We start from the raw sequence: 119878 nt of genomic DNA, 5'->3' as shown, positions 1-119878 counted from the left end.
ATGGCTGGGACTGTCGGATCTCTCTATCAAAGAGAAACTTAACTTTCTCGATGCTCTGGTGGAGCTTAAAGCTTAATTTTGGGCATCAGTCACGGCCATGAGGCAGCAGTGCGATCTCCGGAAGAAAGAGGGAGAAGCATTTGAAACATGCCTCCCTCGCAAGGTCATTGCATGCCCATTTCAACTGGCTCGCGCAAGCTTCACAGCACACCAAAAAGGGGAACCGGCGGGTTTTTGCCCCAGGCCCTCCCCTGAGCAGCAGGCGCCAGCCATAAACATGTAGCCGAGACCGGCTCAGACAAAGAAGCAGTCTTTCTCGGCAGCAGCTGCTAAACATCACCCTGCCAATCCCCAGGGAGGGAAAAAGAGGGGGACGACCAAGATACATCTCAGGTGGGAAAGAGGGGACAGTGAACAGCACCCAGGGATTTCTGTACACCTCCCCTCCTCACAAAGTGAGCAAACTATGTTGCCTCGAGCATATGGGTGACTCAAAATTATGTATTAATAAGTCCCCTTTCTGCTGGTCAGAGTGGATTGTGAGGGATGTTACTACATTCAGTGACCTATATGAGAGTGGAGTGTTGAGATCCTTTGAAAATTTGGTTCAACATTTTGGGATTCCCAGATCTCAGTTCTTTGGGTATTTACAGTTGCACCACCTACTCTGTACTATTTTTGGGAGTAGCATACACCCCCCTAAAGTGACAGATACTCTGGGAGTGGTGATTACGGCTTTTGGAAAAAGTCATGAGGCATCAGTGTATTACTCCCTGCTAATTCAGAGTCTGGGGGATGGAGCTTTAACTTCTATCAAGACATTATGGGAGAAAGATTTAAACTTGGTATTGGAGAAGGGAGTGTGGACTAGGATTCTAAAAAACGTCAAGTCTGCATCTAGAGATGCAAGGGTGCGCCTTATGCAATTCAAGATTTTACATCGATTCTATTGGACCCCCTCTAGATTGTATAGGCTTGGTCTTAAAGACACACCCACCTGCTGGTGATGCCAATCAGAAGATGGAGACACAACCCATGTTTTTTGGTGGTGTGTTAAGATCCAAGAATTTTGGTTGAAGGTTCAGAGTTTTATGTGTGACGTATTGGGCGCTCAAATTTCATTTTGCCCCCGACTCTGTATTTAAGGTGACGGGGCAGTCATCAATATATAAAATAAACACATAAAAAATTGGGTCCTAACCAGTGTCATGATTGTCAGACAAATTGTTTTAAGGGGATGGAAGTCGGCTGGAGTGCCCCCATTTCAGGTGTGGTGCTCGGAGATGGGGAGGGTGGCGGCTTTCGAAGAAGGGTCATCTGGAAGACTGGGGAATTTGGACTCGTTTGTGGGGAAATGGAGCAAATATTTGCCATTCTTGGAGGGCTCTCGGGGAGGGACAGTGGAGAGAGAGGTATAGTTGTTAATGTGTGTGATTATTATATTTTGTGTGTGTGTGTGTGTACTCATATGTGACCATAGGAATGTTTGTTGAGGGTCAGGGTGGTGTTGGGGATTTGGAGGGGGAGGGGTAATACTGGGGGTTAAATGTTGATTCTGTGTATATATGTTTTGCTTTTATTTGTTTAACATATGAATCAATAAAAAATGTTAATCACAAAAAAACATCTCAGAAAATACAGATTCAAATCCATTTCCATATAGATATTTATACAGCTCACAGGACATTCCTAAAGGTTTGCCTATCAGGGCATAGCGTACAAATTTTTGAAAATTCTGTTCAGACTTTCATTAACTTCGAGAATTTTCAGCAAATGTGCGGAGGTGGCTCCGACTCCGTTGAGGAGAGCGGGTCTCAGAGTGTCTGCATATTTGGACGATCTGCTCCTCTGTGTGCCATCAAGGCAACAAGCAGAGACAGACATGAAAATGTTAGTCCCATATGGAAAACTTGGGTTTCAAGATAAACCTCACAAAAAGCTGTCTGGTGCCATCTCAGGAAATAAATTATCTGGGTCTATATCTAACTCTGATCTATCTTGAGAGTTTATTTCAGAGGAATGCATTAGATCGTTTCGCAGTTGTCTATCGGAGGGGGAGAACGGTCCATTTCAGGACATGTCTGCATCTGTTGGGGTTAAGGGCCCAGTTTCGGTCATTACTTTGGGACTGTTGCGAATGAGAGAGTTTCAGCACTGGATAGCAGCGCAGCACTTGTGTCCCCAATGACACTTAAACTGAAGAGTGAGAGTTACATCAGAGGGAATAAACGCTCTCCATCACCGGAGAATTCCCGCATTCCTCCATGAGGGAACCTCCTTGGGGGCGGTCTCTTTGAGGAAAGTGGTGACGACAGACACATCACTCACAGTGAATGGGGTTTGGCCCGTGTCACTACAAAATGCGCACATAAACTTTCTGGAGATACTGGCAGCATTTCTAGCTTTGAAGCACTTTGTTCCGTTCCTTCAAGGCCACCATGTCTTAGTTAGATTGGACAACATGACAACAGTGGCATTCATAAACAAACAAGGGGGCACCCGTTCACAGCAACTGCACAGCTTGGCACAAAAACTGATAGTGTGGAGCAGTGGGCACTTCCTCTCGTTATGGGAGACTCACATCGTGGGTGTAATGAACATGGGGGCAGATTTATTGTCCAGAGGGAATCCCCTGTATGGGGAGTGTGGCTTCACCCACAGGTGGTGAGTCAGCTGTGGGAGAGAATCGGACAGGCTGCCGTAGATCTCTTTGCATCACACGAAAACACTCATTGCCCTCTGTTCTTTTCTCTGGTGAGCGAAGATGAACCCTATGGGTGTGGATGCGCTGGCACACCCATGGCCAAACGAGCTGTTATACATGTTCCCCTCTCTGAGCCTGATCGGCCCATCTCTAAAAAAGTAAGGGAGCACAGTCACTCAGTAATACTGATTGCCCCATACTGGCCAGGGAAACGTTGGTTGGTGGAGATAATTCAGCTCCTTTATGACCAGACTTGGCCTCTTCCCCTGCGCAGGGATCTCCTATCTCAAGCGCACAGAGATTTGTCACCCGCACCCAGACCGAGTAGCTCTTTGGGCCTGGCATGTGAGAGGATGAAAAACCACTGATTCTGCTGTGGGATCTGTCTGTGGTTCTGAACGCACTCTCTCAGCCCCCATTCAAACCCGTAGAGAGTATTAGTATGAAGCATCTTTCGCTAAAGACTGCTTTATTGTTAGCTCTCTCTACTGCGAAGAGTTTAAGTGAACTACACGCTTTGTCGGTTCATCAATCTTGTATGTGCTTCGCTGAGGGGTTTTCGAGAGTAATCCTCAAGACAAACCCAGCATTTGTGCCGAAGGTGAGCGATTCACCGTTTAATGGACAATCAGTGGACTTGTTGACTTTTCACCTGCCACTGTTTTCCCTGTCAGAGGAAGAAAGTCCAGTGTGTGTACGTAGAAAGGACGTGGACGCTGAGAAAGAATTAAGGGTAAACCTATATCATGCCAGCGTTTGTCTCATTGGGTGGTGGAGGCTATCATATTAAGTTATAATAGCACCGGTTTGCAGCCTCCAGATGGGCTTATTCCACTAAAGGCATGGCCACATCGTGGGTGCTGTTTAAGGGCATTAGAGTCCAGGACATTTGTGCTGCGGCGAGCTGGATGTCACCTCACACATTTGTGAGATTTTACAGACTGGATGTTACAGAGCCTTCACTAGCTCACACAGTCCTTAGCGAGAATAGGTCTGATACTGATGTATAAGCACACACATACAGGCTCAGTTTTAATAGAGGTTTAAAGTATCTCATTCCATAACTATTCCCTGGTGGCAATATAGTTTGGAGATGTTTTATACAATTTTCTGAGTCAGTCTGCTTCGGACAGCATAGCTGCAATCTGGGAGTTGTCCACACACTGCAGTTACTTCCGGTAGAGTGACCGCTGGTGTGTTTGTCTGCCGCTGCTCTCCGGGTTCTTTTCAATGTTTTTAGATACTTTTGTTTTAGTGGCCTTTTGTATGAGCAACCTCAGGAAATCGAGTTTTATGCTTCTCTTTTATGGACTTTTATTTATCTTATGGAATATTGACGTTTTAGTTTGTTTGAAAACCACGCTACACCACACGTCTGACTGGATTACCTTAAAGGAAATTAACACTGCTGCACTCACCGATGGTCTTCGCCGGGACTGCTACGTGCAGTCTTAAATAGGCTGCTTGATTCCTTGTCCATCGTCCAGTGGGGCTAGAGTGCATGGACTTTGAATTCGAGTCGTGTTGTTGGATTCATTGAGGATGTTCTGCCTTCTGTTGCCCATCTTGACCTGTTGGAGTTTTGCTGTTGGCCCTCGCCAGTTTCAGCGGAGAACTCCCTGTTCGTTTGCAAGTTCATGCAATCATCTTTCTTCTGATATGGTTTTATTCTACTCATCTCTGGATTTACGGTGTTTGAATTCCTCGGCCCACCTGTCAGATGGAGTTTATAACTATTGCGCTGCTCTTGAAATTGTGCGTCGCCCCCGGTATGTCCATCGAGGGTCATGGCTACATCCCTACAGACCTCTCAGATTTAATAAGGACTTCATCCAACAATTTTTGGAATTTCTGTCTGGACTGATGTCTCATGGTGACAGACTCCTGATTCTTGGGGATTTTAATATTCATGTATGCTGTCCATCAAAACCTCTGGTAAATTAATTTATCTCCCTCAATGAGTCATTACATTTTGTACGACATATCTCTGGTCCTACTCACAATATGGGTCATACATTAAATCTTGTGTTGTCTTATGGTCTTTCTGTGTCCAACTTAGAGATCTTAGATATTGGCATTTCTGACCATTATTCAATAATATTTGAGTCTGTATCTCCTTGTCCTCTCCCTACTTTTTCTCAGCCCTTACGTCACTCCTAATCTGTTTTCAGGATTGTATCTTACTCATTTCAGATATGATGTTTTAGCTGGACTCAACACTGAATCATTGGTTGAAGCTTTTAATAAATCTTGTACTTTTACACTTGATAAAAAATAAATTTGCAAAGATTTCAAACAAACTTCTTTCACGTTGTCATTATGGGGTATTGTTTGTAGAATTTTGAGGAAAATAATGAATTTAATCCATTTTGGAATAAGGCTGTAACATAACAAAATGTGGAAAAAGGGAAGCGCTGTGAATACTTTCCGGATACACTGTACATTTCAGCCTGGGTTTAGGCCCTTACACATCACTGAATTTGCATTGTTGAAGGTCACTAATGATATTTTCCTCTCCATGGATTCAGATTCACCTATCGTCTTAGTTTTATTAGATCTCAGGTTCGACATTATCGACCATAATATTCTTCTCAATCATCTAGAATGTATGGTTGGCATACAGGGTATGGCCCTCCAGTGGTTTTCCTCCTATCTAAAAGAAAAGACATTCTCTGTATATTTAAGTAATTTTTATTCTACGTTGGCTCAATTAAAGTGTGGTGTCCCTCAAGGGTCGATTTTAGGACCCTTATTATTTTCCCTGTATATGCTTCCTCTGAGCTCTATTTGTCAGAAGTACAGCATATCGTATCACTGTTATGCTGACGATTCCCAATTTTATTTCCCAATGAGTGTAGACAAGAATTCTTCATCTGAGAACGCTCTAAATTGCTTCAAAGATATTAAACGTTGGCTGGAAAACAATTTCTTACAATGAAATGAAAGCAAAACCGAAGTTCTGATTTTAGGTTCCTCCATGTCCTCCTTACCTGGCCTGGTTGCCCAGTTAGGTTCTCTGTCGTCGAATGTACAAGATCACGTGAGGAGTCTTGGAGTGATTTTAGACTCCTCGTTACTTTTCAATAAGTAGATCAGTGCTGTTGTCAAGGGTAGTTTTTCCACTTGAGAGTTATCGCTAAAATAAAAAAATGTCTTTCCCATTAAGACTTGGAAATTGTGATCCACTCACTTATTACATCAAGGTTAGTCTACTGTAACTCGCTGTACATTGGTCTCCCTCAAACTGCATCATCTCACCTACAGCAGGTTCAAAACATGGCAGCTTGGCTTTTAACAGGGTCAAGAAAGAGGAATCACATTTTCCTGGTTTTAGCATATCTACACTGGCTTCCTGTGAAATTCAGGGTCGAGTTTAAAATTCAGATTTTTGTCTATAAGGCACTATGTGGTCTCACACCCCAATATATAAGTGAACTTCTACACCCTCGCTCCCCCACCAGAGCACTCAGGTCTTCTGATCAACTTCTGTTGAGGGTTCCTCGTTGCCGCTATAGTTCTAAGGGTGACTGTGCCTTTTCTGTGATAGGTCCTTATCTATGGAATAGTCTCCCTTTCCATGTGAGGTCAGCTTCATCATTAGCCATTTTTAAATCTTTTTTAAAAACATATTTTTATTCTGTAGCTTTTGAATAGATCATTGAATAGTTTGAAATAGATAAATACATGGTGTTGTATTTAAATGTTTTTATTTATTTTATTATGTTTTATATTTAACTTTAAATCAATCTGTTTTTATTTCACTCTGTCATTTTGTTTGTTCGATCTGTAAAGCACTTTGGGTCAACTTCTGTTGTTTTTAAATGTGCTCTTTAAATAAAGGTTGACTTGACATCCCATTTTGAGATACCGAACGAATGTTTGAAAGAGAACATAAGGTTACATACAGTATGTAATCCCTTTTCTCTGATTACAGGTGTTACGAATCACACCTCTGTAGTTCCTCCCGCTCACCACCAGAGGGCTCCATCACCCAGGTATTGACTTTAACTCTCTTGACTCCATTTCCCATAATCCCCGTACCTGGCACTGATTACCAGCTCACCTGTTTCTCATTATCTCAGCTATTTAACCCTCATGGCAAAGTCTTGTTCTGCTCTGGCTGACATTTCTGAGCGTTATCTAAGTTTACTGCCTTACCTGTGTATGATCCTGGACTGTCTACCCTGTTTTGACCCATTGCTGCCTGCCTACTGTTACTGCTTTGTTTACCTGGATATAACCTGTGATTGTCTGCCGCCTGCCCTGACCTCTTGCCCATTTATTGACTACCTCTCTGGATTGCCTTGGATATTACTATTGCTGGTGATTGACCCCTGCCTGTCTGTCTATTTTCAGAGTTTGGATAATAACTTTATCACCTGCTGGTAGAATCTCCAAACAGCAAATGTAGGACCTATTTCTCAGGAAATTAGCAAACTGCGTTTTGTTCCACTTCATTAACATGAAGTACACCCACAGTTTGCATGCATAAACCCAGATGCAAACACAACCACCTATGCCCATTTGTGCTTTGCGCTGTCATGAAAGTTTCTCTTAGAATTAGCACTCTGACTAAAATTAGTTAAGATGTTGCTCACGGTTGTAACATGTAAAATATAGAGCCCATAGTCTCATTCTCTCTGACATGTGTTGGGCCTCGTGTATTCAGATAGAAGACAAAGGCAGGCCTAACACAGTCGTAAAACCTAACTGAGGCCCACACACAGGCATAAATCTTACTGATTAAAACTGCGCCAAAATCAAACAAAGGGAGTCCAAAACCTTGAAGCCTTGCTCACTAAAGGATCGAAATCAACTCCTATTGGATGAGGCACACAACAGAACGCCCCTCAACCATGATGTCATTGGGTGTAGAAATAACTCTGAGACCCTTCCGGGCATTGCTTCCAGCAACTTTGCTTGTCGTGTGTAGACACAGCTCATCGCTGCTCTCAGGTGTAGCCTCATGGCACAAGGAAGTAACATCTGACTTGAAACTGTGGCCATACAATCTCCATCTCACTGGACGAGTTGAGATTACTCTGTGTTCCACCGAACACTCTAACAGATCCGAAGGAGACCGCCGAGCAATCCGCATCTTCATCCGTTTGCCTGCAGAAGTGAAGAGAAAAAGATTTCTCTTCTCTCTTCAATCAAGTCGACGTCGCTGATTTCTCCGCCAGCCGTACCGCCCGCTGACAGAGCGAGGAAACGTCCTCCCATCATCACCCGAGCCTCGAAGAACCGAGTCAGAGTTAAAGGACGGATGAACACACATTCTACCTATGTCCTCATGTGATTCAAGTAAGAGGTTCACGTCTGGGCAGAGATAGAATATTATAGTGTGTTATTCTTGTGTATCAAAGTTATTGCTTGTACAGTTTACGGACCACCGAGTCCGCTCATTGCTGCTAATAATACTCAAGGTATTACTGTAATGTACTGTTATCACGAATGAGATCTGCTGTGTTGTAGTTACATCGGACTGTTGTGTATTTCCACCATCGCGGGTGAGACCGGCAAACTGAGTTTATCCATTAAAGAACCAAAGACTGCGGGACAGTTTACGAGCTGTCCACCGCGTCTCTGAGTGATAAACTAACAGATGCTTTCTCTCCCACGATCGTGAAACCAGCTTTGGTGCTGCCACTTTATTCTCTCTCTCTCTCTCTCTCGTACTAACCACACACACGCGACCCGTCACAAACATTCTCGCACAAACTTTTGGCTAGTAGATAACTTCGTGATTGAGCTCAGCTTTATCCCTAAGTTATCGTACAAGCGGAGACACGCAGTAAACGGGAAGACGCCATTAATTGGCTTCTCTCTGCCCACATTCATGTCCATATTCTCTGGCCGGAAATCTCGCAGGACGTACTCTCCACGAGAGTCACGTCCGCCATTTTGTGCGTGTCACACCTTACACACACACACACACACCTACCTTCCTCTCATGTGTTATAGGCTTATTTTGGTTACCATATCTAATCATGTCACTGTTTAGTTTGTAGTTAGATGTCAGAAGTTTATTGACTGCATTGTATTGATTTATTAATTGATATTACTGCATAAATAAACTTTGTTATATTTCAAAGAGAAGTGTTTTGGTTTGTTTTGCATACACCTGTGTCAAATGCCGGCAGGGGATGTCAGTGCTCGGATTCAAACATTCATTGTTTCCTTTTGAATGTCGATTTTCTTAAGAGAACAATCTAATATTGAGACTGTTATACTGTCTGGCTATTAGTCCCTGATTCCAGGGTGGTGCCCCGGCGATATTAATCCTTATTAATATTCTATTGATTTTGATAATTGATAATTATCTTTGATGATTGTTGAACTTGAAGGATCAATAAGCTAGTCTTAATTCTAATCAATGTTCCATTGATTTTAATAATTAATGATTATCTTTGATAATTAATATTCTATTGAATTTGATGGTTATCTTTGATTGTTGATGTGAAGGATTAAAAGAGCTAACATTGATTCAAATCATTGTTCTATTGACTTAATAATTGATAATTATCTTTAATTATTAATTATTACTAATAACCAAACCCGCTCCTGAACGTAGCACACTACATAATAATTGGTGCCCCATGTGAGGTTTTAATGAGTTAGATTCTATTATTTAATATATATATATATATATATATATATATATATATTAATTAATAACTAAAGAAATAATTATTAATGATTTCTGATAGTAACACTGATCTAAACAACCAGTAGAACCTACACATGAATGGATGGGTTACAGTAATGAGAATTAGATTTTTTTGCATAACAGTAAGGATGGGGGGAGGGGTTCTTATTTCACACAAACAATGTAACAACAATTTGAATGGTTTAAAAAATAGGCTTCATTTTTTGTGCAAAATATAATTTCTTACTTTTGAAAAATAAACTGGAAAAAAAATTCATCCGTATAGTCTTTAATAACATAACATATAGTCACAGTATGTGTAATACACATATGGCCCATGTGTGTATTCCATGATGCTACTATAGAAGAGGAACAAACACATATTGGACTGTTGTTGTTTGGTTGTTTTTTCAATATTTATTTTATTGCAAGCTTGCAGTCCTTACAAAATAACAGTGAATTTAACATTAGCTTCTTGAGCTGTACATCAAAAGGCCGCTTCATTTTTCTATTGGAAATAAGATACTCTCAGCTCCATTCTGACCTGAATTTTCATAGATCAGCCAATCTCAGATGTAATTCCATCACACACAGGTGCTAAATACTTTCAGTCCCTAAGGATAAAAATACATTTGCTATTAGATATGATAGAGAAGCATTTCTTGATGTGTAAGGATGTATCTAAAGCATGGACAGTCTTCAGTTATTATATAATTTATTATTATTTTCATGTTAATATAAAGAAACAGATGCAAAAAGATTGTCTTTCTTTACCACAAGCCTTTAAACATTGCCATTATTAACTCTAACTATTTTATTTGCAAGGAAAATTTGCTAGCTGGAGGCATGTGGAGCTTGTGTAACATTTTCTAGCAAAACCATCCCATGTGGAGTAAACTCATGGATTCAGAAATCAGTCAATACATTCATTTGAACATTCTCTTGAAAGCGTGCGGCTGTGATGTGTTGTGGGGTTGTGATGTGTTGTGAGGTTGTGATGTGTTGTGAGATTGTGGGTATTTTGAGGAGGTCCGTTTATCTCGTTTCGGTGTGTTGTTGATGATGTCCAGACTCCTGCGACTAGAGGAAATTACATCAGCCACAAACTTGGTGCAGTCTGAACACACGTCTCTCAGATTGCAGCCTGCAGCATATAGGTGAGGAAACTCAACCTCTACTGAGTGTCTGGACAGAGAATGCAAAGATCTGCAAAAACATGAACAGACAGCAAATGTTAAGTATAGACATTCCAGTTTTTTTGATCTAATGTTATAATCTTATCACAATCAGATAGACACACATAACCGGTCAGAATTTTGAACACCGAAACTCACTCTTAATTATTACTATTCTGTGTCAGGACTCCAGCCTAAGATGCTCTCTTCTATTCTGTATGTGTGTGTGAGCACATGGCTTTTGTTTTCATTTTCAGGTGTCATGTGTTCTCCCAACTCTGCCTTTTTCTCCACCTCCTGCTTAAGCCACCCAGCCAATCACCTGCAAATCATTTACATCTGTGGTGGGTGAACAAGAGACAGACACAGTGGGTGTGGCATCAGGCCTCGGAAAGGTGTTTATATAAAAAAAAAATAATGAACGTAAACATTGAAAAGGGAAATAAAGTGTCCATGGGGGAAATGGTCAAACAAAAAGTGCATTGGGGCTAATGGTGCATTGGGGGTTTATGTAGGATGGGAAGTGAAGAGAGGGGTTTGGTCCAGGTAAAAAGGACGGGTCTGGTGGCCACATGTGCTTCCATCCTGGGGCATGAGGGGCGACTGTTTCTCTGGAGTGGCTCAGCTTCCTAAAGCTGCAGTGAGTGGGGGCATGGGGACTCGATATCCTGACATATCCACTGGGATGCGTGCTGATCAAACGTGGCCAGCTGAGAATTGCTCATGTGGGACCCTCTTCTCTTCTGCCCACTCCCGTCAAAAGCCTAGGAAGAGTGACTTGGCTGATTGAAGGGACAGAGCATCAATAACATCAAGGGAGGAGGTCTTTCTGTCATACCCCCTCCCAAGCGTCATATCAGTCACATCTCCTCTTGCACTTCTATCCTGAAATGGGGTCCAGAGCCAGAGATACTTCCATCTCAGTCACTCACAAGAGACTGCTACATCCTTATTTTGGATATGTGGTCCAATTGGGCATGTCAGGGATACCAATCCTGGCCAGCTCTTGCTCCTGCTTTCACCAGGGCCAGGACAGAGAAGCATGGGTTAAAAATGACAGCCTCAGCCAACCGTAGGGTAAATGGCAATTTAAGTGTAACACTTACCCTTTTAGCAATTTGGAGGCCATCTACATGGATTCTCCATCCCACTCCAGGATTTCCAGAAGACCGACAAGCAAGAGGGCATGATGTCAGCACTATTTCCTAACTGCTTAGTCTCCGCTCAACCTCTGCCCACATTCTCCACCACTGTGGCAGGGTGAGCAAGAGACAGAGACAGGGGGTGTGGCATCAGGCCTCAGAGAGGCATTTTTTTTAAACAGTAATTAACATAAACATTGAAAAGCTGAATAAATAAGTCTGGTGTCCTTGTGGTACTTTGGGGCTCAATGTAGTTTAGGAAGTGAAGAGAGGGGTTTGCACTCATTCCCCTCCTAGTTAGGGGTGACAGATTCTCTGAAGTGGCTCGGCTTCACAAAGCCGCGGTGAGTGATAGGCATGGCATCCTGGCATCCTATCTCTATAGCTGCGACGCGAGCTGCAGATCCGGCGACACATCTAATTTGCATCAGTGATCCAGAGAGCATGCCCAAATGCCATTTTTAAATTTGCACTGGGATTCCATACCAACTCTGTTCCTGGACCTGCAAGCACACCAAAGTGCATGCATGGGGGAGAAATCTGTCTCTTGTTGGAAAGCGCACTGTTTCAGTCTCAGCTGCGCCTCATTCCGTCACACATCTAACCAGCTCCACTGGTTTCTGGTTAAATTTTTTCCTTGTTATGTCCGTTATTTATATCCATACTGTTTTTTCTGTTCTTTGACAGATTGTGCCAGTGTCATACTTGTGCCTTTCTTGCCTTGTCCTGAGAGTTATTAGGGGTAAATTGGTCAGTTGGTGTTTGGAGACGATTGGCCATGTGTCAGACTTCACCACCGAGATCCAGCAGCTCCAACAAGCTCAAGCCCCCCATGTGCATCTTATTAACCCACCTAAGCCTGTCCCACCCATTCATCCAACCCAGGAACCTTTTCCGCCTCCCCAGTGCCTCTTGCCAATGATCCTTTTAGTGTGTTGAAACTTGCCTTCTGGTATTTGAACACCAGCCGCCCACCATCTCCTTAGAGTGCTCCAGAATTGCTTACATCACAATGCTGCTGAGGGGGCCAGCAGTGTGGGAGACCAACTGTAGCTTTTGTAACACCTATACAGTGTTTGATCGCTCCATTCATGGGCCAGAGGCAACCCAACATCTTCTCCTTATCTGACAGGGACGGAGATGCATCTCAGATTATGCCATTGAGTTATTCACCCTTGCCACCTCTAATGGATTGAATCAGGACTTTTCTGAACCATCTCCACCCACATATGTGCCAATGCATCAGTACAGAAGGGAGGTATTGCAGAATCAGTTCAAAGTTTAAGCTCTACTCTGGTAAGCCAGGTCAATTGTCCTGTCCCGTAAAAGGAATTTCTTGTCAGCAGACTGGAGAGTACTGGTAAGTGTTACTCACATTAACAACACCCCTGTTTTCCATACCCTGCTGTCTGCTACTCTGTTGTGGGGACTTTAACAACACCCCTGTCTCTTCTTATTGACTCTGATGAGAACTTTATCAATGTCTCTCTGGCCAGTCAGTGGGGTCTGCCTGATCTTCAGTCTCCACTGGTTGCCAATGCACTTAATGATCAAAGAATCACCAGCAGAGTTTTTAGCTGTCTGGAAACCACAGAAAGGGGATCATTTTTGTCTGTTTGACTCTCCTCAGGTTTCTGTGATCCTAGGGCAACAATAGTTTGGGTAATCTACATATAAACTGGTCTGAATATTCTGTTGAAAGGGGTCATGAAATACTCATAAAATATGTTTTTATTTATTTTTATAATTATTATTATTAATTTGTCTGTGGTTCACTTATGATTTTAGTAAAGTTTATTTGCACCATAATTCACTAAATCATAATTTTGTCAAATATGATCATTTTCCACCCTGCCTTTGGCTGTATGTCTGAAATTCTCTGTTTTGGGCTCTCTTACCCTTTAAGAATTCAATGTAGGGCCTGGGTAGCTCAGCGAGTATTGATGCTGATTACCACCCCTGGAGTCACGAGTTCGAATCCAGAGCATACTGAGTGACTCCAGCCAGGTCTCCTAAGCAACCAAATTGGCCCGGTTGCTAGGGAGAGTAGAGTCACATGGGGTAACCTCCCTGTGGTCGCGATAAGGGGTTCTCGCTCTCAATGGGGAGCATGGTAAATTGTGCGTGGATTGCGTAAAGTAGCACGTGCTGAGACTCTCCATGGTGTCATGCACAGCGAGCCACATAAAATATACAGATTGACAGTCTCTGAAGCGGAGGCAACTCCGCCACAAAGATTGAGGTGAGTAACCGCGCCATCATGACGACCTACTTAGTAGTAGGAATTGTGCATTCCAAATTGCAAGAAAAAAATAATTAATTGTAAATGGCCACTGTTATGATTGGCTGAACTGGTTAAGGCTGGAGTACTCATTGTCCCTTGTCTGGCCAGTACCCAGGGCTTCTTCTCTCTGTGGCCCAGGATGAGTACCTTGATCTTTCTTCTGTGCCTCCTGAATACCATGACGTGGTGACTTTTCAGTATGTCTTGCACTACCTTTCTGCCACTACATCACTCATGCAACTGTGTCATCAACCTGCTGCCAGGCAGTACACCTCCTTGTGGCTGTTTATATTTTCCATCTGCCTCAGAGGCTGAGGCCATAAATAAGTACAACAGCAATAGGTACAACTGTGTTCCTGTATTGATTTCAGGGGCCTTAATTACATCATGGTTAATAACCGCTACCCACTACATCTCATGTTGTTGGCTTTTGAGCTCTTGAAATAGGCAACCATCTTCACAAAGCTGGACATTTGAAACTTTTACCACCTGGTGCACATTAGAAAGAACAATGAATGGAAGACTGCATTCAACACCCCCACAGGTCACTTCAAGTACCTGATGATCCTCTTTTGGCTTACTAATCCCCTATAGTCTTCCAGAATCTGCTGAATGATGTTTTATGTGATCAATCTTTTTTTTTTTCTTTTTTTTTTCTACTTTTATGATGTCCTGATCTTTTCCAAGTCTGCCCAGGAGCATGTGCAACATGTCAGATGTGCAAATCTCCTGGAGAACCAACTAGTCCTCATGGCAGTAAAATGTGCTTTCCATCAAAGAAATGTGCTTTTCACCTTCCACCTCTGTGTAGCGCTTTTAGTGGCCTCCACTGGCGAAAGGTGACAGTCGCTTCGCTGATGCCTGCCCGTCCTTCTGAAGCATTTGGCCTGGGCAGAATATGCCCATAATTCCTTTTTAGTCGTCTCAGTTTGAGTGCTGTCTGTGTTACCAACCTCCCCTTTTCCCTTCTCAGGAGGCCAGGGTCCCATATGTCCAAACTTTCATCTATCGCAGTCAACATATTGTAACTGGAGGTGAACATTTGCTGCCCTGCTTCAATCAGGCTAACAGGTTATGATGGTGGTTGACTGGCAATGGACTAAGTCTGCTCATTACCTCTTTAGTCAGAATGTCTGGCCGTCTACCTGGAAGCCTTTCCCGTAAGTTAACTTGGAGTACCTGTCCTTTTTCCATCTCAAAGATCATCAGTCCTTCTGTGGTTCACTTCAAGCTCCCCCTCTTCCTCCACCATGTCCATCCTGTATTCCATGAGTCCCCTTTGAAACCGTTCACTGATGACCTCTCTGACCTGCTGTCAGCCTCTCCTCCACTACGACTCTTTGTTGGAGCTCTTAGATATGCAATTAGATACTTGCTGGATGCCTGACGACATGGGTGGGGGTTCCAATGTGTTGCTGGGAGGTTTATGGTCCACAGAAGAGGTGTTGTGCGGGATACCCTGGATTGTTCCATCATCTGATACTTGAATTGCCAGCATCCTCTTCCTGTAATCAGAATGCCATTTGGGAGGTATTCCTGTGGGCGAGGATACTGTCAGGACTCATGCATAACATGCTCTGTTCTGTGTGTGAGCACACTTTTTTTTTTTTAAAGGTGCCATGTGTTTTCCCAACTCCTGTTCCTCCACATCTTGCTTAACTCACCCAGCCTCTCACCTGCAAATTATTGACATCTAACCAGCTCCTCGTGTTTCTTGTTCATTTCCCTGTTATCTATGCTGTTTATACCCTTCCTATTTTTCTGTTCTCTGCCAGATTGTGCCTGTATGATACTTGTGCCTTTGCTGCCTGATCCTGGGAGTTACAGTATTCTGACCAAATTTCAAGAGTTCTGACTAAGCTTGTTTCTGGATAACTCCTTTTGTCTGCCATTTCTGGATGGTTTGCTTGATCCTTACAATTTTCACATTTCACACTTTAGTGTGAACCAATAATTATATAGTATATAGTAATATATTGATCAAAACTATATAACTATATAACTCACATATTGAAGTATAGTTACTAAATGTAGAGCCCAAAAATGTTTAAACATCTCAATAAAACATTAAAAAAACTATCTTATATTTGATCTTATATTTTAGTAGAAACCCTTTGTCTAAAGTACAGTTCTACACACTCCTGCTGTTTTCTCAACCAATATCATGAGGTGCATCCTGGGATGCTTTTTAAACAGTACTGAAGGAGTTCCAATGCGCACTGGACACTTGTTGGCTGCTTGTATTTCACTATCCGGCATACTAATACATTTAAAATGAATAAATAAATGTATTAGAAGTTTTGTTTTGTTAAAACATTCATTTTAAGTCACAATTTACAGGTGCATCTCAATAAATTAGAATGTCGTGGAAAAGTTCATTTATTTCAGTAATTCAACTCAAATTGTGAAATTCGTGTATTAAATAAATTCAGTGCACACAGACTGAAGTAGTTTAAGTCTTTGGTTCTTTTAATTGTGATGATTTTGGCTCACATTTAACAAAAACCCACCAATTCACTATCTCAAAAAATTAGAATACATCATAAGACCAATAAAAAAAACATTTTTAGTGAATTGTTGGCCTTCTGGAAAGTATGTTAATTTACTGTATATGTACTCAATACTTGGTAGGGGCTCCTTTTGCTTTAATTACTGCCTCAATTCGGCGTGGCATGGAGGTGATCAGTTTGTGGCACTGCGGAGGCGGTATGGAAGCCCAGGTTTCTTTGACAGTGGCCTTCAGCTCATCTGCATTTTTTGGTCTCTTGTTTCTCATTTTCCTCTTGACAATACCCCATAGATTCTCTATGGGGTTCAGGTCTGGTGAGTTTGCTGGCCAGTCAAGCACACCAACACCATGGTCATTTAACCAACTTTTGGTGCTTTTGGCAGTGTGGGCAGGTGCCAAATCCTGCTGGAAAATGAAATCAGCATCTTTAAAAAGCTGGTCAGCAGAAGGAAGCATGAAGTGCTCCAAAATTTCTTGGTAAACGGGTGCAGTGACTTTGGTTTTCAAAAAACACAATGGACCAAAACCAGCAGATGACATTGCACCCCAAATCATCACAGACTGTGGAAACTTAACACTGGACTTCAAGCAACTTGGGCTATGAGCTTCTCCACCCTTCCTCCAGACTCTAGGACCTTGGTTTCCAAATGAAATACAAAACTTGCTCTCATCTGAAAAGAGAACTTTGGACCACTGGGCAACAGTCCAGTTCTTCTTCTCCTTAGCCCAGGTAAGATGCCTCTGACGTTGTCTGTGGTTCAGGAGTGGCTTAACAAGAGGAATACGACAACTGTAGCCAAATTCCTTGACACGTCTGTGTGTGGTGGCTCTTGATGCCTTGACCCCAGCCTCAGTCCATTCCTTGTGAAGTTCACCCAAATTCTTGAATCGATTTTGCTTGACAATCCTCATAAGGCTGCGGTTCTCTCGGTTGGTTGTGCATCTTTTTCTTCCACACTTTTCCCTTCCACTCAACTTTCTGTTAACATGCTTGGATACAGCACTCTGTGAACAGCCAGCTTCTTTGGCAATGAATGTTTGTGGCTTACCCTCCTTGTGAAGGGTGTCAATGATTGTCGTCTGGACAACTGTCAGATCAGCAGTCTTCCCCATGATTGTGTAGCCTAGTGAACCAAACTGAGAGACCATTTTGAAGGCTCAGGAAACCTTTGCAGGTGTTTTGAGTTGATTAGCTGATTGGCATGTCACCATATTCTAATTTTTTGAGATAGTGAATTGGTGGGTTTTTGTTAAATATGAGCCAAAATCATCACAATTAAAAGAACCAAAGACTTAAACTACTTCAGTCTGTGTGCATTGAATTTATTTAATACACGAGTTTCACAATTTGAGTTGAATTACTGAAATAAATGAACTTTTCCACGACATTCTAATTTATTGAGATGCACCTGTATATTTGTCTTCAGAACTATTTTCAAGCATTTATGCATAAGTCTTTAGATCAAAGGTAAGATAATGAGAAACATAAATTCATTAAAGTGTGTCCAAACTTTGGACTGGTAGTGCATGTACTTACTTGTAGACTTCACTCTTCTGACTCTTCACACTGCTGTGAAATCCCACAGTGTACACTGGAATGTGTGCCATCTTTTTGTAGGGAACCTTCATCTGGTTAAGAGACAAACATATTCTCATTGAGTTTGTTGTGGATGAGTGCATTGCTTTTTATTTTTGAACAACAGTGTGTAGCAAGAAACAGCTGAGGAAAAAACTGTATAGTAAAACAATTTTAAACCAAGAAGCCCCAAAAGAAGCAAGCATCAAATTGCTTTGTCACATTGTCATGTAGAGAGCACTGCCTCAGGATATGTGCATGGTCAAGGTTGTAAATAGTAACATCTTTATGACATGGCTGACACCTAACATTAAAACATTTGTCAGTTATTTAAAAAATATCTGCAAGTAGAGAGTATTACGAATGTGGGGTGTAGAGTTATTGTGCTCTATGGTCAAGGGTTTAAAATTGTCCAAAAAGGAAAAATATCTGATAGAGAGTCTTCCTAATGAAGGCCCTCACCGAAATGCATAGGGGAACTTCTTAACTTGTTTTGTATACAGTCATGCGACAATAAAAGTATTTGAATGTACCTAGAGTGTCATGGGTATTTAGCTTTTTAGACTACTTGCCAGTTATCTGCAATGATAAAATTACAGTACATAAATAATAAACATGTTTAAACTGCTGCATCATGAGATGGAAATGAGATGTAAAAGTACCTTAGCACTACAAGAGCTGCAGACAGACCTAAAAGAGAAAGAATTACATTTAATTAACGTTCAGAACAGTGAATCAGGCAATGCAAATTTCAGATGATATTTTTGACAAAGAAACAGAGACCTTTTACAAAGCAGGCACGTGGAGGGCCATGAAAAGAGTGGAAACTTTACTTGACAACAGCAGCATATCTGAGAAACACAGACAGACTTTTAACACTGCATCATTAGACTGATGTACTGTAGATCATATTATGGTATCCATGAATCATATGGACGCTCACACCTTGCCCCTTTTCAGGTGATTATAAAGCTCTTTGTTCTGCATGTATTTCTCCATCTCTGCTTTGACGAGTATCCGGCGCACATTGATTACCTCATCCACCGTTAAAGCCAGACTATCCACTGGATGACTGAACTCCTCCTTTACATGACGGCATGAAGAAATATACGTGTTCAGATTTTTATTGAATAAGTTAAAGAGGTCATACAATAAATATCATGTCACTTTTTAGAAGTTTCATGTCACAATTTAAGGTTTTTCTGCACCAAATATACAGCACAACACTCCACTTAGACACAGGTTGTATGTGTGTTGTCAGGGCCAGTATAGTTTTGAACTGCTCCATCCTTCAATAGCAGCCTCTTTGCAAAGCAGTGTTTTACTGGAACAAATTCATAAACCATTAAGTGTTGAGCTCAAACTGTTAAGATCAGATGAAAACTTGAAACATAAACTTCAGCCACTAGATTCTTTAGAAGGATATGCAGATTGGCAATATTTTCATCTGTGTAATGTTTGAGGAGTTAAGAGTGAGCCGTTTTCACAGCTTAGTTTAAATAAATGCACTTTTTGAACTGGAGAGGACGTTTTGAGTACTTAAAGTAATAATGTTTTCATAGTACATGAAGCTCTTTTATCTCAAAAGATCAAGGACAATTTGATTCCTTATTGTGTGACCCATGTAATCTATATCAAAGGGGAAAAGAACAGCAATTCACTGACCATCCACTGGTGTCTGGAGAGTGTGTCAGATGATGAGGCACTTCCTGCACCGTCAGTGCTTTTATCATCTGAAATGAGAGAGTGACAGGACGACAGAGGGGGCTTCCTGTCAAACACAGGAAACGAGGCTGGACACAGTGGAGAAGAGAGAGAGAGAGAAAACCCCTTCACCATCATTAAAGAACATCAAGCTCATAATTATTATTATTTTTTTTTTAGAACACGAATGAATTCCAAAGTGTTGATCCAGGAACCTGAATTTTTCATTCTGCGTTCATTCCAACATAATCTTACGACAACTTGTTATAATTTGTATGAGATGGCAAAATGGTTAGATATTGTACGACTTGGCTTGTACAAAAAGGTACAACTTTAACGTAGACCAACCAATCAACAAACAAAATTTCAAATTGATGCAATAAAGGCATACAATTTTAGCTAGCCTCCTATCAAACACTTTATTTTCATAAAGGAAATGTCAGTGAACAGATTTGGTTTCTTATTTCAAATTTATTCATGCAATAGAATTGACAGATGTATGTCAATAACCTGTAATATGCTTCACTCGTCTTGTTCCAAACCTGATGTTGTCTTTCTTCCAAGGTACACAAGTTATTTTCCTATAAAAATCATGTTTAGTTTTAGGTTTGGATGAGGGATTAACTTAGGAAAAATCATAATAACATAATTTGTTGGTTCATTTATTTCTCTTTGGGTGTCAAAACGTACATTTTTGTATGAGCTAACTTGTACGATTTCTTACGATTTTGCCATATTGTATTCATTATAACGACTTGTCATGAGACTGCGTTGACTCATTCAGATGGTTTGTTTTAGTCATCACTCAATAGTGTTCACAAAAGTACCTGAACATAATTTTAATTGTCCTCTCTTTTTTCTTTTTTTTTTAAGCAAAATAAATATTAAATACTGCTGTTTACACTAGGTTTTTCCTTTTTTTTTATTAGTTGTATTTAGTATACATATCTTTTAGTTTGATGTTGTCACCCTAATTGAGATCTTTGTTGATGTGCCAGAAAAATATTATAAGATCTCATATGTAACACAATTTTTGTTCCTGAGTTGTAAGTGTTATTTCCTAATTGCTTATGCCTCAAAAGTATAGAAAATGGCTATTATTCCCCACAAACTTTGCTTTTGTGACCAGGACAGTGATATTTTGAAATGTACCTATCTCCAATGAGAAAACGGGCGAATTTGTGTCTTTTCGTTCACATAAAGTCAGAAAAAACAACAACATATGAATCCAAATTAACGTATTTATACTAAAGTAATACAAAATTGACTACTAAAAATTTAGAAGTGAGTAGTTTACGATTATACTGTAAATCACTTTCACGAATCAACCCCCAAATGTACTTATCATACTTCAAGGCATCCAGCAAGGTCTTGATGCTGTTGTAATCCTCTTTGAGGTGCACCGAGTGAGCCAGGGGAAGAGACGGGTACTTGTTACCATTATGGAGCAGCACGGCTTTGAGGCTCCTGGATGAGCTGTCAATGAAGAGGCGCCATTCATTGTGGTTACAGGCGATTCCAATTGCCTCGAACAGACTGGTCACATTGTGGCAGAAGCAGAGCCCATCTTGACGGACAAAGAAGCTGGAAAAAGTTGGTGACACTTCCTCTGATCTGCGACTTGCACACTTTCATCCAACAAGTTCCACTGCTTGAGCCTAGACATCAAAAGCTCGGCATTGGACTTGGTGAGACCAAGATTTCTAATCAAGTTGACTTTTTGGTTGGGGTAGTATGGGTTTCTCTCCTCAGCTCCACCTCTGAAATTGTCATCTAGACAACTACAGCGTCTTCCTTGCTCTCTGACTTGCTGCTCTCTTTTAAAGACGGCTGCTCTCTTTCCGGAGGAGTGGGTACAGGGAACTCATGGCAGTGTGGCACCGGGGCGATGGATGAAGGAAGGTCTGGATACGTGATAGCAGGTGCATTCTTGCCAGTCCAACGTTTGTAAGGGTCCAACATGCAGAAGTAGCAGTTGCTTGAGTGGTCAGTGGGTTCCTGCAAAATTCTTGGGATAGTGAACTTCATGGCTCTCTTTTCCCCTCTGTACCATCCTACAAAAATACATTTATTTCACCCATGACTAATGTGTAAGAGATTCTCGCAACATTTTTCATATACAATATATTTTTTCAATAACATTAAAAATTGTAAAACATTTTAAAATTAAAAAATTAAAAAATCTTACAACATAAAATTCCGAGCAACAATTGTCCATCTTACCTTCCAGAGTTTTTTTGCAGTGCTCGCAGGTAAAATTAGGTGCCCAGGGTTTGTTTTGATCCCCGACAGGCATGCCGAAATATGCCTTGTTGGCCTCACACATCTTAGCAGATGCTTCCATGGAGTACTTTTTCACTCTTGTCTTGATAAATTGGCCGCAGACATAGCAAAATGCATCTGCCGGATGCTTGCAGCCTCTTGATGCCATCTCAGAAAAATACAGATATGTATCCACTTAGGCAGCTGGAACTAAACTGAACTGGTGGGCTTAAGGCCCCTGTATTTATACTTCTATTTATATTACTATATAGAAAGTTCTAGAAGTTACTCCAAGTTTACTCAGCGCTGAATCTATCTGGAATGTTCTGGAAAATAGGTAAATTTCAAAATATCACTGTCCTGTTCTCAAAAGCAAAGTTTGTGGGGAATAATAGCAGGGAATAATAGCCATTTGTGGGGAATAATAGCCATTTTCTATTTTTTGAGGCATAAGCAATTAGGAAATAACACTTACTACCCAGGAACCCAAAAAAAAAAAAAAAAAAAAAAAAAAAAAAAAACATTTGTTACACGGTGTTATCTAAAAGATACTATCCCCAGAGCAGGTAGCTTTTTTCAGCTTTTCATTTTATCTTAAGTAACTTTTAGTGTAGATAACTACATTAACTAAATGTTGCATCTGCAAAAACGTTCTATTATCAGGACAAAATCAACAACACCACAGACATTCACAGCCTATTTAGGACATTTAACACACTCCTCTGTCCTCCCCCTCCACCCCCTAACACCTCGCTGACAGCAGACGTCTTCGCCACTTTTTTTTAGTGATAAGGTTACAGCCATCAGCAGTACTTTCTCAGCACCACACTCTCTCAAACACCCATCTCCTGTATGCAGCTCTTCTATCTCTTTATTCTATCCTCAGACCTACACTGAGGTCTCTAAACTCCTCCTCTCCAACCACCCCAGCACCTGCCCCCTTGACCCTATTCCTTCCCACCTTCTCCAAGCCATCTCTCCGTCCAACCTACCTGCACTCACACACATAACTAACACATCTCTACTTACTGGCACTTTTCCCACCGCATTTAAACAGGCTCAAGTAACTCCACTGCTTAAAAAACCTGCGCTTAACCCCACATAGACCAGTCTCTCTCCTCCCATTCATGGCTAAAACACTTGAAAGGTTAGTTTTCAATCAAATCTCTCACAGAACAAGCTGCTAGATGACAATCAGTCAAGCTTCAAAAGTGGACATTCCACCTAGACTGCCCTGCTAACTTTCACAGAGTCACTGAGACAGGTGAGAGCTGGATCCAGAACATTCATCCTTATTCTACTGGACCTATCTGCAGCCTTTGACGCAGTCAACCATCAGATCCTCCTGTCCACCCTCTCTACTCTGGGCATCACAGGAACTGTGCTTGGCTGGTTCAAGTCCTATCTCTCAGGTAGGTCTTTCGAGGTAGCTTGGAGAAGTGAGGTGTCCTGAAGTCACATCAGCTACTTACTAGGGTACCTCAGGGCTCAGTGCTTGGAACACTTAATTTCATTCTATACACAACATCACTGGGACCCATCATTCAAGTACATGGGTTCTATTACCACTGCTATGCCAATGACACACAGTTCTACTTGTCTTTCCAGCCTGATGACCCCACAGTGACGGCTCAAATCTCAGCATGTTTGGCAGACATCTCGGCCTGGATGAAGGATCACCACCAGCAACTCATCTTAGCGAAAACTGAGCTCCTCATCTTTCCAGCCAACCTTCCTGTTGAGCACATCACCACCACTGGGTCACCAACACCTTCCAAAATGGTCAGAAATCTAAGGGTAACCATCGACAACCAACTCAATTTAACCGACCACATCTCAAAGACAGCACGATCATGTAGATTTATACTCTTTACCCAAAATTAGGAAGATAAGACCCTTCCTCTCTGAACATGCCACACAACTCCTTATTCAGTCACTTGTCATATCTAGACTGGACTACTGTAATTTTATCATGGCCGGCCTTCCTACATGCACAATTAGGCCTCTGTAAATGATCCAGAATGCAGCAGCACGTCTGGTCTTCAATGAACCAAAGAGATCGTATGTTACATGTCCCTCCTTGTCTCTCTACACTGGCTGCCGGATGCTGCACGTATCAAGTTCAGGGCTCTGGTGCTGACATACAGAACAGTCACTGGATCTGCTCCAGCTTACCTAAAATTATTCTTGCAGAGCTACGTTCCCACCAGAAGCCAGCGGTCAGCTAATGAATGGCGTCTTGTTGTACTAACACAAAGAGGAAGCAAATCACTTTCCCGGACTATCGCCTTCACTGTACCTTGTTGGTGGAACAACCTTCCCAACTCCATCCATGAAGCAGATTTCCTCTGTCTTCAAAAAATGGCTAAAGACACATCTTTTCCATGAGCACTTGGCCATACACTCATAAAAAATTATAATACTAATAATTATATGTTTATTTATTATATTTGTTGCACTCTAATTTGTCTTGGATATACTCTTCTGATGCAATTGAAACATTGCAATGCAGCACTACTGTCTCCTTTACATAAATAGCTTATGTTGTATTGTGTTACATTATGTTTTGTAACTTGCTTTGGAAAAAAATGTCTGCTAAAAGAATAAATGTAAATCTGTCCGAGGCAGGCTGCCTTGTTTAACCCTTGAATGCAGTTAAGGGTGAAATACCACTGTTGCACCCATTTCCACCTGGTATTAAGATAAGTCTCTGGTGACAACTTGTGTTTCTGGGTCAAATACCATTATTGCACTTAGACCCTGTTTACACCTGGTATTAAGATGAGTCTTGGGTGACAACTTGTGGTCAGAGAGAGTCTCTGATTTCAAGATGACATTCATCAATCACTATGTCAGTGTGTTACTGCGTGATAAAGCCCCAAAAAGTCATAAAAGAAAAAGAAAGCACAAATTAAACTGGCGTGCTGTTAGTCTCAGATGCAACTGAGTTTTTTAGTGGAGTACCTGTATTAAAGGTACTTCAGATGTTTGTGCTTCTCATCTGTGTCCCTGCATGTTGATATTAGACACACTTAAGAAGACCTGTGAAGTGGGGGCCTGGGTAGCTCAGCAAGTAAAGACACTGACTACCACACCTGGAGTCTCAAGTTTGAATCCAGGACATGCTGAGTGAATCCAGTTAGGCTTCCTAAGCAACCAATTGGCCCGGTTGCTTGGGTCGGTAGAGTCACGTTGGGTTAACCTCCTTGTGGTTGCTATAATGTGGTACTCGCTCTCAGTGGGGCACGTGGTGAGTTGTGTTTGGATGCCATGGAGAATAGCGTGAGCCTCCACACATGCTACGTCTCTGCGGTAACCCGCTCAACAAGCCACGTGATAAGATGCGCAGATTGACTGTCTCAGACGTGGAGGCAACTGAGATTTGTCCTCCGCCACCCGGATTGAGGCGAGTCACTACGCCACCACGAGGACCTAGAGCGCATTGGGAATTGGGCATGCCAAATTGGGGAGAAAAAGGGAGAAAATCACAAAAAAGAAGACCTGTGAAGTTCTCAAGCTTGTGTATGAATTTGCTTTTTTCAATTTTAAGTTCCTTTTAATCACTGTATCTTTTTTTGTTCCTGGGTAGTAAGTGTTATTTTCTAATTGCTTATGCCTCAAAAGTATAGAAAATGGCTATTATTCCCCACAAACTTTGCTTTTGTGACCAGGACAGTGATATTTAGAAATTTACCAATCTCCAATGAGAAAACGGGCGAATTTGTGTCTTTTCGTTCACATAAAGTCAGAAAAAAACAACATATGAATCCAAATTAACATGTATTTATATTAAAGTAATATTCAAAGTCGTGCTGGTCCATAATGGTAACAAGTACCCGTCTCTTCCCCTGGCTCACTCGGTGCACCTCAAAGAGGATTACAACAACATCAAGACCTTGCTGGACGCCTTGAAGCATGATGAGTACGGCTGGGAGGTCATAGGAGACTTCAAAATGGTGGCATTCCTGATGGGTCTCCAAGGTGGTTTTACCAAGTCTCCCTGCTATCTTTGCCTTTGGAACAGCAGGGACACCAAGGCGCACTACCACAGGCGGGACTGGCCACAGCGGACCGAGTTCTCTGTGGGGAGGAACAACATCAAGTGGGAGCCACTGGTGGACCCCCGGAAGGTGCTGAAGCCACCACTGCACATCAAATTGGTCCTTATGAAACGATTTGTCAGAGCTCTAGATAAGGAGTCGCAGTCTTCAAGTACCTTTAAGACTTCTTTCCAAAGCTGTCTGAGGCAAAGGTCAAAGCCGGTGTCTTCATCGGACCACAGATAAAGAAGGATTTTGGATTCATATGTTGTTTTTTTCTGACTTTATGTGAACGAAAAGACACAAATTTACCTGTTTTCTCATTGGAAATATTAAATTTCAAAATATCACTGTCCTGGTCACAAAAGCAAAGTTTGTGGGAAATAATAGCCATTTTCTATACTTTTGAGGCATAAGCAATTAGGAAATAACACTTACTACACAGAAACAAAAATTGTGTTACATAGTGTAGTCAGTTGCCAGTTTGTTATTAAGAGAAGTATAAAATGTGAGTCCAGCCTGAGGCTAATAAAGTGCGGTGCTGATATACACTACCGGTCAAAAGTTTTGAAACACTTGACTGAAATGTTTCTCATGATCTTAAAAATCTATTGATCTGAAGGCGTATGCTTAAATGTTTGAAATTAGTTTTGTAGACAAAAATATAATTGTGCCACCATATTAATTTATTTCATTATAAAACTAAAATGTAATAAAAATAACAAATTTTTTTTTTGAAAATGATGACTTGGGCCAAATAATAAAGAAAAGCAGCCAATAAGTGCCCAACATAGATGGGAATTCCTTCAATACTGTTTAAAAAGTATCCCAGGGTGATACCTCAAAAGTTGGTTTAGAAAATGACAAGAGTACATGTCTGCAAATTCTAGACAAAGGGTGACTACTTTGAAGATGCTAAAATATAACACAGTTTTGATTTATTTTGGATTTTGTTTAGTCACAACATAATTCCCACAGTTCCATTTCTGTTATTCCATAGTTTTGATGACTTTTTGATGACTATTATTCTAAAATGTGAAAAATAAAATTATAATAAAGAATGAGTGTGTTTCGAAACTTTTGACCAGTGGTTTATGTATTGTGAGTGATCAAGAGTTCAGAAGTCTGATTGCTTGGGGGAAGAAGCTGTCATGAAGTCGGCTGGTGCGGTCCTGATGCTGCGATACCGCCTGCCTGATGGTAGCAGTGAGAGCAGCCCATGGCTCGGGTGGCTGGAGTCTCTGATGATCCTCTGAGCTTTTTTCACACACCGCCTTGTATATATTTCCTGGAGGGAGGGAAGCTCACCTCCGATGATGTGTCTGGCAGTTCGCACCAGCCTTTGTAGGGCTTTGCGGTTGAGGGCGGTGCTGTTCCCGTACCAGACGGTGATGCAGCCAGTCAGGATGCTCTCTACAGTGCTGGTTTAGAACCATGTGAGGATGTGGTGGTTCATTCCAAACTTACTCAGCCATCTCAGGAAGAAGAGGCGCTGGTAAGCCTTCTTCACAACGGCCTCAGTGTGGACGGACCATGTGTGTTCCTCAGTGAAGCTGCTGACTCTCTCCACTGGTGCTCCATTGATGGTGATGGGACTGTGTTCTCTGTCTTTTCTTCTGAAGTCCACCACAAGCTCCTTGGTCTTACTGACGTTAAGGGAGAGGTTGTGCTCCTGACACCAGCATGTCAGAGTGTGCACCTCCTCTCTGTAGGCTGTTTCTTCATTGTCAGTGATCAGACCTACCACCGTCGTGTCATCAGCAAACTTAATGATGGCATTGGAGCTGTGTGTTGCCACACAGTCATGTGTGTACAGGGAATACAGGAGTGGGCTGAGAACACAGCCCTGCAGGGCTCCAGTGTTGAGGGTCAGTGATGAGGAGATGTTGTTGCCTATTCTAACCACCTGGCGTCTGCTTGACAGGAAGTCCAGGATCCAGCTGCACAGCGAGCTGTTTAAGCTCAGAGCCCGGAGTTTCACATCAAGCTTGGAGGGCACTATGGTGTTGAATGCTGAGCTGTAGTCTACAAACAGCATTCTCACATGTGTTGCTTTTTCCCAGGTGGGAGAGAGCAGTGTGTAGTGTAGATGCAATGGCATCATCAGTGGAGCGGTTGTTGCAGTAAGCAAACTGCAGCGGGTCCAGTGAGGCAGGCAGCACAGAGCAGATTTAATCTCTGATTAGTCTTCAAAGCATATGCTGATAATGGGGGTCAAAGCAACAGGACGCCAGTCGTTTAAGCAAGTGGCTTTGGATTGCTTTGGTACAGGTACAAATTAAACTTCAGCATTCAATACATTTTATATCTGTATGTATAGTGTCTAATAATGCATTGGCAATGTATTCTTAAGTTTCTCTTGCCAATAAAATTTGATATGAATTGAATCTGCCCATTTGATCCTGTTATTAAAAAAAGTCCACTGTAAAATGGCAGAAGATATTTCCCAAATTGTAAATACAACATGTCCACTGATTTTATGGCATGTAAACATTTACTTGTATCACAGATTAATACCTGTAAAAAATAAAAACTGTGTTAATATGTTAAAAACATTTTACCATATTAAAATAATTAAAATAAATGATGACTAAACAATTTCTTGAAAGTATTTTGAGAAAAAGTATAAAGTAAATATATTTCTAATTAATTTTTTTTATGTTTTTTGTAATGTATCATGTACCATCATTTAATTGCGATTAATCGCAATTAATCACAGAAAACTGTGCAAAAATGATTGATTCACAGTCCTAGTTTAAATACATACGGTATGAAGCTTGCAGAGTGGCCGAGCACTCCTGTCCCGTTGTGTGAGGCTTCTGTGTGCAAAATGTTTCAAGTATATTTACAGCCAGTGATTGTGAAGCAATTTACAAGTGAGGAATATAACAACACAAACGATTCATGCTAAGCACAAACAAACACAAACGAAGTTAGGGAGAATCTGTTACTCAACTGAGGTTTTAAAACAATCCACAAGGCGACGAATCATCACTACACAATACGCATTTATTTGTATAAATTATTATAATTTTTTGTCAAAGCATGAGCTTACACATGAGTAAAACACCATATTCTTCTGAAAAAAAAAAAAAAGAAACGTTTCCTGCGCTGCAGTGGAAGTGACTGCGCCCCCTGAAGCGAAACGCAGAAGTGACCGTGCATTGAGTCAGACGACCCAGCTTGTTACAGTCACCCTAACGTGCCTTGACGAGCAGTGTTGGGGTTCACGTGATCATAGTAACGCACATTATGTAATCAGATTACTTTTTTCGAGTAACAAGTAACGCAATATTTTTTTATTTTAGACCATAATATCAGAGTTCCTTTTTAAATAAAGCAAAGCGTCGCTTTTGTACACCTCTACTGTCCCTGTATTGCGAGAAATCAGGAGTAAAAGTGCGCAAAATTAGGGGAGGAGATGTAGTGCATGATTGCCATTGTATTTCTATAGAGTGTGAGGCCAGAGACTATTTAGCAGAGAGAGACGTGTCACTTCTATTTAAATGAATGGGAGAAATTGAAATGCCCAACCAAGAAGCTCTAGCACCCAGCAGTCAATGGATATAAAAAGGAAGTCCTACCTGGCAGATAAAAGAGCCAATCACCTTTTAGATACAGACATTGCCTGTCAATCAACTCAATAATGTGCATGCGCATTTCGTGTTTTAGCGTAATTTGAGGTCAACAACATTCGGTTGAGTGAAACACAATTGATTCATGTGTTAATACATACTGCATTAAAAAATCAGTAAACCCGTTTAAGCAGAGGGATTATAAGACTAGTTTTCCACTGGCCATGACATGATACACAGGGTGAAATACTCGTTCAATTCACTGACTTATGCAGCCGAACTGCTCCGTATTACAGCTCCCCGTAACTGGGAGAATGGGATGAGAAAAGCTGACTCTGGATCAGTGACTCCAAGCAACTTTCTACATGGTTTGTGTACGGAGAGAAAATGTCTTTGTTTCTAAAAATTTTCTAAATTTATGTTTTATAATAAACAAGTAGTTTGATTCATGAAACAAACCGTTTTTGACATTTTGGTAGCATTAAAAACTATTGCATTCAAGTTGTATCAACATGCGCCTTTGAAGTTGTGGTGTCTGTACTCACCGTGGATCAACTCAAAACAAGTGTGCACAGAGATGACTTCAGTGAAAAATATTCATTTATTCATCAGACTTATTCCTCAGTGTTCATTGGCATTCCCCACTGAATTTTATCCTGACCTCTGAAGAACATCTCAAGCTGACTCTGACATTGTCAATGGGCACAGCATATGATGACATATATGATGCATGTTCAGGTGGTGGACTTTGCTGCTTTAGGTAAGACAGTGGTTATCCTTCATTATTCATATTGGCTGCCATGTTGATGGAAAAACAAATCATGCATAGTCATGTTATTGATTCTTTATTATAAATATGACGTGAAGACCCACTTTTTAAATATCTGTTTGTTTACTATGTTGTTTTGACATGAGAGTTGTACAGTAGCTAACATGACATGTAATTTCTCTTGTATGCAATGCATGGTTTATTTGTATGTAATGCATAGCATAGCAAGAGAAAGTGGCTGTGAGAAAAAAGTAATGCAAAAGTAATGTAACGCTTCACTTTCCATAAAAAATAACTTTTTAATTAATTAAGTTACTTTTTTAAGGAGTAATGCAAGATTCTAACGAGTTACTTTTAAAAGTAACGTTACCCAACACTGTTGACGAGTGCTGTTCAATTTGCTGGGATAAATCGTTTAGAATAAAAACAGCAACATCCAATAAGAAACTAAGAATTGTCCATTTTGAATTCATAGTGACTTTAAATCACAGTTTAACAGTCATAATTTGCACATTTTCTCCCCAACAACTTTTTTATCATCAATAACTACCCTTTTACGCATTTACAAATGTAAAATTTACCAATTTTATATAATTTACATTAGAGTGTAAAGTATTTATTTATGTACATTTCTTTGTGTTTGTGTTTGTGTTTGTGTGTGTGTGTGTGTGTGTGTGTACATATGTTTGTAGGTGCGTACTCATGAGTATGAGTGTACTTATAAATACAATTTTGAACTATTCTACCATTTTACAGCTTTCTTGTCTTTACCTGAACCGGGTCAAATTCACCTGTGAGTTCTTCTCAGGTACTTCTTAGGTGACATTTATCTCCTCAAGCACATCTCCTGTTTTTTAAAAACTTCTACTGAGCAAATTTAAAGCAGATGAGGTCTTACGGGTTTTTGCCCAGGTCTGACCTTGGTACATACGTGGTGGTCCGACGCCTGTCAGTGTGTGTGATCGGGGTCTCTCTCCTCTAAGAGGACCAGCACCCATGGGATCAGGTGATTCTGACAGACATGACATCACTTCCCCTCGCAGTTCATCCAGGTCATGTTCTGAGAAGGAGCGATCTCTCTTCAGGGGTGTAGGAGAGCTCTCCACCCGCCTCATTTCACTGTCTGGAGATTCATCATCCTACACCAACAACAGTTTATCACTTTTGATTAGTTGAAGTAAAAAAATACAATTAAGCCAGGAAGATCTACCGGACTGCAGTTCCAACAAACATGTTTGTCATTTTGAAGTAAACCAGAAGACCTTGGTTAAAGCAGAGTTGAGCTACAAGTCTTAGGCCAAAAATATACTTTATGCAAGTATGCACATGTGAGTGCTTGGCCAACACATTGCCAACGCGTGGTCCGGTTAAAGATAAGTAATGTTCGCCCTTGCGTTATTGTGGTGGTAACAAACCTCAGTACTCCGTGTTATTATTCAGGTTCCTATACATACTGTATATGTAATTGACTATTCCCTTCAAACTGTTGCTCCGCCATTAAAGTAGTTTAACTGGATTAGTTCACACTAATGCCCACTATAGCGGCCCTTGTGAGAACGTTGAGAATACAACGTGTACTTAAGTTGTCTTATGAATTACGATCTGACACATTTTGAAACGCAACTAGGCACGAAATAGAGATTGCGTAGCTAGCAGTGTTTACATTAACGTACTTGCATAGAGTAGGCCCATGTTTCAGCCTTTAAAGTCAACACGAATCAAAATGTATCTACTTTCTTTATGCACATTCCTGGGCTTATTGGGCATGATTAAACAGTACACAAAATTCCAAAGAATAGTTTGTCTTTGTAATCTTTCATTAAAATGTAATAACTTGCTCCACCTTTGCAACAACATTCCTTTTCAGCTGTGGGCGGAGAAATACATTTTAACCAATAGCCAAACAGCTATTTAGGAATTGTTTTCAGCTACTGTTGTAGGTTATGCAGACTTTCTAAAAATAGTCGAAACGGCTATTTTTACCATCCAATCAATTCCCAAATGGATTAAATCATGCTTCTACCTACTGTATTTTTTTTTTTTTTTTTTTTGTGAAAATTCTTTTACTCTGAAATATGGAAGTATTCACATTACGGAAGTAAAATGTGTTGTGGATGCCATTTCATGTGGACTTTAAGGACATTTAGTATAACTGGAATAAGATTTTCCTTCAAGGGTGAGCATTTGGTGCAGTGTTCACCAACACCACTGTGATATTAACTCACCTCAAATATATTCATCTCTTCCATTTCTGCCAGCGTTGGAGCTTTCAGAAGAACACGTATGCGAGACGGTGGGCGGCAGCCTGCTTCTGTGACTGACAAGTCAATGCAGGAAGTTGATTTGATGTCACACTGGCAGGTGTGTGCCAGACATGGTAAAGAGCCAAACGCTGAAAAGAGACAAAGTTGTGAGGAATCACTACTGTGAGAAATCTAACACATCACTGAACAGAACATAAATGCAATTCCAAACTGGTGTTGTAGCCTACTGGGTAAAGATCTATGCTGGTAACTAAAAAGGTTGTAGCCTCAAACTCCAGAACAAGAAGCACATGAGCTATTAACATAGTTTCCTTGATCAAGACACATAGACCCCCTTTACACCTGGCATTACCTGCTTTTTTAATATCAGAATAGTATCCGGATAGTCCAAGTCCTCCTGGGAAGTTACATACTTACGACATTGGAAGTCATAAATTGTTATTTTAGTCAGAAGGAATGTATGCATTTTGCTATTTCATATTTCTTTCTCTCTTTTTCACTTACTGACAAAGATAAGAAGCTTTTTTGTAGCACCAATACAACAAAATGAAGAGCAAAGCCATGCATTAGGTGTGTGATTGATGCATTATATGTCCATTTTTTCCATTCTCGCGCTGCCACATATAATAATGGGAAATAAATTTTTGTTGACATGTCTGTCACCTTATAAACCAGCAAAATGTGTCTTATTTCCTGGCAAGCTTTGTTAAGCAGTAAAAAAGAGTCATCAACTCGGAAAGTTTACCACTGGTAATTACGCCTTTGTGGTGCCATTCATGTGGGCTCAACTCGTAAATACGATCATTCCAACATGACTTGAATGCATCAATTCTTTAGCTGGATTGCGCTTACAACTTGCGGTCAAGTGCGTCTCCACTGTGATTGGATAGAGATCCAATCACAGTTACCCACACAAATTGGAAAATGCTACTTGCATTTTTCTTTAAAAAGCTGTGGAAACTGAAAATTCTCAGATGTTTAGAGAATTCTAAAAACATTAATGGATAATTCAAATGCTTTCCATCACTTTGACAGTTCATGGTTTTTATGCATTGAAATATTTTTGGAAGCTGCCAAAGCAAAATTCTGGGCCACCAAAGCAAATGATTTCAAAAACTAAATGTGCTTCTCATCTGAAACATGTATCTACACAGCACAGTTGAAGCCCGGTTTCTCGTGAGTGTCGCATGAGCCACATAGTGATCAGAAAACAGACCAGAAGAGAGAAACGAGTGGGGATTTGAGGAGAGAGATGAGATATTCTAAGTAAATTCAAGTGAAACAATAGATGGGATTCATTACATCAGATGACAAGATCACAAGACCACAGTGACTGTTGTGTACTTTACATTACGATAGCAGAATAAACAGAAAAAAGCCAAGAACGTGCAAAACAGCACATTAAAATGGATGACTAAACTTCAAACTTCTTCTTTTGTAGTAGTTGATTAACATACATCTCTTTGGACTGGGTGGCTCCACAGGTCTCAGTTTATGATCTTGTCTGATCTCAGCCAGAACCTGTTCATGCAGTGACTGCTGCCGCTGAGGAGGAGGAGGCAGACTGCGTTCAGACACCTGCAGATGGCAATACAAACTTACAATGCAGGAAAAGAACAGTAAAACATAACACTGACATGCTTTTAACAAAAATTTGGGTTATTTGCTCAAAGTTCCCTCAAAAACAAACAATTTTGTTTACACACAGGACCTAAGGCCATTTTACAACAGCAAAGTAGTAGCTTTAGAGTTACGAATGCTAGGACACTGAAGAAAATCCTATAATATTTCATCCATTTTAAAGTCAACATGAAACAGCATTTGCAATCAATTTTACATCTGCTGGGTTCAGATGAACTTAACGTGCATTCTTGCATTACTGTGGCGCAGGGCTGTACAACATTGTTGCTTGCATTTGTGATTAAAAATGTATAATATGCAACAGCAACTTTTAACCCATTCACACATGTGTGACAAGTCTCATTTCTGCCTACAAATAACATGTAAGGAGTCTGATGTCTTTTCTATTGTTAAATCTTGTGCGCATGAATTAAGCGGGTATCTGCGGACGCGCTGCAGGCTACCAAGCTATAGAGTAGCATTACAGCCTGCACAAAAAAGACACCTGCAGAAACTGAAGACACTTAAAAAAAAAACAAGCTGAAAAAGCTTTTGAGTTAAAAACACCGAATTCAGTGGAATTCAGAGAAACACCAGTGGGATGCAATCATCTCATGGACTATTAAGGTTAGTGGTCAATGGAAATGGGTTTTTCAAAAGTTTCTTAAACTACAAAATTTGATATGTTACTGAGTACCAATACCTGTTTTTTTCTGAATTCCATAACAGTTTATTTAAATATTATAGTGAAAATGGTGTTAAATAAATGAATTCATTTAAACTTTAACCAAATAAAAAAATAAAAAAAATAAAAAAACAATTAACATCCTATTTTTTATGAAATGAAATGCTTTTTTCAGAATATCACATCATAATCCAAAATACAACATTGGAGTGATTTTTTGTCAAATAAAGTGCTGCACATCAGAGCATCACCGATATGAGATATTGCTTAAATATAATACACTTAATATAGATTTATTAGTAGTAGTAGTAGTACTTTTACAATGAATATTACATAACTATACAGTACAGTACATACATTTTCCATTTAAATTGAGCTTTTATTTTGGCAAAGCCTTTATTTTTGGAGTGAAGCCCTTTCCATTTCTGTGTGTTTTTGACAGTAACTTCTCACTTCCAGAAAAGCAGGTTGCTAAGTGACACAATGTGATTATTAAACTGCAAAAGGCTGCTATTTAATTAATAAATATGTAGTCTATATGTGCCTCACGTTACAAAGTGAATTAGCGCTCTGCTCATTGTCATCTGCTACAAACAGAGTGTGCAATGCTCATGACCGTGCTTTCCGTGTATGAGTCAAGGATCTCTAAAAGGTATGAGCAGATGTGTCAGCACAACATCGGCTCCACACATTCATAAGTGCTCAAATTTGAAGCGCACAGCACATGCAAACTACATATTTATCTTTTTAAATTGCAGCCTTTGCTTTTTAATAATCACACTAACATAACATGATTTTAATTTGTATGCTGAATGTTTACGGAATTACATTTGTACTTCAGATGATACTAGTTTTTGTTATTGGACCATTTTTACGAGCACGAGTACAAGTACATGAGCATGGTATCGGACCCAATTCTGATAACGGTATCACAACATTCCTAAATAAGAAAAATACATATTCTGTGATGCAACTGTGTGATGCACAATTTGGAAATGTCCCGTCATGAAAATTACATGGGTGTTGCAGTGCCATGATTTATTTTGTAATGAATATTTATAGCAATAACAATATTTCATTATATCATATCATTAAATGTTTGATATAATATAAAAAATGAAATTACACCAGTAGTAGTAAATGTATTAAATAATTAAAATAGTCAGTTTAAACAATTCTACCTCCACTCTTCTGTTAATACATTCTAATTTTTAAATGAATTTTTTTAGTTCACTAGCATCAGCCTTAACACCTAAAAAGTAAAGCTCGCTATACTCTGTAGGATTTTTACATCCCTTAAGATTTTAAGAAACAAAAAAAAAGCTATAAAAAACAAAACTCAATATTTGTGTTATTTGCTTAATTTGCTCAATGCAACTTCAATGCATTGCATAATTTTTAAGTTTTGTTAATAAATTCAGTAGGCTTACGCGTCATAAAAACCTTGCGTTTCTTGAATTCAAGCAGAATTTTATTTATTAATTAAATAGCAGCCTTTTGCAGTTTAATAATCACATTGTGTCACATAGCAACCTGCTTTTCTGGAAGTGAGAAGTTACTGTCAAAAACACACAGAAACAGAAAGGGCTTCACTCCAAAAATAAAAGCTTTGCCAAAATAAAAGCTCAATTTAAATGGAAAATGTATGTACTGTACTGTATAGTTATGTAATATTCATTTATCTGAGGCCTATAAAATGAAAATGCGAAGACAGAAACTAATAATAAAAGTGACATTGTTAATATATTTTACATTTGCCTTTTTGAAATGTTTTATTTATTCATTAATTATTTATTTTTTATAGTTTTAACAGTGGTATTTGTAACAAGACCATAATGAACACATGGAAGCATGGATCTTCTTCATTACCATGGTTAGATGTAACATGATTTCTATAAAACAAACTATGGCATTTTTGTAATTATAAACAGTAGACCTACTCTAAACACATGTAAAAACAATAAATACAAAATATCAATATTTATAAGTTGTAACAAAACTTTATTATATTCCCTTACTCCCCTAATGTAGCCTATGACAAATGTAATACAGCTGAAGTAGTGATATTATTATCAATCTATTTCTGCATAAAGTATAGTTAGTGTTACTATAGTAAATTCAAGGGTGGTGATGTAGAATTTAAATGGTTTCCGCTTCTCGCTGATTCTCACAAAGCTGTGAGTTTAAGAGCTTGAACTTTAAGAGCTTTGCGCTCACGATGCTCTGTCCATTGAGCCGTATCCATTTACAGAGCCATACAGGTGCATTAGCCGAGGTTGTGCCTTCACCTGTGTATTTGACGCTGCTAAACCAGATACTTCAGATGCGTCGCTAGACTTCAAAATCAGATGAACCGCGGTACCAACCTATATAATTAAGAACCAACTGATATACTCCAAGTCTAGATAAAGTTTTCATGCAAAGAGAACTTGACGATAGATTTGATTAACATGACTGATAAACGCCCCCATTTGTAACCTAATGCCCCCTCTCTACTAATTTGCTCTCAGCACCTCCTGGCATCCACTGAACGCCCCCGTTTGCCAAATAGGCCTATAATAAGACAGCCTGATCACAAATACAAAACAAAATTACAGATGTTGAGAATTATGCAGATGCGGGAGGTAGCCTACAATAATAATTATCTACCACAAGCAAATACTCATTGTGGAAATAAAATTGTGGCCAATTGAAAAAAATTGAAAAAAATGACAAACTTCGTTCACATATGGGAAAACAAAAAAGGTGGGTTATAGTATGTCTTTCTCCTCTTTTAGATTAGTAACCTAACGGCCATGCAAAATTGTGAAAATTCATAGAGGCTAATAATATATTGTGCTTGCATGTTCCCTATGGATAATGCACAAACATGAAATAGACTTCTATAATTGTATCCATTTGCATCTGCTGATTTGGATTAAAATGTCCCATAAATACTTAACAAAATAAATTGTTCAAATCTTTATTTTTTTATATATATATAAAAATGGAGAGGTATGAATCTTAACTAAAGAAGTTTACAGACATTTAAAGTAAATTTATTCAAAGTAAAATATTAATTAAAATGAAGTTGTAAAGACAATGCATGATAAATGTAAAGCAAAAAAAAAAAACGTGTTAAGAAAATGCAATCATTTATTTATTTTCATTTTGCAAGCTCTGTATTTATTTAATTCAGGGAATAATGCTATCATATTGCTGAAGTGTTACACTTTTTAGTATTTTCTGCTTATTTATTTATTAAAAATTTTATATAAAATGAAAAGAAGAAAAACATTGAAAGTTCTTGAGTAGAGTGATAACTGGGCACAAATGCTGCTATGGTGCAGACGCGGAGCAGGTTTCTTTCCAAGTGAATTGGGGTGCGAGAGAGGAGTGGAATATTTCATCTGGCCGTCGTAATAGCAGTCACACTATACGACTGCGATGCTAAATTTCTGACACTGCCAGAACTTCGTCGGAGGCTAAAGATCGTCGCAAAGACTATTAATCGGCTGTCGGTGAACATGCCACACTGAACGTTTAAGATTGCCGATTTTGCCCTTACTAAGTTGACAGAGATCCTTTAGGATTCCCGAAATTTGTCTCAGACAGCAGAATCATGGCCAAAATCGTACAGTGCGCACTGGGCTTAAGTTTCCAGCCTTTCTGTGGTAGCAACAAACCTCAAGGGAGCGATGGAGTTACCTTCAAATGTCTGGGCCACACTGGATGTAAAATTATTCAGGTAAGTCGCCATAAATACATTGATTTTTACATTCATAGTTTTGAATGTATCTGTTACATGTGATTTTGATTTTTAAATAAAAAAGTTTTACAAAAAATTGACTTAAACTAGCTCAGCTATATTCTTTTCAAACTGTTGCTCCACCATTACAGTAGTTGACTTGAAAGAGAAAAGGGTCGTGTCTAGAAGGTAACTGTCTCAAGTCAAGATTCTCACGCATGCGCGTTCTGTTGATGCTTTCGCTGCTTTAACTTAAATGCGAAGTGGTGAAACTCATGAATATTAATTAGGTTATGCAAAGTAAAAGCTTATTTTAAATGGGCTGTTTTGATAAATCTTGTTTTGACAAAAAGTAATTCTTAATGACAAACTGAAGTGCTCAAATAAATATTTCACATAATTAATTTGATAATTTCAGTTCTAAATCTGCTACTGTCTGTCAAGGGATATTGTTAGCTCATGGTAAAATACATCAATTGACTCTGTTGTTGTGAGCCTGACTGGTTGGTCTAGTGGTAACATTATCATCTATAATGTATTGCGGGTTCTAACTTTTTATTATAATAAACTAAGATTGCATCCGAACACGTGTTCGCATATTTCTTTGCTATTCGATTGGAAAGGAGTGAGCAGAGCGCGCTTCTGTGTGCACGAGAGAACATTACTGTCACTCAACATCACTAATCAACAGCCAACGAGCTGGGCATTCCAAATTGGGGAGAAATAAAAATAATTTATTTAAAAAAATAAATCTTACTATGGCGAAGATTCAACTCTAATATTAATGCGGTCGTAGTCAGTAAATCCTACCATTTAAAATAACACATTATAGCGCTGGATCGCCACTTATTTTATCACAAACAAGCGAAACGGAACTCCAGCTCAAGAACTGGCTTTGTTGCTACACCCAGACAAAAGCAAGTATCACTGGCTTCAGTTTGCATAACGGGGCGGGGCAACACATGGGGCGGGGCTACTCGTGTCGCCCCGCCCATAACTTACTTTCATTGTCTCAGTCATCTTTTATTGGTGTACATAATAGATAACGCGTTTTAAAATAGTTCATCCTGATAATTTTGATTATAGTGCTGTGGCTCATAAGTGATATGAAATTGTGTTGTACCTCACAGTTCTTTGCAAACAAATGTAGTAGGAGTCAGACTGAGCATGCAGCACGTTGTTGTTTTAGTCTTGTTGAAAACATGAGCGGAGGGCAAAATTACAAATCTTACTATGGCGAGGGGCCTGGGTAGCTCAGCAAGTAAATACGCTGACTACCACATCTGGAGTCACAAGTTCAATCCACAGCTTGCTGAGTGACTCCAGTCAGGCTTCCTAAGCAACCAAATGGCCCGGTTGCTAGGGTGGGTAGAGTCATGTTGGGTTAACCTCCTCATGGTCGCTATAGTGTAGGGTTCTTGCTCTCAGTGGGGCACGTGGTGAGTTGCGTGTGGATGCCATGGAGAATCGCGTGGTGTGGGCCTCCACACGTGCTACGTTTCCGCGGTAACGCGCTCAGCAAGCCATGTGATAAAATGCACGGATTGACGGTCTCAGATGCGGAGGCAACTGAGATTCGTCCTCTGCCACCCGGATTGAGGCGAGTCACTACGCCACCACGAGGACCTAGAGCGCATTGGGAATTGGGCATTCCAAATTGGGGAGAAATAAAAATAATTTATTTAAAAAAATAAATCTTACTATGGCGAAGATTCAACTCTAATATTAATGCGGTCGTAGTCAGTGTTAAAATGATTTAGCAAGATAATTTTGATTTTAGAGCTATATCTCATAAGTGATATGACTTTGTGTTGTACCTCACGTGTCATTTCAAACAAATTTAGCAGGACTGAGTCGCATGGAATGATGAACAAAAGTGTTGATGTGTCTGCTGTCATTCAAATCTGTAATTCAAAAAGTTGCAATTTCACAAAGCCATCATAATAACGCATGGTTAGACAAATGAATTAAATTAACAATAAAATATGTAATTTTTTTATGTAATTAGAATTGTTGTAATACAAACATTTTAATATATATGACACACACACACACACACACAAAACTGGTATTGCATTGTTATTAGTTCTGATGCAAATGCACCCGACATATGGGTTATGAAAACCAACAGCACCATCTTCTGTAAATTAACTGTAAATTACACTCTAATTCTCAAAAAAGTTTTTAAGACATAATGATTCTTAATATGAACGTGTTTTCAAATATCGTAATATTGAGGGACAGAATACAAATACACATGTTGTTCGTTCGTTCGTTCATTCATTCATTCATTCATTCATTCATGAATTCATTCATAAGACATGCTTGTATGCAATTGGCAATTCTCAAAAACAAGAACAGTTACGCATGCACTTTTACTCTCTGTTTCTGTCATAACAGCTCATCATCATGAGTGATTATTTTGCATAATTAATAATAGATTCATTGATTGACCAAGTTTGTTTTATGCACGCCGTCTGTATCTGCTCGATCTATTGATTACTCTGCATTTTAGGAGTTTGTTCATTTTAATTTATGCCCTCAACAACAGTAAACAAGAGGCTGATGAATTGATGAAAATTGTTCTTCCATTCTTGAGATAGTTGCAGTGCTTTCACTCGTATTCTATACTGATTCATATTCATTTCTTTGAAGGGTTGTAAACGATTATCTCCCCTCCTCGCTCCAAAAATGTGTGCTCCGTTATCTCGTCGGCAGGGTTGGGAGGGTTACTTTTGAAATGTATTCCACTACAGATTACAGAATACATGCTGTAAAATGTAATTTGTAACATATTCCGTTAGATTACTCAAGGTCAGTAACGTATTCTAAATACTTTGGATTACTTCTTCAGCACTGGTAGATTTTTTCACTTGTTTTGACTATAAAAACTCTGCCAGTACAGTAAGACAAAATACACGTTAAAAATACATTCTCTAAAAAACCTAAATATAACATGCAGTGTTGTTTCTAAAACAAGATGAATCAAATTGATCTTGTTTTAAGGATTTTTTGATATTTTTACAGGAAAACAATACAAAAATTATTATCAAGAATATGATTTTTGCCCTAATATCAAAGCTCTTACTAGAAAAGAAGAAATTATGATCCAACGTGAATTTTCTTGATAAAAAAATATGATCGTGCCTGGTAACGTGCATGTAAAATGGCTAGAAATAGCATTTTATCTTAGTGTAAAGCTGACAATTTACTCAAATGCACTTTGGATTGCATCATTTATATGTATACATTTTTCCATCTGAAAGGACTAAATATTAAATGAAACAAATGACAATAAAATGCAAAGTAACCTCTTCAGTAATCAAAATACTTTTTTGAATGTAACTGTATTCTAATTACCAATTATTTAAATTGTAATTGTAGTGGAATACAGTTACTTATATTTTGTATTTTAAATACATATTCCCATTACTTGTATTTCGTTACTCCCCAACCCTGCTTGTCAGTCTAAAAATTACTTTCTAATTGACATGCATACAGAAACCAACAGCAGTTAATGAATAGTCTGTTACAGCACAAAATAAGGCATATTGCATGAGGCATATATAATCTACTGTTAATAATCTACTGACGGTGCATGGGCTAAAAAAAACACATGCTTCATACATGCTTCTAAGTTGGCATTTCTTTAAGAACATTTTCATGTCAGTTTCAGCCTTTGAATCCCGATTTGTTCCTCACTTTTAACATAGGATAAAATCCATGGAATTTAGGATTGAATATCACATACAATTAAGCACTATAATTAAATTGTTTGGCTCAGCTATTAAATTTCTCTCAAACAATGATAACACTGGCAATGATGACAACATCTCCTATCATGTATGTCTGTGAAAGATGAACGAGTCAATGAGAGAAGGTTGTGGGTGGAGCGACACGTGTAGCTCCGCCCCATATTCAGCACCGCCTCATTCTGCGGGATGCAGCCAGGTCCTTCTGGAGAAAAGCGGATAGTTGACACTAATGTCATCTATAGCACCCTTGTGGTAATGCTGAGAATGTGACATTGTTATGAATCACAGTCTGACACATTTCGGAAAGGCAACAGTGCAGAACTGCACCAGCACCAGCTTGTGTAGCAAGAAACGTTTTTGCTCACGACTGTTTTTTGGATTCATTCTTCAACACCAATTTATTTTTGGGGTATAGTTAACCTGGTCCCATAGAATCACATTACTATACATTTTTGCTAAATTATTTTTATGAGGTTCATTGTACGTATCGCGGCACTTTCCTAGTGACAGGAACATTATAGCTTCTACAACAATGACTTATATTCCCTTTCACACAAATCACAAGTAAAAAGGCAGATTATCAGTTCATGAATACTTACATTTCATCCTGTTCCTCACACAGTGCTTATGACATCTTAACACTTTTACTATAGTGCATGACTTGTAAGGCAATACATTTTAACATATGCATTACATGAACACTTACATTAAAAAGCTTGTTGAAATGTGATCAAATTATGTGGTAGATCAACTGACAGAATGTTGCAATTGCGATGCAAAGGACTGAGGTACAAGTTCTGAGGAGGACGCAAATCGACATGTGAGCCAAAAGTGTCATACATTTAATGGCGTAAGTCAAAAGTCTGTCTCCATGACAACTAGTGGTTGTTTCGTTTACAAATGGTTTGGGGGGGAAAAAACCTTACATTTATATTTTACACAAGATTTTGGCTAAACTTTCAGCGATTTTTTGTTTTATCACACTGGATCTGGTTTGCACAAGGTGTTACTACACACTAGTTATAAGACATAATTAGCAACTAACTGGTTTTAGAGGAGGTCTTGATCTGATGAAGTCCAAGATCAGCTCATGAGCATTTCGTTTTACACATGTGGGAATATTTCCATCCACCTGCAGAACACAGAGAGCCACAGAGTTGTGATATTACTGTTACTATCAAATGTAAAAGCAATGGTTAATCACTGTCATGCTGCATCAGCTAAAACTCACACATCTCACACATACAGTCCACTTACTGGGTTAGGATCAGATTAAGTCAGGGATAAACCTTTCAAAATGTGCTTACTATAGCAACCTCAATGGCCCTCAGCTTAAGTAACTGTAGTAATGGACTCACCACAACTTTGCGCAGTTTATATTTGCATGAGCGAATGTCCTGCATGAGCATCTCAAATGGTGTGAGGCTGAACTCTGAAGGCAGAGGGTCAAACGGATGTTCTTCAACCTTCTTTAACTTCACACCCTGCCTCAGCTCCTTCATTAGCTGCACCCACAACCGAGCCTGAGACACACACACATACATTCACACACACACACAATCTCCATCATTACAGGAACCTTAACTCATACTGTACGTAGATCAGTATTCATACTATATGTTGGCAAAGATACTCTGAGACTGTATCTCTACAAGCTACTTATAATTTAAAGAAGTTCAACTTTTAGTTACCAATGCCATTGTAGAAATTCCCTATTCACTGTCAGTCATTATTAATTTAATCCATGAGTGAAAGTGTCCAATAACAGGGCAGTTACTGAGATTAAGCGGGTAGTTTTCAGATGGTCATGTGATCCTAACCATGTAGAATAAAAGAGCTTTTATAAGGTTTCGGATGAGACTGGAGTCTTCATCTCATGTTAGAGCTCATAATTTTATACATATGTTTCAAAATAACTATTAATTTCTTTAGGAGTATTACTGTTTTGTTGTTACTCTATGACTATGCGCTACACAAAAATTTTTCACTGCTGTGCACCATCTCTGTGTTTATATCAGTGTCTACCGCTAAACGTGTTTACATACACGTCTTCCCACGAACATTGACAGGGGGAATTACGATGGCTGATGCCGCATCTAGGCCACCTAGTGGTGGATGCCGGGCCCCCCTTCGGCCCTGTTGGAGGTAATTTAAAAATGCATGTGACTACATTGCATTATTAGGTGTAAAACATTCATCCTGATGCATCCCAAATAGCAATGAAGCACCGCCTGTCAATCAACTGCTCTGCTAAAAAAAGGAAATAACCGTCTGATCTGAACAATTGAAAAAAGCAAATACATATACAAGCAAAAGAACTTCACTATCTTCTCCAGTGTGTCTGATATCAACATGCAATGACAGAGATTAGAAACACACACATTAAAACTCAGCTAACACAGGTACTCCACTAAAACAATGGAGAATTCTCCAAGAAATATTGAGTTTATGCTTACACTAAATTTCATTTGCATCTGGGAGAAACGGGGTGCCGGTTTTGATTGCGCTTACTTTGTCTTTTCTGACTTTTATGTGGTTTGTTATCAAGTAACACAGTGACAAAGTAATTGATGTATGCCGTCATGAAATTAGAGACCCTCACCTTAAAATGTGAAAACACAAGATGTCACATACAATGTGTCGAGCCTGACCACCTGTGATCAGACCACCTGAGACGCACCTTAATACCAGGTGTAAATACTGTAAATACTAGTAGTGTTGCTATTTTTAGTTAGTTGCTCTCCAACACTGACAAAGACAAATATGAGTAGAAATTTGAAATGCCAGTCTAATAAACACACATGTTTTACCCAATCAGTGTGTTGAAGAGCATCAAGTTCAGTGGTTGAATGTTCCTCCTGTGGTTCCTCTGTCCTGATCTTCTTCAACATCTACAGGAACATATCAGACAACATCACTGAGACAAACTGTCAAACACACACCAACACACATAAAAGCTTTATCATCAGTCTTGAAGAAAGACTATAACTAGATTTATTAGAGCATAAGAGTGGCAGGGTTATATGGTTTTAAAGTCAATACGAAATGGCGTTTCACCCATTTTACTTCCATATGTGGCATACATCCACATGAAGTAGGATAATGTGTCGTACAGCCACATGAAATAGGATATTCAACAAGAAAAAAATGGGCAGGACTTACTTTATCAATGGGGATTTGATCAGTTGGTAAAGTGTGGTCTCCACATGATGAGTGTTTAGAGGGGAAGTGATGAAAAATAAGAAGGTTTGACGACATCATCCTTACCTCTTTGGCATCTCGTATTCTGCTGAGGAAAGTCTGTAGCTCGAGAGTCTCCAGGAAGAGCGCTCGACACACGGCCTGATAGTGCTCCGGTGCCAGAGCTGGATTGGCCAGTCTGTGGGCACACAGCGCCATCACCTGATGAAGAGTGTGCATGCCATGCACTTCCTCCTCTTCCTCCTCATCCTGGCCGCTGTAGCCTTCATCTTTAGCTGCATGACTAGCACAGTGTTTGCTCTTGCTACTGTCCTGACCACCCACCATAAACTCAATGAGCTGCTCGAGCTGTGGACTCAGTTCCCGCTCCTCACTGTCATCTAGACCCCAGTCCAGAGCGCGGTAGATAGCCACACCCATAGACTGAACCAACTAAACTCATGTACAAGAAGAAGATGATGTTAGTGGATGGAAAGTGCAGTAATAACTCAACTACAGCAGTATTTGGAAACTTTAGCCACACAAATATGTCTGTAAATCATTGCATATTATAACAAAATATCAGCTTCTTAATTTTAAAAAAGTAAAAACACATTTCAAGATGAACAAATTATACAAAAAAGGGTGGTTGGATTAAAAATGGTAAAACCACAGTGTTTGAATGAAGACAAACAGTATTTGGACACATAATGGTTGTCAAATATTAGCGGAACATGTCCCTGATTAAATAAATAGTTGAAAAATGTTAGGAAGCCTCAGTCACCAGTCAAGTTCTTCATATGGAAAATAGATCGAAATATAACAAGTGTAAATTATCGGGGTTCAAGCTGTTTGGAAAACTGGAGAAAATTACCAAAATAGCCAAACATGAAGGAACAGATCTGTCAGGGGGAAGCAGGCATTCCATTTACCATTTTGAGTTTTCAGTGAAACAAATTAATTAATTTAATGAATTTTATGGTCGTGGTACAATTCACTTTTCAACCTATAATTCTAAACAATCAAAGTACACTGTAAAAAAAAAATCTGTAAAATAAAAAAAGGTAAATGTATGGCAGCACAAGGTGCCAAACTTTTATCATAAACTGAAATAACAGTTTTACACCGTGAAGAGAATTAACATGTTTAGACTGCAAAATGAAATTGGTATTTCAACCACAAACCTACATGTTAAATTGTAATTTTAAATAGAGTGTGGACACTGTAATTTGAAATGTCATGTTTAAAATGTAATTTGAAAAAATATGTTCCCTTTCAAGTTGCTCACTCGTCGTTATGTCGATGAGTCAACAGTAGGCATCATTGGCAGATGTCTTTCGAAGTCCTGCCTTCCATGCTCAGTGAGCATATAAAAGGCGGATTGGAAGACAGCGGCTGTCTGAGGGAGTTAGCAGATCAGAAGCCGAGCTGGTATGCATTCTCTCCAGGGCAGTCGAAGAGCTCGAACTCAAATGGTCTCCTCCATTCGAGCCCAAGTACTCATGACTGGATGAATGGTATCTGAACGCAGGCTGGCTTCAAGCCACTCCCCAGCGTAAAGTGCCATTCTTCCCAGAGGTGCATGTTGAGCTCTCCAAACGTGGCATGCGCCCTACTCGGCTTGCGTATATGTTTCAGGAGTGACTGCCTTTACCGCGCTGGACCATGCAGAGCTGAAGGGCTATTCCACACTTCCACAGGTGGAAAAAGCGATTGCAGTACATTTATGCCGCGCCTCTGTATCTGGCTGGAAGCGCTTTTTGCTAGTTTTAATACTTTTTATGACATAAACCAGTGAGATTCGATACACTCTGTTCCATAACTGTTCTAGGAGGACTATATGCCAAAGAATTCAAAATCCTCAGGCTCTGGAGACATTAAAAGACACTTAAGTGCTCAAGCTGACACCCCCGAGCAGGCTGCGGGCCTGGGAGTTGATTTGGTTGGGGAGGTGTGGGAAATGTGGCGGGAGATGCTGAACATGTCGGCAATGCTGACGAAGGTCGTTGCTGACTTGGAGGATCTTGCTGTGATACGTCGATCGAAGTTCACTGATGTGGTTACAAGAGTGGGGGATGTCGAGAAATGGATCGATTACCTGGAGTCATCGGAGAGGGAATTATCTGCTAATCCGCTAGCAACCAAGGTGGATTTGGAGCGTGTCTGGGAGAAGTTGGAGGACATGGAAAACCGTAGCTGGCAGAATAACATCCATATCGTAGGAGTCCCGTAGGGATTAGAAGAACAGGATATGGTGAAATTCCTGGATGGGCTCTTTCTGAATCTGCTCAGCATAGCAGGCCATAAGCTGGAAATCAACGAGCTCACAGGGTTCCTGCTCGGCGATCCGTGAAGGGAGACAGGCCCCGATCAGTTCTGGCCAAATTTCTGAGATCATCTGATAAAGATCTTGTGTTACACGAGGCGAGGAGTAAAGGAAGACTTTCTTGGAAGAACCACAGCATTTTCTTGTTCCCAGACTTTGCGAATTCGACAAGAGAAAAACGTGATCTATTCAAGGAATGCAAGAAACTTTTACATCAACGGAAGTTCGCTTTTGCACTGATATTCCCAGCCATAATGAGAATAGATGCTATGAATGGCCGTAAAACATTCACATGCCCACAGCAAGCGATGTCCTTCATAAAGTCAATGGAGTAAGTCATACTCACATTGCAGCTGAGTGGACCGGCTCACTGAACATTCGCTTGACTGTTTTGGGAGTCTGCGCGCTTTTTTTGTCCTGGTTCCGCCTAGCGGCTGGAGTTTGTTTTGTGGAGTGGCATACCTTCAGGACAGTTTTGTGGATGAATCTACATGCTCTTTGTGCTTGGTCCGGCTATCGGCTGGAGTTTATTTTGTATAGTAACACACCTTCAGGACAGTTTTATGGATGAATCTACACGCTCTCTGTGCCTAATCCACCTATCGGCTGGAGTTTATTTTGTAGAGTAAAATACCTTCATTACAGTTTTATGAATGAATCTACACGTTCTTACACGCTTTTTGTGTTTATTCCACCTATTGGCTGGAGTTTGTTTTATAGATTATCTTTTGCTGTGTAATTTTGTCTCACAAAATTTGTATAGAAACACCAGACTTGAGCAATCCCACCGCAAGGCTGACACAGGGGGTTCTCGTAGGCATGCGGACTGTTTGAGTTTGGAGGGATGGACACCAGTTGGTGCTGTCTTGCACGGGGTTAATGCGCATGTTTTTCTTTTTTCTGTTTTTTTTTTTTTGTTCTAGGGGATGTTTGGGGTTTGATTGTTGCACTAATGTTAGAATGTGGTCTTTATAATCTTGTTTTTGACACACAATCTATTTTTTCTTATATGTCAAAATGTCAAATGTTAGTATGAGTGGATTTTCTCTCTCCACGTGGAATGTGAATGGGTTGGGGCACCCCATAAAAGAAGGAAGGATATTTCTCTTCTTAACCGTAAGAAATATGATATAGTGTTTCTTCATGAAATGCATCTTTCTCCGCAGGAAGCTGAAAAATTTAGGAAGATATGAGGGTGGGCATGTTTTCTATAGTGCTGGCTCGAGTAAGAGCAGGGGAGTCATTACACTGATAAGTAAATATCTACAATTCAAATGTCTCAAACAGATTAAAGATAAATTAGGAAGAGTCATTATTGTTTTAGCTGAAATTCAGGGGCAAAGTCTTATTTTGGCCAATATTTATGCACCTAATGTTTATGATCAGGGCTTTGTTATAGATCTTGAAGGGATGTTGCAAGCCACTGGCACCCCTCGTGATATAAGATTGGGAGCAGACTTTAATCTTTTGATGGACTCCTTTATCATAGTGAAGCAAATGTGTACAAGCCCTAGAGCAACACTGACACTTTACAGGACATGTAAAAATCTTGGTCTTACAGATATTTGGACTTTTGAACCATCTGGGAGGGACTATAATTGATTTTTCATCAGTCCATAAGATTTACTCTAGAATAGATTTTTTTGTTTTTTTGTTATCTAAGTCCCTCATTTAATCTGTTGCTGATTGCTCAATTGTAAACATTTTAGTCTCAGATCACGCCATGGTGTGTTTAGAGATGTTGCCACATATGGAGAAAAGGAAATCATATAGTTGGTGCTTTAATGTTTCCCTTTTGCAAAATCCTGATTTCCAACAAATGCTAAAGGCTGAAATCAATGTCTATATGGAGACCAACTGGTCCTCAGTATCCTCTGTGAGCTTGGCTTGGGAGGCACTTAAGGCAATTCTTAGGGGCCGAATCATACAGAATGCCTCATTCACCAAAAAATCCAAAGCACAAGAACTCGTGGATTTGGAAGGGAATATTAAAGGTGCAGAGGCTGAGGTGAAGCGCCAAATGTCATCTAATGGCCTCAGGGAATTTACCTGATTGAAATACAGATATAATACTATTTTGTCGCGGAAGGTGGAGTTTTGGCTATTCAGGGCAAGACAGTCGTACTTTGAGTCGGGGGACAATGCAGGAAAATTCTGGCTAGATGTATAAAACAGAGAGTCTTTTTCTACCATTCCCTCAGTGAAATCTGCTGGTGGTGAAATATTTACCTCAGCTATTGATATTAATAATGCTTTTAAAGAATTCTATCTTGATCTCTATAGTTCCATGTCTTCGTAGAATGGTAAGCTTACACCAACCATGACGCAAGCCCGGATCAGTCTGATTCTTAAAAAGGACAAAGATCCAAGTGAGCATAAGCATTACCGTCCAACTTCCCTGATCCAGCTAGACGTTAAAATATTGTCAGAAATTTTGGCTAACCGATTAAGTAAAGTTATGACATCTCTTATACAAATAGATTAGGTGGGGATTATTCTGGGTCATAACTCTTCTGATAACATTAGGCGTTTCATTAATGTCATGTGGGCAGTGGCAAACGATCAGACTTTGGTCGCTGCCATCTCAATTGATGCCGAAAATGCATTTGATATGGTAGAATGGGATTATCTTTTTAAGATTTTGGAAATGTACGGGTTCGGTAATACTTTTATTGGGTGGATTAAGTTACTTTATAGACACCCGGTAGCGGCGGTTCAAACGAATGGATTAATTTCAGATTATTTTATTCTGGATAGGGGCACCTGGCAGGGTTGCCCTCTTTCCCCCTTATTGTTCTGTCTTGCCCTGGAACCATTAGCAGCTGCGATAAGAAAGGATGATGATTTTCCAAGGGTGGTGGCGGGAGGTGAGGCACATAAGCTTTTGCTTTATGCAGATGATTTTATTAATTGTCTCCGACCCTACTAGATCTATGCCTTGCCTCCACAGAATTATTAATTCCTTTTCTAAATTCTCAGGATACAGAGTGAATTGGTCTAAATCCGAAGATTTGGCTCTGACAGTGTATTGCCCTGTAACAGCTTCTCAACCAGGCACCTTCCAGTGGCACAACAGGGCATTAAGTATTTGGGCATCTTATTTCCAACAAATTTGAGTAATTTAGTTAGAGATAATTTTGACCCTTTAATAAAATGATTTTCAAGTGATGTGGACAGGTGGGCTTCACTACATTTATCTATGACTGGGAAGGTTATTGTTATAAAAATGAACTGTATTCCAAAATGTAACTACCTACTTCAGTCTCTCCCCTTTGAAGTTCTCCTCTTTTATTTTAAACAAGTTGATAGTATAGCTAAATCCTTTATTTGAAATGGTAAACGCCCATGGTTGCATTCCAGTAAGTTACATAGGCCAATTGACAAAGGTGGGTTAGGTCTCCCCAAGATTTTGTTTTACTATTATACTTTTGGCCTCAGACATTTGGCACATTAGTTGCTTCCACCTGTGAGAGCCCCTCCCTGGCTCTTTATTGAACAGGAGGTCCTTGCCCCTATCTTGCCATTGCAAAGTCTTTCTACCAAGGTGCCCGGAGAAGAAAGGACACATCCTGTTATCTCGCACATGCATTTAATGTGGACAAAAGCTTCCCGCGTGTTCAATTCAGACATTTACCTGAATGTTGCCGCAAGTATTTGGTTAAACCCTAAATTGTGCATTAATAAGTCCCCTTTTTGCTAGACAGGTGGATTAAAAAGGGTGTTGTTATGCTGGGTGACATGTATGTAAATGGAGCATTGAGGTCCATTGAAAATATTATACAGCAGTTTGGGATTCCCAGATCTCAATTCTTAAGGTACTTACAGCTGCACCATCTACTCTGTATCACATTTGATTGTAGTATGCAGCCCCCTAAAGAGGCAGACACTCTTGAGATGGTGCTTGCTGCTTTTAGAAAAGGTCATGAAGTTTCAGAATACTATTCCTTGCTAATTTAGAGTCTAGGGGACGGAGTTTTAACATCTCTTAAGAAGATACGGGAGAGAGACTTGAATTTAGTACTGGAAGATGGAGAATGGGATAGGATTTAAAAAAATGTCAAGTCTATGTCTAGGGATGCAAGGGTGCGCCTCATTCAATTTAAGATTCTGCATCATTTTTATTGGACTCCTTCTAGATTGTATAGGCTTGGCCTTAAAGACACACCTACTTGCTGGCGATGCCAGTTGGAGGATGGGGACATAGCCCATGTTTTTTGGTTCTGTACTAAGATTCAAGACTTTTGGTCGAGGGTTCAGAATTTTATCTGTGAGGTCTTGAGCACTCAGATTTTATTTTGCCCCAGACTTTGTATTTTGGGTGATGGGGTGGGTATTAACATAATGAACAAACATATAAAAAACTGGGTCCTTACCAGCATAATGATCGGCAGGCAGGTAATTCTTAGGAGAAGGAAGTCGGCTGGTGCACTCTCATTTCATGAGTGATGCACCGAGTTGGGCAGAGTGGCGGCTTTTAAAGAGACGTCACATAGACGGCTGGGCAGTTTGGGTGCTTATGGTAAGAAGTGGGGCACTTATTTGGCCTTCCTAGAAGGTTGCCAGAGAGGAGCAGTGGAGAGGGACAATTTTGATTAAATACATGTAAATTAATTAATATATGGGGGGGCCTGGGTAGCTCAGCGAGTAAAGATGCTGACTACCACCCCTGGAGTCACGAGTTTGAATCCAGGGCGTGCTGAATGACTCCAGCCAGGTTTCCTAAGCAACCAAATTGGCCCGGTTGCTAGGGAGGGTAGAGTCACATGGGGCAACCTCCTTGTGGTCGCTATAATGTGGTTCTCGCTCTCTGTGGGGTGCATGGTGAGTTGTGCATGGATGTGGAGGAGAATAGCATGGGTCTCCACACACGCTACGTCACCACAGTAATGCGTTCAACAAGCCACATGATAAGATGCACGGATTGACGTCTCAGACACGGAGGCAACTGAGATTCGTCCTCCACCACCCAGACTGAGGCGAGTCACTACGCCACCACGAGGACTTAGAGTGCATTGGGAATTGGGCATTCCAAATTGGGGAGAAAAGGGGAGAAAATCAAAAACAAAACAAAAATGTATTAATATGTGGAACCCTTTTTCTTTTTTGTTGGTTAATTTTATATGTTTTTCTATGTCATCGAGTATTTTCTTTGGACTGTCTGTTATATGTGTGTCTGTTGTTATTCAGCGTTTGACCAATGGGATGTATGTTGGGTGTCGGGTGGGGGGGGCATTTCATTGATCAAAGTTTATTCCTAATCAATAAAAATTGTTACAGACAAAAGTCTAGCAATTTTTTCCTAAATTCCATAGGGGAAGTTTAACTACCTTTAGGTGGTTTTAGGTGCCCCCCACTGGTGGCCCCTTTTATAACCATCATCAAAAGACTGTAAATTCAGCCCTCCCTCCAAACAGTTCATCACCTCACCTGACGTGAGTTATATGGAGAAAATTGACTACCTTCAGACTATGTCAAGTGTCATTGTCGTGTCACTCACTGTCCCGGACTCTTCCCCACTCATGTGTTGAAGCAGGCTTTCTGCGAAATTTCTATCACATTTTTTGGTAGCAAGCACAGCCAAATCAGTATTCCGGCATTGTGCTATAGGGACCCCTACCGTCGATCATCAACGTAACACTGAGTGAATGACTTGAAAGGGAAAATCTAGGTTACTATTGGAACCCAGTGAGACAAGGTTCATTGTGGGACAGATAAAAGAGGGAGCGGAAGCCGGTTTCCACAGTCCACGTGAGTCATTCTTTATTATCAATAAAACAGAAATCGCTTTTCAGCTTACACCAAACAAAAGACTGCTTTTCAGCATAAATCAAAACAAATTCCAGCTTTTCAGCAACAATCAAACACTCTCAATAACAAACACGCAGTCTCTGGTGTGTATCTTTCTCCTCTCTCTGTGGACTGGACTGCTTTTATCTCCCCCATTTCTCTCACTGCAAACACAGAACAAGTCATTAGCCACAGTTCACCCCAGATGGAAACCCTTACCGCTTCCTCTCTCCCTTAGGTGAACGCTCAACTGCGCCCCCAACTCCACATACCCCCACTGCCCGACTCAGGCCGGGGAACCATCCGGCCTGTCCACTCCCCCCCTTTTGTAGAAAGGGGAAGTCCGCAACAGCCATCTGCACCCCCGGCCAGTGGACCACCTCGAACTTAAACGGCTGGAGTGCCAGACATCAACGGGTGATCTGGGCATTGGCATACTTCATGTGGTGGAGCCACTGGAGCAGAGCATGGTCCGAACAGAGTGTGAATGCCCATCCCAAAATATAGTAGCGGAGAGTGAGAACTGCCCATTTGATGGCTAGGCACACCTTCTCTATGGTGCTGTACATAGTCTCTCTCACTGGGAGCTTCCGACTAATGTACAGCACCGGGCGCTCCTTCCCCTCCATCACCTGGGACAGCATGGCACCCAGTCCCCTGTCTGACACATCGATCTGCAAAATAAAGGAAGAGAGAAGTCAGGAGAATGTAGAAGCGGCCCGCCACATAGTGTAGCTTTTACCTGCATGAACACTTGTTGACACGGCTCCGTCCACTGGACCGGATCTGGCGCTCCCTTTTCAGTGAGGTCAGTCAACGGGCTGGTGACATCCGAATAATTAGGTCCTTTTTGGTATTAGGCCTGGGACTAGCCACAATCGCTGTGGTCTTATCAATTTGGGGCTGCACCTGCCCATGACCCAAGTGGAAGCCCAGATACTGTACTTCCACCCACACAATTGTGCACTTCCTCGGGTTGGCCGTGAGTCCCACCCACCTCAGCAATCTCAGTAAAGAAATCAGATGCTGCATGTGCTGCCACCAATCATTACTATAAATAATGATATCGTCCAGATAGTCACCCCAATGTGTGGAGTTTTGCTCTCAGGTCAAGAACGCATTGAATTTCATTTTTGCTGTCTGAAGGTCCTTCCTCCCAATTTTCTTTTATGACGTCTAGCATGCCACAGGGCTTCCACCCATACAACAATTCAAATGGGGAAAACCCAGTGGAAGTTTGTGGGACCTCTAGTAATGCAAATAACAGGGGTTCGGGCCACTTATTCCAATTCTGAGCATCTTTCTGCATGAACTTACGAATCATGTTTTGAATGTCTGATTAAATTGTTTGACCAGTTCACAAAGTGTACGTGACATTAAAGTAGTGCCCTAATCAGTGAGGATTTCTTTCGGAATCCCCACTCGGGAGATAATTCTGAAGAGTGCCTCCACAACACTACGTGCTGAGATGTTGCACAAAGGCACCGCTTCCGGGTATCGTGTTGCGTAGTCAGAGTTGGGAGGGTTACTTTTTAAATGTATTCCACTACAGATTACAGAATACATGCTGTAAAATGTAATTTATAACATATTCCGTTAGATTACTCAAGGTCAGTGATGTATTCTAAATATTATGGATTACTTCTTCAGCACTGGTAGATTTTTCCATTTGTTTTGACTATAAAAACTCTGCCAGTACAGTAAGACAAATGTTAAACAATGTTAAAAATACATTCTCTGAAAAAACTGAATATCTTATGCAGTGTTGTTTCTAAAACAAGATGAATCATTTTCACAAGATTTTCAGATATTTTTACAGGAAAACAATACAAAAATTATCATCAAGAATATGATTTTTGCTCTAATATCAAAGGTCTTACTAGAAAAAAAGAAATTATGATCCAATGTGAATTTTCTTCATAAAAAATATGATCGTGCCTGGTAACGTGCATGTAAAATGGCTAGAAATAGCATTTTAACTTAGCGTAAAGCTGACAATTTACACAAGGTTTATTTCTATTTCCTCTGCTCCAAACTTCCTTCAAAGTTACTTCTCTGTCTGCTCGTATGAATGTAACATATCATAAGAAAGTTTTTCACCACTGTTTAAATGCACTTTGGATCGCACCATTTATATGTATAAATGTTTTCCATCTGAAAGGACTAAATATTAAATGAAACAAATGACAATAAAATGCAAAGTAATCTCTTCAGTAATCAAAATACTTTTTGAATGTAAATGTATTCTAATTACCAATGATTTAAACTGTAATTGTAGTGAAATGCAGTTACTTATATTTTGTATTTTAAATATGTAATCCCGTGTGGCAGCGGGGGCATGGTCAAACGTCTCTCCGGAGAGAGAGAAAGCGGTAAGGGCGCTTGCACCTGAGCTAGATTATGTCTAACACCTGTCTCTAATTACAGTGAGCATGGGGAGAGCGGCATAAAAGAGCCACACTGCCAGCAGACGTAGAGAGAGAGACTGGTACAAGGAAGGCCACGGTGCTACAGAAGCTGTTGTGATTATTGTGTTATGAAGTTAAAATGTTTAAGTAACTATTTGCCTGTGAAGCTGTTGTGCTTAAATAACTCCGTGCCTGAGAGACTGTTGAGTTTGTGAAACTGTAAGCATCAAGGTGGCCAAATTAAATGCTTACCTGAACCTGGAAACCTTGCTTCCCTGTTCTCCTTTCCACTGAACAGTGTTACACCCTGTCACATGTATTCCGTTACTCCCTGACCCTGTGTGTAGTCTACCAGAACTAACACAATGCGATGCCCGTGTGCTGTCCACTCTAATGGCCTGACAAGGTCCATGGCAATTCTTTCGAAGGGGACCTCGATCAATGGAAGAGGGTGCAATGATGCTTTTGGAGTGGCCAGCGGTTTCACCAGCTGACATTTGCGGCATGTCTCACACCACCGGCAAACATCTCCATGAATGCCCGGCCAATAGAAACGTGCCATAAGATGGTTTAGTGTTTTTTCCTGTCCCAAGTGACTTGCCATCGGATTATGATGAGCCACCTGGAATAACATTTCCTGATATTCCCGCGCATATCAGCGGTCACCCCCGCACGGTCGAGTGTTGTGCTTCTCCTGGGTGCTTCGGCGGCTGAGTCTGCAGGTGCTAAAAGAGTACAGGTGCATCTCAATAAATTAGAATGTCGTGGAAAAATTCATTTATTTCAGTAATTCAACTCAAATTGTGAAACTCGTGTATTAAATAAATTCAATGCACACAGACTGAAGTAGTTTAAGTCTTTGGTTCTTTTAATTGTGATGATTTTGGCTCACATTTAACAAAAACCCACCAATTCACTATCTCAAAAAATTAGAATACATCATAAGACCAATAAAAAAAACATTTTTAGTGAATTGTTGGCCTTCTGGAAAGTATGTTCATTTACTGTATATGTACTCAATACTTGGTAGGGGCTCCTTTTGCTTTAATTACTGCCTCAGTTCGGCGTGGCATGGAGGTGATCAGTTTGTGGCACTGCTGAGGTGGTATGGAAGCCCAGGTTTCTTTGACAGTGGCCTTCAGCTTATCTGCATTTTTTGGTCTCTTGTTTCTCATTTTCCTCTTGACAATACCCCATAGATTCTCTATGGAGTTCAGGTCTGGTGAGTTTGCTGGCCAGTCAAGCACACCAACACCATGGTCATTTAACCAACTTTTGGTGCTTTTGGCAGTGTGGGCAGGTGCCAAATCCTGCTGGAAAATGAAATCAGCATCTTTAAAAAGCTGGTCAGCAGAAGGAAGCATGAAGTGCTCCAAAATTTCTTGGTAAACGGGTGCAGTGACTTTGGTTTTCAAAAAACACAATGGACCAACACCAGCAGATGACATTGCACCCCAAATCATCACAGACTGTGGAAACTTAAAACAGGACTTCAAGCAACTTGGGCTATGAGCTTCTCCACCCTTCCTCCAGACTCTAGGACCTTGGTTTCCAAATGAAATACAAAACTTGCTCTCATCTGAAAAGAGGACTTTGGACCACTGGGCAACAGTCCAGTTCTTCTTCTCCTTAGCCCAGGTAAGAGGCCTCTGACGTTGTCTGTGGTTCAGGAGTGGCTTAACAAGAGGAATACGACAACTGTAGCCAAATTCCTTGACACGTCTGTGTGTGGTGGTTCTTGATGCCTTGACCCCAGCCTCAGTCCATTCCTTGTGAAGTTCACCCAAATTCTTGAATCGATTTTCCTTGACAATCCTCATAACGCTGCGGTTCTCTCAGTTGGTTGTGCATCTTTTTCTTCCACACTTTTTCCTTCCACTCAACTTTCTGTTAACATGCTTGGATACAGCAATCTGTGAACAGCCAGCTTCTTTGGCAATGAATGTTTGTGGCTTACCCTCCTTGTGAAGGGTGTCAATGATTGTCTTCTGGACAGCTGTCAGATCAGCAGTCTTCCCCATGATTGTGTAGCCTAGTGAACCAAACTGAGAGACCATTTTGAAGGCTCAGGAAACCTTTGCAGGTGTTTTGAGTTGATTAGCTGATTGGCATGTCACCATATTCTAATTTTTTAGATAGAGATAGTGAATTGGTGGGTTTTTGTTAAATGTGAGCCAAAATCATCACAATTAAAAGAACCAAAGACTTAAACTACTTCAGTCTTTGTGCATTGAATTTATTTAATACACAAATTTCACAATTTGAGTTGAATTACTGAAATAAATGAACTTTTCCATGACATTCTAATTTATTGAGATGCACCTGTATATTCTAAAGAGTATATTTTCTTCTAAAAGAGCTCACACAAACGATTGGCATCTTTTTAAAGATGGCCTTTCCCTTTGAGCTACTGGATGTGGGCATTATCTCTCCCCTCCAGATTTCCATGAGATCTGTCTCGAGTGCATGGGGCGCCAGCATGATGAGGCAGCTTTCGTGGAGGGGTCATGTTCTCAATGCGAGAACATGCCAATGAGAACGTTGCGGTCGCGGCTCACCTCCTTCTTTGTGAAGCAGAGAGCCACCGCGGCTGCTTCCCAGCCCAGTCCATCCTGGGCTGATACTCAGGCAGCCGGGTCGGTGAGCATAGCGGGCGATCTGAATGTGGACATGGGAGCATTTCCGCTGGCTCAACCCCTGCAGACCTCCCATCCCCAGCACGCTCGTTCTACCTGGAAGAGCTATCGAGCATTGCAGGCGGTCTGCCTCAGGGCAGATTTATTGTCTCGTTCGGGGCTCCTGACGAGGATGAGTTATCGGTCACAGCATCGGAGGGTGGGCTTCTGCTGTCGGAAGTGGATGAATCTTCGGCCCACGGTCGGTAGAGCTCAGGATGAGGCGGACGCTGAGATAGCAGCCGTGCTTGCCCGGGCGGCTGCAAACATCATACTAAAGTGGAACCCTCCACCCTGCCCTGAGCGTTCACGGCTGGATGATTGGTTTCTGGGCTCCGGTGCCTTTCTTCCCGGAAGTGCACGAGGAGCTAATGAAGTTGTGGAAGACACTTTTTCTGCCCGTACATACTTCATGGGCTCGTCCATCCTGACTACCCTTGATGGCGGAGCGGCTAAGGGATATGACAAGCTTTCCCAGGTAGAGTGCCCGCAGGGACCTGGAGGGACCGACCAAGGCTCCCATCCAAGGCCTGTAGTTCTCTTCCTCGTTGATGACGAAGGATTACAAGGCCACGGGTCAGGCCGCTTCTGCCCTGCACGCCATGGCCATCCTGCAGGTCCACCAGGCCAAGGCATTGAAAGATTTGCATGAGGGTAGAACCGACCCAGGGCTTATGCAGGAACTGCGTACCATGACTGACCTCGACCTACGGGCAAAAAGGGTCATGGTGCGTGCCCTGGGCCGGATGATGTCCACTCTCGTGGTCCAAGATTGGCACCTGTGGCTCAACCTTGCGGAGATGCTTGACGCCGAGAAGGTTTGCTTTCTCGATGCGCCCATCTCCCAAGGGGGGCTTTTTGGTGACACTGTCGAGGACCTCGACGGTGAGGAAGCAGATGGAGGCGATCAAACATATCTTGCCGCAGCGCGACTCAGCCGCCTTCAGGCCTCCGAAGTCCCGTGCCCTGTCTGCCTTTCACCAGGGCCGTCCTCCTGCGGTGCCGGCCCCGGCTCCCGTATGGCGGACTTTGAGAAGAAGATCCTCCTGTAGGAAGGCGGCTCCACCCGCCCGTCAGCCGGCCCCCAAGAACCCCGGACGGGCTTTGGAGCAGCCCTGACACGGGCGACTCAGGGATGAGACAACTGACTCCAACCGGTCTCCCCACCATCGCCCCTGGGCCAGCACGTGGCGAGTATAACATCGCCGGGTGCCCTCTGGGCCTCGGCACCCACATGGTACAGCCAAGTGCTAGAAGTCTTTCCGGTCAACCAGTCAGATGTGAGTACCTCGCGTTCCTTGTTCTCCATCGAGAGATGACCGGCGAACAGGTAAGTGTGCTTGTCTCCGGGGCCGCACACCCGCCCCAGCCACCGGCCTCCGTTGCGGGCTTGCGGAGCAGCATGTCTCCCCTGGGTTGTCTTCCAGGTGGGGCACCTGCTCTGCCTTGCCGTGAATCACCCTTCCCGGGGAAATAAATCTAGTCGTCCCCTTGGTGCCGCTGGCGCGGAGTCTGGAGGCCTGGCTAGAGCTCTCAGCTACGCGATCCAATTCGCCAGATGCCCGCCCAGGTTCAGTGGCATCCTCTCCACTGTGGTGTGGGGCGAGGGTGCCTCTGTCCTCAGGGTGGAGGTTGCCACCCTTCTGGAAAAGGGAGCAATAGAACCTGTCCCCGTAGCCAAGTCACACAAAGGCTTTTACAGCCCTTATTTTATTGTGCCCAAGAGAGGGGGAGGGTCGTGCCCAATATTGGACCTGCGTGCCTTGAACAAGGCCTTACACAGGCTCCTGTTCAGGATGTTAACGCAGAAGCACATCTTGGTGTCAGTACAACATCAGGATTGGTTCGCGGCCATCGACCTGAAGGACGCGTACTTTCACGTATTGATCCTTCCTCGACACAGACCCTTTCTTCGGTTTGCCTTCAAGGGACGAGCATACCAGTACAAGGTCCTCCCCTTCGGTCTGTCCCTGTCACCTCGCATCTTTACCAAGGTCACAGAAGCTGCACTGGCCCCGTTAAGGGAGAAGGGCATACGCATACTCAATTATCTCGACGACTGGCTAATCCTAGCTCACTAAAAGCTTCAGGCAGAAGGTAGTGGCACCAGTGAAACAATTTCAGAGGCTCCTGGGGCATATGACATCCTCGGAGGCGGTTCTCTGCCTCGGGTTGATGCATATGAGACCACTTCAGCACTGGCTACAGACTTGAGTCCCGAGGTGGGCATGGCGCCATGGCACCCAGCATGTGACTATCACGCCACAGTGCCATCAGACTTTCAGCTCTTGGACAGACCTCTCATTTCTACGGGTGGGTGTTCCCTTAGAGCAGATCTCGAGGCACGTCGTGGTCATGACAGATGCCTCGAACTCGGGCTGGGGCGCTTTGTGCAATGTGCAAGCAGCCCCGACTCCAATGGCACATCAACTGCTTACAGTTGCTGGCAGTATCGCTGGCCCTGCAGAGGCTTCGGCCTTTGATTCAGGGCAAGCATGTGTTGGTCTGGACCGATAACACAGCGACCGTGGCATAAATAAACTGCCAATGTGGTGTACGCTCACGTCACATGTTGCAACTCACCCGCTGCCTCCTCCTTTGGAGTCTCTGTGAGCCACTCACCTTCCGGGCATCCTCAACCGTGCAGTGGACGCACTCTCGTGGCAGGTAATGCTCCACAGGGAGTGGAGACTCCACCCCCACGTAGTCCAGCTGATTTGGGAGAGATTCGAAGAGGCGCAGGTAGACCTGTTCACCTCCTGAGATTCCTCTCACTGCCCTCTTTGGTACTCCCTGTCTGAGGCTCCCCTCGGCACGGATGCCCTGGTGAACAGCTGGCCTCGGGGGCTACGCAAGTATGCGTTTCCTCCAGTAAGCCTCATTGCACAAACACTGTGCAAAGTCAGGGAGGATAGGCAGCAAGTCCTGTTTGTTGCACTGTACTGACCCAACCTGATGTGGTTCTCAGACCTGATGCTCCTGGCAGTAGCCCCTCCCTGGTGAATTCCCCTGAGGCAGGACCTTCTCACTCAGGGGCAGGGTACACTCCGGCACCCATGGCCAGACCTCTGGAATCTCCGCGACTAGCTCCTGGACAGGACGTGGAAGACCTAGCGAATCTTCTGCCAACAGCTGTAAATATGATCACTCAGGTGAGAGCCCCCTCTACGAGGCGGCTGTATGCCTTGAAGTGGTGTCTCTTCGCGAACTGGTGTTCTTCCCGTGGGGAAGACCCACAGAGGCGCGCGGTCCTACAGGAAGGGCTGGAGAGACGGCTGTCTCCCTCTACCCTGAAGGTGTACGTGGCTGCTATAGCAGCATATCATGATACACTGGATGGGAGACCCTCACGGCAGCACAACCTGATCACCAGGTCCCTCAAAGGCGTGAGGAGGTTGAACCCTCCTAGACCGCGCCTGATTCCCTGTTGGGATCTCTCTGTGGTCCTACCTGCCCTACAGAGAGCCCCCTTTGAGCCCCTCGAGCAGGCCGAGCTCAGCACTTTGTCACTGAAGATGGCCCTCTGGGTGGCGCTCACTTCCATCAAGAGGGTGGGAGACCTACAGGCGCTCTGTCACCAGTGAATGCCTGGAGTTCGGGCCAGCACACTCTTACGGGATCTTGAGACCCCGACCCGGTTACATGCCCAAAGTTCCCACCACTCCCTTTCGAGACCAGGTGGTGAACCTGCAAGCACTCCCTTCAGAGGAGAAAAACCCGGCCTTGTCGTTGATGTGTCCAGTTCACACCCTGAGCATCTCTCTGGACCACACACAGAGCTTCAGACACTCAGAGCAGCTCTTTGTCTGCTTTGGAGGGCAGCAGAAGGGGAAAGCTGTCTCCAAACAGAGGCTGGCCCATTGGATTGTGGGTGCCATTTCCTTGGTTTACCAGTCACAAGACCTGCTGTACCCCTTGGAAGTTTGGGCGCACTCCACTAGAGGTGTTGCATCCTCCTGGGCACTGGCAAGGGGGGCCTCTCTAGCAGACATATGCAGAGCTGCGGGTTGGGCTACACCCAATACCTTTGCGAGATTTTAAAACCTATGCATAGAACCAGTTTCATCCCAGGTGTTACGAGGTAATAGCAGGTAGGCCGGGCAGCCGGTTGGGTGTACTACTTGCAATACACCTTTCCCTTTTTTCAAGGTGATAATGTGCATTGTTTTGTCCACAACAGTTCCCCGTAACTGGTTAACCCTGGACGCCTCTCTAAATCTTAGGCACTGTTCAGTGATGAACTCGGCAGAGGAGTGATGCCACCAGGCCCAGTATTTGTGGTATGCCCCTTTTCAGGTGAGCCTGTGTACTTGGGCTCAGTGCTCCATACATGGTGATTCCCCTCTGGGTAAGCCCGTGTGATGCATTTCCACTGTTCGGTTTCCCTTCTGGTTAACCCTGTGTTTCCCCTTATCAGAGGCTCGCTCTGCTTCACCCACTGTTGCTGTGTACCCTCTCCATAGATAGGGTCATCCCAGTGGTATCATTCTATATGTGAACTTCCCCGTTGGTAAGTCCATGTGAGGTATTCTCCACATGTTAACCTCCCTCCAGTAGGATGTCTCCGTAGTGCCTTCCCTCCTGGAGAGGGAAGAGCACTTCCCAGCATTATCCTAGAAGGTGCTTGGCAGGAAATTGCTTAAGAGCAAATATCACGAAAGGCCACTGCTGTAGCCTCCTTGGATAGTGCCTCCTCCCCCCTTAACGGGACTAGGGAGATTCCTTACCTAAACTCGCTGGAAGGTCACGACATGGTCGAGCGCTCGCTGCGAGGTATGCAGCAACTTGCCCATGTCCACTCTTCTGTACCTCGTGACACGGTTCAGCGCCTGCGGCATTTCCTATAGGAACCCCTAGTGTCACTACATCGACACAACATCGAGTGAGTGACAGACAGGGAACATCTGGGTTACTGGTATAACCCATGTTCCCTGATGGAGGGAACAAGACGTTGTGTCCCTCCTGCCTTGGTGCTGAACCGGCCGCTGACATGGCCAGGACTTTCTATCAGCTCCTCAGCATAAATCTGAATGACTGATACACGCCATCTCCTTTTATACCTGTATGTCCGGGGCGGAGAGTGGCATGCAAATTCCACTCACCAATTCTCATTGGCCTTTTCTATTTTAAGGTGATTGGGGCTCTCAAGATCGAACCCCTAGTGTCACTACATCGACACAACGTCTCATTCCCTCCATCAGGGAACAGGGGTTACACCAGTAACCCAGATGTTTTGTACACTACCCCATAGGGCTAGTTACACTAAGAGGTCACTTGGGAAGGTTAGCGCCATACTTACCTGCAGGAAAGAGTGTTCCCTCTTGGTAATGACCTCTTGTTAGCAGTTGATCCAACTTCAAGTTGGCTGTGGGGTTTGACTCTATCCACTTGGCAAGACTTTTCAGACAGTTGTTCATCACAGTATGAAAACCTAGCATATTGCTCAGTAAAAGTGGTGCTTCACTTCCTTTAAGAGCGCTTGGATGCGGATTTCTCCCCATTAATGCTAAAGGTATATGTTGCAATTATTGCTGCAAACCACACCCCTACCAGTGGCATTTCAATAACCAAACACAATCTTGTTACCATTTTTTTACCTGGTGTGAGACGTTTCAGATCTTCTTGACCTGTTACGGTCCCACTGTGTGACCTGAAGCCACTGGAGACAGTAAAATTGTGCGCTCTCTTGTTAAAGACTGCATTACTACTGGCCCTCGCTTCTTGAAACGCATGGGAGATCTCCAAGCTCTATCAGTGGAAAATTCCTGCTTAGAATTTGGAGTTGTGCATTTACATTGAGCGTACATGCCAGCTTAGGCTGTCGAGCCAACTCTTTCTGTGATTTGGAATGAAACACAGGGCTTGGTAAATGCCTTAAGATTGATTTTTATATACTCCTCTCTCAGGCTAGTTACAACAGGAATGTCTCTATATGGCTCCGCACTTACACCACATAGAAGGTTGTTACCTGCTAGGTGAACACTTCTCCCTGGGTTGTTAAGCACAATAGCAGTTTAAATACTGCTCTAGTGGCATCAATCTTTCTGTACACTACCCATATGGCTAGTTACACTAAGAAGTCACTCAGGAGGGTTAACCCCTTCTTTATCTGCACGAAAGAGTGTTCCCTCTTGGCAAACACATTTTGTTATGCAACTGGGCCAACTGCGAGTTGATTGTGAGGTTTGAATCTATCCACATGGTGTAACAGATCAATCCTGTCTTAACTCATACAGCACCCCTGAGTCTGTGGGACAATATGTCCTAAGCACAATGTTTTAACTGCCTCACAACATAAGTCAGTCATCACATTCCATATCCTACTATAAGATTAGGAAGGATTTCTTCCTATCATTCAGTCTGTGTGCTTCCCCAAAAAGGGGAGCCCTTCTCTAACACCTTAACTGCTTCCCAACTTGGCAAAACAGTTATTGTGGTCTTTTAAATCAAGTATTTTCTAGATTCCATATAGGAAGGATTCTCTTCCTATCTGACCATTTTAGCAGTCCCATGTGCCATTTGCTATCACCTTAACTGTCTTTTCCCTGTATGGAAAAACAGTTGTAGGGTTAGGGTGATTTATTGGTTAGTGATTTATTCCTAGACCCTGCATAGGAAGATTCGCTGTTCCTCTGATCAGTTTAAGCACACCTTCGTGGCCCCATTTAAAAGCCATGATCGAGGACTGTGAATTCAGTCCTCCCTCCAAACAGTTCAGCACCTCACCTGACGTGAGTTCTGTGGAGGAAAATGGCTACCCTCAGGCTGTTATCTTCCTTTCAGGCAAGAAATATACTTATTCAGTGACACTGCTGTGTCACTCACTGTCCTGAGCTCTTTCCCACTTAGGTGTGGAAGCAGGCTTTCTGCAAACTTTCTATCATATTTTTTGATAGAAAGCACAGCCAAATCAGTATTGTGGTGCTGTGGTATACAGACCCCTAGAGTCTGCTCATCGACATAATGTCGAGTGACTGACTTGAAAGGGAATGTCTAGTTTACTATGGAAACCCCGATTACCTGAAAGGAGTGACCTCTAGCATCATCTCACCGATGTAAAGTCTAGTTCCCTTTTTTCAGGGAACCAGGGTTCCCATAGTAATCTAGACGTTTACCATCATTTAAATGAGAATACCTGTTTTTTTTTTCAGTAACATAATCAGTTAAATGTATTTAGGGGAATTTAACACTTTTAATGAAAAATGTGGAATTAATATTAAATTATACTGGCTTTTCTCAGTAAAAATACATTTCTTTTTTACAGTTTTGGTTCTTCTAAACAATTAACTCAAAATAGTGGAAACATTTTATAGATAGAAATTAACCAGAGATATGCATTTCATTTTGCTTGACTCAGGGAATAAGCGGAAAAAGAATTCTGATTCTATCCCATACAGTTGCAAAAACATTAGCGAAAATGTAAAAGTGCTCATTATAGCACCACCTAGGGTCAAATTTGGGTGTGTGTGCACCTGAGTAGTAGGATGGATTCGGGACTATCCAGGGATGGACTGGTCATTGGGAGCACCGGGACCTTTCCTAGTGGGCTGGTAAGGTAGTGGGCTGATCAGCGAAATAATCAAGCGCTGCCATTTACTGCTGCACATAGGAAACATCAAAAGCCAAATATTCCAAAATTGTGACGAAACTGCACTACCAAATTAAACCACACAGCACATCTTCTGGCTGCAGCATGAAAGCAGAATGGGATGGGTCTGTATCTCTTGTCCCATAACAGCTAAAAGTCAGTAGCTGCAGCACAGCTACACAGCTTCTTGTTCGCTCCTTTAGGGAACCAAGATTATGTGAGTAACCCAGACATTCCCTTCCAGAAAGGTAACTTTGATGCTGTGTCAGAAGCTAATGCTATGGGAGCTGTACACCATAATGCTGTAGCACTGATGTGCAATGACTACAAGCCATTACAAGGCAGTCAAAAGCAAGGCTGTAGCCACCCCTTCATATTGAGAAATAGGAAGAAAAGTGGGGGGAAAAAAACAACAGCTTGATGCCAAGACAGAGAAACTAGCCATACTAGGTAGAGGAGCAATGTGGCCAAAGGCTTTGGCACAGTGACACTAGCCAACAGGGTAATGAAACATTGTACACATGCTTTCATGTGTCTTCTAAAGAGACACCCTTTTCCCATCCCAGGACGAGGCCATACTCCTGGTGGAATTACCTTTTATGCCCATGGGACACTGCATACCTTGAGACTCAAGAATGAGTGCAATAACATCCATGACCCAGTGGGAATTCCTTTGCTTGGAGATGGCCAACTGATTTCATTAGCCTCCACAGCAAACACATACTGTAGTTGTTTCAATACCCTGAATTGACTTGTTTGGTCAATGTACAGGCATAATGCCCTTATGGTACAAAGCATGTGCAGTCTCTTGGCCTTGTACAACTCCAAGGGAGGAGGAGAGAACACCTGCAGGGAAAGAACCTGAGCGATGTGAACCTTGCACCAATAAAGGACCCTTGGGTTAAACCAGTAATGGAGAGGTCTCATCTGTAGTGAGTATAGCAGGGTGACGATGCCTGCATTGGCCATCAAGCCCAGCGCTCACTGGTACTGACAGAATGGAAGGGTTCTCCATAGCATGAACCTTGTCAAGTGTAGGAAAATGGGCTGAACGCATTCGTCATTCAGGTGCCGACATGGTTACTTAGTCATGTTTTATTCTTAGGAAGGAAACTTGCTGACTGGACACTCACACACTCTTTGTCCAGTTGCCCTTGAGACCCCAATGTACTAGCAACAGGTCTCTGTAATTGCACACTTGTACCTTCAAATGAGCTATCAGTAACCAATCATTAAAGGAATATTACAGGTTCAGTACAAGTTAAGCTCAATCGACAGCATTTGTAGCATAATGTTGATTACCACAAAAATTCATTCCTCCTTTTCTTTAAAAAAAAAAAAAAAAGCTAAAATCTGGGTTCCAGTGAGGCACTTATAATGGAAGTGAATGTGGCCAATTTTTGGAGGGGTTAAAGACAGAAATGTGAAGCTTATAATTTTATAAAAGCACTTACATTAATTCTTCTGTTAAAACTTGTGTATTATTTGAGCTGTAAAGTTGTTTGTATCATCATTTTAAAGTCATTTTAGGGTTTTAGGGTTTGTTGACATTACATCATCATGGTAATGAAGTTGTAAAATTGCCCATAACTTTACACAGAAAAGGTTAGTAAACAATTTTATCACACTAAAATCATGCTAATGCACATATTGTTTACGTGTTTTGAAACGGTGAGTAATTTAACGTTGAAAAATTGGCCAAAGCATTCACATTGTAAGTGCCTCACTGGAACCCATATTTTTTCTATTATTTTTAAAGAAATTATTTAGTCTAAATATTTTTTGTGGTAATCAACATTATGCCACAAATGCTGTTAATTGAGCTTAATTTGTATTGAACCTGGAACATTACTTTAAGGTAACGCGGACGCCACTCTGCCTCAGCGGAGCAAGCACCGCATGTACGCATTTCATATATGTGGGAAGGACCAAGGACAACTCGAAGGGTAGGATCTTGAACTGGAACGCAATCCCCTTGATGGCAAATATGAAGAATGGCCCGCAGCAAGTGGTATCTGCACATATACATCTGTAAATTGCTCGACACAAACCAGTCCAGTGGACAAACATGAGACAAAATATGTCTCTGAGTAACTACCTTGAATGGAGAATTATAAGTGTCCAATTCAAGTGCCTCAAGTCCAGTATGGGCCACAGCCTACCGTCCTACTTGGCAACCAGAAAATTATTGTCTGTGTTCGACTCTGCTCAGTATGTGGCTGCCAGTGGCTGAATGGCACCCACCATCGGGGGATGGTCGCTCAGTGCAACCAAGTCCATTTTTGCTCACTTTATGAATATGTTTGTGCCTCGTGCAGCCACTATGAAGTCTGTCAGTCATGCTGAGGGAATGGCAGACTTCTGGAATACCGCCAACAGCAAAGACTGAAATAGTGTTCTCATTCCCGGCATACAACGGCTGGGAAAGTGAGAGCATTGGCTTAGGAATGCAGGAGAAACTGCTAAACGGGGTCTATCCAGCATGCATGCCTCATGCATATGCAACGTGTTACAACATGGCAGTCTTCTGGCCTGTCATCAGAACAGGCATGTAAGTGACCTGTGTCACGCCACAAACTCATTCCCAGCTCGTAACAACAGAGACAAAGACAGGACTTCTTAGGCAACATGAAGAAGTCTAAAATCTTTTGTTGTGACATGGCAGTTTTCTGGCATGCCATCAACACAGTAAAAACAGGCAACAAAGTGACCTGTGTCATGCCATAAACTTGTGCTTGGCTCACAACCGTGTGGAAACCAAGAGGGCTGCTCAGGCGACACCTAAAATCTCTGTGTTGTCATCCTCTGCCATGGCGTCAACAACAGTTTATTACTGTGGAGATGTCACACTCTCGTTCCCAGCTTACAACGGTGGGGAATACGGATTTTAGACAGGGGTGTCATTATGATCTGACAGTTTCCTGGGCAGAGATCTTGGTGACCAGAGTGCCAATTCATGGCATGGTGCTTTTAACAAGCACCATGAAGGTGGCTGCAGAGACCTGAATTCTCACTGAATGGGAAGAATGTCAAGTCATATTGTGCAACTCTGGAAAGGGCAGCACCATAGGTGAAGCTCGAAGACATGCCGACCCAGTGAACACCTTTAGCCTTTTTCAATGGCAGGGTTCTCTCCAGCTTGAACCTTGCCAAGCGTAGGATAATTGACTGAATGCGCTAGTCAGTCTTGTATGTCAACATGGCAACTGAATCAAGTTTCATTCATAGGGAAGAAACTTACTGACTAGGCGCCAACATGCTTTTTACATGTTTTGTGTAATATTTCTTTAGACAATATCAAGAACACACAACATACACATGGTCTGGTAACATCAACTCCTACTTTTATCTTCCTTTTCTTATTCTGTTCTCTTACAGGACAAGCACCAGGTGAACAGGTACAGGAGCGGCGTCATCTACAGGTAAGAACATCACATCTCCTTTTTTTTCTTTTTTTTTAACAAATTACTTTGCCTCCTAAAATTTTTTTTAACAGAATTGTAAAATTTAAACTTACTTCAGATTCTTGATGCAACTTAGAATGTCCAAAGTTCAACTCAAATGGCTATAAATACAAATCTTAAATGAACACAAAATTTCAGATATTACTTTGCTTAAAGGTGCAATATGTAACAATTTTCATGTAATATTAAACTTTTTGCCAATGTGTGAACAGTTTGTAATGCAACTTAAAAAATGAGCCCTTCCCGGACTTCCTAGGTTGCCTATTAAAGCCTGTAGACTGATTTTCATGAGAAGGGATTGGGTCGCTTTTGCCGGGAAAATCCAAAGGATGTGACATTTATGTGTGCTTCTGAGAGCCTTGCCTCAGTAATAGCTTCTTTTCCTCATAAACAAACAGTCTGTAACACTAGGTAACGTTATCTTAGAGATGGAATACAGCAAATGTCTGGCTCCCAGCACAACACTGACTCCTACTGAATCCCGTCTGGCTAAACAGGAACGTGATCGTGGTCGAGTAAAAACTAGAGTGAACATCGGCAGTGCATTTGATTCCTGGAGGGACCTTTGTTCCTGTTGACCCTGAATTGGCGTTCTTCTTATGGAACAGGTAAGCTTACATAACTGCAAAGCATGTGAAATATAGTGCCATAAGGATTGATCTGTGTAATTTTAGCTAAACTACAATAACACATGAAATGAATGCTAGACAATGTTCAAGATAATGCAAAAAGACCCATTAATTAGTGTAACGTAACTTGGTTATACAGAAAATATATACATTCTATTATTATAAAACATCAGCGCATCGATATATCAAAATGACAGTTGTGATGGAATCACATCAATACTGATGTGTCAACATATTTATAATGTACATTCTATTTTATAAATAGCTACTGTCATCATCCACCAAATTTAGCTAACAGCTATTGATAAAGCTGGCTAGCTAGCTAATGCTGACATAGGCTATCGTATAAATGCAGTCAATGTATCATGCAAGGAAAAGTGATTACTTCAAACTACCGTCTCGCATAGTCAGATCTATATCCGCACTTTGTTTTAGCCCTGTTCCAGCACTGGAGAGTCAAATATAATATACTGTCTCAAAGTTTGCAGTAAAACAATCATAACTGTGTAATTTTAATTATGCTACCTCATCTGTCAGCATGATGTTGGTGAATCACGTCATCTCTTTGTACGTTACGTCATTGTTTTGGGGCGATGCTCGCATCCCTATGCAATGTGTGCATGAGTGCGAGCACGAGCAACAGGTAGCTGGCTGCAGTTCACTTAACGGCCACAGGTGTCATTAATAACAAGGGTTTCTGAATCTTACATACTGCACCTTGAACTTAAAGTTCTTCAACAAGCATAACGCTTGGGGGGTCTAATCACTTGACCAGAGCATGTCATCTTCATAGTTTCTTCTGTAACAAATTTGGGTGATGGAACTACCTTTACAGGAGATGCAACAGGTGTCTGCACTTGTTTTGCACCCACATCAGTAACACAGTCAGTGATATGAGGATCCATTGAGTCCTGAATGTGTGAATCTGGGAAACTCATCTCTCTGGTCTTGAAGAGGTGTCTCCGATTTCTCCTGTAAACTCCACCATCTGTTGTTTGTATCAGGTAAGATCTTGGCTTGTCATGACTTTTCATCACTACTACAGGTTGCCATCTGTTCTCAACTCTAACTCTGACTTTTTCCCCCTTACTTAGAGTAGGTATCTCTCTTGTTCCACAATCATAGTAATATTTTTGCTTCCACTGTCTGTCTTTTAGACCTTTCTGAACATCCATGTGGAGTTGTGGTTTTAACAACTGACCCATGGTTAGCAGCTTAGCTTTCAGTCTGCAACTCATAAAGAGCTGCGATGGGGACAATTTCACTCCTCCCAGTGGTGTGTTTCTGTATTCAAGAAGAGCAATGTAAGGGTCTCCTTGATTTTCTTGTGCTTTTTTCAACAAGTTTTTAATGGTCTGAACTGCTCTTTCACTCTGTCCATCTACTTGAGGGTATCCTGGACTTGAAGTTGAATGTTTGAACTCCCAGCTGTCTTTGAAGTTATGAAAGTGAACGCTTGTAAATTGTGGGCCATTATCTGAGACGACTTCATCAGGAATCCCGTGTCTTGCAAACATAGACTTTAAAGCAGTTATCACCTGTTGACTTGTTGTCTGTCAATTTTGCGATTTCAGGGAACTTTGAGAAGTAATCGACACAGAGCAGGTAATCTGCTTGATTGAAGTGAAAGAGGTCAACTCCTGCCTTTGCCCCCGCTCTGTCTGGTATGTCATGACTGATAAGAGGTTCTTTAGTGTTATTTATTTTGAAAGTGTTGCACACAGAACACATTAACACCATCTCTTCAATTTGCTTTCCCATGCTGTGCCAAAACAACACATCTCTTGCCCTCTCTTTGCACTTGACAACTCCCAGATTGCTTTCATGGATCCTCTCCAACATTTCTGCTTGCAGGCTTTGTGGTACTACAAGTCTTGTGTTTTTAAACAGCAGTCCTTCAGAGCAGGTAAGTTCTTCTTTGAATGTCCAGTATTTTCTTATTGCAGCTGGAACATTTCTTATTGATGTTGGCCAACCTGTCTGAGTTAATTCCGTAACCATCTGCAGTTCTTTGTCTACTGCTGTAGCCTTTTTGAAGGTATTTAGTTTCTCTTCAGTGATTGGAAGATAGGCTGACAGTAGAAGCACTTCCAAGTCATTGTCCATTAACTGTTCAGTTCCTTCCTCCTGGTAGGCTCTACAGAGTGTATCAGCTATTTTTAGCTCTTTACCTGGTTTGTCCAGTTCATAGGGCTGAAGTTTCATCAACATCCGCTGAAGCCGTGGTGGTGCTTTTTGAACCGACTTTTGAACACTGTCTCTAGTGGTTTGTGATCTGATTCGACTTTTACTGGTTTGCCGTAGAGGTATTGACTGAATTTCTCGCACCCATACACAATGGCTAATAACTCTTTTTCAATTCGTGCATACCTTTTCTGGCAGTCAGTCAGTGATCTTGAGCCGTATGCAACCGGGTGACCTTCTTGCATAATGACAGCACCTAAACCCTCTGAACTTGCATCCAGAGAGAGTCACTTCTTTGTGGACATCGAAGAATTTGAGAACTGGGGCATTGCTTATTTGTGACTTCAGTGTTTCAAAGCTTTTCTGCTGTGCAGTTTCCCAGTGCCATTCTACGTCACTCTCCAGGAGTTTCCTTAATGACCTCAGACAAGTTTGGTATGAACTTTGCAAGGTATGGGATCATACCTAGAAATCACATCAGGGCAGGTTTGTCTCCACAATTGCTTTGATTTTATCTTGATCTGGCTTCAAACTGTCTCCACTCAGTACATGTCCTATGTACTTTATTTCTGACATTCTGATCTTGCATTTGTCCCGGAAAAATGTATGCTCCTGACTTGCTCCAGTAGCCTTCAGAGTCTTTTATCATGTTGTTCCACAATTTCGCCCCACACAAGTATGTCATCTATGATGTTCACTACTCCCTCTAGGTCCTCAAGTCTTTGAGCGATGCACTTCTGAAACACCTCTGGGGCCAAAGAAACACCAAAGGGAAGCCTCTTAAAATGGTATCTACCAAATGGTGTGTTAAATGTACAAATCTTGGAACTTTCTTCATCAATCTGGATTTGCCAAAACCCATGGTTAGCGTCCAGCATGGAGAAAACTTTTGCATTTGGCATTCCACTCACCACCTCTTCAACTGTTCTGAGTGGGTAGTGTTCTCTCTTAATTGCCTTGTTTAAATATTGTGGATCAATGCAGATTTGTAGTTTGATTGGTTTCACTACAGTTACCATACTATTGACCCAGTCAGTGGGTTCTGTCTGCTTCTCGATAACGTCAAGGCTTTCCATTCTGTTGAGTTCTGTTTTTATTTTGTCTTTTAGTGCAATCGGCACTTTTCTTGATGGATGAATCACAGGAGGTACAGTTGGATCTATCTTGAAATGATGTATTCCTGGTACACACCCCAAGCCATTAACACATCATCAAACTCTTTCAGGATATCTGATCTTTCTTCACAATCTACCTTGTAGATTCTCTGGACCAGTCCTAATTCTGTGCAGGATGATCTTCCCAGAATGGCAGGTGAGTCACTCTCTATGATCTGGAATTCTAGCTCAGCTTTTGTCTTTGTACTGGCACATTAGCTTTGCTTTACCCTTTGGCTCCATCTTGTGACCAGAATACACAACTAACGTGCAGTTTGTTTTGTGCATTGACCTGGTTTTCCCTGCAACACTTTTAAAGTCTTTGTAAGAAAGTACATTGCATTCCGCTCCGGTCTCTAATTTGAACGGAAGTGTTCTATTATTTACTCTGAGTGTTTCTGTCCACTTTTCTCTTTCCACTCCTGTGGCAGCAGCTACTGTGTCCATCTGGAATGCATTCTTCTCTTCACTGCTTTTCTTCAATGGTGTCTATGAACATTTCTGTGTTTCCCTCTTGTTCAATTTCATGAACTTTCTCTCAGTTAGCTTTGCCCTGTCTTTCTGCTTTTGCATTTTGCACATCCGACCAAAGTGTTTTTTTTCTGTGACACAATTTGCATATTTGGTCATAGGCCAGACACTTTCTGAGCTCGTGTCTGTAACCACATCGGTACATTCGCTTTCCTTCTTTGACCATGCGTTCGCAGCAGCACCACTTTCAGGTGGCTTCTTAGTCAACTTCATCTTGCTGTTTTTGTTTACGGTCACTTTTGCTTCCTCATGAAGAGCTTTAATTTGGCTTTTTGAGGCTTCACTTGCACGACAGATATTCACAGCTTTGCTTACATCAAGATCAGGTTCTCATATGAGCCTAGCTCTAATTTGATCATTATTCACACCACAAACAATGCGATCTCGAATCAGTGAATCTGTCAGCTGTGCAAACTCACATGCTTTGGCCTTATTTTTCAAATCAATCACATAGGCATCGATCGTTTCAGTTGGTCCCTGTGCTCTAGTGAAGAACATGTGTCTTAGATATGTTACATTTTTCCGTGGTTCACAGTATTGTCTGAAATTTTCTTTCAGTGTCTCTATTTTATTCATTTCCTCCTCATTAAAATCCATGGTATTATATATCTTTAGAGCTTCATCACCGGCTATGTGAAGAAATGTAGCACATTTTACCTTTTCTGACTTCTCTAAAATTCCACTTGCTATTAGATATAGCTCGAACTTTTGATTTCAAGTCCGCCAATTCTCTGCAATGTTTCCTTCGAAACTCAATCCATTTGGAGGCTTTAGTTGATCCATAGTTTTCTTCTGACACCATGTAATATTTCTTTAGACAATATCAAGAACATACAACATACACATGGTCAGGTAACATCAACTCCTCCTTTTATCTTCCTTTTCTTATTCTGTTCTCTTACAGGACAAGCACCAGGTGAACAGGTACTGGAGCGCCATCTACATGTAAAAATCACTATATATCACATTTTGTGACATTTCCCAGGACGTTTCATGTGCACAGATTATGAGGCACAGATCACCACGTCAGGCAATGCCACTTGATATGGAGAAAAAGGATGCACGCAAGGCTTGAGCCATTTGCTCATTCCTCAGACAGAGGGACACTTGTAAAATATTGAAAGAGTTTTTAAAAAGACACACTTTTCAGCAAGTGACTCTTTTAGATTTCTTGCAAACCCGGAATTTTTTTTGAAGAGTTGCTTCTTTGCCGGCGCATGCAGGAAGAAGAGTAGGACTCGTTCCCGCTTACCAGCTGCAACATGAACAGCGAAGCGTTGGTTTAAGGTTCCAGGGCACGAGAGATTTCTACGCTGCCCTGACAGAGGAAAATTCTGGTGTGATGCTACGGCTTGACATCAGTAGAGGTAGAGTGCAAAATTTCACCACCAATCAAATTAGCAATATTGTATAGGGTTTCAATGTCACACCCCCTGAAGAGTGCTCCCATAGCGTTAGCTTCTGATGCAGTGTCAAAGTTACCTTTATTAAAGGAAATATCGTGGCATGCACAACGGTAACTACAGGCTTTTCAATCCACACAATACCACCCTTATATAAGTGGAAGTGTAATAGTAGTTTCTATCAGGAAGACTTCTAGTACTATTATGCCATTCATTTAATTTACCCTTCTCATCCAATTATATTCCAACCTTTGCTTTTTATGCTCTGGACAGCTGTTGTTCATCACTCGTTATGCTGCGTTTGTTTTCACTCACTCGAATGTGAGTGAAACACAATCATTTCACACACTATGCCTTTGTTTTTCCAAGCAAACAGTTACTTCGTATTGTCCCTCGTTTGATTACTCACCTTGATGACCATGCTCCACAGTGCAGCTTGTCTCCATCAGAAAGATACGCTAAGTTTGGGGGGGGAACAATTGTCATATGCATCTACCTGGTGACTGTTGAGGTTTAGGCTTTTCTGTTGATAATGTTCTCAATTCACTGTTCATTATCTTCATCACACTGCTTCCAGTAATTGCTTTTCAAGCGGCAATGTCTTACTTTTACAAGAGTAGACCATGCACAATGATCGTCATGTTGTGAGAAAGGTTTGTGTATTCTGCTAGATTGCGGCCGCCGCGCCACGTGGGTGAGCCAAGTCCAGATTCGTGTTGCTCATCTGTTTACAATAGTGTTTGCATATCCAAGTATATTTCTGCATCGGGCAATAAGCATTCAGCATTGATGATGTCTGCAATCACTGTTCTCTCTTATAGGGGAAGTACCAATTGTTGCTGTCTGCCTACTGACACCTAGAGGTAGGCAATTGCTCATCAACATTTCTGAATTACTTATGACAGCACAAATTGCTGCTCTAAAACAAGCAATGGGTGTAATATTTACTATATATTCACAATTAGGTTAAAAAGTTTTTTTTTTTATTTAATTAGAGGTCATTTTGGCAACATTACAGTGTAAGTATTTGTATTAACAGCTAATTATTAATACTTTTAATTAGTGTTAGGATTATGGAGCTTTTGAAGCTATGGGGCTTTTATCACAAATGTATTGAAATTATCAAAGCTTTATTACTCAAGGCCTCTGAACACAGTTCAATTTACTGCCATCTGTTGGTCAAAAACATAAAGCACACCTATTAAAGGTTTACGCTACATGTGCTTTAACAACATTACTGATATTTCAGATTTCACGATGCATCATAATCGTAAAGTAAAGAATCATAATCAAATCGAATTGCTGTCAGAGCAAATTGTTACACCACTATTGTGCACCCCACAGCCACGGTACTATCCTGCCAAATTTGGTGTCTCTAGGACTTATTTTTTGCTGCCCAGACACTTTTGGGTCAGAAGAAGAAGTAAATATGTACAAATACAGTTCCAGCACCATGAAAGTGTATAATGACTGCCTGGGGCTGTCAGTTCCTAACATTCTGCCTAACATCTCCTTTTACATTTCATGGAAGAAAGAAAGTAATACAGGTTTGGAAAAACATGAAAAAAACAGGTGAGTAAATGATGACAAAATTTTCAGTACCACATCACTTCGGGTGAACTATCACTCCAGTTTGCTGAACTCCACCTGTGGTTGCTCTGCTAGAACACGTGTGTAAACTTTTAAGAACTTACTTAATACATTCACTAAAAACCACCTTGACATCTGTTGATTAAAAGTAATTTCAAAAATGGCTCAGAAAATGCTGTTAGCTCTGAGAAAAGCTCTGGCATAACTTGTTTGCAAATAAAACTTGCTTTGATATTTTGTTATCTAATGCAATGACATTCAAACATTTTTAAGTGTGTCAAGTGGCCAGATACTTTCAGGTTCACTATATATAATGTAATCTCCAGTACTCTCACCTTGGCCTCAGAAGCAGACACAGGGTTAGCGTTACTGTCATCTAGAAAAACCATGCAAAAAGATAATTAGAATAATGCAAAAGTGTTTTGTCTCAGTTCATCTCTAACCTCTCGCTCAACTAACAGTGTGTTGGTAATAGAACCAAGTGTGAATGTAAAAACAAGTGTCTTTGTACCTTCAGGGTATACATTTTATCAGAAAAGGTCTCATTTTAGTGTCATAAATATCATGTTCTGTAATGGTTCAGAGACTAGTTACAACAACTACAAAGGATGAAATTTCAAAACTTTAGCCTCATGATATTCTCTCTCTCTCTCTCTCTCTCTCTCTCTCTCAGAAAGTTTGTAGCATACATAACAAGATACTCTTGAACTACTGGGTGATTCTCACGAAACCAGTTAAGAAATGTCCTAGTCTTATTTTACTCCAAAATCAAAAGAAACAAATAAGAAATGTATATTTTTTTGTATATAGAAAATAAAGCCTTTTTTAGGGTCATTCAGATTTTTACATTGTGACAATATTTTCATGAAAGTTAGGCACATTTCCTCATTATAAATATTTCCTCACCCTCATGTCGATTCAAACCTTTATGATTTAGATGTCCTGGATGTTCTTTTTTATAATGTTAAATTAAATCGGCTTTAAACAGCTTTAAAAGTAAATAAAAATGTTGGTCTTTATTCATTGAAGATCACATCTTCTCCCTTATGTTTCTGCACATTCAAAATATTATTACATGTGGAATATAATACACAAGTAATATTGACAACACATATATTACTTTTATATTTAAAACATTTGTTAATTTAAGGGTTAATTTGAAGTCTTAAGGATTTCAGACATAGTGGTGAGTGAATGATGAAGGTGCAGGGTACTTGGTAGTTGTTATCTTCTTCATGAAGCAACTTTAACCCAATTGAAATGTTATTTCTCAAAGCCATGCTAAGACAATCATAGAGTTGTTCAGCAAACTGATTCACTTCCTCAGCAGTCAATGGCAGGGTAAACCCTACAAAAAAACTGATTCAACAGCGCCCTTTGGAACTATCTTTTGGTCACAAATTTTGGTAAGGCAACTGTCCCATGTATTGCACTTCAGAATAAGAAGCCAGTCTTACTCCAAAACACAATTTATCACAAAAATAAAAATTTTAAATGTATATTATATAACTATTTAGGTCTAGTAATCATATCAGCTATATTGGCCTCTTTTTATTTTCTAATGTACACTCATATTTAATAATAAAATACTAATATATAATTTAAAATGTAGAAATAGAAATAAAATAGATAAATGAAATAGAATAATACAATTAAAATAAAAAATGTAATGGATTTGTGTGCATCAAGATTGTTTTACAAATTAAATTAAAAGGGAATGGAGATGTTTTATTAAAGGGGTGAACTGTCTATCTTGGCTCTTCTTTTCACCTTCTTCCTTTTCTACAACCTTTCCATTTTCCTCTCTGACACCCAAGGGTACGTTCGCCAGCAACAAAGCATTGTTGTTCAGCATGACACCATTTTAAGAGCAAAGAGCATGTACATACTCTATACATAAGTGCTTCTACCTCCCCATAAAATCTTAAAGGGGGTCATGACATTCTCTTTTTTTTTTTTTTTTTACCTTCCTATCTTCTAAATTATAGATCTTTTTTTATCTAAAATTTTTATTATCTTCCCTGAGGTCCACTTATAATATTACTATATATTTATTTATTTTTTATTTATTTTATTTTTTTTGGTGTTTTTTTTTTTTTTTTTTGCACCAAAAACAGTCATAATTTAGTCATATATAATAATTTTCCACCCTGTCTCTGGCCCTCTGTCTGAAACAATCAGTTTTAAGCTATCTGGCCCTTTAAGACTTGTAAACAATGTAAATGCCAACTGTTATGATTGACTAACATCATGCAGCCCCTCCAATTCAGCCATATTTGAAACTCAATTGGAAGAAAATGAACAACAAGCTCCACAACATTATACAATTACATTTCAGGGTTGACACATAACGTACACGCCAATACATTGCATCCAAATATATTAAGCCCAGTGACACCTTAACTATAAAACAATCATGACATTTGAAATAGTCGTGAATGAAACTGTTCACTTAAGGTTTTGCGTCAGGTCCAAAATAATTTTGAACTGCCCCATTTTTAATAATGCTCATTCAATAACAGTTTCTTTGTAAAGCTTGAATCATGTATTGACTGGTTCACAGGCAATCCACTCTGATATGAGCCATAAACATACAATCAGAGCTGAAAAGTTCTAAATACACAAACATAATACAGTATGGCAAGCCGAATTCACTTTTATTCATTCACAGGGTATGAATTGTTGATATGAACAATTCAGTTTTCACTAGTGAGAATTCTGTTTCTTGATATCAAGAATGTCATTTTCATTAGTGGAAATGCAAATTGTTGATATCAATAATTACATTTCCACTCGCAAAAATGTTCATTTTTGATATCAGATATTCAGTTTTCACTAGTGACAATTTTAATTTCTGATATCTGTAATGTAATTGTTACTAGTAAGAAATACTTTTTAGATATCATTAATTACACACTAAATTATTGATATCTGAAATCCATTTCCAGATATCAGAAATCCCAATTGTAACATGTTGAAATACATTTACAGATATCAAGAATTAAAATTTTATCAAGTGAAAATTAATTTCTTTATATCAGGAATTTCTATTTTTACTAGTAACAATGTAATTGCTGATATCAAAAATTATATTTTTACTAGTAAGAAGTAAATTCTTGATATCAAGAATTAGCATTTTAACTAGTGAAAATTGAATTTTTGATATCTGTAATTACCTTTGCATAGTTTTGGTGCCCTTTTAACTTTTAATCACATGTAGGATATGAATTGTTGATATCAACAATTACATTTTCACTAGTTAAAATGCTAATTCTTGATATCAGGAATGTATTTTCTACTACTGGAAATGCAAATTGTTGATATTAGTAATCACTCACGGAAATACATTCTTGATATCAAAAATAGAATTTCAACGAGTAAAAACTGTCATTCTTGAGCATTGTAACTGAATTCTTACGTTAAAAATTAATTGTTACATGTTAAAATGTCATTTTTACTAGTTAAAATGGTCATTCAGATATCGTCCCTGAGACGAAGGGAACAAGACATGCATTGATTAACGCATATGGGGAGTGCCTTCTTACTCGACCTAGTTGAAACCTCTCTACAATAACGCCAATATTTTAATATTGGCTATGGTGTTTGAGCCCCGCCTGTTTTGGTACGAAGCTGTCCGCTATTAAAGCAGGTGCACAAACACCATTTCCTGATAACAAGGAGCGCATCACTCATACCTCAAGAACTCTGAGTCTTGTAGTGCGGCTAGCATTCGCAGTGTCTCGTTCCGTTCATCTCAGGGAACCAAAGTTACGTACAACTGAGATGTTCCTTTACGACTCAGTACACTTGACATTGCGTTGATTAATGCATATGGGGAACAGAATCCTATCATACCGCACTACACGACATAACCTCCCAGAAAGGAAACACGATGCTGCAGTCTCGTGGGATGGCGACCAACATGAGTATGCCACAGTGAGTGACTCTCGTCTTGGGCCAGGAGGGGAGCACTCAGAATGAATATATGAACTATAGTCATATAGAATGAATTAACTCCTTCACGAACCCAGTCGGGAAGGGGGTTTACAGTATTTATAATGTAAGTCGTGACTTATGGTAAATTACAACTGGCGGAATGCAGGCGGTTGTGTAAAAAGATGGGGTGCGCGTCCTTAAAGGGAGGAGCATAAGTATATATTTGGCCAACGAAATAGCAAACGCTCTAAACAGAGAGGACTTATGAAGAGAGAGACGTTACATCTAGGTTGTAAAATCTTACGAATGTGCTTTGAGAAGACCATCCTGCTGCAAAACATATGTCTTGTAAGGACACACCATTTGTCTATGTCCATGAGGAGGCCATGCCTCTAGTTGAGTGTGCTTTAACACCAATTGGGCAAGTCTTATCCTGCGACTCATAAGCCAGGGCAATTGCATCGACAATCCAGTGAGAAAGTCTTTGCTTGGAGATGGGCATTCCTTTCGTGCGTTCTCCGTAGCATACAAAGTGCTCTTCAGACAGTCTAAACTGGCGGGTACGCTCAGCGTATGCGTATAGCGCCCGCGCAGGGCATAACAAATGCAATGATTGTTCCTCATCCGAATTAAAAGGAGGAGGGAAGAAGACCTGAAGGTGAACCACCTGCGCTTTGAAGGGCATGGTTAGGACCTTAGGCACATAGTCTTTTCTGGGTTTGGCAGTGGCATTTGAAAGTCCAGGCCCAAACTTCAGACATGAATTTTCAATTGATAGTGCATGCAGGTCACCGACCCCTTTTACTGTGGCCAGAGCCAGCACAATAAACTGAGAGCATGCGCAAATCAACAGAGTCCAAAGGCTCGACTTGTCCCAAGTCGGGACTGTAGCCGGCCGAGGTGGGTTTAATTGTCTTGCTCCTTAAGGAACTTTATGATTAATTCATGCTTACGTAGAGTGGCGCCGGCTTCATGTGCATGATATAGTTGCCACATACACTTTGAGCGTTGACGGAGTAAGTCCTGCATCTAATCGCACTTGAAGAAATATGAGAATTTCATGTATGGGGCAGCTTATTGGGTCTTTGCCATGTGAGAGACAACAATCAGTGAATACATTCCATTTTAGTGCGTAAAGGCGTCTCGTGGACAGTGTTCTGGCCTTTAAAATGGTGTTCATGACTGAGTGAGTCAGTTCTGGCACGTTTAGCATGCTCCGTTCAGGGGCCACACATGCCGGTTCCACAGCTTGGGTTGGGAATGCCAGATTGTGCCTTGCGCCTGAGAGAGGAGATCCCTCCTCAGCGGTATTTCCCATGGCGAGCTGTATAACATCTCTACATTTCCGGAAACCATGGCTGATTGGGCCATTTTGGCACAATTAACAGAAATGTTTCCATGTCCACCCAGACTCTGCTGATGATAGAATGAAGGAGGCGCACCGGGGGAAGCGCATACTTGCGTTTCGCCGGAAATACGTGGGCCAGCGTGTCTTGGCAACATATATACACCACTACTGTTGTGTTGTCTGAACGAATCAGAATGTGGTGATTCACAATATCGGAACAAAAAGCTCTCAAAGCTAGAAAGACAGCTAGTACCTCTAGGCGGTTGACATGTCACAGCCGTTTCGCACCTGTTTCCAGGTGTCAAAAGTCGGGTGTCCATTACACACCGTGCCTCACCTGTGTTGGATGCATTTGCAGTCAGCACTTTCTTTCTGAAAACTTGACCCAGCATAACAACTTGTTGGTAAAGGGCTGGCACTGTCCATGGTGCTAGAGCAGCCAAACAGTGACGAGTTACCGCAATGCACAGGAAAATGAAATGACTTCAGTGGTAATGTTTTTTCAGTTTGAACTGAAACAGACACCGATGAATGGTCTGTATGCACTCGTTCATGAGGTGCGCACACATGAACTCCTAAAAAGGAGATTTACTAGCTGGGGAAAAGTGTGCTTTTCGCCAGTTGACATTAGACCAGATTTTCCATATACAAAGCAGTAAGTCTCTGTGTTTGCTCAGTAGTGCCTCTGATTGGCTGGTAATAACCAATCGCTGAGGTAATTCAAAACACACTCACACACACCGTTCATTTTCAATGGGGCGGGCACCGTATCGATACACTTCGTGAACGTGCGGGGAGCCAGAGGCAGACTGAAATGAAGGACATTAAATTGATACGCAGTTCCCTCGAACGCGAACCTAAAAAGCCGCTTGTAACGTGGTGCAATTGGTACATGAAGTACACACCCTTCAGATCTATTGACGCAAATCAGTCCTGAGGATGGATGTGCGATAAGATCTGTTTCTGAGTTAACATTATGAATGGGAAACAGAGCGAGGGCGAACCGGCTGTGATGTACTCCATTTTGGCATAAAGTGTTTCATAGCCTGTGATTGCTGCTGAGTTGCGACGTAACACTCAGCAAACTTATTCACAGAGTCACCAAAAGAGGCTGGCTGGAGACACTGGAGCATCCAACTGAGTGGCTTTTTCCTTATCAATTATTTCTGTGAGGGTCAGCCATACATGTCGATCCAGAACTACCAGGTTGCCCATGGACTTGCCAATGGCCTGCACAGTGACTTTCGTGGCACCCAGTGCTAAGTCTGTAGCTGGGCGGAGCTCTTTGAATGTCTCTGGATTGAAACCTTGCTCGTCCATTAACTTGAGGAGCTTAGCTTGAAACACCTGGAGCACCACCATTGTGTGGAGTGCTGATCCAGCTTGTCCTGCCGCTGAGTAAGCTTTTCCAGCCAGTGTGGACGTTTGTCGACACGGCTTGGAAGGATGTATGGGGCGTGATTTCTACGGCCTGTTACTCGCTGGGCAGAGGTGTGCCGCTACCGCCTCCTCCACAGGGGGTAGTTGTGTATAACTGTTCTCTTAGCATAACCGTGATCCCCATTAGAGAGAATGGCTTCACTGCACAAGTGTGCTGAGAAGGGTGCATGCCAGAACTAAGACAGTTATGAACTTCAGGGAAGAATGGGGCAGATCATAATTATCATCCCCAGCATCAGAATCGCTGAACAAGACAAGGCCACGCGTTCTTTCAGAGGGCCGGAGCTCATCTCGCACATAATGTATCGGCAAAGACGCATCACGTGGAGATTGAGGGGCTCGCAGGGTGTGTGCCGGCACAAGGTCCACCTTAAATTCATCCTGCTCGACCTCCGGCTCTACCGTGCCTCTTCATGTGAATCCTAGGGTATCACAGAAGAAGCGGGTGGGAGGGTGTGTGAGAACAAACCCTCAGAACCAGGGTGACTCACGAGCGAAGCGTCTTGAGACTCATGCCCTCGCAGTGAGGGCAGTCTGTCTCCTTTAGAGCTGACTCTGAGTTGGTGTGGCCCAGACAGTGAATGCAGCTCTCATGCTGATCTGACGGCGGGATGTGTCTCTCGCACAAGGAACACAATTACGGAACGACATCTTTAAAAAGACATGAACACATAAGTGGCTCTTTTAGATATACGTGTATATATATATATATATATATATATATATACACTATATTGCCAAAAGTATTCGCTCACCCATCCAAATAATTGAATTCAGGTGTTCCAATCACTTCCATGGCCACAGGTGTATAAAATGAAGCACCTAGGCATGCAGACTGCTTCTACAAACATTTGTGAAAGAATGGGCCGCTCTCAGGAGCTCAGTGAATTCCAGCGTGGTACTGTGATAGGATGCCACCTGTGCAACAAGTCCAGTCGTGAAATTTCCTCACTACTAAATATTCCACAGTCAACTGTCAGTGGTATTATAACAAAGTGGAAGCAATTGGGAATGACAGCAACTCAGCCACGAAGTGGTAGGCCACGTAAAATGACAGAGTGGGGTCAGCGGATGCTGAGGCGCATAGTGCGCAGAGGTCGCCAACTTTCTGCAGAGTCAGTCGCTACAGACCTCCAAAGTTCATGTGGCCTTCAGATTAGCTCAAGAACAGTGCGTAGAGAGCTTCATGGAATGGGTTTCCATGGCCGAGTAGCTGCATCCAAGCCATACATCACCAAGTGCAATGCAAAGCGTCAGATGCAGTGGTGTAAAGCACGCCGCCACTGGACTCTAGAGCAGTGGAGACGTGTTCTCTGGAGTGACGAATCACGCTTCTCCATCTGGCAATCTGATGGACGAGTCTGGGTTTGGCGGTTGCCAGGAGACCGGTACTTGTCTGACTGCACTGTGCCAACTGTGAAGTTTGGTGGAGGAGGGATTATGGTGTGGGGTTGCTTTTCAGGAGCTGGGCTTGGCCCCTTAGTTCCAGTGAAAGGAACTCTGAATGCTTCAGCATACCAAGAGATTTTGGACAATTCCATGCTCCCAACTTTGTGGGAACAGTTTGGGGATGGCCCCTTCCTGTTCCAGCATGACTGCGCACCAGTGCACAAAGCAAGGTCCATAAAGACATGGATGAGCGAGTTTGGTGTGGAAGAACTTGACTGGCCTGCACAGAGTCCTGACCTCAACCAGATAGAGCACCTTTGGGATGAATTAGAGCGAAGACTGCGAGCCAGTCCTTCTCGTCCAACATCAGTGTCTTATTTCTTATCAGTATTTATTTATTTTTTTTTTTTTTTCATTTCAACACCACAATGTGTATATTATTTTTATATTTAATAATATAATAATGTATGATTTTGTAATGTGTATCGAGATATTCCATCTGCAGAGCCGCAGAGCCACAGCAGTCTCAAGACCGATGCAGTGTTAGTTGATTAGCGGCATCTACCATTTGGAGTGTAATTTTTTACATTTGTTTGCATTTTTAGCTTTAAAATGTGCTGTTTTTACATCAATTTTGATTTGATTACTAACTAAAACATTTAATGGTAACCTTTTCAACACTTTTCAGTAAGGTTCCATGTGTTAACATTAATGCAGTAGGTTTCATGAATTAACAAAGATATTTTTTTTTTAACAGCATTTATTAATCTCTGTTAATTTTAATGGATAAAACATTGTTCTTTGTTCATTTATATTTTATGAACCAATGTTAACATTTACAACTTCTGATTTAAAAAATATATTAGTAAGTTTTTACATCGATTTCGATTTGATTACTATCTAAAACTTTTAATGGTAGCCTTTTCAACACTTTTCAGTAAGGTTCCATGTGTTAACATTAATGCAGTAGGTTTCATGAACTAACAAAAAACTGTTATTATTTTTTTTTTACAGCATTTATTAATCTCTGTTAATGTTAATGGATAAAATGTTGTTCTATGTTCATTTATATTTTATGAACTAATGTTAACATTTACAACTTCTGATTTAAAAAATATATTAGTAAGTGTTGAAATTAACATTAACCAAGATTACCAAATGCTGTTAAAGTATTGCTCATTTTTTTTTCAAGTTAACAAATGAAACTTTATTGTAAGGTGTTTCCCATTTGACTATATTATATGTGATCATTTGATTTCTTTCCTTTTCATAAAGTTACAAAGAGTACTTCAAAAAGACATAAAGAATGGGCATTAAATGTCATATGTATTTAATAATATCAAATTCAAAATAAATATTCAATTACATAGCCTAATAAAACATGTATGTTGCAAAATAAAATAAAAAATAAATAAATAAATTGCATAATTAATAAGAAATTTAAATAATACTAAATTAAACTAAAATAATTATTTAAACAACAAAAGCTTGAGTGACTCCAAACAAAAGCATTTTTTTTTAAAATACAACCTGAATGCTAATCAAACTGTTTCCAGAATAATATTTGTTATGACAACCAATTTAAGCTTCTATAAGAATAATGAGAAATACATGTATACAGATCCAGTAGTTAGCAGATAAACACTTAGCTTAATAAAATAATTGTTTACCAAAAATACTAGATTTAATAAAACTTTGGGAACAACAACTTGGGAGTCACGTGACGCCATGCAAGGATCGGATGTGTGAATGGCAAGCTCTGCGCACTTTGCAAGTTTTAATACTTTTTAAGACATAAACCGGTAAGATTCGATACACTCTGTTCCATAACTATTCTAGGAGGACAATATGTCAAACAATTCAAAATCCTTATGCTCTGGAGACATTAAAAGACACTTACGTGCTCAAGCTGACACCCCTGAGCAGGCCACGTGCCTGGGAGTCAATTTGGTTGGAGAGGTGCGAGAAATGCGGCGGGAGATGCTGAACATGTCGGCAATGCTGACGAAGGTCGTTGCTGAATTGGAGGATCTTGCTGTGATACGTTGAGAAACGGATCGATTACCTGGAGTCATCGGAGAGGGAATTATCTGCTAATCCGCTAGCAACCAAGGTGGATTTGGAGCATGTTTGGGAGAAGTTGGAGGACATGGAAAACCATAGCCAGCGGAATAACTTCCATATTGTCGGAGTCCCGGAGGGAGTGAAGGGACAGGATATGGTGGAATTCCTGGATGGGCTCTTTCCAAGTCTGCTTGACATGGCAGGCCATAAGATGGAAATTGAGTGAGCTCACAGGGTTCCAGCTCGGTGATCCACGGAGGGAGATAAATTCTGGCCAAATTTCTGAGATCATCTGATAAAGATCTTGTGTTACGTGAGGTGAGGAATAACGGAAGGCTTTCTTGGAAGAACCACAGCATTTTCTTGTTCCCAGACTTTGCGAAATCAACGAGAGAAATGTGATCGATTCAAGGAATGCAAGAAACATTTACATCAACGGAAGGTCGCTTTTGCACAGATATTCCCGGCCAAATTGAGAATAGATGCCAAGGATGGTCATAAAACATTCACGTGCCCACAGCAAGTGATGTCCTTCATAAAGTCAATGGAGAGAGTAAGTCATCTTGTGGTACTCACGTTGCAGCCGATTGGACCGGCTCAATGAACATTCGCTTGACTGTTTTAAGAATCTCTTTTTGTGATGGTTCCGCCTAGCGGCTGGAGTTTATTTTGTAGAGCAACACACTTTCGGGATGGTTTTGTGGATGAAGCTACACACTCTTTGTGCTTAGTTTGCCTGTTGGCTGGAGTTTATTTTGTGGAGTATTTCTTGCAAAGTCATTGGAGTAAGTCATTTGCTTGCACTCATGTTGCAGCCGAGTGGACCGGATCACTGAACATTCGCTTGACAATTTGAGGAATCTGCACGCTATTTTTGTGCTGGCTCCACCTATTGGCTGGAGTTTATTTTGTAGAATAACACATCTTCAGGACAGTTTTGTGGATGAATCTACATGCTCTTTGTGTTTATTCTCCCTAATGGCTGGAGTTTGTTTTATAGATTATTTTTTGCTATGTAATTCTATCTCACAAAATTTTTATTGAAACATCGGATTTGAGCAATCGGCAAGGTTGTCACGGGGGCTGTTTGAGTTTGGAGGGATGGACGCCAGTTGGCGCTGTCGTGAGCGGGGTTAATGCGCACATTTTTCTTTCTTTCGTTTTTTTGTTCTAGGGGATGTTCGGGGTTTGATTGTTGCACTAATGTTGGAATGTGGTCTTTACAATCTTGTCTTTGACACACGATCTAGTCTTATTTTGGCTAATATTTATGCACCTAACATTAATGATCAGGGCTTTTTTATAGATCTTGAAGGGATGTTGCAAGCCGCTGGCACTCCTCATGATATAATATTGGGAGGAGACTTTAATCTTTTGATGGACTCAGACCTTGATCATACTGAAGCAAAAAAAGCCCCCTAGAGCGACACTGACACTTCACAGGATGTGTAAAAATCGTGGTCTTACAGATATTTGGAGACTTTTGAACCTATCTGGTAGGGACTATACATTTTTTCATCAGTCCATAAGATTTACTCTAGAATAGATTTTTTTTTTATATATCTAAGTCCCTCATTTCATCTGTTGTTGATTGCTCAATTGGAAACATTTTAGTCTCAGATCATGCCCTGGTATGTTTAGAGGTGTTGCCACATATGGAGAAAAAGAAATCATATAGTTGGTGCTTTAATGTATCCCTTTTGCAAAATCCTGAATTTCAACAAATGCTAAAGGCTGAAATCAATGTCTATATGGAGACCAACTGGTCCTCAGTATCTTCTGTGAGGCACTTAAGGCGGTTCTTAGGGGCCGGATCATACAGTATGCCTCATTCACCAAAAAATCCAAAGCACAAGAACTCATGGAATTGGAAGGGAATATTAAAAGTGCAGAGGAAGAGCTGAAGCGCAGAATGTCGTCTAATGGCCTCAGAGAATTGACCCAATTGAAATACAGATATAATACTATTTTGTCATGGAAGGTGGAGTTTTGGCTATTCAGGGCAAGACAGTCATACTTTGAGTCAGGGGACAAGGCAGGGAAACTCTGGCTAGAAACATAAAACAGAGTGTGTCTTTTTCTACCATTCCCTCAGTGAAATCTGCTGGTGGTGAAGTATTTACCTTGGCCATTGATATTAATAATGCTTTTAAAGAATTCTATCTTGATCTCTATATTTCCACGTCTTTGTCTACTGATGAAGATATTAGAAACTTTGTGCATCCATTAGAACTTCCTAAACTGACGACTGAGTAAAAAAATTCTCTTGATTCTGAGATTACCTTGGAGGAACTTGGCGAGGTAATTAAGGACTTGCATGCAAGACTCTGGGGCCAGATGGCTTTGCCGCTGAATTTATTAGATCTTATGCTGCAGAACTGGCTCCACATTTGCTAAAGGTTTATACGGAATCATTAAAGAATGGAACGCTTCCGACATCCATGACACAAGGCCAGATCAGTCTGATTCTTAAAAAGGACAAAGATCCAAGTGAGGTGTAAGAGTTACTGTCCAATTTAGCTGATCCAGCTAGACATTAAAATATTATCAAAAATTTTGGTTAACCGATTAAGTAAAGTTATGACATCTCTTATACATATAGATCAGGTGGGGGTTTATTTGTGGCCGTAGCTCTTCTGATAACATTAGGCGTTTCATCAATATCATTTGGTCAGTGGCGAATAATCAGACTCCGGTCGCTGCCATCTCACTTGACGCCAAAAAGGCGTATGATATGGATTATCTTTTTAAGATTTTGGAAATGTACGGGTTCAGGAATCCTTTTATTGGATGGATTAAGTTACTTTATAGACACCCTGTAGCGGCGGTACAAACAAATGGATTAATTTCAGATTATTTTACTCTGGATAGGGGCACTCGGCAGGATTGCCCTCTTTCCCCATTACTGTTCTGTCTTTCCCTGGAACCATTAGTAGCCGCGATAAGAAAGGAGGATGATTTTCCAGGGGTGGTGGCACATAAGCTTTTGCTTTACGCAGATGATATTTTATTATTCGTCTCCGACCCTACTAGATCAATGCCTTGCCTCCCCAGGATTATTAATTCCTTTTCTAAATTCTCAGGATACAGAGTGAATTGGTCTAAATCCAAAGCTTTGGCTCTGACAGCGTACTGCCCGGTAACGGCTTTTCAGCCGGGCATCTTCCAGTGGCCCAACAGGGCATTAAGTATTTGGGTATTTTATTCCCAGCAAATTTGTGTGATTTAGTTAGAGTTAATGTTGACCCTTTAATAAAAGGTTTTCGAGCGATGTGGGCAGGTGGGCTTCGTTACATGTATCTATGATTGGGAAGGTTAATGTTATTAAAATGAATTGTATTCCAAAATTCAACTACCTGCTACGATCTCTCCCTATAGATGTCCCCCTCTCTTATTTCAAGCAATTTGATAGCATAGCGAAGTCCTTCATTTGGAATGGTAAACGTCGCAGATTACATTTCAGTAAGTTGCATTGACCGATTGACAAAGGTGGGCTAGGCCTACCCAAGATTTTGTTTTATTATTATGCATCTGGTTTCAGACATTTGGCTCATTGGTCGCTTCCACCTGAGAGGTTTTGTATTGAACAGGAAGTACTTGCCCCTACTTCACCATTGCAAAGCCTTTCTATCAAACTAACCGGAGAAGTTAAGTTACACCCCGATATCTCGCATTTGCACGTGGTATGGACAAAAGTGTCCAGAGTGTTTAATTCGGACATTTATTTAAATGTTGCTTCGAGCATATGGCTGAACCCAAAGTTATGTATTAATAAGTCCCCCTTTCTGCTGGACAGAGTGGATTGTGAGGGAGGTTAATACGCTCGGTGACATATGAGAGTGGAGTGTTGAGATCCTTTGAAAATATGGTTCAACATTTTGGGATTCCCAGGTCTCAATTCTTTAGGTATTTACAGCTGCGCCACCTGCTTTGTACTATTTTTGGGAGTAGCATACATCCCCCTAAAGTGGCAGATACTCTGGAAGTGGTGATTACTGCTTTTGGAAAAGGCCATGAGGCACCAGTGTATTACTTCCTGCTAATTCAGAGTCTGGGGGACAGAGCTTCAACTTCTCTCAAGAGATTATGGGAGAAAGATTTAAAATTGATATTGGAGGAGGGAGTGTGGGCTAGGATTATAAAAAACATCAAGTCTACATCTAGAGATGCAAGGGTGTGCCTTATGCAATTTAAGATTTTACGTTGATTCTATTGGACCCCCTCTAGATTGTATAGGCTTGGTCTTAAAGACACACCCACCTGCTGGCGATGCCAATCAGAAGATGGGGACACAACCCATGTTTTTGGTGGTGTGTTAAGATCCAAGAATTTTGGTTGAGGGTTCAGACTTTTATGTGTGATGTATTGGGCACTCAGATTTAATTTTGCCCCAGACTCTGTATTTTAGGCAATGGAGCGGTCATTAATATAGGGGATAAATTCATAAAAAATTGGGTCCTAGCCAGTGTTATGATCGGCAGGTAGGTCATCCTTAAGGGATGGAAGGTGGCTGGAGCGCCCTCGTTTCAGGAGTGGTGCACAGAGATGAGCAGGGTGGCAGCATTTGAGGAGGTATCATATAGAAGGCTAGGCAACCAGGGGTTGTTTGATAAAAGTGGGGCAACTATTTAGCATTTTTGGAGGGCTCTCGGAGAGGGGTAGTGGAGAGGGACTTATAGTTTTAAATGTGATTAAATATATGTAAATTAATTAATATGTGGAACCCTTTTTCTTTTTTGTTGGTTCATTTTTTTGATGTCTTTTTATGTCATCGAGTATTTGTTTTGGACTGTCTGTTTATATGTGTGTCTGTTGTTATACAATGTCTGACCACTGGGATGTACAGTATGTTGGGTGACAGGAGGGAGGGGAATATATTGATAAATGTTGATTCCATGTTTTCATGTACTGTTTGTGTTCGAGTATGGAATCAATAAAAATGTTTAATGACAAAGACAACAACTTACCGTGCTCTCTGACATGATTGTTCTGTCATTAGCGTAACATCAGTCCGGATACTGCGGGCCTGAAAATGCTGTGACTTAAGGCCGATTTATTCTTCTGCGTCAGACCTACAGCTCTGCGGCTCAGCAGATGGATACTATTGTGTGTAATGTATCTGTGTGCTGTTGATAAATGTATGAAAACATGTTCCATCTCTTTGCATAAAATCGTAGGCTAAATTAATGTTTGGGTATTAGGAACAAGGAGGAGTAGATATAAAAATCTAACAAACATGTTACTATGTGAACTTCACTGAACTCTCCTGTGTGTGCCTGTGTGAGTGAAGAAGCTGTGAAAATAATGTTTTTCACGTTTTACTTTTTACTGAACTTTGAGAAAATAAATTGGCTAAATCTTTAGATTTTTTTATTTATTATTATTTTATGCACTTTAGTTTAAAATGGAATGCACTAATTTAACAGCCAGGGCCTCGTTTCCCAATAACGATCTTGGCGGTTAAGAGCATTTTCTACCAGTGATTTTACGAACGTTCATATTTTTGATCTTAGCGGTTAAGAGCATTTTCTACCAGTGATTTTACGAACGTTCATATTTTTTGCATTTCCCAAAACTGCACTTAACATGGACATGCGAGGATGTGGTTTAAGTGCTACTTAAGAGAGTCGCTGTCCATGTAGCAATGCTGAAATGTGACTGTAGAGCTGCTCGTTATTGCAACTTAATTAAATTTGTGTGTAACTTTAAAAACGTTTGTAATTTACCTCGCTGGAAATATTGGAAAATATTTTCTTAAATGTACAACTTAATTCACCACATAATTGCATTTTGTTTTTCAGAAGGATATATTTATTTTACACAAACACTGCTTCATTCATCTGCATTTTAATATTTTGTTTTCAAAAATCTGTGGGTCGAGATTAAAGCTTCCAGGATCATTGAAGACAGCGGAGACCCTGTGTATGGTCCTGCTAATGACAATAAGCATTAATTCAATATAACAAGGTTCACCGTGTTATAGCGGTGCGCAAAATAAGGAGACTGCACTTTAGGGACATTCACCAATCAAAGGGAGATCTGCTCTTTACTCCCAAAAGTGATAACGGTAACAGCAATGCTACACAACATGTGCGGTACTACACAATGCGTGGTGTGGGCGAGAGCACCCTTAGGTGTCAGAGAGGAAGAGGAGAAGAGGATGAGGAGCCAATATACTGTACGGACAATTTCCATGAACGGCAGCAAGTTATGGACTTTTTTCCTTCTCTCTCTGATTGTAATTTTACAGTTCTCTGCAACAATCATGCCACCACTTTGTTGTTACCAACTAGTCCACAAATAACTATATGTTTACTTATCAATTTATCTGTTCATCCAATACTGACTAACCATTTTCTGCATTTATTATTGTTTATTATTATTATTATTATTATTATTATTATTATTATTATTAGCCTTGCTGGTTAAAAATAATAATAACATTTATTTATACTGATATTAAATGAGCATAAAGTGTAGCTATAGGTATTTAAATTGTATGAAGTGTAATTTCGCGATTGCCCTGCAGGTGTCTGCATAAGTCTATGTCTTTTATGATGTTCTTCACATTGTACAGTACTCCAGAGCACTCATTAATCTATGAGCATTTTCAAGTACTACTTAAATTATGATGCTTTTGGGAAACGGGTTGCAAAACTAAGATGAACCGTAAGATGGATTCTACGAACTACTTAGGCTTACGATTTTTCTGGGAAACGAGGCCGCTGTATATACAGTTGTGCTCAAAAGTTTGCATACCCTGGCAGAAATTGTGAAATTTTGGCATTGATTTTGAAAATATGACTGATCGTGCAAAAAAAAAAATCTTTTTTTTTTTTTTTTTAAGGATAGTGATCATATGAAGCCATTTATTATCACATAGTTGTTTGGCTCCTTTTTAAATCATAATGATAACAGAAATCACCCAAATGGCCCTGATCAAAAGTTTACACACCCTTGAATGTTTGGCCTTGTTACAGACACACAAGGTGACACACACAGGTTTAAGTGGCATTTAAAGGTTAATTTCCCACACCTGTGGCTTTTTAAATTGTTAGTGTCTGTGTAGAAATTGTCAATTAATTTGTTAGCTCTCACGTGGATGCACTGATCAGGCTAGATACTGAGCCATGGGGAGCAGAAAAGAACTGTCAAAAGACCTGCGTAACAAGGTAATGGAACTTTATAAAGATGGAAAAGGATATAAAAAGATATCCAAAGCCTTGAAAATGCCAGTCAGTACTGTTCAATCACTTATTAATAAGAATTGCAAGAAACTGCCAGAAGAATTGTTCGGGATACAAAGAAAAACCCACAGGTAACCTCAGGAGAAATACAGGCTGCTCTGGCAAAAGACGGTGTGGTTGTTTCAAAGAGCACAATACGACGATACTTGAACAAAAATGAGCTGCATGGTCGAGTTGCCAGAAAGAAGCCAATGCCACAAAAAAGCCCTGTTACAATATGCCCGACAACACCTTGACACGCCTCACAGCTTCTGGCACACTGTAATTTGGAGTGAGGAGACCAAAATAGAGCTTTATGGTCACAACCACAAGCGCTATGTTTGGAGAGGGGTCAATAAGGCCTATAGTGAAAAGAATACCATCTCCACTGTGAAGCATGGTGTTGGCGCACTGATGTTTTGGGGGTGTGTGAGCCCTAAAGGCACGGGGAATCTTGTGAAAATTGATGGCAAGATGAATGCAGCATGTTATCAGAAAATACTGGCAGGAAATTTGCATTCTTCTGCACGAAAGCTGTGCATGGGATGCTCTTGGACTTTCCAGCAGGACAATGACCCTAAGCACAAGGCCAAGTTGACCCTCCAGTGGTTACAGCAGAAAAAGGTGAAGGTTCTGGAGTGGCCATCACAGTCTCCTGACCTTAATATCATCGAGTCACTCTGGGGAGATCTCAAACGTGTGGTTCATGCAAGACGACCAAAGACTTTGCATGACCTGGAGGCATTTTGCCAAGACGAATGGGCAGCTATACCACCTGCAAGAATTTGGGGGTCCGCACTCTTTAAATAGATGATTTGGTCCCCCAAACATTTTCAAGGTAAACCTATATCGAGTCAAAATGGTGGATTTGTATACAGATTTCTTTGCGTTTCGTTACTTTGGGCTGATTGAGTGACCATCCAACCAATCAGGTGAGTTTCATGAGCCAAAACAACCATTTATTCATGTTTTTATCGCCATTCATGTTGATCTAAATGAATAATCTAGAGATGGGGAACAACAAACGAGAGTTATTTATCAGCATATCATTCTTGATTGGCAGCTTTACATGAAATGTACTGCAGAAAAAAAACAAAGGACAATCCTTCTTTTAAGCACACATTGTAAGCGGAGTTTTTATCAGCGCATAAGTCTTCGTTAAGTTATGCTTTTTACTTTATGTTGGTGAGGTAATAGTTTGATCTTTTTTTTATTTTTTTTTTTATTTAAGATCAGTGTTAAATATGTAAAGCTAATATCAGCTCCTGTTTTTTACCTCTATGTTGGTGTGCAGTCGTCAAACTGTAGAAAAAAAGATAGATCTGCTGTGTTCTTAGAACACATGCATTTTAATGAAGTCAATAGATATGTAGACGCTTTTTTATACTTAAAAAACTTACGGACGTTCTTCAAACTCATTAGAATTATTATAAGACTTTTATAGTTGTCTTTTGATAAAAGTCATGCTCAGCAGCTCACAAACTGTAGTGAAATTATAGATTTGCTTTGTTCTTATAATAATTAAAACCTCTAAAGTCTCTTTGTAGGTCAGTAGACATACAAATGTTAAAGGATTAAAATTTTATTTTGATCATTGATTCAGTGACAAACTCATTTCACGCAACACACTCGTTTGTCACCACCTTCTGGCATCACCAGAAATGGTCACTGAACAAATCATTTAATTGATCTGAATGAATTCTGGTGAACATAGTCAAAACACTCGAGCCACCTGGATACATTTAAATCATAAATTGTGCACATGCACAATTGTCATTTTTGTAACTGATTAAATAATTTATTCAGGACCAGCTTGTGCTTAGTCTTGTCAGGTGTGAAACAGAAGCAAGTGCTCCACAAGATGCCCTTTATGTTTGCAGATAATTTTGCAATTAATTTGCAATACTTGAATCTTTAAAATACTACACATGTTAAATTTATATAATACGTATATATTAATATAATACTTATATCATACTTATTAATATATACTGTAATATATTAATACTGCACTGTAAGTGTCGGGTCTGTGCGAGTGTGTACCCTCCACTTTTAAAATGACTGCTACGGCCCTGTTTTTCAGTGTACCTGATATCAACATTTAGCCTAAAAGAAGAGCCCCCATCTGAAGCTTAGTTAATACACTCCATAAGAATAACTGAGAATTTCCATAATGTTTGTGCTTGGATTAAATGCAAGTCTATTTTGGTTGAAAGGGTGCACCCATTATTATGAAAAAAATAATAATAATAATAATTGCGCTGTCTTCTTGCACTTTATTATCATACAGTAACACACAGACGTACGATATTAGCATTCTAGAACATTCATTTATGTTATGTGCTATTGTAACACCCTTTCCTCCTCGATTTTGGCTTAGCAAGTAAGAAGACTTTTTCCTTGGGCAGACAGCAGCAGATGTGGGAGGTGTTTAGCGCTGGGAACGATTATTTCGTTACTGGTTTCTCATGTCAGAAAAAGAATGAAAGAGCAATGTCAATTTTAAACGCTCATTTAAAACCATCAAACTATAGCTAAAGCTAATTATTCTAAGAAAAGGTGTCCCGACTGTAACTCCGTCGGCACGCAGACTGCACAACGACCCTTATTTATGAATAATGAGCAGTATATTGCAGCATTCATGAAGGTTTTCGTTTATAAAATGTTAGTCGGAATGAATACAATTTACCTGCTCCTTCTGTACTCCCTTATTCCCATTTACCATTACATTTATTAATACATCATGAAAACAAATGTATTACAGAATCATATAATTTATTCAATATAAAATAATATATTATACATGAGACCAAACTCCCAGTTAGCATATGATGTGGCTTGCCATCTCTTAAACACCTCGCAACAGCACTAATTTTGTGCCCAGCAACAAGATTTTACTGCGTACGGCATGTGTAGTTTACAGTGAGTGGTAGTTCGGGACAATATTGAAATAAAATTGAGCCAAATATGCAGAGCGGTACCAACTGTTATTCTGGCTAAAAGGATTAAGGCAGTAGAAGACAGCACGGGTTGGTCAATCAGATGATAGAGACGTTGCAGTGCCACCCACATATGCAAATCTAATATTGTTTTTATTTTATTTTTTTAACAATGGACGAAAAAGAAGAATTGAAATTAATTCTCATTTTCCATTTCTGAAACCCACATGGAATGTCTCCCTCCATTTTTTTAACCTACTACTATTAGTGCCAAAAGTGGATTCATGGACTCATTACCATAGCTATTCTTACCTGTTAAAATTGTATTTCTAGATATCAATAATAGTATTTTTACTCGTTAAAATCACATTTAAGATATCAGTAATTCTATTTTCACTAGTTGCAAAGGCTATTTTAGATATCAAGGCAATAATTGTTACTAGTAGAGCTCCCTTTACTGATATCAATAATTACATTGTTACTAGTCAAATGATCATTCTTGATATCAACAACTGAATTACAACTAGAGAAAATGGTAATTTTTGATATCAGTAATTGAATTTCAACAGGTTACTTTTGGTATTTCAAATTTCTGGAAGTGAATTTCAGATATCAATAATTTGGAGTGTATTTAATGATATCTAATAAGACTTTCTTTCTAGCAACAAATACATTACAGATATCAGAAATTAGCATTTTTATTAGTAGAAATTACATTCTTGATATCAAAAATGATATTTTTACTAGTAAGAAATTGTTGATATGTGAAATTGGAATTTCAAGTAGTAAGAAACAAAATTTTGATATCAATAATTGCATTCTGAATAAGAGTGAATGACATATCGGTGTGAAACTTTATTAGTGAAAATTCAATTATATATTATCTAATATATATAAAAAATTATGTTTTTTACTAGTTGAAATTCCATTTTTGATATCAAGAATGTGATTTCTGCGATTGATGACGTCATTTTTTATATCAAGAATTCATGTTTTTCAAATTACATTCTTGATATCAAGAATTTGAATTTTAACTAGTGAAAATTTAATTGTTGGTATCAACAATTCATATACTCCGAATGAATAAAAGCTAAAACGGCTTGCCATAAATACAGACCATGGTGATGTTGGGTGCTTCAACAGGCCAAAGCAGAGATGCTGGTCTTCACTGGAGCGACATCTAACATCTTCTGTGTTTGTTTACACACAGAACACAGGTGTTTCGCCCAGACAGCGGAGGCAGCTGAATGAGACGCATTTTTAAAAGTTGTGCTTGTACCACTCTTAAAACGCTGCGCACATCGCCGGAAACGCATCGAAATGATTAAAGAAGTCCATCTAGTGCATGTTCACAAAAAAGTAACAATTAGGACGCCTTCAAAACAGCAAGAAAAAGTGCAGCTGAATGAAAAAGAATGAAAAGAAAGTCTTTTACAAGTGGCGCAAGATGAATGATAATGGTCAAAGATGCTCATCTAGTGTAGAAAAACATTTAAATCCAGGCACATGAAGGTGTCCTGTGTAAGTCCCCTTTGCTGTAGATGAATCTCCCATGACAGGCATATCTCTCTCCTCTTCACCTGTGACTGACTGTGAGCACCAGTGGGCGGGGCCAAGGGTGCAATGACGAAAAATAGGCGTTGATGTTTTGCTGAAGAGGCTGTCATATGCAGATGTATTTGGTCCTTGTGACTTCCAGCTCTCTACATAGCAGTAAATCACTCGCAAATGCTACCAAATTTCACGTTATGAAGGAAATTTTACTTATATGGCTGCAGTGTGTCCAGATCTGTCGTGATCGCGCTGTCACCACCTCTTTAGTTCAGCCTTGAACTGGCATTTACATTGCATTTAATGATGTCAGCTCTATCCGTTTTAAAGCATGGACCTGTAACGTGCATGCTGGATGTCTGTTAAAAGGTTAAAGTGTTGCAAAACTCGAGAGCTTGTAGATTTGAATTTGAGAACATGTACAATAAATATTTCTACAAGCAAGTCAATACACATTATACAAGTCAAAGTTTCCTTTTGCTTCGTTCCGTGTATTATGTATCCAAAGACGAGACCCAGGCACCCCATTTTTGTTTCATGTCTCTTTTAAAATCCTTTCTGTTATTTAGTCAGGTGGTGAACAGAAAGATAAAATACACATTATTTCTAATCATTCATTGCCAGTGGCGATTTTAGGGGGTGGCCTGTGGTGGCCTGGGCCACCCCTGAAATCTCATTGGCCACCCTGTGGCCACCCCGGAACTGATTGGTAGTTCATCATTTTCATCAACACATGAACAAAGAACCAATAGAAACACCTGTCAATCAAAGATGACATCTCAGGTCATTTGTTGATTTAGAGCCACACTGACCCAGGGTCAGTTTTATATTTCTGACCATTATAGTAGTGGTGGGACTGAAGCTGTGTAAGCTGCTCTTTGTTCAGTGGGGGGAGGGGCAGGCCGCAGGTGGCCAGGCAGGTGCCGCAGGTCGCGGGCAGCGGGCGCCAGGTCTGGAGTATAATGGTCGGTCAGAAGCACGAAGCTGACACGAGCTAGCGTCTACCTCCAACTTCCAATGAGTTGACGACGTCGATTTGTGGTCAAAAAGAAAGCTGTTATTTGAGAGGACTGTTCATCTAATCTAACGTTTAATTTATCCCGAATTTCCATGTGAATGTGAAAACATTTTTTCATTGTTACAGTTGCTAGGTTAAAGAGTAAGCTAGACCCTACACCACATTCAGCATGTTATCTTTATATTGACATGAAATATGAAGTGCCATGTTTTCTAATTTAATGACGGAGGTGTGTAAAGCGTTTTACAGATGTATATGTTCAATAGCTAAAGTTATATATATGGCTAACCTGTGTGTGAAATGGAAGGGTTTGTGTTGTGACTGTACTTTAAATCTTTACATGAGTTATTTATGAGCTCTTTATGTGTATTATTGGTCAGTCAGACCAATAAAATCTTCAAAGTTTTTATACCTTATTTGACATTTTAAATATGCAGAGACAGGGCAAATTGCACTTAAATGCCGCAAATGATTTGACTAACTGTTTTATTTGGTAATATTCAAAGTAATTGAAGCTATCAGAACATGTGGAATATAAACCTGAGTAGACACTGTAAATAGAGTTTTGTTTTTTACTGTATTCAGAGCTCAATCTGCAATTTTGGGGTTTCCAGACAGACACCTATAAGCCCTCGTTGCCAATTTCACACACTGATTTGTACCCAATTTAACAATATTTCTGCTGGACAGTGCAGTTATAGCTAATAAATGAATGAATAATTGATTGAATGATTGACTGAATTGCGCCTCAATCAGTTATCACCTGTATTTGTATCTTTTTATGATTATACACTATACCTGATGTTATACGCAGATTAATTCTCTACAATGAGAATAGCTCTTAAAAATGTGTAACTGACATTTCCTAAACAATTACTGATTTAAAAATGGATGTTATGTTAAAATAACCAGAGATTCCCAGAAACTGTAATTAGGTTGAAATAGAACAGGAATAGAAAACTGTCAAATATCAAAACAACAGTCTGATATTGAATACAAACAATTCAGTGAATGCTAACATGAGTTTAAGAATTCATTTATTCTACATGTGTAGATGCTGAAGCAAAGCAATGCGATATTTACACATTTTGATCATGTGCCATTCATAAAGGTTCTCCCGGTATCGCCACCCCACACTAGGTCTGTGCCCCATCTTGGCCACCCCAGTAAAAATGTCCTGGATACGCCACTGTTCATTGCATGGATGAGAGAAAAACAACTGTGCAACTTGTGCCCTCACTCACTCAACCATAAACGGACCAGTCATTCTCTTAAAGAGGCAGTACCAATTTAGCACTTGTTATTCATATCAATGTAAACTCAATGTAAATCGCACAAGTGCATATAAACAAACATGTTACAAAATGTAGTAAGTGTAATAAATGTGTAAATACATAAATATTTAAAAGGCACAATCATATATGAAACATTTCAACTTCAGAAAACACTGTAAATATAAAAAAACAAAAAAAAAATATGCTTGTGCTGCATCTGTGCAAGGGTTTGGTTATTTTTGTATTTATTTTTTCATACTAGTTTTGATATATTAGCACTTAAATTATTATTTATATAATATGATTATTAATTCTGTTTTCATTAGGTTTCAACCTTGTGAATATTTTTTATTTCAAACAGTGGCAACAGCTTGTATCATTCTTAAAAAATGCGATTTGTAAATTTGTACACAAGCTAAAGTGTGATTAAAGAATCAAAAGCGAAATATAAAAATAAAATGTACAATCTTGCATATAGTGAAATCATACATGTGAAAACTAATATATATTTATTTATATATTATATATGAATATATATATATATATATATATATATATATATATATATATATATATATATATATATATATATAGTACTGTGCAAAAGTTTTAGTTTTCATTTATTACTTAATGTCATACAAAGTCCAGTAAACATAAAAAAGCTAAATCAATATTCGGTGTGAACACCTTTGCCTTCAAAACAGCCCCAATTCTCCTAGGTACACCTGGACACAGTTTTTCTTGGTTGTTGGCAAATAGGATGTTCCAAGCTTCTCGGAGTATTTGCCACAGTTCTTCTATTTCGGTTGTCTCGGTTGATTCTGTCTCTTGTAAACCCAGACTGACTCAATATTCAGTGGGGGGGCTCTGTGGGAACCATGCCATCTGTTGCAGGGCTCCCTGTTCTTCTGTTCTATTCTATTCTATTTGCAAAAAAATGTTTGGGAGTCTAAAATGTATATTTCCTATTGACAAACTAAAGCTGAAAATATAAATAACCATCTTAAGACAAATGTTTTTGTGAAGCATCTTATGTACCTACTTTTGCACAGTACTGTATATATATATATATATATATATATATATATATATATATATATATACACATACATATGCATATATGCATATCATTTTTTTATATATATATTATATATATAATATCTTTTTTAGTTTTCAGTTGCATTACGCTTATATGTTGTCAAAAGTCTGGCGAGTAAAAACAAAAATGTACTATCCAATGACGATTATTTCTCCAACGTGTTCCGGCCCATTTCAATTCCGGCCCATATCTGGAGCCTGGTTTAAATAAATGCTCTTTTTCTATTAAGGAGGAAGTTTTCAGTTCTGAAACTTTACAGTATATTTTTATAGTACAATGACCTCATATATGTCAAAAGATCAAGGAAAAATTAATTACTCATACCATGACCCCTTTAAGTGTAATTTTATTAAGTTCACTGTTAATATACTGTATATATAACTGTCTAACCATACAAATGTTTTTGTTTTGTTTTTGTTTCGTTTTTCTGACAGCAAAATCTACTTGTTGTAAGAATAATGAAAACAATCATTTATTTTTAACCCAGACAATTTTAGTGTTGTTACACTCAATATCATTGTCATTTCCTTGGACTGCTTACAGGACCTCTGTGAATACTGCTCCTATTAAAGGGATAGTTCACCCAAAAAGGAAAATTATCTCATCATTTACTCACCCTCATGCCATCCCAGATGTGTATGACTTTCTTTCTTCTGTTGAACATAAACAAAGATTTTTAGAAGAATTTCTCAGCTCTGTATGTCCATAAAATGCAAGTGAATGGGTGCCAAAATTTTAAAGCTCCAAAATCCACATAAGGCCAACATAAATGTACTCCAGAAAACTCTAGTGATTAAATCAATGTCTTCTGAAGCGATATGATAGGTGTGGGTGAGAAACAGATCAATATTTAAGTCCTTTTTTTTCTTTCTATAAATTATCCTCCCTGTTCAGTCAATCTCCAGTTCAGTTTCACTTTCTTCTTCTTTTGTTTTTGGTGATTCATAGTTTCAATGCATACCGCCCCCTACTGGGCATAGAGGAGAATTTATCATAAAAATGACTTAAATATTGATCAGTTTCTCACCCACACCTATCACACCGTGTCTGAATACATGGATTTAACCACTTTAGTCATATGGATTACTTTTATGCTCCCTTTATGTGGATTTTGGAGCTTAAAAATGTTGCCACCCATTCACTTGAGGACCTACAGAGCTGAAATATTCTATTAAAAATCTTAATTTTTGTTCTGAAGAAGAAAGAAAGTCATACACATCTGGGATGACAGGAGGGTGAGTAAATGATGAGAGAATTTTCATTTTTGGGTGAACTATCCCTTTAACATATGTCACTCATCCTGGAAGCTTGCACTTCAAGCCACAGATACATTTCTGAAATTGAAAAAATAACTGATTGTTCTGCACAAAATGATTACAAAACTACATATTTAATTATGTAGTTAATTAGTTTGAGTGTTTCAGAAAAAAACGAGTGAGGTAAATTACAAGTATTTATGATATATTCAATTAAAATGACGAGCGACACTATAGGCACTATAGGGTCACATTTTAGCACCTCACTTATGGACAGCGACTCTTAAGGTGCGTCGTTGCGCATTCGTGTTAAGTGCAGTGTAAGGAAACGCACGTGCCAAAGGAAAGAACGTTAGTAACTTCGCACAAAGAACGCTGGTGAGAGCTAAGATCTATTGTTATCAAGAAATGCAGCACATTTCACAAAATCACTGCTGTCAACCAATGATACTATAAATCAACCAAGGATGCAATTAATTAAAAATGTCAAGACTTACTTAGTAACCTGTTTACAGATGGCCTATCCCCCTTTTGATTTAATTAATGACAGCATGTAGCCTACTTGAGCTGGCATGAACACTATGTTTATTATGCCAGCATAATTTGAGAATGTTTGAAGTGCTTCAATGTAAGCAAGGACATCTTAGTAAAAGTTAAAATGCCCAATGTTACGAATTTGCTTTCACTTGATTATTTCTTTTTCACGTTTATTGCTTAGCTAAACATTAGCTAAACTGGTTTTACATTTTTCAAAATCCTAGAACTTCGGTTTATTTCCAGGTCTAATTTAGGTTTAAATTAGATTTCCAGGATTTTTGAAACCAACTCTATCTGATGGTCCTTAAAAATTACTTAATTGGTGTAAACCGGTATTCAATAAAACTTTATTTTTGAATGTAAACAAAAACAACATGCAAACTAAATATGCACAAATTAAACAAATTTAACCTCATTCATTTCTGAATAATGAAAGATCTTGGAAAGTTCAGATGAATGAAATAAAAGCCCTCACCAATGCTTTGCAGATGTGCGGTGACTGTGCCGTCTCTGTGCAGGATTATTGAGGCCGGCTCTGAGATTTGAAACTCTACACCAGACTGCGCCCTCAGCTCTCTGCAGCACTGATAACACACTGCCCAAGCCTGCTCCTCATTGATGGGCTGCTCGTAAGACTTCAACGCCTCCTCCAGAGACAGTTCCCTGAGCTCTCCTCTCTCCGCGGGAGCAGATACCCTCGAGTCTCCGTCCTTACCGCCTCTGTTTGCTGATCTGGCCATGTCTGCAGTAATCGAGCTTCAGAGCACCTTAAATCTGCCTGGGAACAGAGTGATGATTCTGCGGTTCATACCGGGAGTCGCAAGTGAAGCGTCTGCAGTACCGTCAATCAGTGATGGGCAGAGGAGCGGGTGGACATCTCTGATGGCGCATTATGGTAAAAGATAGAAGCGCATAAAAAGAAAAGAGACAGACTTCATTTAAATATATCCACTGCAGCGGTCAAGTTTCCTGCATCACGTCTGGATGGGTGTCATATCCTGCATCCTCTGCAAACTGCTCTTAGCTCCTCCCACACAGTGGACCAGTTAAACATAGAGTATGAGCTGAACTTACAGGGGAACCATTTGGGTTGCATAATAAACGACTGTAGAAACACGATGCACGTTGTTCAAATAACGGTGGGAATTACGAAAAATGCAAACATAAAAAAGAATAATAATAAAAAAAATTTACAAAAAAATTGTTTATTGTAGGCCTATTCAGTTTGTATCTGTTTTAAAATAAATTAATTAATTAAAAACAATGATTTGACGGAGGTATTTCATTACAAGGCTATAACCAGTAATGTAGTCTTGGGCATATGCTATGTGCCCACCTAAAATAAGTAATGATTATTGATAAATATAGAGAGAGATCAGTGGTAATGATACTTATGGACGTCAGAACAACGAGTAGTCTTTTGACCAGGAACTTGTCAAATCTCCTAACGCGATGCCGCAGCACAGCTGAGTGAATTTTGTTTTTTTATTTTTAAGTGTACAGAGATTCTCTCTAAACGCGCACGGAGCTGCGGGAGGCGGGAGCACAACTGATGGCACTAGCAAGACAGACAGTCCAACTAATCTGATCCACCAATCAGAACGTTCATTTCAAATGCGATTGAATATTTGCTAACCAATCATATTTTCCTTTTCAGTAAGGGGCGAGACATTTCCAGCGTCTAATGGATATGCAGTAACAATAATTTGCGCTGTAAATTTATTTCCCTGCTAAACGTAGGCCTATTTATATATATCTATATATATTTTTTTTTCTTTCTTTTTTCTTTCTTTCTTTTATTTATTTATGTTTTTTTTTTTGCCTTTCACTGCTCTCGGTGGCGCCTTTTTCTCGTTATAGCAAATCATTTTAATTTATATTTCTAAGTAGGAAAACGATTTCACTATACACAAAAGCACATTATAGTACACAAATAAAACAAATAACCATTCATTCTTATGTAGGCTATATATGTTAATAGATGTTATCGTGAACATTACTACACTCATATTAGCTACAATGCTTAACAGTTTATTGCGTATCATGTATGTATTAGTTTATTAATTAGAGTAATTATAAAGTACTAACAATTTTCATAGTGGCCTAATGAAAGGAACATTAATGACACCTATTAATTTAAATACATATTTAACATCGATTTACCATACCATGTTTCATAGTAGTGTACTGTATACCATGCAGCAAGTAACTTATCACAGTATGCCCACCTCTTCAGACACTACTGCACACTGGCTATAATGATCTTTAAATGAGACTTCATGGTTTATAATGGTTGTTGGTTGAAATCTTTTGGGTTCATGGACTTGTTAAAGGGATAGTTTACCCAAAAATGAAAATTCTCTTATCATTTATACTCACCCTCATGCCACCCCAGATGTGTATGACTTTCTTTCTTCAGCAGAACACAATAAAATATTTTTAGAAGAAAATTGTGATGAGGAGGAGGGCGTGGCCAGACTGTGAGGAGCCAGTGCAAGAGAGAGACGCATGCGACCGCTGTGTGTGTGTGTCTGTGTGTTTATGTTTGCTTAAGTTGATTTAAGTTGGTTCTGCCAGTTCCCGCCTCCTCCTTGCCCATCCTTGAACCCCGTTACATTGGTGCCGAAACCCGGGAAGGAGGAGGGATGTGCTGTCATGGAGTCCTCGCCACTGCTGTCCGCCAGGAAGCGGAGGAGCCGCGGCCGTCCACCAGGGGACGGAGGAATCGCTGCCGGCGGCTAGGAGCTGGAGGAACCACTGCCATCAACCAGGAAGTGTAGGAGCCATTACTGTCCACCAGGGGTCAGAGGACTCGCTGCCGTCCACCAGGGAAGAAGCAGCTGTTGTCCGCCAGGGGGCGGAGGAGTGGCTGAGGACCAGGCGACACCTTGTCCGTGAACCGGCAAGTGAGTTTTTCTCTCTCTCTCCTCTCTCTCTCTCTCTCCTCTCCCCTCTCCCTCCCCTCATCTCTCCCAGGGCTCCAGAGAGGCGGGGAAGACAAGCCGGCAAAAGGACAGCTGGAAGGGCAACACCTCCCCTCCAGGAAGGGAGGGGAGTATGTCAAGCCGGAGGTTTCCCCGGCCTGAATCGGGTGGTGGAGGAGTGTGACGAGGAGGAGGGCATGGCCGGGCCGTGAGGATGCACGCCCGGCCCTGAATCAGCCAGGAGTGGGAAAAAGATGAGCCGGAGGAGATGCACGAGGCCACTGTGTGTGTATGTGTGTCTGTGTGTTTTTGTTTGCTTAAGTTGATTTATGCCATTAAAGTTATGTTGACTGTTCTGCCGGTTCCCACCTCCTCATTGCCCATCCTTGAACCCCGTTACAAATATCTCAACTCTGTAGGTCAGTACAGTGAAAGTGAATGGTGATCAGACTTGTAGCTCCAAAAATCACATAAAGGAATCATAAAAGCAATCCATACGACTCCAGTGGTTAAATTCATATCTTCAGAAGTGATATAATAGGTATGGGTGAGAAACAGAACAATATTTACAGTAAATCCTTTTTTACTCTAAATCTTCACTTAAACTTCACTTTCAGATGTGAAAGTGAAACTAAACAGGTACCTGTGTCTTTCAGATGTAAAAGTGAAAGCGGAGATAAAGAGTAAAAAAAAAGGACTTAAATTTTGATCTGTTTCTCACCCACACCTATTATATAGCTTCTGAAGATATGGATTTAACAACTAGAGACTTATGGAATATTTATATTTTCTTTATTTGAATTTTGGTGCCACAAAGGTCTGATCACCATTCTCTTGCATTGTGTGGACCTACAGAGCTGAGTTATTCTTCTAAAAATCTTTGTTTGTGTGCTGCTAAGGAAATAAATTCATACACATCTGGGATAGCATGAGGGTGAGAAATTAAGAGACAGTTTTCATTTGTGGGTGAACATCCTTTAAATTGTCACCGACCCATATTGCTAAAGTTGGGCTTTATTATTTCTACATTTAGAGAGGCCTACAGCTTTGTCTGAATAAAACTTGTAAAATTGTGTCTGTCGATCACCCCAAAACATGAAATATATTTTATAATTTTCTTCAGTTTTGAGTCATAGTATAAAATGCAATATCATGAGCAGGCCTAGTTTTTGCCATGCACCGACTTGTTTAATTTCTTGCGTTTAGGCTATATTTACTTCATTTTCTTTGAAATAGGATTTTAAAGACTATTAGGACTACTTAAGGAGATTTTTCTTAAAATAAAACTGAAAATTAATAAAAGCTAAGCAGAGTTATTCATGTAATCATGGCGTGTTACCCAAAAGTTCTGCAACAGCAGACCGCTTTTCCGACAGGATTGCAGTATGTTGACATATTAAAAACATATTATAAGATATTACATTTCACGTTTGCCATATAAAGGCATGTACAGTTGTGCTCAAAAGTTTGCATACCCTTGGGGAATTGGTCATATATGTACCATTTTGAAAGAAAACATGAGCGAGCAGGCAAAACACATTTCTTTTATTTCTTATGGGATTCATATTCAGCTGTAGGTTATAACAGAATGGCACAATCATAAAACAAAACATGGCAACAAAGAACAAAATGAAATGACCCCTGTTCAAAAGTCTGCATCCCCTTAGTTCTTAATACTGTGTATTGCCCCCTTTAGCATCAATAACAGCGTGCAGTCTTTTGTAATAGTTGTCTATGAGGCTCCAAATTCTTGCAGGTGGTATAGCTGCCCATTCGTCTTGGCAAAATACCTCCAGGTCATGCAAAGTCTTTGGTCGTCTTGCATGAACCGCACGTTTGAGATCTCCCCAGAGTGGCTCGATGATATTAAGGTCAGGAGACTGTGATGGCCACTCCAGAACCTTCACCTTTTCTGCTGTAACCACTGGAGGGTCAACTTGGCCTTGTGCTTAGGGTCATTGTCATGCTGGAAAGTCCAAGAGCGTCCCATGTGCAGCTTTCATGCAGAAGAATGCAAATTGTCTGCCTGTATTTTCTGATAACATGCTGCATTCATCTTGCCATCAATTTTCACAAGATTCCCTGTGCCTTTAGAGCTCACACACCCCCAAAACATCAGTAAGCCACCACCATGCTTCACAGTGGGGATGGTATTCTTTTCACTATAAGCCTTGTTGACCCCTCTCCAAACATAGCGCTTATGGTTGTGACTATAAAGCTCTATTTTGGTCTCGTCACTCCAAAACAGTGTGCCAGAAGCTGTGAGGTGTGTCAAGGTGTTGTCGGGCATATTGTAACCGGGCTTTTTTGTGGCATTGGCACAATAAAGGCTTCTTTCTGGCAACTCAACCATGCAGCTCATTTTTGTTCAATTATCATCGTTTTGTGCTCCTTGAAACAACCACACCATATTTTCCAGAGCAGCCTGTATTTCTCCTGAGGTTACCTGTGGGTTTTTCTTTGTATCCCGAACAATTCTTCTGGCAGTTGTGGCTGAAATCTTTCTTGGTCTACCTGACTTTGGCGTGGTATCAATAGATCCCTGAATTTTTCACTTCTTAATAAGTGATTGAACAGTACTGACTGGCATTTTCAAGGCTTTGGATATGTTTTTATATCCTTTTCCATCTTTATAAAGTTCCATTACCTTGTTACGCAGGTCTTTTGACAGTTCTTTTCCGCTCCCCATGGCTCAGTATCTAGCCTGCTCAGTGCATCCACGTGAGAGCTAACAAATTAATTGACAATTTCTACACAGACACTAACAATTTAAAAAGCCACAGGTGTGGGAAATTAACCTTTAAATGCCACTTAAACCTGTGTGTGTCACCTTGTGTGTCTGTAACAAGGCCAAACATTCAAGGGTATGTAAACTTTTGATCAGGGCCATTTGGGTGATTTCTTTTATCGTTATGATTTAAAAAGGAGCCAAACAACTATTTGATAATAAATGGCTTCATATGATCACTATTCTTAAATAAAAGACCATTTTTATTTTTGCATAATCAGTCATATTTTCAAAATCAATGCCAAAATTTCACAATTTCTGCCAGGGTATGCAAACTTTTGAGCACAACTGTACACTTTTACCTGCATATTTCACCAAAAATGTATTGACTAATTTGTTAAAAAAGTGCAGAAATATATATATATATTGTAGGCTACATATCAGTCACTGGAGGGGGGTCTCATTGTCTCATGGCAGGAAGCAAAATGTTGCATAACAATAGAATATTACTCAAACTTAACATAAATGAACCAGAAATCATTAAAATTTATGTTCCCTTTCGATTGAGTTCACTTGACATTGCATTGGGGAAATAATTTCCTTGATGACATAGTTGAAAAAAAATAATGGCAATCATCTGATTGGCAATGGTGTTTGAGCCCTGCGCCTTAAGGTACTTTTGGCCTATATACTTATACTATTTGGCACTCGGTCACCTTTACTTCAGATTTTTCTTCCTTCACGACTATGAAAATTTGACTTTGTCTAGGAAACCCTCTCCTGCTTCGCCGTCGAGATACACAATTCAGCGGACAATTCTTCTCTGTGAGATGCCGACAGGACAACTCATCGGCTGTGCTCCTAGTGCATTCCACAGCATGGCGGTGCTCCAGGTTTTTCAAGTCAAGCTCCTCAAAAATATGGACGAGAAATGCCCCAATCCAGAATAATTTAAAGAGCTTCGCACTGCGACAGACTTGGCGCTGCGAGCCATGAACGCCACCGCTCAGGCCATTAGGAATGCGATAAACAACTGGCTGACTATCATGGACATGCATGACATGGAGAAAGCCATCCTCCTCGACACTCCAGTGTCACCTGATGGCCTCTTTTTCTACACCATGGAAAGTATTTCTGTCACAGGCAATGAGGCATTTTCTACCTAAGAGGAACAGCGCTGCCTCTCACTGGCCAACAAAAAAACCCCACTCTCGCTGCCCAAACTATGCCAAAAGCTGCAATGGAGCCAGCAGTAAAGCCGCATAAACCGTGCCCCAAGTGAAGGCACCCACCATTCCAGCAGGACAGCGGAAGCATTCCTGAAAGGTCCAACCCCGTGAAGAGGAACCCAGAGCCCGCCGTTCTTCTCGGATCGGAGCCGAAGAAGGCTCGAGTCGAGATGCACAGTGTTTCTTCCCTCTTCCCCACCGCAGTTCGTCTGGAATGGGATATTGTTTTAAATACTGCTTATGTGTGTACTGCTCAAATAAAGAATGTTCTCGCAAAAAAGAGAAAAGTGCCCATTGTTAAAACACGGGACGCTCACACATTCTCAATAAAAGGGTATTTTCCTCTTCAAGTCTCTCACACACACGCTATGATCAACCACTTCCCAGTGGCTAGCGGCACACTGTCTCCTATAGCGAGCAAATAATAAGCCAGCTGTCTTGCTGCATGGATGCATGGCGAGCCCTCAGGGGTGTGTCAGTTTATGACATCCCACATACCATGGCCAACCACTTCCCTATGAAGAGTGGCGCCCTGTCTCCTGTAGTGAGCGAATCAAGAAGCCCACTGTCTCGCTGCGCAGATACATGGCGAGCCCTCACGGGCATATCAAAATGGGTGTTGAACACAATAGACCATGGATACACGATTCAGTTTGTATGCCGGCCACCTTGCTTCAACTGCATTTTGCAATCAAATATGCATTTCCCCCGGTACACCTCCTTTACTCTGTCATCAGCAAAGTCCGAGAGGACAAGGAAATGGTTCTGTTAATTGCGCCGAAATGGCCCAACCAGTCCTTGTTTCTGGAGATGGTAGAGGGACCTTCTTTCTCAAGCACAAGGCATCATTTGGCATCCCCAGCCTGTTCCCCAGCTGTGGAAACTGCACGTGTGGCCTCTGAATGGAGAAAATCGAACCATTTGGAATAGGCTCAGATAGAGCACTGTCCAAAAGACACCTCTATGCACCAAAACGGTAGGTGTTTGCAAACTGGTGCTCTTCACATAGCAAAGACCCAGTGAATTGCTCCATAGCTAAGATTCTTACATTCCTTCAAGAGCGATTAGACGCTGGTCCTACCCCATCAACGCTTAAGGTTTATGTAGCAACTATTTCTGCATTTCATGCTCCGGAGGCGGGTTCCTCTGTAGGCAGACATGATCTGATCATAAAATTCCTTAAAGATTAGCACAGGGCCGGGACTGAGTCAGGAGGCCTGGAAGGCGGCCACAGAGCAGGGACCATGGGAGGCGGAGCCAGGAAAGGCGGAGCCGCGGAAGGCTCGAGGGGTGGAGCCATGGGAGGCAGAGCCATGGGAGGCGGAGCCAGGAAATGTGGAGCCGTGGAAAGTGGAGCCATGAGAGGCTCAAGGGGCGGAGCCAAGGAAGGCGGAGCCAAAGAAGGCAGAGCCGTGGGAGGCTCGAGGGGTGAAGCCATGGAAGGCGGAGCCGTGGGAGGCTCAACAAGAGCTGGCAGCAACTGGGAAAAGACCTCCATGATCGGGAGTACTGGCAGCGACTGGGGAACAACCTCCATGGTCGTGAGCCCTGGCAGCGACTGGGGAACGACCTCTGTGGTTGTGAGCACTGGCAGTGACTGGGGAACGACCTCCGTGGTCGTGAGCACTGGCAGCAACTGGGGAACGTCCTCTGTGGTCATGAGCACTGGCAGCACCTGGAGAATGACCTCCGTGGTCGTGAGCACTGGCAGCGCTTGGGGAAAGACCTCCATGCTCGTGAGCACTGGCAGTGCCTGGGGAACGACCTCCGTGGTCGTGAGCATGGGCTGAGACTGTGGAACGACCTCCGTTGTCATGAGCAAGGGCAGAGACTGGGGAGAAGGTGTCCTTTTCCTTCTCCTCCTTTTCCGGACAGCTGGGAGCGTAGTCACGGGAGCGGGCGAGGCCACAGGCATTGGCTCTGAGACAGTTGAGGCTACAGACATGGGCGCTGGCTCGTTGGCCATGGCAGGCGTGGAACAAGGAGCAGTGGCAGGCTTGGAGCAAGGAGCCATGGCAGGCTTGGAGCAAGGAGCTGTGGAAGGCTTGGAGCAAGGAGCCATGGAAGGCTTGGAGCAAGGAGCCATGGAAGGCTTGGAGCAAGGAGCCATGGAAGGCTTGGAGCAAGGAGCCGAAGATGCAGGTTTTGGCCCAGGGTTCCCGCCATAATCCACTGTGTAATGGGAACCGCAAAGTTCCAGAGCCTTCTCCACATATTCACAGTGAGGATCAGACAGAGGCATCAGTTCCTTCAGTGCACTATTCAGACCGGTCTGGAAGAAAACCACCAGATAGTGGTCTGGATAGTGCACTAAATTCGCTAATTCTAAAAACTCATGGACGTGATCCTCAACTGGACGGTCCCCTTGCTTGAGAAGCAGAATTCGGACAGCCGCTAGATCCATGTTGGTCAGTTCTTCTGTCAGGCGGTAGTTGCTGAGATGAGACGGGAGATGTAGGATCTATTTGCAGGCTTTTAATGAAGATAATAAAAGTGAAACAAACAAACATGAACTCAAACAACAACAAACAAGAACTGACAAAGAAATGCAAAACTAGAGGGTATATATACACACAAGGGCTAATGAGGGAATGGAAAACAGGTGAGAACAATGAGGAACAGATGGCAGTGATGAGGGCAGTGCATACTGGGTAATGTAGTCCAGGGGAAACACTTCAAAATAAGAATCCTAGGAAACACGAGGGAGACAGACTGTGACATATACACATACACATGAACACAACAATCAACCTTGTACAGTTCTGTATATCACGAAAAAATTCATTTAATATCTTAATAACATTTCAATCCACAAAAAACATTACAATCTACAAAAAAACAACCCAAAGAGAGATCTTCATTCATTCCCACAGGATACATTGAATTAAAATAAAAAATCCATCTACATTCCCTCTGTAAGAGTCTATGTTCAATATCCCCTCCCCAAATTTAATTTGTTCAATAACTAGAAAGTTCAGTTCCGAAATGGTATGATTTGCCTTACTAAAATGTGCAATGGGAGATTTTTGGTCGTCTCTTCTTATCACACTCATATGTTCAAAGTTGTGTGTTCTGATCTGTCTGTTAGTTTTGCCAACATACTGTTTCTTACAAAGACATGAAAGTAAATAAATAAATCACGTTTTTGGAAGCACGTGACAAATTGTTTGATGTTATATATACGACCTGTTATCGAACTTTTAAAAAAGGAAGTTCTCCTATGTACCTTAAAACGAAGAAAAAAACCATGTCTTTACTTAAATGACCATCTGTCACATTCCGTGTGGTAAAGGTATCAGATTTAACTAAATAATCTCTAATATTTTTCGCTCTATAATGGGAAAAGAGTGGAGGATCAAAAAATAATGAAGAGCATACACAATCACTCAGTAATATATGCCAATGCTTTTTGATGTTCTTAATTTCTTGATTATACTCTGAATAAGTAGTAGTACAAACAACACAAAAAGTTTTGTCTTTCTTAGTCGGTGTATGGGATGCATTACACACTCTGTCAATTGCAACGTCAAGATACTTAAACAAAATTGCTTGTACATTTTAACCACTTTGTACCAAAAATCAGATTCTAAAGTGCAGATATGCTTCAGCCGAAGAAATTGCGTGTATGGTTACCCCTTCTTAAGATAAGTAGGATGTGCACTCGATGCGTTTAAAACACTATTTTTATCTCTGGTTTTAGTAAGTAGTCCGAAGGACACAAAATTCAAATAGGACTATTGATACAAAAGTCCTATTTGAATCTGGTATCCTTCGGACTACCCTCCATCAGAGCGCATGGTCTCATCACATTCGGCGGGTCTTACAATGGGGATAATGCCATGTCCCTCGCAGCATCAGTGGGTGAGTGGTCAGGCCCATTGGAGGATGTTGCCTCCCCTCCTCCTGTCAAGGGTGAAGAGCGTACTGAAGCTGAGCTGCTTCGCATCCTCTCTTGGGTGGTTGAGAAACAGTTTACAGTGGTCCCCTCCAGTCAAGCCAGAATGATCTCGCCTGGATGAATGGTTCATGCAGTCCAGTCGCCGTTAAAAGACTGCATCCCAAAGAGCAGTGCCATTCTTCCTGGAGGTCCATGCTGAGCTCACAATGATGTCCCCCCCCCCCCCATGGTGGAAGAGACGCTTGCTGCCCACCTCTTTCCGACCACTACCCTAGGATGGAAAACCCGCCACGCCCATACTTCTAAACCTGGTAGTGAAGGAATATATGGTGGTGGGCCAAGCCGGCTCGGCACTCCATATTATGGTAGTGCTCCATGAGTTTCAGGCCAAGCTCCTCAAATGGATGGATGAACAGGGTCCTGATCCAGAGCTGTTCAAAGAGCGCTACAGACCTTGTGCTGCGAGCCACAAAAGTCACTGCTCAGGCCATCGGGAGGTCAATGGCCAATCTGGTGGTGCTAGACCGGTACCTCTGGCTAAACCTCACGGCGATGCTTGAAGGAGAGAAAGCCACTCTCCTCAAACCCCCTGTATCACCAGCTGTATTGTTCAACGACGCAGTGGAAAGCTTTGCAGAGCGCTTCATCGCGGTGCAAAAACAAGACACACGCTGTTTCACTCCCCCTCCCCACTGGAGTTCATCAGGACCGGGATGTTACACAAGATGTTGTTTATGTGTGTAGAGTTCAAATTAAGAATGTTCTCACAAAAAAGAGAAAAGCGCTCATTGCACCTGCATGAGACACACACGCATTCTCATAAAAGGGGCTCTTCTCTTCTTCACGCTTCTTTTACTCCACATTCCGTGCACAACCGCTTCATGGTGGCGAGTGGTGCTCTATCTCCTCTACTGTAGCGAGCGAACCAACGCGCCCGTTTTCCCACTATGCAGATGCGTGGCGGGCCCTCACAGGTGTGTCCAACTGGGTTCTAAAGATGATTGAACGCGGCTAAATGATCCAGTTCGCAAGCCGGCCACCTCGCTTCAATAGCGTTCTGTCATCTACTGTCCCATCGCGGGATACGGCAGTGTTGCGTGCAGAAATTCACAATTTCCGTGCAAAGAACGCGATAGAGATTGTTCCGAACTGCGATATCCACAAATGGTTCTACAGCTGCTATTTTCTCATTCTGAAGAAAGACAGCGGGCTTCGGCCCATTTTATATATTTTTTTTTCTCCCCTTTTCTCCCTAATTTGGAATGCATAATCCCAATGCATTCTAAGTCCTCGTGGTGGTGTAGTGACTTGCCTCAATCCGGGTGGTGGAAGATGAATCTCAGTTGCCTCCGTTTCTGAGACCATCAATCCACGCATCTTATCACGTGGAGATGTAGCGCGTGTGGAGGCCTATGCTATTCTCCATGGCATCCACGCACAACTCACCACATGCCCCACCAAGAGCGAGAACCACACATTATAGCGACCACGAGGAGGTTACCCCATGTGACTCTACCCTCCCTAGCAACCGGGCCAATTTGGTTGCTTAGGAGACCTGGCTGGAGTCTCTCATCACACCCTGGATTCGAACTCGCAACTCCAGGGGTGGTAGACAGTGTCAGTACTCGCTGAGCTACCCAGGCCCCTTTCAGCTAATTTTAGTTCTGAGACACTTGAATCGCATGCTCGCAAAGCGCCCATTCAAAATGATAACTCAGAAACAGATCTTATCGCACATGCACCTCAGGACTGGTTTACATCAATAGATCTAAATGATGCATGCTTTCATGTACAAATTGCACCTCATCACAGGCTGTTTTTGAGATTAGTGTCCAAGGCAAGGACAGATTAAGAACTAAGAGGCCCATGGGCCGATAGACCATGGAGGCCCCCCATGATGTGACTGTATTCCCCTTTATGTGCTACAGGATGCTTGGCAGATTTGGTTGGATTTTTCAAACAGATGAAAGAAAAGTTTGGAGCAATGTCTAAAATGGCCAATTATATGTAATTTTTAATTATGATCCGATCCATTAATAGGGATGTGCCTGTATTCAAATACCAAAATCACTATTTGATTATTCTGCATAGAGGTCTTCAACCTGATCTGAGTCCGAAGATATCTGACAAACCTTCAGGTTTTAGGCCAGGTTCGGGTCAGTTTTTCAAGTAGGCTATAGGTTGAGTGACGGGCTGTTCACACGTACATCTGCACTGTTTTTCAAAAAATTTTTCTATGTAAACATGCACTGGACTCATGTCTTTGATTGTTGCGCCATTTTTTAGACACTGTGTTAAGTTTAAAACAACTTTATAAACACATCTCAAGACACCTGCATTCTGTTTTATAATTCGTTGTGCAATACCGTCGCATTTTTTTAGACACTGTTAATTTAAAAAGAACTTCAATATTTATAAACGCATCTCCAGATACCTGTTTTCAATTTCACCATTTGTTGCACTGCATTAAGTTTTTTCAGCTCTGGTGTCACAAATCGACATTCTGATGAAGTTCAGATTGCTAAGAAAACTTAATTTGACTGTTACATATGATTCCAGATTGTTTTTCACCTGGCAAAGTTTCAGTGCTTGATGAAGGATAAGCCAATGTTTTTTCCCCCTTTTGCTCTGGTGTGCAGACAATAATTATACAAGTCAAATGCTAAATCATTTAAAATCAAAGCATTCCGAAGCAGTTTATAAACCGTAGGGTTTAATAATTTTCCATTGATTAAGAATAGGCCTACTATGTTGCAGGCAGTGACAGAGATTATTTTTGTTCAATTTCATTGTGATTTTATCATTTGAAGATCTATGTATTGTGTAATTTAGGCTCATAGCTCACTGTGCACTTTATTCTCTGCTAATCTGAGATTGTGTTTGATGCATCCATGGCAATAAACGTTCTTTAAGTCCCGATTCCTGACAAATAATAGAATAACCTTTCGTGAACTCTTGTGGTTCACTAAATATTACAAATGGTTACCGTGCACATATTTAGGGTATTAAAGCATCTTTCGCTTTATCATTAAACATTTGAAAGTCCTAAAATTCTGCTGCTTATACAATTTTAAACCATCAACTTTGTACACAGCCAGATTAAACTACACCTTATCTTTGTGTTTGGAAGTGTCTTCACCTGTGATGCTGTAGTCCAGCAATCATTCGGCCGAGCAAATGGTATTGCACATAAAGCTAACATTTACATGGATTTATAAAATCTATCTTAAAAAAAATAAAAAAATAATTGATTTAGAGCTCGAGGCTCCTTGGGTTTAGAGGCCACTGGGCAACGGCCCAACTGGCCCGGTGGTTAATCCATCTCTGTCAATTCAGAGTCCTTCCCTTCAATTTATCTCTAGCTCCCCACACGTTCACAGAGTGTATGGATGCAGCGCTCGCTCCATTGAAGCTGAACGGCATGCGCATTTTGAACTACCTCGACAATTGGCTATTACTAGCCTGATCAGAGGTTCTGTTGTGCGAGCACAGGAATTCACTACTCTTCCATTTGAGCATCCTGGGCCTCAATGTCAACTGGGCGAAAAGCACGCTTTCTCACAGCCAACAGATCTCCTTTTTGTGGTTCCAACTCGACTCTGTGAGCATGTGTGCACATCTCACAAGCGAACGCGTCCAGACCATTCTTCAGTATCTGTCTCAGTTCAAACTGTGGAAAACACTCCCACTGAAGTCATTTAAAAACCTCTGAGTTTTATGGCAGCTGCATCCACCATCACACCGTTAGGTCTTTTACACATGAGACCTCTCCAGTGCTAGCTCAAACATTGTGTACCACAGTGCGCCTGGTGCCAGGGGAGCATGTGCATTGGCATTACTCACCACTGTCTGGCTGGTCTAGCACCATGGACAGCTTCAACCTTTTACCAGCAGGGTGTCATGCTGGGTCAGGCCTCCAGGCGAAAGGTGGTAACCACGGAAGCATCCTGCATCCAGCATTGGCACATCGATCGCCTGGAAATATTAGCTGTATTCTTAGCCTTGAAGGCAAAGTATCCTGAGTTAGTGAATCACCACATTCTGATTCAATCGGACAACATGACAGTAGTAGCTTATATAAATCAGCAGGAATCTGATTGCTGCCAGTGATGAGCCTCACACACCGCCTCCTCCTGTGGAGCAAACGCCATCTCCTCTCCTTAAGCGTGACGTATGTCCCAGGTCACCTGAACTGCGTTCACGGATCTGCTGTCACACCAGGAAGCGATGCACAGGGAATGGAGGCTTCATCTTCAGATGGTCCTGAGGATTTGGGGCATAATTGGCAAGGTGGAAGTGGACCTGTTTGCCTCCACAGAGACCACCCACTGTCCCCTCTGGTACTCCATGTCCCAAGCCCTGCTAGCGGTGTATGCCATGGCTCACAAATGGCCCGCGAAACGCAAGTATGTGTTTCCCCCGGTATGCCTCCTCCATTCTATCATCTGCAAAATCCGAGAGGACAGGGAAGCGGTTCTACTGGTTGCACTGAAATGACCCAATCAGTCCTGCTATCTGGAAATGGTGGACCTACTGGCCATCCCCCCTTGGGAAATATCGCTGAGAAGGGATCTCCTCCCTCAAGCCCAGGGCACAATCCAGCTTCCCCAGCCGAAGCTCTGGAACCTGCACGTTTGGCCCCTGACTGCCAAATGTGCCCAGA

General features: G+C 40.9%; 1 protein-coding gene across 3 annotated transcripts; it reads right to left on the bottom strand.

Moving 5' to 3' along the window:
• Positions 1 to 9634: 9634 nt before the first annotated feature.
• Positions 9635 to 105431, bottom strand: spire2 (spire-type actin nucleation factor 2). Of its 3 annotated transcripts, none has more exons than XM_051692044.1 (15): positions 104912 to 105431; positions 77695 to 77735; positions 45708 to 46073; positions 45251 to 45331; positions 43799 to 43963; positions 43486 to 43572; positions 34111 to 34231; positions 32615 to 32781; positions 31309 to 31528; positions 19705 to 19832; positions 18985 to 19122; positions 18823 to 18890; positions 18702 to 18729; positions 18001 to 18092; positions 9635 to 10559 (listed from the first exon to the last, which is right to left on the bottom strand). In XM_051692044.1, exons 1-15 carry the CDS (start codon positions 105174 to 105176, stop codon positions 10280 to 10282), a joined length of 2247 nt encoding a protein of 748 aa, XP_051548004.1. In that variant the 5' UTR covers positions 105177 to 105431; the 3' UTR covers positions 9635 to 10279. The 3 variants fall into 3 exon arrangements, with proteins under 3 accessions (XP_051548004.1, XP_051548005.1, XP_051548006.1); XM_051692045.1 differs by having other exon boundaries at positions 31321 to 31528; XM_051692046.1 differs by lacking the exon at positions 9635 to 10559 and adding an exon at positions 15352 to 15490.
• Positions 105432 to 119878: the final 14447 nt, after the last annotated feature.

Source organism: Myxocyprinus asiaticus, chromosome 48 (assembly GCF_019703515.2).
Source record: "Myxocyprinus asiaticus isolate MX2 ecotype Aquarium Trade chromosome 48, UBuf_Myxa_2, whole genome shotgun sequence".
NCBI lineage: Eukaryota > Metazoa > Chordata > Actinopteri > Cypriniformes > Catostomidae > Myxocyprinus > Myxocyprinus asiaticus.
This window is presented reverse-complemented; position numbering and strand designations above follow the sequence as displayed.

Excerpts from the sequence above, each read along its gene's own strand:
- spire2 (XM_051692044.1), bottom strand. The coding sequence starts at position 105,176 with ATGGCCAGATCAGCAAACAGAGGCGGTAAGGACGGAGACTCGAGGGTA. Across the intron at positions 18,891-18,984 it reads ATCACCTGAAAAGGGGCAAG|ATATGCTGCTGTTGTCAAGT; the intron begins GTGTGAGCGTCC and ends TGTGTTTCTCAG. Across the intron at positions 18,730-18,822 it reads ACGTGCCTGCTTTGTAAAAG|GTCTGTCTGCAGCTCTTGTA; the intron begins GTCTCTGTTTCT and ends TTTCTCTTTTAG.